At 40.1% G+C, this 131,182-nt stretch overlaps 2 protein-coding genes and 1 pseudogene across 2 annotated transcripts; 1 reads left to right on the top strand and 2 right to left on the bottom strand.

The window, feature by feature from the left end:
* Positions 1-14,440: 14,440 nt before the first annotated feature.
* Positions 14,441-19,921, top strand: LOC118832112 (annotated as a pseudogene).
* Positions 19,922-21,269: 1,348 nt separating this feature from the next.
* LOC118831293 (protein-lysine N-methyltransferase EEF2KMT-like) lies at positions 21,270-31,397 on the bottom strand. Its single transcript, XM_036738565.1, has 8 exons — positions 31,293-31,397; positions 29,079-29,141; positions 26,641-26,721; positions 26,056-26,157; positions 24,957-25,090; positions 24,572-24,858; positions 22,757-22,906; positions 21,270-21,557 (listed from the first exon to the last, which is right to left on the bottom strand). Exons 1-8 carry the CDS (start codon positions 31,368-31,370, stop codon positions 21,457-21,459), a joined length of 996 nt encoding a protein of 331 aa, XP_036594460.1. The 5' UTR covers positions 31,371-31,397; the 3' UTR covers positions 21,270-21,456.
* Positions 31,398-34,054: 2,657 nt separating this feature from the next.
* On the bottom strand, positions 34,055-91,127 carry LOC118832111 (ectonucleotide pyrophosphatase/phosphodiesterase family member 7-like). The gene is made up of 6 exons (XM_036739546.1): positions 90,878-91,127; positions 58,038-58,183; positions 42,763-43,389; positions 38,432-38,669; positions 37,516-37,654; positions 34,055-34,136 (listed from the first exon to the last, which is right to left on the bottom strand). Exons 1-6 carry the CDS (start codon positions 91,125-91,127, stop codon positions 34,055-34,057), a joined length of 1,482 nt encoding a protein of 493 aa, XP_036595441.1.
* Between the last annotated feature and the right edge of the window lie 40,055 nt (positions 91,128-131,182).

Below are 131,182 nucleotides of genomic sequence, written 5' to 3'. Positions count from 1 at the left end.
AGCAGGCCCAGGGATATAACACAGACTTACAATAAAACTCACCCTCATATCTCAGTTTTCCTTCCCTCTTTCCAGTGGTGTGGAGACCTCAGTTCTGGGCTGCAAAAGCTGACTTAGGCTTTGATAGCCAGGGCTACAGTCTGGAAGCACCAGTGTTGCAAAGCTCTGAACTGTTGGTACTGGGCCAGGGAACTGAGGAACAGAGCAAGTGAGACAGGAGCACTATATGTGTATGTATGTGTGCGGATGGAGGTGGGGGGGGGGAAGAGGCTGTGTAGCACTCCATCAAATCTGAGGGGAAAAGCACAGCATCCAGCTGGGCCCAGGTCTGACCACTCCAAAATCAGTTGGGGCACAGATCTACAACCCTGAATGTGAGAAGGGGCTGATATACTTTTATCCATCCCCCAAGGAAACCTCTTAAAATTAGAATTGGGCAAGCGGAAGCTAATGATTCTATGAGATAGCAAGAAACAATAAAACAAAGCCAAAAGAATGAAAAAATAGAAAACAATGTGAAATATCTCATCAGAAAAACAACTGACCTGGAAAATAGATAGAGGAGAGAAAATTTAAGAATTACTAGACTACTTGAAAGCCAAGATCAAAAAAAGAGCCTAGACATCATGCTTTAAGAAATTATAAAAGAAAATTTCCCTGATATCTTAGACCCAGAGGGTAAAATAGAAATGAAAAGCATTCATCATTCACCTCCTGAAAGAGATCCCAAAATTAAAACTCCCAGGAATATTACAGCCAAATTCCAGAACTTCCAAATCAAAGAGAACATACTTCAAGCAGACAGAAACCATTTAAATACTATGGAGTCATAGTCAGGATCACACAAGATCTAGCAGCTTCTATTTTAAAGGATGGCATGGAATATGATATTTTGGAAGTCAAAGAGCTAGGATTACAACCAAGAGTGACCTACACAGCAAAACTGAGTCTAATTCTTCAGGGGAAAAAATAGACATTTAATGAAATAGAGGAATTTCAAGCATTCCTGATGAAAAGACCAAAGCCGAATGGAAAATTTGACATTCAAACACAAGACTCAAGAGAAGCATAAAAAGGTAAACATGAAAGAGTAATCATAAGGGATTTAGCAGTTTACATTCCTACGTGGGAAGATGATACATGTAACTCTGTTTCAACAATCCACCTAGCAGCTGTTATGGGGGTGAAAGACCAACACAGGCCCAACAACAAGAACGCTGCCAGCACGCTGCAAAAGCCCAGGTTCTTTTAATCTGCTTAACTAAGGAAAGCAACATTAAGGGGTTGACAAGCTTATTTTAATCCAGCATACAAATATCACTCACTTAGTTCAGGGGAAAAAACCAACACCCTGAACTTCAGAGCAAAATACAAACAAATTACTAACATCAACAGACAGACCTTGTCTGATTCAAATCCCAATTCATAGTTACCAGAATTTAACAAAGTCCCAAAGTCCGGGTTTACGAGCTGGAGGGCTCTTAGCTACAGCTGCCTGGAGTCTCCACATCAGCGTACAACACCAAGAGTGAGAGCCCTGCACAAATAGCTCTGTCTTCTCTTCTTATAGAATTTCAGATGTCATCAAATGTCATCTGAATGACCAGAACTTAGGCTCCTATGATTGGCTCTTGAATTAGCACCTCCCCTTAGTACCCTGCGAGCTTCACACCCACATAGGCTTAGCACCTAATAGGGGTTTGGGCCTGGGGCTTAGCACCTAGTAAGACTCAATGTAATACACTGAATTAATCAAAGGAAACAAAAGCCAAACTCTTCAAGGGCACTTGGTTGAACTGGGTGCTAAGAGCCCATTTTGCTTACCAACACAAACTCCTAAGAATTTTATCATTTTTCAGGCAACTAGAAGCAGTTTACATAGATAGAGAACATGGGTGTGCATCAATTATGTTGGGATAGTTCTCCCCCACCCCCCCAAATGAAGGGGTGAGCAAGGGGGAAGGAAATGGGAAGAAAGGGGAAACTATTTCATACGAAAGAGGTGTGCAAGGAAGAGTTTTTATGGTGGAAGGGAAAAATGAGGGGTGGCGGCTAAAACCTCACTCAATAGAATTGGTTCAAAGAGGGAAGAATATATATACAAATACATATATGTATAAATAAAATATGTATATGTATATATATGTTATATGTATGTACATATGTATGGATATGTAATACTTTCTAGGAACCAGAAAACCAGGGAGCATTGAATTTAGCTTTGATAGCAGAAATATGACAATCTTTATAGGAAAATGTGCAATTTTTGAAATTGTTCATTTGTTAACACACTCTTCTCCTTTATACTTCCTTCTCTCTAGGTTTTTGCAACACTGCTGTCTCTTAGTTCTCCTCCTACCTGTCTGACTAGTCCTCCTTTGTCTTCTCTGCTGGATCTTCATCCATGTCACAACCACTAATAGTGGGGGTCCTCAAAGCTTTATTCTAGGCTCTCTTCTCTATTTCCTCTCTACTTGATGAAAGATGCTGATTCATTGATTCAGCTATGATTCTATGTACATGTTTTCTCGAGTCTATTTATTCAGCCCTAATATTTTCCCAAACCTTCAGTCTCACATTTTAAACTCTGCTTACTGGACATCTTCAAATGATATTTCCTAGAAATCTTAAATTTAACATGTCCTAAACTGGACTAATCTTTCCTCCCAAACCTTCTCCTTTTCCTAACTCTCCTATTACTGTCAAGGGTACCAATATCCTCCCAATTAACTAGGCTCACAGTCTAGGTGTCATTCTCAACTCATCACTATCTCTCTCTCCCTTTCCATATCCAATCTATTGCCAAGTCTTGTCAATTCTACCTTAGTAACATCTCTCATATATACCCCCTTTTGTCCTCTGATACTGCCACCACTCTGGTGCGGGCCCTTATCATCTTACTCCTGGACTATTACAATACATTTCTATTTTAATAAATTCTTGATTTATTTTAAAGGTGAGGTGTTTTTGCCAGGATTCCTTCTACAAGAAGTCTCTCAACTATGGTGATGCCCATGACAAACTCTGCTTCTTGTCTTCTGAAACAGTAACTATATAGCTGGTTATGAGACCATTAATCCAAATACTCAGATTCTATTCATTCTATTGCTGACTTCTAGTCTTATCAAATACAAATGGTCAGTCCTCCATATGCCAAGGGATTTCTTGAATTTTAAAAATTATTTTAAAACATTTCTGTTTACTCTTTAGACAATTACCTCACCCCTATGCCCAATTTTGGATCAGAAGCACATGACAGAAATTCAGAGGAACAGGAGAGGCAAGGATTCTTCTCCCTCCTCCCCCTTTCTAATCAAGGGAAAAGTTCAGAGATCTTTTCTGAAATGGGAAGATTTGAGTTATGACAAAAGTGTTAGCATAAGCGTGCTTCTCCAGGTGGTTGCAAAGAGAACAATATACCTCGTAGATTTGAGGAAAATGTAGGCACAGACTGTGCCAAAGAGGTACAATGCTTTAGGGCTTTGATTTTGCCTCAATAAAGCACTTTTTAAATATGTGGTTTTACCTAGAGGGTTTTGTGATCAGATTCATCTACTTTCATTTCTTACTCTTTTCCAAACCCTCCTCTTATCACCAATCTAGTTTCTGACCTCATCGTTCAAATGAAACAGTTTGCTCCCAAGGTACCACTGATTTCTTGATTGCCAAGCAAAATGCTTTCCCCCCCCTCATTCCTTACATTTCTTGACATCTGCATCAGTCAATTCCTTCTTTTCCTCTATACTCTTACCTTTCTGGATTTTTGTAACACTGCTCTCTCTTGATTCTTTTCTATCTGCCTGAAGTCTTCTTCCCAGTCTTCTTTTCTGGATTGTCCTCTATATCATGCCTACTAACTGTGGGTGCCCACTAAGGTTATGTCTTGGGCTCTCTTTTCTTTCTCTGCTCTCTCTCTTGGTGATCCCATCAGCTCTGTGGGTTCAATTTTCCTCTCTGTAAATGTGATTCCTAGATCTATAGATTTAGCTTGAGTCTAGCTGAGTCTACCAACAAGTTCTGGAAGCTCAGGTTCTCTAGTCTTTTGCTCATAGATCTAGATCTAGACTTGAAAGGGACTTCAGAATCCATCCAGTCCAATGTCTTAAATTTTACAGATGAGGACACTGAGGTTCAGGGAAGTCAAGTGACCTGCCCAAGGACAGGAAGTAAGCATCAGAGGTAGGACTTGGATTTGGGTCTTCTGACTCCAGAGCCAGGGCTCTTTTCACTGCATGCCTGACTTTTTCTCCTTATCTCTTCTTCTTAGATTGCTAGTTTCCTTCAAGGCTCGTTTCAGGGCCTCTTGCTGAAGGCCTTTTCTGGTACTCCCCAGGTGCTGGTGTCTTACTCTCTAGGGTTATCTCCCATCTACCATGAACATATCTAGTAAGTACCTGCTTATTATGTACATGTTATCTACCCCAGTAGAATGTAAGTTCTTTGAAGACAGGGACTATTTTTGTTCTTTTCTTTGTATCTCCAGTGCATAGCAATATCTAGCATACAGTAAGCACTTAAAATGTATAATATACTTATATTAATGTATAATATGCATAATGTATAAATGTGTATCACTTGATTGGGGTGATATTCTATCCCCTCCCTTCCCCCAAAGTAAGAACTTAACATTTTCTAAAAAGAAGTAGATAAGCTGTGGTGAAAGTGGATAGCCTATACACCCAGTTTAGGTCATGAAATCCCCACCAAGGTCAGTGATTTTGCAGGGCTGAATGTTCTTCTCCCTGGGGAGCAAGTAGCTCTGGGCTGCCATTTGAAGAGAGAAATGAATAAATTCATGTTCAAGGTTGCTGTAGACCTGGCTATACTGGCATATGTCCTTGTTGCCCTTAAAGGAACTGGGTATAGACCTGAATGGCACATAGAAATGGAAGTAGCTACAGTGAGAAATGTTTGTATACGAGGGGTGGCCGGTAGTATTTTTTTTTAATCTAGGGAACAAAGAAAAAGGACAATAGGACAAAGGACAACACAACTCACTTCTTAGTAAGAGCATTATGCATGAATCAGAATTCTTCTTTTTTGTGTAAATAACATTTTAATTTTTCAAATTACATGTAAAGATAATTTTCAACATTCGTATTTTATAAGATTTTAAATTCCAAACTTTTCTCCCTTCCCCCTCCCCAAGATGGCAAGCAATCTGATATAGGTTATACATGTGCAATCATGTTAAACATATTTCCACATTAGTCATGTTGTGAAAGAAGAAACAGAACAAAAAGAAAAAACCCACAAAAAAACCAAAGAAAGTGAAAGTAGTACACTTTGATCTGCATTCAGCCTCCATCAGCTCTTTCTCTGGATGTAGATTGCATTTTCCATCATGAGTCTTTTGGAATTGTCTTGGATTATCGTATTACTAAGAAGAATGAAGTCTATCAGAGCTAATTATCGCACAATCTTGCTGTTACTGTGCAAAATATTCTGGTTCTGCTCACTTCACTCAGCATCAGCTCATGTAAGTCTTTCCAGGTTTTTCAATCAGGATTCTTCTGAAAAAGAATCTGAATTGTCAAGCTTGGAGTAGATCATGGGGGAGTTTGTGTGACTCCACAAATGAGGGAACTTCTAGAACTCTGGCTATAGAGTCTCTCAGAATTCTGTCAGAATGAAAGCGTGAAATTGATTAGTGACACAGTAAGAGAAGGTGATTTTATGTAAACTTTAATTAACACCAGATTTTCATTCCACTGATGTCCTAGACATATTTAGTCCATACCCAGAATTCTTGTGCCTCACACTGAAGGTGAAGGTACATGCCTTTAGGGCTTGTGAGCATCACCAGCCATTTGAGAACTGGGGCTGAGGTCAGTCAAGAAATACATTCTCATCACACTGAGCCCCAGAAAAGGTTATTATTCAGGGATAAGGTCTAACGCAGGTACCTCTGATTAGGTTAGAAAACAAGGTCTTACAAAATATGTCCAAAGAGTGTCTATCCAGGATGACATACATTATGGTAATATTTAAGGCTAGGCCTACCGTGTGGGTCCATTTCTCTAGGTCAAGAAACCTGGAGCTGCCAGAGGAAGACTTTAATATCTGAAGGGCCTGTGAAAGGAGAGACTTTTTGCAGCTTCCTCTTAGTCAAGTACTGTGCTTCTGAGGACCATGTAAGGAGGCTGGATGGCAATTTATCCACTCAGTCCCATAGGTCTGCCATGATCATTCAGGCATGGAAGACTAGACTAATTTCTCTAGGAAATAACCCTTCAGATTTGAATAATTCTTTCAAATCCCATGGTCATACTCTCTTCTGGGATCAGGAATCCTATCACACCATCTCCTTGAATCTCCTTGAATCCTTTCTCCATGAAGGAGGTAGCTTGGTAGCTTTTTTCAGGGCAGGAAGCATCCTTTTTCTTATGGCAAACTTGCTCTCTGATGGGTTGTTGGAGACGCAGGGGTAACAACAGCAACAGCAGCCTGGATAGTAGCAGCTCCAGTAGGTCCATGTCCAGTCCCCTCCTCTCAGCCAAGTGGTTCACAGCAGCTCCTGTACCAGGTACACACTCCCCTCCCTCATTCCTACCTTTCCTTTTCAGTGGCCAAAAGGAGCAAAGACTTCTACCTCTGTAGACATATGGCCAAGTAAGTGTCAAGGAGAACATAATTTTGTACTAGTTTAGGTTTGTAAATGCTTAGGTACAGCCTGATGAAGGGAGAATGGGTAGGTGGGCGAAAAGGCTTATTTTTCTTCCTAATATTTATGGTCTCTAGACAAGACCATTTTGATTGGATGATTTCTAGGATCCTTTCCAGATCTAAATCTTTTGATCCTTCACACCTGCAGCTAGCTTCCAGACAGGCCCTCTCTTTGTTAAAGTGATCTCATATATTCCCATGGGTTCAATGAACAACTTTACACGAATGATTTCCAAATCAATATATCTATCCATTCCTTGTCTCCTGATATCCAACTCCACATTACTATTCAGACATCTCCCCTGCCCCATGGGGCAGCATGGCATAGTGGATAGAGAGCTGACCTTGAAGCCAGGAAGACTTGGTTTTGGTTTTTTCAAGGTCCATTTTTTAAGCAGGCTGCTGTGTGACTCCGACTTCTCAGTGCTTTAGGCAACTAGGAGACTGTGAGTTGCTGAAAACTTGCATACCTGCATTGGTAGAGGGAACTTCCTCATCTGGGAGCTCTCTGTATCCTAATAAAATCACATGTCCAGTTCCTGTCCCTGATTATTTATTAACCCCCTGCTACATGCCAATCACTGTGGTAGATACTGGGAATATGAAAACAAGAATTTACTAAGTGTGGCAGTACTGGGGATACCCAGGCAAAAACACAGACCCTGCCCTCAAGCAGCTCACATTCTGATGGGAGAGAAAACATATGAAAAATTGTACATATAAGATATGCACAGTGTAAATAGGAGAGGGAAGGCACTGGCAATGGGGAGGAGTGAGTGAGGCATCTTACAGTAGGTGGGATTTGAGCTGAGTCAGGAAGGAAGCCTTGAAGGCAAATGTGAGGAGGAAAGAACATTCCAGGCATGAGGCATGGAGTCTAAAGATAGAGGATCAGCTCAAGGAACAGCAAGAAGGCCAGTGTCCTTAGATTGTAGAGTATGCGGAAGGAATAAAATGTAAGAAAACTGGAATGGTAAGAAGGGGCCGGACCTTTAAAAAGCCAAAGAGACAATTTTATGTTTAATCCTAGAAGTCATAGAGAACCACTGGAGCTTATTGAGAGGGAGAGAGTGAGAGAGAGAGTGTGTGTGTGTGTGTGTGTGTGGGTGATGGTCAGACTTCCACTTTAGGAAGAGGACTTCAGCAGCTGGGTGGAGAATAGATTGGAGTGGGAAGAGAGTTGAGGCAGAGAGACCAGCTAGAGGACTGTTACAATAGCATAGATGTTAAGTGATACGAGATTGCACCAGGCTGGTGTCTGAGTGAGTAGAGAGGAGGATGTATCCAAGAAATGTGGTGGAAGTGATTACATGGAGGTGATTGTGAGTGAAGAGTTAAGGATGACACCTGGGTTATGAGCCTGGATGACTGGGAATATGATGGTGCCCTTGACATTAATAGGGAAGTTGGGAAAAGAGGGGAGTTTGGGGAGAAGGAGAATGAATTCTATTGTGCACATATTGAATTTGATTTGCCTATGAGTCATTCAGTTTGAGATGTTTAAGGGGCAATTGGTGATGTAAGAATGAAGGTCAGGGGAGAGGTTAAAGCTGGATACATAGATCTGAGAATATTCTACATAGAAAAGACAATTAAGCCCATGGAATCTGATGATGCCCTGAAGAGAGACAGTGGACAGATAGAAGAGAAGAAGGCCTAGGACAAACTCTTGGGGAGACACCCATAGTTAGTGGAAGTAACCTGGATGAAGACACAGCGAAGGAGACAGAGGAGTTGTCATGCAGATTGGAGGAGTACCAGGAGAGATAAATGTTGTGAAGACCTAGAGAGGACAGAATGTCAAGGAGAAGAGTTTTATCAACAGTGCCAAAGGCTGCAGGGGTCAAGAGGGAAGAGGATTAAGAGGTCAATGGTAACTTTGAAGAGTGTAGTTTCTGTTGAATGAGGAGATCTGAAGTCAGACTACAGAGGATCTAGAAGTGAGTGAGAGGGGAGGATGTGGAGGTACTGATTGCAGATGATCTTCTCAGAGAGTTTAATCATGAAGGGGAATTGAGATAGAGTGATAAAACAATAGCTATAGGGTCTGGTTGAATCAAAGGAAGGTTTTTTAAGGATGGAGAAGACAAGAGTGCATTTAGAGGCAGCAGGGAAGCAGGAAGTAAATAGGGAGAAATGGAAGTCAGAGACTGGGGATGATAGAGGGAGCAATATGAAGGGACATGGTGGAATGGGAACACTTGTGAACATAGAGGGATTTGCTTCAAGAGCAGCTGCCTTTCTGTGTAAGATGGGTGAAGGAAGTAATACAATAATAGGGAAAGACGTCTAAATGATATGAGATGAGTGGGGAGAAGAGGGAGCCTCCATTTTTTTCAGCAAAGTGTGAGGCAAGGTCTTCAGCTCAGAGGGTGGGTGGGGGGGAGGGCAGTAAGAGGCTTGAGGAGGCATGAAAAGATTTGTAACCGATGTGATGAGTCGAGTAGCAGTTGATTAAGGAGGTGTAAAAGGATTGCCTTGCATAATAAGGGGCCAGCTGAGATTATGTAACATAAATTTGTAGCAGTTCCAGTGAGAATGGTTTCATGATTTTCCCTAGTTCCATTCAGTAGCACATGAAAGGAACAAAGATAGTGGATGGTAGGAATAATCTGAGGTTGGGGTTTGGGAGTCCTGATAGGTAATAGGACAAGGGGGCCAGGGACCTGAGTGTATAGTATAGTGTGGAACTGGCTCACCAAGGAGTGATTATAGGAAGGGAGGAGAGTGTAGCCAGTTTGAAAGTGATGACCTGGGAAAGAACTGAGGATGGAGGGAATAGAGGTCATGATGAGGATGAAGAACAAGGTTAGGGGTCTAAGGCAGAGGGTAAGATGGGATGATAAAAGATTATGATCGAAAGGAATTTCAGAGTTCATGATCTTGAAAGTACAACACCTGTGAGTGATGACAAGATCAAAGGTATGACTGTCCCTGGGTGTAGCTGAAGTGGAGTGGGAGGAGTAGGCCATGGAAATTGAGTAGATCTTAATCTTTAAGAATCTTATATTTTATTTGGCTAGCTGGGGAAGGAACAACTTGTACATAGAAAATTAAGTATCAAATCTGTGCAAAGTAATTCCCAGCATGTGGTCTGTCCTTAGCTTATTGCTTATTTTCAGTACATTACTGGTCCACCTTCTTTTTCTGGCTTATATCTTTCTGATATCATCAACACCGCTTCTGCTGGGCATTTCTTCCTTGATAATATGTTGCAAACCCACCATGCTAACCCCACTCAAACCCACCATGTGCCTCTTCGTTGCCTTTTAGGTCACGTGCAACATAAATTTTAGGGAGATGAGTGACTCACTATCACTTATGGCCATATTGGGTTACTGGAATAATATTGATGTTAATTAGAAGGACCTTTTTTCCGAGAGAAGTTGGGGGTCATTAAAGACAATGAACAATTTCCCCAATGCAATTTGTTCTTGTTCAATTACTTTTTCTCTTTTTCCTGCTCAGTTCTGGGTCTAGTTCCTTGTCCATCTGCATGCAATGTATTTTTCAAGATATATGGACTAATGGACCAATTCTATGGGGTGTCCATCTAACTTTAGATCAGAGTTGGGACAATAGTCAGACTTTTTTCCTTTATGTATAGTTGGGCTGAATTCTTTCAGTGATTAATTATTTCATTTAGTTGTCTCTGCAGTGCTGAATAAACTCCAATTCTATTTGGATTCAGTGCTGTAAGCTCTTGGAGGTCAGGGACTTCATTTTTGTCTTGGTATCCCCAGTGCTGGGCACATAGTAGGCCCTCAGTAATTGCTTGTTGTTTGATTGATCAGACATTCTCCATGACAGTAACTAACATCTTTATTGAATATATACTCCCTACTCCCTAGGCTTTTAAAAATTTTTAATCAAAGAGTTGCTTAATATAGGCATTTCTATTGTGACATCTTTCAAGAAATCTTGCAGGATTTAACTTCTGCTTGAGTGACCCCTTGTTGGAGGAGAGCCTTTTGGGACTCATTGTCCCATATATCTTCTCCATAAAGTTCCCACACTAGGAAAGAGGCTGGGAAATTTTTCTCTTTAGTCACAGTGACTGTTGTTAGGGTAGCCTGTTCCTAGGCCATGGGATCCTTTAAAATTTTTAAAATTTGATTTTTAAATTTAAAATATATTTTATTTTTCCCCAATTACATGTGAAGACAATTTTTAGCATTCATTTTTAACAAAATTTCGAGTACCAAATTTTTCTCCCTCCTTCCTTCCCCTCCCCTCTTCCTAAAATGGTAGGCAATTTGATATAGGTTATACATGTGCTGTCATGTAAAACATATTTATGTATCAGTCACAGTTGTGAAAGAGGAAACAGATCAAAAGGAAAAAAAAAAACCACAAAAAGAATAAAGTAAGTGAAAAAAGTATGCTTTGATCTGTATTCAGAGTCCATGAATTCTTTATCTGGATATGGATTACATTTTCCCTCTTGAGTACTTTGTATTTGTCCTGGATCATTGTATTGCTGAGAAAAGCTGAGTCATTCATAGTTGATCACACAATGGTGCTGATACTGTGTACAATGTTTTCCTGGCTCTGCTCATTTCACTTTGAATCAGTTTGTACAAGTCTTTGCAGATTTTTCTGAAATCTGCCTGATCATCATTTCTTATTGCACAATAGTATTCCATTGCATTCTATACCACAGCTTGTTCAGCCATTCCCCAATTGATGGGCATCCCCTCAATTTCCAATATTTTGCCATGAAAAAGGCTGCTATAAATATTTTTGCACATATAGGTCCTTTTCCCTTTTTGTATGATCTCTTGAGATACAGACCTAGTAGTGGGATTACTGGATCAAAGGGTATGGACAGTTTGGCTGTTCTTTGGGCATAGTTCCAAACTGTTCTCCAGAATGGTTGGATCAGTTCACAACTCCACCAACACTGCATTAGTGCTTCAATATTCCCACATCATCTCCAACATTTATCGTTTTCTTTTTTTGTCAAATTAGCCAATCTGATAAGTGTGAGGTAGTACCTCAGAGTTGTTTTAATTTGCATTTCTCTAATCAAAAGCAATTTAGAGTGCTTCTTCATATGCCAATAGATAGCTTTGATTTCTTCATCTGAAAACTGCCTGTTCATATTCTTTAGTCATTTATCAATTGGGTAATGAGGTCTCTATATATTTTGAGAAATGAGTCCTTTATAGAGACACTTGCTTTAAAGATTGTTTCCCAGCTTCCTGCTTTCCTTCTAGTCTTGGTTTTATTTGTGCAAAAACTTTTTTATTTAATATAATCAAAATTTTCTATTTTACATTTCATAATTCTCTCTACCTCTTGTTTGGTCATGAATCTATAACTCACTTAACTTCTCCTTGAAGAATTTGGATGCTATACCACTTGGTGCATATATGTTTAGTATTTGATATTACTACATAGCCTATGGTACTTTTTAGTAAGATGTAGTTTCCTTCCATATCTCATTTAATTTGATTTATTTTTGCTTTAGCTTTGTCTGAGATCAGGATTGCTGCCCTTGTTTTTTTTTTTTAATTCAGCTGAAGCACAATAAATTCTGCTCCATCCCTTTACCTTTACTCAGTGTGCTTCTCTCTGCTTCAAGTGTGTTTCTTATAAACAACATATTGTAGGATTCTGGTTTTTGTTCTGCTCTGCTATCTGCTTTTGTTTTATGGAAGAATTCCTCCTATTTACATTCATACTTATGATTACTGTGTATTTCCCTTTATCCTATTTTTCCTGCTGTTTGTCCTCTCTCCTTTCACCTTTTCCCTCCTTGACAGTGTTTGCTTCTGTCTACTGCCTCACCCTAGGTCTGACCTCTCTTCTGTCAGTCTTCCCCCTTCCCCCTTTACTTAATCTCCTCCCTTCCTACTTTCCTTGGGTAAGACAGATTTCCACATTCAACTAATTGTGTATATTATTCTCTCTTTGAGCCAATACTGATGAGAGTAAGGTTCAAGCAATACCCATTGCTCACCCTCCCTTGTAATAAGTTTTCCACACCTCTTCATGTGAAATAATTTATCCCATTCTACTTCCCCCTTCCTTCTGCATCCAGTGTACTCCTCTTTCTTATTTCTTAGTTGTCTTTTTATGTCATTCCCTCAAATTCACCTTATGTCTATACCCTCTGTCTATGTATATTCCTTCTAGCTGTACTATTAGTGGTACATTTTTGAAGAATTACAAGTATCATTTTCCCGTGTAGGGATGTAAATAGTTTAGCTTTATTGAATTCCTTCTGTATTCTTTTCCCTTTTTCTCTTTTTCACTTTCTTTTGGGTCTTGTATTGGAGATCAAATTTTTTGTTCAATTCTGGTCTTCTTATGAAAGCTTGAATTCTTTCTATTTCATTGAATGACTATTTCCCCCCCCCCCCCCTTGAAGTATTATGCTTAATTTCACTGGGTAGGTCATTCTTGGTTGTCATCCTAGCTCCTTTGTCTTCCAGAATATCTTGTTCCATGACCTCTGATCCTTTAATATTGCAGCTGCCAAGTCCTGTGTAATCCTGATTGTGACTCCCTGATATTTGAGTTGTTTCTTTCTGTCCACCTGCAGTATTTTTTCCTTGACCTGATAGTTCTGAGATTTGGCTATAATGTTCCTTGGAGTTTTCATTTTGGGATCTCTTTCCTGAGGTGATTGGTGAATTCTTCCAAAGCCTCTTTTGCCTTTTGGTTCCAGGATACCAGGGCAGTTTTCCTTGATAATTTCTAGAAAGATGCTAACCAGCACTTCCTTTTGATTATGGCTTTCAGGCAGTCCAATGATTCTGACATTGTCTCTTCTGGATCATTTTTTCAGGTCAGTTGTTTTTCCATTGGGGTATTTTACATTTTCTTCTATTTTTTCATTCTTTTGAATTTCTTTGATTGATTCTTGATGTCTCATAGAGTCATAAGCTTCCACTTGCCCAATCTAACTTTTAAAGAGCTGTTTTCCTCAGTTAGCTTTTGTTTCCATTTGGCCCATTCTACTTTTTAAGTGGTTGTTTTCTTTTTCTAAGCTGTTGACTCTTTTTTTTTCTTCATTATTCTCTTGTATCACTCTCTTTTCCCATTTTTTCTCCTACTTCTCTCGTGATTTTAAAGCTTCTTTTTGAGCACTTCCATGAGTTCTTTCTGGGCTTGGGACCATGGATGTTTTGACATTGTCGTCCTCTTCTGAGTTTGTGCCTTGATCTTCCCTGTCACCACGATAATTTTCTATGGTCAGATTCTTTTGTTGTTGTTGTTGTTGCTTTTTGCTCATCTTTTTGGGTCTTTTTCCTTTCTTTTAAATTTGAGCTCTGCTCTCAGGATGGAAGGAGAACTGTCTCAGGTGTCTTGTTCCAGGGGCTACAGGCCCTAACTGTTTACCTAGTGCTGCAGTTGTGTTGCCCTGAGGCTCATGGGTGACAGTGCTATCTGGTGCTGAACTGAGGGGGTGGGGTGCGTAGGGGCTGGCACTGCTAGAGGTCATAGGGATCTGGCTGCTAACTTGGTGCTGAGCTGAGGTCCTAGTGTTGGTGTCTTATGTGTTCTGAGGCCATTGGGGTGTTTCTGCATTTCCCCAGCACATGGCTGTCTTGCTGCTGGCTGCTGCCTGTTTGCTTAGCCACTTGTAGGGTTTGCCCAGGACTATCCTGAAGCATGTGGAGATCTGGCCACTGAAGGCTGCCTGTTTGGCTGGGGCTCTGCTGAAATATGTGGAAGTGTGGCTGGTGGAGGCTGCCTATTTGCCAGGGGCTAAGCTGAAGCACATGGTGGTTCTCAGAGCTGGAGTCTGCATGGTCCCCTGGCTATGCTGAGGTATGTGGAGGGGGTCCTGGTGTTGGTGTTTGCCTGCTCCACTGCACTGGCACTTAAAATCTCCCACTGGTTTGTTGAGGTGGGACTTCCTGCTGGCTTGCTGGGATACTTTCTGTCCTAGAATGTGCTCTCCTTTTACCCAAGACAGAACTTTCTTGCCTATCTTCCAAATTTCTTAGACTCAAAAATGGTTTCATCCCATCTTTTTGCTGGTTCTGCTCTTCCAGGTTTTTTTTGGGGGGTGCTATTTTGTGGTTGTTGAAAGATGAATATGGGTTATGGTGATTTACTGCTTACTCCACCATCTTGGTTCCTGGAAGTAGATCCATGGGATCATTTTAAATTGAGTTTAGGTTATATGCCTTTGGTTTCCTGGCACTGTCCTTCAAAATTTCTTGCTTTTGATTTGATTTTGTCTCTTTCACAGAATCCATCTGGCCTTCCAAGCATTGCTGTGTGCTGGGTTGTGTGTTGTCTATGTGGGAGCAAGATGGTCATTGACTAGCACAACTATAGCTATATCATCTTGGGTCTGACATATGGCTTTGTCCACCCTCTTGTACAGCTGGTTAAGTGGTAAGGGGGGCAGTAGGGTCTTGAGACTGAGTGATAGATTGGGCCTTCTGGACACAGCTGGAGGATGACTAAGGAAAGAGCAATAGCGCAGAGAGGCATAGCAAAATCAGCCTGTTTTGTTACTCTGAGTGGGCGGGGGGAGGTTTAGATGGGAAACCAAAAAATCCACTTGAGTAGAGCCCCAGGACAGTATCTGCACAGACCTGGACTGCTTCCTACAAGTGATCTGGATAAGGCTACTCTTGCATTCAATTCCAGGTTCCCTGAGATGGTTAATTACAAAGCTTGAATATTTAGCCACTGACTGACCATAAGCAAACATGGTAGTGATGGACTAGGCCCTGGTATAGGAATGTGACAAATGTATCTTTCCCAGGTATGAAAAGCTCTGTGGCCACCTTTCAGATCTGAACTTGTGTGTGACCAATGCGATGAAAGAAGATCTGGCAAAGAACTGGAATATAAGGTATGCAAGGCCCTTGGATTAGACAATTAGGATTGGAAGGAGAAGGGGAAATTCGTTTCACTGTATGGGGAATTATGTGCTCAGGAATGTTTGCAAAGGATTTTGAAAACACCGGGCACAAGGGTATGTTTACTAGCTATATTAGTATGTAGAAGGAGCAGGGTAAGTAAAACCTTTCCTCATCCATTCATATGGTTCAATTTATCTTGAAACATCTCTGGAGGTTTCTCTGAAAAATTCTGAGCTCTGACTGCTCCTGAGTAGGAAGGAAAAAGAGAATATAATTTTCTTGGGCCCTGAGCCTGTCCTCTTGGTCTCTACACTTCCCTGGTCCTTCCCAGGTTTTTACTTCCTGGTCTTCTCTCTAAAGCTTCTCAATGATCTTATTGCAGAGCTGTGACCGTCTATTACAAGCCAGCCTCATTTTTTACAATATCAGCTTTTTATGGAACTGGGCCACACCTACTCCCCATTCAGAGCAAGGGGTGCTTCCTATACCCCAAGTGGTTAGGTTGTTCTCTCACTTGAGCCTGCCATCTTTGCCACAGTTTAAGGGAATTCAGATAGGGCAAGAGTAGTGTTGACATTTCTCCCCCCTTATCTCTGGGATTTTTGATGACAAGAAAGTCTGTTGGTGTATGTCACCTGGGAGGTCTCATAAGGATGAATAAGACTCTTGTTGGCTTGAGTGCCTGGTCCAGGACTTCTGTCTGGGGAACTGCTCTGCTTACAATGGTACAGGGAGGTGAACCATACTGGTTTCTCAGAGACTCTATCCACATCAAGTAGATGTTGGTTGGATCTTGAGCATTTGGTAATGTCCTTATCTCTGTCTCTGTTTTGCACAGAACTCTTGGACCCAGGCCTTGAGAGACCTGCATTCGCTGAGCTCAATCCTAGGAGCAGGAAGGTGATACAACTTGATGGGAGGCCAGCTTTGCTGGTCAGCAGCATGAGCAAGACAGGTCCTGAGGTTTCTTTGAATTGGACACTTTGGGCATTTCAGTGAGCTTCTCACGACTTCCTATTTTACAATTTCATACTTGAGCATAAGTAATATTTTAAATTTTTTTTAACTTAATAGTATTTTTTTCAATTACAGGTAAAGATAGTGTTCAATATTTATTTTAATGATATTTTGAGTTTTAAATTTTTCTCTCTCTTCTCCCTCTGAAGATAATAAGCAATCTCTTATAGTTTTACATGTACAATCATGTTAAATATATTTCCACATTAGTTATGTTGTGAAAGAAGAATCAGAAAAGAGAAAAACCATAAGAAAAAACAAAAGACAAAGTGAAAATATATGTTCAGTCTGCATTCAGACTCCATAGTTCTTTCTCTCAATATGGATAGCATTTTCCATCATGAATCTTTTGGAATTGTCTTGGATCATTGTATTGCTGAGAAGAGCTAAGTTGCTAGACTTAATAGTTAATCATAGTTAATCATCACACAATGTTGCTGTTACTGTGTACAGTGTTCTCCTCATCCTGTTCACTTAATTCAGCATCAATTCTGAAGTCTTTCCAGGTTTTCTGAAGTCCACCTGCTCATCATTTCTTATAGTACAATAGTATTCTATTGCATTCCTATACCATAACTTGTTCAGCCATTCCCCAATTGATGGGCATCACCTCAATTTAAAATTCTTTACCACCATAAAAAGAGCATCTATAAATATTTTTGTATATGTGGGTCCTTTTCCCTTTTTTATGATCTCTCTGGGATATAGATCTAGTAGTGGTATTGCTGGGTCAAAGGGTATGCAGTTTGGTTGAACTTTGGGCATAGTTTCAAATTCTACTCCAGAATAGTTGCATCAGTTCTCACCAACATTGCGTTAGTTTCAGTATTCCCACATCTTCTCCAACATTTATGATTTTTCTTTTCTGTCATATTAGCCAATTGGATAGGCATGAGGTGGTACCTCAGAGTTGTTTTAATTTGCATTTCTCTAATCAATAATGATTTAGAGCATTTTTTCCTATTACTGTGGCTTTGATTTCTTCATCTGAAAACTGCCTGTTCATAGTCTTTGAACATTTATCAACTGGGGAGTGACTTGTATTCTTATAAATTTGACTCAGTTTTCTATATCTTTGAGAAATGAGATCTTCATCAGAAATACTGGCCTTGAAAATTGTTTCCCAGCTTTCTGCTTTCCTTCTAATCTCGGTTGCATTGGTTTTGTTTGTGTAAAACCTTTCAAATTTAATGTAATCAAAATCATCCATTTTGCATTTCATAATGTTCCCTATCTCTTGACTGGATCCTTGTTGATTCTTTGGGGTTTGAACAATGGATCATTGATGGAGCAAATCTCCCATCTCTAGTCTGTGTGACAACTGGTACCTTGTGTTTCCTTGTTTTCATCACTGTAATGTGAATATCAGTGAGGCAGTATTTAAAATTGTTTAAGAGACATACAGGGAAGCTATTTTGGATTCTATTTCAAAAAGTGTGGGTATGTAAAAGGGATCAGTTGTTTGTTTGGTGGGATGCCTGACCAATTTATACCCTGCCCCCTTTTTGACTGATGGTAGTGAGATGGGGGAAAGAGGGAGTTGGCTTTACTAGTGAGTCAGCCTCCTGAATTTCTTAAAGTTCTTTGGTCTTTTGATCTTATTTATGAATGGGAGCAAGAAAGAATCCTGACTTGGAATGCCAAACTAAGGCCCATGGAGTAATAAGATTCCACGAGAGGGGCTGCTTATTTCCAATGTAGGATTGCTAAATGAGGGTTGAAGGTTGCTCAAGTTTGGGGATATGTTTGCAAGGAAGAGGGAGAGACTGAAGTATATTTTCTGTTCACCAAAGGGAAAAGGCCTCTTAAAGAGCATTATGGCTAAATCATCAGCCAGATATGCCTCAAGCACATTCAGATCTGCACACCATGATTGGAAGCTGAACATTATCCTTTGCTTCTGGGGTAAGAGCAGCCTATGGAGAATAGGCTTGTCCTCTAAATGGAATGACACTTCGTTGGAGATTATGGACTTGTGAGTCACCAAGCAAAAGGCTAGCAGAAATATACGAAGACCTTGTTTAGTGAAAGTAAATAGACCCTTTTTTAAAGTTTTGAGAAGGGCCTGAGGGGTGGATGCAAATGACTGAACTCGAGTAAAAGGAGGCTGCCTTATGTCCCAGACGAGAGTCCTTAGACTGAGGTGCCATTGTCTCTCCTCTCCCCCATTCCTTGAAATCCCTTTGCAGTCTGCTAATGAGGATTGTGTTCTCTCTTCTTGAATCTTCTACTCATTTATTCTTGTCTGAAGGGCTGGGTCTCACATAGTAGGATTTTACTCCTATCCTGATTTTTAAGTCCTGAATTCTCTATCATCTAATTTCCAAGAAAATTTAAGTTCTCTGTTTTGGCCACGAATCAGCCAGGGACAGATTTATTAATTAAATAATGCTTAGTATCTTTTCTTAGAGAAATTCCAACAGACAGAAATTTATCCTGCCTTTGAAATAAATCTTTCTCTTTAGTAGAGATCCTTAGAATTATTCTATCCCTTTCTAAATTTCAGCTTCCTATAGTCTGTGCTGATCAGCCTGTTGCTCTAGTGGCTTATGCCAATTGTGAATACTCCCTTTGGGGTCCTTTTAAGGAAGATGGTTGGTGATTTTGCTACTTTAACCCACATCCCAGGTGTTAGTGGTTCTGGTCTATAGAGCCCCTTTAGGATTGTTTTGTAGACTAGTTTATCCTTCTTAAATTGTTCCCTTTCTTTCTACTTTGGCAGGATCAGCAGACCTTGGTGTCTGCCTCCACAAATCCTCCGGTGGCTTGGATCTTCCCATGAAGGTGGTGGATATGTTTGGATGCTGCTTACCAGTTTGTGCAATACACTTCCAGTGGTAGGGATTTTAGAATTTGTATGTTGTAAAGCAAGGGGGAAGGGTTTGTGAATGTTCCCTAGTAGAGTACCTGAAGCATTTCCATGGACTTAGAGCTTCTGTAGGTGAACTGAACTCCAGATGCAGTCTGAGCCTGTCACTGTTTTACAGGCAGCATACCCTGTATGGAGTGTAACCACCAGTGTGGCTGAACCTGTCTTTGAGGGTTGACTTTTACCTCTATTTATCAGATCCATAGTATTATGAACAAATAAAACATTTTTCTCATTCCATTTGCCCTCAGATGTAGAAGATCATTATAGGGTGGTGCAGTGATCCTCTGTTTCTTCTTCCAAGGCCAGTTTCAGTTCTCTCATGATGCTTTTTTGCTGTTTACATGAACTTGTGAAACATGAAGAAAATGGCCTGGTGTTTATGGACTCTGAGGAGCTTGCAGATCAGCTGAAGGTAGAGTTGCTGGGCTTGGACTCTTCAACCCCACTGCATCATAGCCTCATCCTCATCTGTCTAGTCTCATTTGGGAATGGTGTCCTTGGGGGGAATGGTAAAAGAAAGCTCACTGCCTGACAAGGGGAGGGAGAAGAGGCTCATAATAAGCACAATGTGGTAGGGCCTTCATCTGCAGGAAAGAAGTAGTCAGGGCCTGAACCAGAGTAGTAGGAAAGGAAAAGAGGTGACTATTATTTTAATTATCTAGCTTTTATATATACATATATATATATATATGTATATAAAATGTGTGTGTGTGTGTGATTCCATCAGTAGATGGAATGCTGGACTTGGAGACAGGAAGACCTGAATTCAAATACTACCTCAGACATTCCTTAGCTAGGTTACCCTTGGTTAATCATGTAATTGCTCCGTGCCTCAGCTTCCACATCTGTAAAAATAGTGATAATATCATCTACCTTAAAGCATTGTTTTGAAGTTCAAACAGTTTAACATGTGAAAGACTTTGAAAATTGTAAAGCACTATAGAAATGCTAGCTGTTATTAGCCATTATTTCTTTGATGTCTATGGGGTATAATAAGTTTAGTTTTAGACTTGTTGACTTTGAAGTCCTCTCCGGGAGGTAGTTGGAAATTTGGCTCTAGGAAGCTGGAAGTCATGGAGATGTAGATTTGGGAATCTTCTTCATAGTGGTGATGGCTGAAGTTGTATGTATGATTTCAGGTGCAAGCTTAGAAGGAAAAGGCTGAGGAGAGAACCTTAGCAGAATATTCATATATAGAAGGGAAACTTCTAAAAGAAATGAGGGGATTACACTTTATCTTTTAGGCCTCTTCTGACTCTAAAATCCTATAATTCTTCCTTTGAGAAGTCAGAGAAGAAATGATGGGAAGAAAGAAATTTTTCAGAAGGAAAAGAAGGATGCTGAGGTAGCTTACATCAGATGACCTTGACTATCTCAGGAAAGTAGGAAGGCCATGAGAGAGCAAAGAGTTAAGGGGTGAGATTAGGTGCTTGGGACACTACAAAAGTCTGAAATACCCACAATACAGAATATGGTGGAGGGTCAACTGATGAACACAGGACTCAGCTGAGACCAGACAGTATAAATGCAACATGTTAGCACAGTTAGGATTGTCCCTTGTAACACTTGACAGCCCAGAAGCTGAAGTAACTTACTGGCACTTACCTAGGCTAGAGAGTGGCAAATGGAGGAGAATGAAAGGCCAAAAGGTGTCAGGATGAAAGTGGCAGCATGTTTAAAATGGCTGAGAAAAGGCCTGTGAGGGGGGCAAGGAGAGCCAAGGAGGGACCCAGGGTTAAGTTCAATCTGAATGAGGGTGGGAGGCTAGAGAGGGGAAGTTCAGAGGTCAGAATCTTGGAGGCTGAAATGAAACATGTGCTAATGTTAAAATGGGGGAAAAAAGCACTCTGATAGTTTTATCTTTACAGGTAAAATACTTGTATTTTCAGTCACTTTTCTGGATTTACAGGGAGTTGCTCACAGAGCAACAAGTACATCTCACATTTCCTTTTTCCTTAGAAGGAAATAATTGTCCAGTGATTCAAGTGTTATGCAGCAGCTCCAAAATAGAATTTTCTCCTAAAAATTCTCTAAATGTTTACTGTAGCCTTGAAATATTTGCACAATTTACACCAATAATTTTACAATTACCATCTCTGAATGTTTTTCATATGGAAACAATTTCTGGTTGTGACTAGGAAGTTTCTGCCATCCAATCCCAACTCTACCTAGAAACAAATAGAAAATATCTTAGTACAGTGGTGCTTTAGGGGTTTGGGTTTAGAGGGAGGCATTAGTGAGGGGCTGTCAGTATAGAGCTGTGTGCTTTGTACTTTGTACATAATACATATTCTGTATTAACACCTCTGTTCAAAAATTACTGTTTTCCTTAAGCTGTGAGAACATCAGATTCTGACCTTTGCAGAGAGATTTTTGATTATTTTTTGTTCCTAATGAACAAAATGATATAAATTTATGTGATTTATGTATCAATACTTTGATGAGAATAAAAAAAATTAGATTAAGAGTAGAAATGTCACTTTAGGAATAATCTACTAATTTCCCAGTCCTATTGAGTTTTAACTACACTCTACGGTGAAGAACCATTACCAAATTCATTAATTATGCTTATATTGTCATGGTTCATTATTTCTTTAAGGCCTTCTACCTTAAGAAGAGGGTGTTAGCACATAAAAGTGTTTGTTAAACTTGACTCCTAGTAAGACACCTGTGAAATGCAAACATATTTTCATTTACTAATGGCTGCAATGACAGTAGAAGCACTTAATTACTTGTAAGATTAGGATTAAAAAAAAAGCCCAGGTGTGCTAATTGCTTCCTACTGTTAGCTGAAAGATGGAAACTGGAGAATTTATAAAAGCTCTGTTCCTCAACAGAAATCTTTTTTTGGCTGTTGTACCATCAGATACACTAGAAGGGTAGAGAGAGATCTGGGGAATATTATGTTGAATAATAAATTTATATTTATCTTTAAGGCTTAAGGGAGAGAAGAAATTAAGAAAAATGGTTAAGGGATTTAAAAAAAATAATATGCTTAGTTCAATACTGGAGAATAGATGTCATTTTAGTTGTGTAAGTAATAAAAAAGTATGAGAAAGAACTTAAAAGCCTACAAGATTTCCCCGTTTGATTCTTGATAGAAGACCCTGAATCATTTCTTGCTTTAACACTAGATACAACTATCCTGGGAGCTGATTCTTGTTGCCAGAAGCAATTGCCATCAATAGTAATTTCTATTAGTGGGTTGCTGGAGCCATACCATTCTTTTTCTCTCCACTCTTCTGGCCTACTTGCTTTACCTTCTCCACCTACACTTTGTATATATTTAGTAGAGGCCTAGATCTCTGTCTCCTTGAGGAAAGTAACTAGACTAAAGGTATTCTCACATCCACAGCAATGTACTTACTGAGCTCTGTTCTGAACAGCTGGTAAGTGTCTGGGTTCCGCACGGTGAAGGCAATGTACACCTCTGGAGATCTCTGATCTGCCTGGCAAACAGAGAGTTTTTGCAGCACTCCGATGAGGGAGAGGATGATCTCTGGATCATATACCACATCTACAATGAGAAACTCAGATTATTCATTTTCTTTAAGGTTATTACTTAAAAAAATAGAAGTGTTATGTGCATTCTTGAGTTAGGAAGCAAGGCTAGAGCCAGAAGAATGCAGCAGTTACATTCATTTTATGTTTCATTAGGGTGAAGGAAAATTACCCAGATTAAAATGGAATAATCTAGGAGAAAAGTTTATTTTCAAACTGCTAAAAGGCACTACCAAAAATAAAGATCATAGGCAATGACTTGTGCCCTTAAGTGTGTGTGAGAGTGTGTGTGTGTGTGTGTGTGTGTGTGTGTGTGTGTGTGTGTGATTGGCCAATATAAAAGATGCCTAGTGAAGCAAAAGCTGACTGTTATGCTTAAGGATTTCTATCTTCTAAGATTGGTATACCTAAAAAGACCACTGGGTTTGGAATACTAGGACCTGGCTTCAAATCCTACTCTGCTGCTTATCATCCTATAACTTGGGAACAACTCATTAACCTCTCTGACCCTCACAGATAAAAATGAAGAAGCAGTCTGAGGTCCCTTCCAGCTTTTCTTTAGGATCCTATGTTCTGATAATTTTTCAGTTCCAGTTTACTGGAATGACTGCAGCTCATGATTGGGAGGAAAGAAGATGACCTATTCCTTTGGTAGACTGACACTCTAACACCCTGGGGTAGCTGAAAGCCTCACAATGAAATGGAGAATCAACCAGTCTATACAACAGAAATAAAGAATCGAATCACAGAATTTTAGGTTGGCAGACAGCCCCTTTAGAGACTTCAGTCAGGGACATCAATGAACCAGGTCTTATGTGAACAAAAGATGAGAATAACAGGATATTGAGGCCAGCATAATGTGGCCTCCTAATATGATCAGTGACAAACACTGCTTTTCTCCATGAATAATTCTTCAAATGGTGCTTGTCTTTGAAGCTATCTTCAAGTCTTGTTACCCAGGTAGGGGTGTCTGCAAAGCATTTTAGAAACAAAGTGCAATATGAATTTAAGTTGTTTAAGGAGCAGGGTGTTAAGGTAGAAAAAGCACTGGTCTGGGAGTTAGAAGAATTACTAGCTGTGTGACCACAAGCAAGTCAGACCGTCATTTGACCAATGAGTAAACCATAACTTAGAGGTTAATATGTGCACTATTTACCCCAATAGGATTGTTGTGAGGAAAGCACTTTCTAAATCGGAGCTATCACTTCTCTTTAGGCATGATGAGAAACCAAAGAAGTGAAGATGGGAAGGGAAGAGAACATGTTTGTCATGTTCTCAGGGGAAGACAGGCTATGGAGGCACGGGAGCTAAAAATGTCCCAAAATCTCAGCAGAGATTTTTTCAGTAGGGCCTTCTAAATGTACTTAGTAGTGAACTGCTAGTACTCTCAAAGCAAGGTGCAGAGCAAGAAACAACCCTGCTGAAATGATGAAATAAAAATCCCTCTAATCAACTGTAATAGTTGTGACCTAAAATGAGGATGCATTTAGTAACTCATGGTTACCAGTGGTAACAGTTCCTTGTATTTACTTTACTCTGGGGAATGAAAAGTAATCCCCCAAACATTCAATCAAGTTTTCTTCTTCTTAATAGTTTTCACCACTCTACCCCTTCTCTCTTAGCCTGGGAGGTAGAGCAAGCTGACTTCCTCATCTCTAACTTGATTTATCCTGGTCAATACCTGCTGCAATGATGACATCTGGTTGGAAGACAGAAATTTGTTCTGTAGTAACTAGATCCCAGTCCAGCTGAACAGCCATCACGGTGGGTGAGACCAATGTGCCGACTGAAGGTTGCAGGGGTGCTGTGGAATCTGGCTTTAGCAAGAAGCCATTTAGGAGGATATTTCCTTTGAGTTGCTGAAGAACCTGACTGTGGCAGTCACTGAAGACATATGCTTTGGGAGAGCACATCTTGCAAATAGCCAGGCCTGTAAAACCAACTCCACTTCCAAGTTCCAAGACTGTTCTGGGTGTAAGAAGTAAAGAAGGGCAGCAAATTAATATTTCTTCAAGTATCAACCTACTTTTCCCCCTGTTTGCTTCAGCTCCTCTCCCATCTGTTACCTGTTAGTGAAGGCTGCTGGGTTTTCTATGGCCCATTCTGCAAGGTAGAGAGCAGCATCCCAGGTGACCAGGCCTGTGGTCCCCTGAGAAATGATTGCTGTACTTTCAGAGAGTGAGATTGAATTTCCAGAGGGCTGGTGGAGGGAGAGAGAAAAGTTCTCTAGTAAAGTAAAACCACTTGCTTCTTTCAATATGAAATGAACAGCCAATCACCACAAATCCCAGTTACAGCATTCTTTGACTCTGAGTCACCCATGACATGTCCCTCTGGCCATGAAGGCTTTTATAAACTCAACAACTTGAAGCTGAACACTCACATTCTCTTACCTTTGTGGTTCCCTATATATAGCACCAAGTACACTATTTGGACTATCGGCTAAGACTGTGCATGACATTCAGCCATAGAGCCTTTGTTTCTTCAGGAAAAGGAACTGAATAACCTGATGAGTTGTTTCTGCTTGTTCTTGAAATGTACATATATATGTATGTATATGTATATCATGTTTATCACATGGACTAATGACACCTTCTGGAATTAGTGTCCTGTGAGATAATATTTGTGAAGCACTAGAGATGAGACACTTTTGCCTACCAAGTAAAAAGCTTTTCTTCAGTGCCTCCTTACCCTGTGGCAGGAACTGTTCACAGTGCTGGGGATATGGAGAAAAAGTGAACCAGTTCCTGCCCTTAAGAATTTATAGTTTAGCCAGAGATCCTGTATGTGTCTGTTGTGTGGGTGTCTGCATATGTTGATATTTGCTACACGTACTTATGTATACAATAACTACAGGGTAATTCGGGGGTTGTTGAGGGGAAAATGCACTAGCAACTAGGAAGACTAAAACTGTTTCATATACGTATTTCATTTGAGTTATACCTTGAAGGGAATGAGGAAACTCTAAAAGATGGAGGTTAGGAGGGAATGCCTTCCAAACATGGGGGAGAACCAATGCAGAGGCATGGAGCTGGGGCATAGAGTGTCAAATATGAGGAACTGTTGGCTCAATGTGGACACAGTGCACATGAATGGGAATGATGTAGGAAAGGTAAAGCTGGTTCCTGGGTCAAAGTGTGAGGAAAGGAGGAGAAACTGTCCTACCAGCAAATAACTCCGGTGGCACTGGGTGGATTCCTCAGCAGAAAGAATTTCAGCTAATGCTTCATAGAGCTCATCCAAAGGCTCCGTGTGAGCAGCCTCATGCTGTAGACAGACAAGAGTGAGCAGGAATTCAAAGATTCAGCTAAGAGGATTAAATGACAATTATTAATCATTTCTTGGTTAGGTAGTAAAGAATGATGTGACTGACAGACTCTCCCATTCACCCAGCTGCGATGGGCCTATTGTCTCTGAGTCCCCATCCTGGAAGCAGACAACTGGAAGAGAAAGGTATGTTTGTGAGCCTAGATTCTGCATCGGCCAACACAGAATCATAGTCTCAAAGCCTGCTTGCTGGTAGTGAACAAGGAAGCCTGGCCTCTTCCTAAAAATCCAGCGGACATTCAGGGAAGATCAGGAAGAGTTCCAGAAACTCTACTCACCTTCACAGCACACTCTGCCCTGGTTCAGGATATTATCTGTGAGGGAGAGCTGAGGGAGAGAGTCATCTTGCTTCCTGCTAACCAGAACCCATCTAGCTTGCTTGACTGTTCACCTCACTTTGGTGAAATGAGAATCACTATTTACCTTTTTAATTAGCTCAGAGAGGAAGCATCTTGTGTATTTCACTGATGGTGGATGTTTCACACACAGTGGATTTAGGACAGTCTGTGACAAATGACAAATAAGATGTTGTTAATGAAACTAGTCTTTTAATCTATTTTATTATTCCTTAGTTTTGCAAGCTTTAATTTAGGGGCACATCCTCGAACTAGCTTGATAAGCTCAAAGTAAGGAGATTTTGAGGGCAGGGCCTGTCTTTTGCATTTGTATTTCTAGTATTTAATACATTCTTGTAGCTTGATTGTTGATTTAGAAGAGGAAGGAGGGTGGGTACATATGGTTATTAACTATAACCGTGCCTGATATACTCAAAATTCAAAAGTAATATCCCAAGAAATATCTGTTTCACTAGAGAAAAGAATGCTGAGAAAAGTCCTTCTATATCTATATCTATATCCTCTGGCAGGAGCTGAAAGCACATTGACTCTGTCCAGATTTCCCTTAGGTTGCTGATGTGTGAAACCAAAAAATACTGGATTATTATGAATGAAACCAGCAATTTAGCAAATCTACAGGTATGTGCAATTAAGAGATTATCATTCTAACAAATTATTTTATTTGGCAGAGAATGTGATACAATATAATTGCAATTAGGATGTATCCTATTTTCTACTGGCTTACTTTCAGACAATGTTACATTTTAAAGCAGCTGTGGAGCCATCACCAGGGAAGCTGCTTCCCTTTCCTTCCTTCTGTCCTCTTCCCTCTTCCTTGCTTCCTACTAACCAGAACCCACCTAGCTTGCTTGACTGTTCACCTGACTTGGATGAAATGGGAATCACCAAGTCTATTTCTTCTGGTAAGACAGAAGACCATCAGGCCTTACCCTCTGTCCCTCCACTGCATCTGACGTCTTGATGAAAACTAAGAATACCTGAACCTTGCCACCTGCCCCGTTAGACTTTTCCATCTGCCTTATAGTTGAACTTCCTTTTATGTGTTGTCTATTCCCAGCAGAATGTGAGTTCCTTGAGAACAGAGATCATCTCCATTTTTCTATTTATATATCCAGTGCTTGGCTTATAGTAAGCTTTTCACCATTTTTTCATTTATTTTTCCTTACACAAATGCCCCTTTGTGAGCGGAGAACTCCAAGTAGAAGTCAAACCTATAGTCCAGCTCTATTTTTCTTCTGAGGGAAATTGCTGAGCCCAATTTCTGTTCTTCCCTGTTTGCTATTTTTATCTTTTCCCTCTTTTCCCATCCCTTATAAGTGTTTTTTGTAACGTTAATCTCATGTCGCTAAAATAAAAAGCAAAGTCTGTATAGTATGTGTGATTTATAATTCCACTATACAAACGAGGGTAAGCTCTTCAGTACAGGTTAGGTAAAGGCAGTGACTGCCTTGTATATAGCAGCTCACACAACAAACCTAAATTTATACCTTATATCTACAAGGTGCAGAGGCAGCACGGCGTAGTGGATAGAGAACAGGCCTCAGAATCAAGAACGCTTGGGTTCTAGTCCTTCCTCTGACACATACTATCTTTATGAACCTGGGCAAGTCACAACCTTAGTGACCCAGGCAACTTTTTCGTTTTCCAATTAACGAGTTTTTTCTCCTCCCTCCTTTCTACCTCTCCTCTTTCCTCCCCTGGAAGAATTCCCTCCACTAAATCCTGGTAACAAATATACAGTCAAACAAATCGTAATATATTGGCCATATGCAAAAATGTATCTTTTTCTGCCAGGAAGTGATCAGCATTCCTCCTGACTTGGCCTCTGGATTGATAGCTGCAATATGGTTATTCACTGCATTAACCAAAGTTGTCTTTCCAAACTCTTCATTTCTAACATGTTGTTATATAAATCGTTCCCTTGCTTTTACTCACTTTACTCTTCGTTTGTGTTCATACAAGTGTTTCCAGTTTTCTCTAAAACCATCCCTTTAACCAACTTTTTGGCTCAGGCAACAAATTCTCAGACTACAAATTCTAGATGGGTTGCCATGAAGTGAAGACAATTGTCATGATTGAGTACCCTACACAAATGCTATCATAGGTCTGGACCAAAGTTAGAGTTCACAGGGTCAAGGCATATCTCTTTACACTTAAGTAAGCAGCGTACTGTTACACTCATATGTAGTCTTTGTCTCCTAAGTTTATAGGTAAATTAAAAAAAAATCTATTAAGCCAGCTGTTAAAAGCTAGAAGAATATGTAGCACCTGCCATCTTTGTTTATGTTGCAGATAGTTTTAAAAAATGCACGAAATTCTCTCCCCTCAAGTGTATTTTTATATATTCTGATAGCTTCATCCATGGAAACAAAGCATCCCAAACTGTCTATTGTACTGATACCCCAATACAGGTGGCAGCACATCCTTGCAGAGACTCAGTCTGCCCAAATATGGCTCAAAGTGAGATGGCATTAAAATTTGTTGTTTTGTTTGTTTGTTTTTTACCTTCTGCAAAATATTCAGCAGCAGCTCAGAATCCAATGAATTCTTTAATTTTTCTTCAAGGCTCTATTCATAGGAGAATAAAAAAACATGAAGAAAAATGTCAAGGACATTTTCAGAGGAACATTAAACTTGTAAATGGTACATTTTGGTAAAGAATTTTATGATTCACTAGAGACCCTGGGCCAAGAGGAAGTGAAGTCATAATCAGAAAGCATGACCTTGATACATTAGATGTTATCTATAAAGAAAAGGAGAGGAAGCAAACAAAAAAGCCAACCCCAAATCACTGGTTTTCATACAGCACATTCAGAACCAGAATTTTAGAGCCAGAAGAAGAGATGTTAGTGATCACAGGGTTCAATTTTTTTATTTCACAGGTGAGGAAGATGGGCTCCTCATATCAATTAATATGGAAACATTTTTCCATATCAATAAACTGTTAACTTAGGCATAACCAAAGAAAGTTATTTTCAATAGGCCTGTTTATGTCCCGGATAAGAAGTCTTTATAAACACAAGAACATCAGCTTCTATATTCACCAGATTTTTGACTCCTCTCACAGGTTACTCCAGTATAGAGAGGTTGTACCTTGGCAGTATCTTAGGGCTGAACCAGGACAATAACAATTTCCATGTTATTTTCTGAATGATTAATGTTCATAATATTGTTTACCATGGTACTGAAGTTATTGAAATAACATAAATATCTACAACAGGCAATGAAATACTTCAGAATGTATAAGCCAACCTCTAATATTCAGAATATATTGCCACAGTTAATTCACTCCACATCAAGGGAATTGTAAGTGAAAACATTTTAAATCATAATTACAATACTGGCAGAATGAAAATTTGCTGTCAGAGCAGTGTTAAATGTGCTAAGTCCTTAAGTCAGGGTCCTCTATCCTAATTTCCACCACTTTCCACCCTATGTTTGGGGGTGTCATTTTGCCAATATGTAGCTATTTTATGTCTTTCTCACTCCCTGCCATGTCCCAGTGGTTTTGAAAATCTTCTTAGGATGGGAGAAGTAGTAATATGCTTTTTCAATGAGGGGTATAACTGGCTTTGTTTAAAAAAAAACAACCAAACCTATCATAAAGTATTGTTTCTGACCTCTGAAAATTGGATAATTTTAATAGCTGGCATTTATATAATGCTTTCAGGTTTGTGAAGTACTTTACAAACATCTTATTTTATCCACAGGACAATGCTGGAAGGCACGGTTAATTATCTCCATTTTAAAGTTGAGGAAACCAAGGCACACAGAGGTTAAGTGACTTGCCTGGCATAGGCAGCTATTGCTTAAGCAAGAATTTGAACTTAGGTCTTGTGACTCCAGGTCAAGTAGGAGATCCTTGGGAGGTCAAGGTGAACTGTTTATTATTCTCTGAGTGTGCTAAGCTATTCTTTGAGGCATTCATTCAATCTTAATAAAGACCTACTATGTGCCTCAGAGGCAGCTAGGTGGCTTGGTAGACAGAGGGGTGAACCTGGAGTCAGGAAGACCTGAGCTTGGACACTTACTAGCTGGTGTGACCCTGGGCAAGTCACTTAGCCTGTGTTTATCTTAATCCACTGGTAAAGGAAATGGCAAACCACTCCAGGATCTCTGCCAAGAAAAGTAAGGCCCACAGGGTCACAGACACGACTGAACAACAACGTGTCTTCTGAGATTTCTTCTCGTTTACACTGTGTTTCTATCTGGTGGGCACATAGCTATTTGTATGGAATGGAATGGACGCTCCTGGAGGCAGGGAAGTGCTTTTGTCTCTTTTTGTATCATCAGCACTCATTCCTGGGTGCCTGGCACATAGGAAGCGTTAAACATATGCTTGTTGACTGACTGCCAGAAGAGTGGATGGGCAGCGGCGGGAAGGAGGCAGGCAAAGTGGCTCCGGGGCCCTGGAATTCTGGCTTCCAGCCCTTCCTCACGTGCCGGTGCCAGGCCTGAGCCCGCAGCACGATCGCCCACCCTGCTCGGCTCCTCGCGCCTTCCCTTCCTGCATCCCACATCCCGCATCGACCCCAGTCCTATCCCCGGCCCTCGGCACTCGGCAGGGCCGGCCTGGACACAAGCCACCCCCCTCCCCACCTGGGTCCTTGCCCCCTACCTCTGCCAGGCCAGGGCCTCCAAGCCTCGGCCTCCAGGTAGGGGGACTGCCGGACTCTCCGGGGACCCGCGGGCCGCCCCCCGCCCCCCGCGCTCCCTCACCCGCCAGGGGAAGGATGGCAGAGGCCGCGCCGCCAGGAAGCGGCGCTCGAAAACCTCGATCAAGGCCTGCGGGGCCATGCTGCCTTCCGCCGCCACCGTGCTGGAGGGAGCTGCGCAGTGCGGGGCTTCGAAGACCGGGGCGGGGTTAGGGAGGGTCTAACAATCCTAGGGACTGTGATTGGCTTTGGAGGCGGGCTCTGTAGCGCTCTTATTTGCCTTATAGTAAGGGGCTGTGCGGGCGCGTTTGTCTTTGAGTCAGGTATGGGGGCGGGCGTTTGCTTTAGAGGCGCCTGATAGGGCATTTGGATCGGAGGCGGGGCTTGGAGGGCGGACATTTTCCTTGTAGGTGGGGACTTAGAGGCGGGCATGGCGGGGCGGGCATTTGCTTTAGAGGTGGAGCCTGTGATAGGTTCTTTGGTTTGGAGGCGGGGCCTAGGAGAAGTGCTTCCTTAGAGGCAGGGCTTGCGGGCTTACGTGTCTTTTGAAGATGAGGCCACTGGCTCTGGGGAGATATTGATCTTGGGGGCGGGGTCTGAGAGGTGGGCGTTTGAGACAGCAACGGGGGAGGAGGGCCCCTGCTCCCCTCCGCCCCCCTCCCTGTAATAGTTTTGTCTTGGTGGAGGAGCTTGGGGCGGATCTTTGCCTTTGGAGGAGGGGCCGTAGAGACAATGTTTGAGGGAGGGATTTGGAGGCGGGACTTGTCTGCACTTTCCTGGGAGGCTTTGCCCGGAGTTGGGTATCTTCCTTTGAGGCGGGGCCTATGGGTGGGCTTGTGAGATAGGGAAGGGGCAGGGCATTTGCTTTGGAGGCAGGGATCGTGGGGCGGGCACTCCCTTTAGAGGCGGGAACTGTGGTGGAATATTTGTTTTGGAGGCGGGGCATGTGGGCGGACCTTTGATTTGGGGCGAGGCCTATGGTAAGCGGGGCCTGGGATAGGTACTTGCATTTGAGGCGGGGCATTTGGGGGTGGGGCGAGCATTTTCTTCAGAGGCGGAACCTGTGATTGGGTATTTGCCTTGGAGGCGGGCCCTGGGCGCAGTTTTTTTTTTCCTAGAGGCGGGATACACTGTAGTGAAGGAGGTGCAAGTCCTGTGGCGAAACTGGCATCCTAGAGGCCAACCTAAAGGAGGCTAGGGAGAAGCCCGGGAAATATGCTCTGGGGAACGGGTCCTGGAAGGAGGTTCCCGGCTGTGGAGGAGCTCCATTCCAAGATGTGAGGCTCTAGAGGAGGGTCCGGGGCAAAGGCAAGAAGTCTTGGAAAAGTGGGGGATGGGAAGAGGCTAGACAAAGAATGACACAATTATTGGGCACAATAAAAGGTCTGGAATCTCAAGGGAAACGATATAAAAAATAGGGATAAATACCATATTATACCTGGGACAGCTAGGTGGTGCAGGGCATAGAGTGTCAAGCTTGGAGTCAGGAAGACTCATTTTCCTGAGTTCAAATCTGGCCTCAGGAACTTACTAGCAGTGTGACCCTGGGCAAGTCACCTCACCCTGTTTGCCTCAGTTTCCTCATCTGTAAAATGAGCTGGAGAAGGAAATGGCAAACCACTCCAGTATCTCTGCCAAGAAAACCCCAAATGAGGTCAAAAGGAGGCGTGGACACAACTGAGAAACGGCTGAACAAGCAAAGTCATTAAAACTAGTTGGTTAAATAATTGAAATATTTATCGATAGAACACACTAAATAAGCAAAACCCAGAAGTAATATATCATCATAGCACTTTTGCGGTAGCGAGGAAATTGGAGTGAAATGGGTTCCCATTTATTGGGGAAGAGAGCTGAATATAGTGGAATGTGATTTCTTCATAACAAATGACATATATGAAGAATTCAGAGAAACATGGCAAGACCTGTGAACTGAAGCAGAACAAAATAAGGAGAGCAAAGAGAAGCTGTGCAATAGCTACAATGATATAAAGGGAAGCAACATTGAAAGGCATCAGAAATCTGAGCTATGCAGTGATTTTTTCCTGGTGAAGCAGGAAAAAGGGTAACTATAGGTCAGGATGAGGTCCATCGTTGTCAGACATGGCCAGTGTTGGTTTTACCCAATTTTATTTGAGAAGCAGCATGGCATATTGAATAGAGTACTGGGCTGGATGTCAGGGAAATCTGGGTTCCTGTATTTGACATTACCTGTGTGACCCTGGGAAAGTCACATAATCTCTCTGTAAATCTCAGTAAACTGAGGTTTACTCATTTATATGATGGATTTGATAATCATAGCTTCTTTGTCATAGGATTTTTGTGAGGAACAAGTGAGATGTCATACAAAGCACTTTGCAAAAATGGCGATAATATGAATAGGAGCTATTATTAATGCTTTTTTCTTACAAGAGAAAATTCTGTTAGCAAATGACAAATAATTTTTTTTAAAAAAAGAAGATGAAAACATTTATTTTGTAAAAAGAAAAAATGTTAATATACTGGTAGAAGATTGATGAAGGAATAACTCAAGACCTATAACACTTAGATATGAAATTTTACTTAGAAAAATCATTAAAGGGAATTAACTGTATGTAGTTGTTTTTCTTATGGTGGAAACTACACCATTTAGCAAAATCATCTTTTTTCTCCTTTGGCATTGTTGCTTCAAGTAAAGGGTGAGCTGGTGTTATCTAATATACCTACACTGTGTTACGATTCAGAGCACATACACACATTTTATTTTATAACCCCTCTTTATAACAAAATACCCAATCTCCTTCAATAAATATATTAAGTAGAGCAAAGAGGATTTGACTGGATCTCAATTCAGAAATACACATTTTGAAGTACTGGGTTTATAACTGTCAGAGGTAAATCTTTGTTGCTTTTTTGCTTTTCACTTCTGTGCCTGTGGAGAAAAGTAAAAGGGTCAGATTAGTTAAACTTTTAATATATGATTTCATTTCTATGTGTTTATTGAAATCCACTGAGGTCCACAGTACTTTGTATATCAGTTAAGCAAATTTAAGTGCCTACTATCTGCCAGGCAGCCAGGCACTTTGCCAAATGATAGGATACAAAGACAGAAAGGAAACAGCTCAGGGAGCTTATTTTCTACTGGGAGAGACTCTCTCTCCCCTTCCCCCACCTCCCTCTCTCCCTTCCTTCCTTTCCCCTCTCTCTGTCTCTCTGTCTCTTTCTCTCCCCTACTTAAATATATATAAAACTTATGTAAAAGGGATCAAGGGAGCTCAGCATGTGCCTTGGCCATGATACTATTATCCTTCCAGTCACCTGGGTGTCATGGTGGACTTCTTACTCTTTTTTAACCCCACATGCCATCGTTGACAAATCCTGTGGATTCTACCTTTATAATGTCTTTGTGTATACTTCCTTCTCTTCTTTGATACTTCCACAACCAGGTGCAGGCACCTCAAGTCTAGATTGTTGTAATAGCCTTCTCATTTCTCTCCCTGCCTCAAGTCTTTCCCCACTCCAATTTATTCTCCACTCAGCTGTCAAAATGGTCTTCGTAAAGTGCAAGTCTTGCTATGTCACTTCCTATTCAATAATTTCCATTGGCTCCTTATTACCTCCAGGATCAAATATAACATGCTCTGTTTGGTCCTTCAAGGCCTTTCATAACTTGGCTCCTTCCTACCTTTCTAGTTTTCTTAAACCTAACTCACTTCCATGTACCCTTCAATCCTGTGACACTGGCCTCCTTGCTGTCCTTCGCACAAGATGCTTCACCTCCCAGCTCTGTGCATTTTCACTGGCTGTCCCCTATTCTTGGAATACTTTCTCTCCTTGACTCCTGGTTTCTCCTGGCTTCCCTGGCTTTTTTCAAGTTCCAGCTAAAATCTCACCTTCTTCAAGAAGCCTTTCCCAGTCCCCCTTAATTCTAGTTCCATCTGTCTTGAGATTAGCTCCAATTTATGCTACGTATAGTTTGTTTTTACCTAGTTGTTTGCATATTTGTATTAGACTGTGAGCTGCCTGAGCGCAGAGATGATGATGATGATGTTGATGATTGCCTTTCTTTGTATCCCCAGTGCTCAGCACAGTGTCTGACACATTGTAGGTGCTTAATACATGCTGGTTGACTGGCTTCTCCCTGTGGGCCACATGTGCTTCATCTCTCTTACCACTAATGCATATGCAAAACAAATTCAAGGGGACTTTTTTGTGGGGGTAGGGTGGTGGAGTCACTAGCTGCTGGAGGGATCAGGAAAGACCTCAGAGAGGAGATGGAATTGAGCTGAACTTTGAAGGAGGTTAGGCATGCTAAGAGACAGAGGTGAGGGAACGTTTTCCAGCCTTGGGAGGCAGCTGCATATGAGGAATAGCAAGAAGTCCAGTTTGGCTGGACCAGAGGATTCTTGAAAGTGAGAAATGTATAATAGACTGGAAAGATATGTTAGAGTCAGATTGTGAAAGGCTTTAAATGCCAAACATAAAAATTTGTATTTGACCCTAGGGAGACTATCTCTGGAGCTTCCTAGCTATTAGTGCTTTTTTCCTCCTCAAATTATCTTTTTTTGGCGGGGGGAGGGGAAGCAAGGCAATTGGGGTTAAGTGACTTGCCTAAGGCCACATAGCTAGTAAGTGTCTGAGGCCAGATTTGAACTCAGGTTATCCTGACTCCAGGGCCAGTGCTCTATTCACTGTGCCACCTAGCTGCCCCCTCCTCAAGTTATCTTGAAGTAGTATATTTGTGTATATGTAGAGTGTACAGTACCATGTATATAAATGCCTTAAAGGCAGCGACCATCTCATTTGTGTCTTGTATCTCTAGTACTTAGCATGATGCCTTACATGTTTGGGAGGAGGAGAGTAGAGGGATCTGGATCTGTGATTTTATTAGTGTGGAGAACTCTTGGTATGGAAACTCCATTTAGTGAATGCAGAGTTATAACTCCACGGAACTTGTGGTCTTAGAGAGTTAGTGGGAACACTGAGACATTAGGTGATTTGCCCATGGTCTCACAGCCATTATGTGTCATAGGAGGACTTGAGGCCTTCCTGACAAGTCCTCTACATATACCACACTGCCTCTGATCCTATACGTGTAACAGCATGTTACATGTAACATGCAACAAATGTTCAATTGAATTTGGTGGCAAAAGAACTGCATTAGGCACATGTGATTGCTATACAAAGGTACTTTTGATTTGGTTACAATACATCACAGGCCCTCTAGCCTCTCTTGGCTCTGGAGACTTGAAGACTGAGACTGGGGAGGTTCTCTTTGTGGGTTCTAGTCTAGACGTGCAGACAAAGATCTCAATATATGCTAACTTAGTAGTAATAAAAATAGCCTTAGACTTTGAACTCTGTGTGCTGAGTCAGGGAAGAGTTTGTCATAGTTTCTAAAGGACCTTTACAGGTCCAGTGGGTTCAGATCTAAGTAAAAGTTTGGGCCAGCAGTTTCCTTCCAAGTTCCCACATCCAAGTATATATATGTAGAAGAGATCATTGTACCATATCTGGTAAGAAGTGTATGTGTACTGCACTCAGGATTTAACGTTAGTATTCAAGGCTTTATTTCATTAAAAATTCAATGTAAGTTAACATTATGAAATGACTGCTTTTTTTCAAAATTATGCTGTAGGCATAGGAGGTTGAATCAGTAAATTGAACTTTTCCTTTATCTCTCCTTTGGCTAATGGTTTCTATGGAAAACAACTGATTGATTTCTTTCTCAAATGTTGCTTTAGGGTTTAGAGACCTTATAGGTCATGTTTCAGCTTATAGCAAATTTTTATAGTTCAAATATAAATTACTTTAAATGTGGATTTTGAAATGGAGTTTAAGGTTAAGTAAAGTTCCAACTTTTTAGACAATTTATAGCCACACAGGCAGTAGTGGTGCAATAGTGATGAAGGCTGCTTGAAATGGGATGTAGTAACACACACCCATAACTTCTAGGATGTGGGAGGAATAGATGTTTGATAAATGCTTGTTGATTAATAGAGTAAAATGTTGGTTTAGTTGCTGAAAATAGCATTTCACCATATTATCAAAGTACTCATCCCCATCAGCAGCCATAGGAATATAGGGCAGATATCAGAGGCCATTAAGTACAACAATTTCATTTTATAAATGAGGAACCCAACACTCAGGGAGGTTAAGTAAGATCACATAGGTAGTAAACATCAGTGGTGAGATCTTAACCCAGGTCCTCTGACAAGAGGACCATTGCTATTTTCACCATACCAGAATATGTCTCCCTTGGATTGTATTGACAATGCTTATTGATGAACCACAAGTAATACGACGTCCACTTACCCCTTTTTTGACTAACAGCCGTGTACCCTACACCAGAGACAAACAAGATGGCAAGCACTGCTGTTACAGCACCTAAGCCAATAGCAGCTTTCTGCGAAGCGGTTGTCTTCCAGCTCTCATTTCCTGTTACCAAATTTGAAAAGTTTTTTGTAGTTAGTTTGTGAAATATTTGTTAGCCCTGTTCAGGGGCCCCAGGAAAGTCATATCCAGTCATTATTTAATATTTAATTATTGAAAAGAATTCTACCCTAAATCTAAACAAAATCTGCTCTGTAAGAAATGGATCCTGGAAAATTGCCCTTTCTGTTCCTTATTATGTACAACACACTATGGTAGGATCTTTATAGGGCTTGTCTCTTGAATGGGAAGAAATAACTATCCTACTGTGTAAAATAACCTGGTAGTGCCTTTTCAAGGGAGACATTACTTATCTAGGAAGAATATTCTTTGATTCTTTTAAATCACGCAGATCTCTGCCTAGAAGTTGGGCTAAGTATCCTAGAGTTAGGGATTTCCAGAGGTCTGTTTTTCAGCAATGAATGAAATTATGAAGCTTCTGATTCCACTTGTAAGAACCACTCTTTAATCATGGTAAGCAACAACCAAACTTTTGGACACATGAATCTGTCAGGAGGCAGATGGATTTTTTAGAAGAGAAATCTACCTTTCTCCATTACTCCCTGGGTAGCTCAGGGGCATAGACAAGGATTGTTTCCTGGCTTCTTGTTTTAAAGACATCTCCTACAAAAATGACTGTCTTGAGCTCTAATGGAACATGCAGGGATCATGAGCTTAATGGATGTGGAAGAATCTCTGTCATCCTGCAGAAGCATTAGGTAACACAATTGTTCTTAAATTATTTTTGAAGTAGATTCTCTGCAGATTCACTCAGCTGTTGGTTTTATATCTCACCTGACTCCTGATTGAAAGTGTCCACAAGCATGTCCTGTGTAACTGTCAGAGACCCGTAGTGAGGTTCTGGTGTCACTCCCAGGAGTTTACACATCAGTGGGTAAATGTGAATGCTGTCAAAAGGCTCTGCCAGATGATTCTTCTTGAAATCTGGTCCAAATGCTCTGAATATCATTTTCATGTCCATGTCTGCATTATCATAGCCATGATCCCCTTTGTTGACATATAGTACGAACCGCTAGGAAAGAGTCAATAGAGGTTACAATTCTATGAAATGAAAGCACATTATTGTTAATCTATGGTATTTGTGTAATATCTTACAACTTTTGAGATTCATAAAGTCTCTGCAAACGTGAGCTGTGACTTTCCTCCTCTCTGTGACAGAGAGGTATCCAGAAAAAGATCCCTCTTTTTGGATCCAGAAACAGAAATTTCCATAATTTTGGGATAGAGAGTAAAGCATACATGTTCATTTAAAAAATCTAGAGGGGATTAGGGGAATAAAATATGCTTCTTGTAATATGAAGGCCAAGAATTGCTGCTTAGGACAGTCATTGATGGTGATTGTTTCAGCTTTCCCCTGTTTCTTTTTACACACATCAGCAAGCAATCCAAATCATAATTTTCCAATAGCACTGAAACACTGACTGTTCATCTCTTACCAGAATTAATAAATTTTTCACTGTCCAGAAAGTACAGTGCCTTGCACATTTGATGAATACAGAAAGGCTAGACCTATGCAATCTAAACCATAGGTTATTTGCTGGCTATTTTTTAGGTAACTACTTTGTGGAAGGTGCAGTGCTACAATGACAAAACAAAACCAGTCACACTATAACAACAGGTCAAACATAGTCAACCATAGTCTTGGTAATTCAAAGAAGGCCAAAAATTTACTTTGATTTGTCTTGCTTTGTGTCAGTAAGTTGCATCTTTGCTACTCTAACCCATGAACTTTTCCTATCCTATAGCTCCTAGATTATTGATTTCTCCTTGCAATGTATTCCCCCTGGAAATTGTTTTGTATATATTTTGAATTAGTTTTATTTGCACATGAGGTTCCAGCTTGGACCCGTCTCACCTTTCTATTTTTTTTGAGAGTGGAAGGCAGGGCATTTGGGGTTAAGTGACTTGCCCAAGGTCACATAGCTAGTAAGTGTGCCAAGTGTCTGAGGCTGGATTTGAACTCAGGTCCTCCTGATTCCAGGGCCAGTGCTCTACTCAGTGCGCCACTTAGCTGCCCCCTCACCTTTTGATAGAATTCAGATTCCTTGAGGGAAGGGACTATTATGATTTTTGTCTTTGTATCACCAAGTGTCTACCATTGTAGCTGGAATACAGTAATCATTTAATAAATGCTTGTTATTGTTGTTAAAAGGAACTTGGTTCTTTGTGGTGAAATCATCATATATTTTAGATACATTTTTTATCAAGAAGGGGTGAAGAGAAAGAGCTTTCAGTCCAATCTTTAGCTAACCAGAAAATAACATTATTCAGAATACTGTATTTTATCAAGTATTTCGGTCAATCAGTGGAAAGAACATTAGATTTGGAATCAGAACATCTGGGTTCATATCCAAGCTCTGTTATTTACTTTCTGTGTGACCTTGGGTATGACTCTTGGGTAAACTCCTTCAGGTCTCAGTTTCTTCATCTGTAAAATGAGGGGGTTAGACTAGATGGTCTTTAATGTTCCTTCCACCTCTAAGCCTATATATAATTTAGAAATCTATAATTTAGAAATCATTTGTCATATCCCTCTATGATTACAGTGAGCAGTGGATGACACCATTCCTCTCCTGATTAATTAGAAATGTAATTAACTAAGTCCATAAACTGACTGAAATGACTAAACAACTGCTGAACTGGCTAAATGACTACTAAGTATCATGGCTTCCCAAACTCAGCACATCATCAAAGATAGCATTAAAATGACTATAATTTATGGAATTCAAAAGCATCTTCTAGAATGTATCATTGAACGCACTAGGCACATTTCCACCAGCACCACCAGGCAACAATTTCACTTTGCCTTCTCAATCCTGGCAACAGCTGATGATTGTACATGTGCATAGGCATTGCTAGGCCATAAACACAGTTGCAATGTTGGCTTTATTTACATCTAGATCAGTGGGCAAGAGTTCTCTGGGTTATCTGTGAACTAATGCTTTGTAACACAAGGGAGAGTCAGTGAGGGAGGTAAATTTGAGCTCATTTTTGAAACTGCATTTCAGAAACATGGTAAATGTGACAACTATTTTGCAAGGGCAACCGGATGGCTTGGGCAGTGGATAGATGGAACACTAGACTTGTATTAGGAAGACCAATGTTTGAGTCCTACCTCAGAAACTTACTAGCTGTGTGGCTCTGGGCAAGTCATAGAACCTCTTGGCCTCAGTTTCCTTATCTGTAAAATGAGGAAAATCAGAACACCTCTGCCTCAAGGTTTTTGGGAGACTCAAATAAGATGCTATAATTAAATGCTTTGCAAACCATAAAACACTATAATTATGAGCTGTTACTACTGAGGATCATGGCTTTTAGAATCATAGATACAGGGACAGGAAGGGATCCTAGAGACCATCTAGCCCAACCCCTTCATGTTACAAATGAGGAAAGTGAGATCCAGAGAATCATATTTAGGTATAGTTGTTACACACACACCTTAATGACACACATTAGCAACAAATTTAGACTTCATATTTTTGTTTTAACATACCTCTGTTCATACTTTTGTTTCTGGTAGAAATTAGCGTGAGAGGCAGTGTGGTGTATTGGATAAAGGCTAGTCTTGGCATCAGAAAGACCTGAATCCAAGCCCTGCCTCTAACGTATATGGCCTGGGTGACTATCACTCAATCAACAATAGCTTAGTAAGTGCCTACTATGTGCCAGGTACAGTGACACTGGGTACACTGATGAAATAATCTCTTCCCATAAGGCATTTACATTTTCTCTAGGGAGATTAACTCTCTGTTTGTCTGTCTCTATCTTATTGGCAAATCATAAGATTATAGATTCCAAGCTGGAAATAAAGCCATAGCGTCCAGCACCCTAATTTTACAGAGATGCTACGTAATTTGTCCAGAGTCACAGAGCTTAAATGTCTGAGGGTGGATTTGAACCCAGGTCTTTTGCATTCCAAGTGCAGTGCCCTATCTAGTATGCTATCCTGACATGAAGAAACTGAGGCCCAGGGGACTTGCCTAGGGTCGCATAGGTAGTGAGTGTCTGAGGTAGGACTGGGACACAAGTCCTGTGACTTTATAGTCAGGTAACTCCAGTATTCCAGGTAACTCTTTAAGACTGTACATTACAAATTAGCAGCCATTGCATCAGTGGAGGGAATTTCCACACTGGGATTTCTATACACATATGAAATTGGAGTTCTGGGACCACGAATTTTTATTTAGTAAATATTTAGTAAAAAACAGACTTCACCAAGCATATTCATGTCTCATTAAAAACACTGCAATTCGGTGACAATTTTTCTCCCACTTGTTAGTATAAGCTAGTGAGGAAAATGATCTTTTGATCTCTTGAAGGGACCTATAAACCAAAAAATTCAATTCCATTCAATTCAGTTCAACAAATATTTATTAAGTGCCTCCTGTACATACAAGGCACTCTTCTAGGTGCTGTGGGATTATAATAACTTGAGAATCATAGGTCTAGAGATAACCTACTTTTGGAGAATGGGTATGAAGGAGTGAAGAGGGTGATTGTGTTTTATAAATCAGGGGTAGGGATGAAAAGAGGGAGCTCACTTTATGACTGAGCAGAAAGGCACATCATTGAGCTTCCTGAACCCCTGTATAGAACTGAAAATGGAACATATGCTTCCTTTTAAGCTAGTTGCATGAGTCAGGGTCCCCAAGGCAAAATTTCATAAAAAGACTCTTGTCATTTGCTAATTGAAAAACCTGTCTTGAGGAGGGCCCTATCTTTTGTCTGAAGATTGATGTTTCCCAAGGTTCCGACCCTGGGCTTTTTCTAGTCTCTCTGTTTCCTCCTTTGGCAATCTCATTAATTCTTATGACTTCCAACACCATCATCTACACAAATTCCCAAACCTGTATCTCCAGCCCTTACCTCTTCTTTGTTGAATTCCAGGTGCAAATTTCCAGCTGTCTACGGGACATCTCCATGTGGATGTTCCTTTTACTCTACCACATTGTCTCCTTACTATACCAGGATACTTCCCTCATCATAAAGTAAGTTCTTTCACATCAAGGACTTGTTCTTAGCCTAGCATATAGTAGCTCTTTAATAATTTTTTAAAAAATTGGTTCAATTTACCCCCAAACCCACATATTTTAGAATGAACTTACCCCGTTAATGTTGTAGCCAGTATCACCATAAACCAAGATGGGTAGAATACGGCTGTGTTTGGCAAAATGGAAATGCTCTGGAAACTCTTCTTTCTTATATACCTTTAAGTGAGGATGTGCATTTTTTAATGCATTGTAAATGTCTTCCTCTTTCCCTGGCTTAGGAAGAATCATACCAAAACCACCATAATCCAATATATCAAATTTCACCAAATCTCTGAATTTAATGTAGTTTTTCAGCAAGATCTCTGTAACATTAGGCTGCTTCTTCACTGTGGTCATTCCATGATCTGAGGTAATGATGACATTGAGGTTGTCCTTCAAGCCATTCTTTTCAATAGCTTCTACTAGGTAACCAATAGTCCTATCAATTTGCTGGATTATAATTCTTCTGTTTTCTGTGTCAGGGCCTATCTTGTGTCCAACATTGTCAGGTTCTCCATAGTAAAGGGTTACAAAATCAAAATTCTCCTTGGTGAACCAGTTCATGACAATGTCAATATTTTCCCTCCATTCAGTCTCATTGTCATCAGGATGGGTAAAAGACTCTAAAAGAGACTTCTGTACAGCCTCCCCGCTGTAGTTTGCACCTCCCCCTGGAAAGTGGAACAAAGCAGTTTTCCTTCCCTATAAATAAGAAGAGATGATTTTGGAACACAATTTGACTGGAGCATTTTTTATGTTATATTCAAAAGAAGCAAAACATAAATTATTGGTCCTTCACTATAAATTCACTTAATACACAAGCATGTTGTTAGCCCAAAACAAAGTTGGACATCATTAGGAACATCGCTTGGGATGATGTCTATAGCTGGACACACAGACAAGTTATAGATGGAAAATGACTTTATAGTCCTATTCTTTAACTTTCCCTAGTCTATTTACAGCATATACACTGCAAGAATTTGGTTGCTCTTCTGCCTAACTAAGCCATGTTACTTTATTGAAGTGTTTCTTAGGTTTTACAAAGTTCTCATGTGGGAAAGGTCCTGAGTAGGTCATCTCATTACTCGTTTTGCTTCTAGGCAGAACTGCATCTGACCCATGCTAGACAGAGAGGGCTTTGTCCTATTTTTAATAATATTACTATTTTCTCCAGGCATTCATTCTTGTTTCTTGTATCATTGCCACAAAGATCTTTCATATATTTAAGACCCTATCTACTATTTCTTTGAATATGACCAGCCACTCTTTAAGACCTCCAATTTCTGTATCCAAATACTACATTGTACTAAACTCACTGAGGGCATATAATGTGGTTACAGCTTTGATTTTCTTTGGCTCTTTAATAATAATAACAACAAATGTAGCTTCAGAATGATAAAACTATGAATGACTAAATCTAATCTAAGTGCCAGCATTAGCCATTAGAAGAGAACTAGATCTATCTCTGTTAGTGTTTATAAACACGAGAAACTGTGGCATAGCAGCCAGAGAGCTGGCCTAGAGTCAAGTCAACAAAAAGCACCTACTATGTGCCAGTAATTATACTAAGCACTGGGGATATAAAGAAAGGAAAAAAAAACTAGTCTCTACTCTTAAGGAGCTCATAGTTTAATAGGGAAGACAACATGCAAACAACTATGTACAAAAAAGATATGGACAGGATAAATTGGAGGTGGTCTCAGAGGGAAGGCATTGGAGAACTGGGGAAGATTTCTTGCAGATGATAGGATTTTTGCTGATACTTGAAGCCATGGAAGCCAGGAGGCAGACAGTAGGAGGGAGAGAGTTCCAGGCATGAGTGATAGCCAGTGAAAATTCCCATAGTTGGAAGATGTCCGGAAAACCTGGGTTTAAGTCCTCCCCACTGGTTATATGATCCTGGGTAAGTCACTTAATCTCTCAGTATCCCAAATAAACTCTCTTAAGATAATTAAATTACAGAGAAGGTCTTGATCCATATGGGTCAAAGAAGTTTCTTCCTCAGGGGCATCCTATGCTAATGAAATTTCCCATCTTGTTCAAAAAAGATATAATTAAACACTATTTGATTTTCAGTGATAAACAAAGGCACAGCACAAATTTTTTCCATGATATATACTGATGTAAGTGTATGTAAGCTGAATGTAAGTGATTTAAAGCAATCCAACTCCTTTTTTTGGAGAGGAGCAGTTTTCTTTTCTTTCTTTTTTTGGGGTTGTGTCTTGCCCAAGGTCACACAGCTAGTAAGTGTGTCAAGTGTCTGAAGCCGGATTTGAACTCAGGTCCTCCTGACTCGAGGAGCAATTTTCTTTGGTTTTATCTAGAATATTAGTTTGAAGAAGCAATGTGGTATAGTGGGAATGGATAAAGGGATGGCCTTGAAGTCAGGAAAATCTAGGTTGAAGTCCTGCTGTGATCTCTAGTAGCTGTGGGACAATAGGCAAGTCATGTAACCAACCCAACAATGCCCCAAGTAATTCTCTAAGACTTGCAGTTAAAGATGGGTTGCTGATCTGTGTCAGTGGAACCTGTTTCTATACCATAAGTACCTTATATTGATGATTTAAATCATAGGTCTGGTCATCCCCCCTTTCCCAATAATTAACTTGAAGGACATAAGGTTTCTGCAACATGTTCTACATCCCTTTGGGTTTGAAAATGTTGAAAAATATTCTCAAACCAAAAGCATTCATTGAACTGAAGGTGGGGTAGGTGTTGAGAGAAAGCAGGGTATAAGAATGTTATCTTTGTGTGGAAAATTGAGGAAGAGGGAATTGTGTATTAGAAGGAATTGGGTGCTTGAAAATTTAGTCAGTAAGTGAAAGTGGAAAACTAAAGTTCCAAATCAAAACTTCTTATTCTGAGGAAAGTCAAGGAAAAAGCTCAGAAGCTCTTTGGGCCCATTGCCTTAGTTGAGTTGAGGGAGAGATACTGGGGAGAGATATCTTGCTTCCAAAACATCTCATTTTAATCAAAATGATGACAATGGTTACTTAAATTCTTACTTTTGAGCATCTGAATGCTTTAGTCTGTGTAACTTATATGGGTACCACAGAAAATGCTTCCTGATGTTAGAATTTATGTGGTTATTTGAGTTTCCAAAGCCATTGAATAGGTAACTTGTTCATGCCAATTAGCAGTAAGCATAGAAGATTAAAATTGTTAAAGGATAGTACATTGTGATCTTCAATATAAATTTACTTTCCTTGGATGACGAAGACAATGACTACAATGACAACTACTATAAGTTCTTCTTTTTCTCCTCCTCCTCCTCCCCTCTTCCCCACCTCCTTCTCTTTCTCCTCCTCTTCTTTTCCTCTCCTCCTCTTCCTTTCGTACTGCTATTTTAAAATGAGTCTTGCTGATTTTTACTTCTAAGCTCCAGCATTCTCTCCTGATGGAGTCAAATTATTCGGAACAAATATGTTACTAGAATTCCATATTGGTTTTATACTTTGTCTGCCTTGCTTTTTCAGGGGGTCAGTGGCACTATTTTCAATGACTGATTTTTTTTAGTAAGGCCTAAGCATAGCTTGATAATGTGGAAGTGAGGCTGAGAGAGGTTAAATAACTTGCCCAGGATTATACAGCTAATAAGTGTCTGAAGTAGGATTTGAACCTAGGTCTCTTCTGACTCCAAGGCCAGTACTCTGTCCACTGCAACTAGCAGCCCCTCTTTCTGGACTGTTGGCTCCATTTTGGCATTCTCAAATTGGATGGGTAGTAGTGAATCTAAAGGATTGATTCCAATTTTTTTTAAACAGAGGTCAGCTCATTATTTTCAATGCCTTTATTATTCACAATAAGGAGAGGACTTTGGCCAACATTGAGATGCATTATATAGGCATTAACATTCTTCCAGGCTGAAGCTGTTGGCACCTTCTTGCTTCCTGCTTCACTGAGTTAGGATGAAATTTTCTTGGAGATTTGGTTAGAGCTAGGAAATGAAAATCTGACTGTCAGACTTCACACATGATTCAAATCCCCCCTTGGTAGTAACCTAATGCCATCCTATTACTGATACTTATCTGCTATGATTCTATTACTTAGCTTATCCCTTCTGCCCTTTTCCCCTATTAACATTCCATATAAATCTTTTGGACACAGGCGAAACATTCCTTTATGTCTTTATGGTTTCTGAGTCTTATAGCCATGGCTGGATGAGTTTCTCTGAGGATCAGGAATTTAGAACTTTGTGAAATATCTCTTCCATTCATCAAATTCTTTTCATTGTGCCTTCATTTAAAGTCTGGATCTGCTCCAAATGAAATGCTCTCATTCCTTGTACCTGGCCATTAGCAAGGTCTTGCCAGAGCATAGATTCACTTGTGTGCTGTGAATGATGGGATGTCCACTCCTAAAGGCAGTCAGGGGACTCAATCATTATTTAAACTTCATCCACCAAGGGCCCATCGGTAAATTACCATGCATCTTTATAGACTCTTGCAACATTAGTCTCATTGAAGAAAAATATTTCAGCCATATTAAAGTTTACTGTACCAGTCTCACAAAATTCCTCTGGAATAGACTCCGTGAAGGAATAGATTTCCTGATGATAGAGATGATGCAAAACTACCCTCAGCCCAGCCATGGAGGAGACTTGCCTGACAATGTGGACATGCTCTCAAAAGCCGAATTGGGACACATAGGATCATTGTTCTTAGGAGATTGACCTATGGCCAATGAGTTCACACAAATTGCAGCAGATTTTTCTTTCACTCCTGAGGGAATTGGCTATTTGCCCTGGCTCTGTGGCAGAGTCCATAGACAGTTGAGTGAGACCCGAGAATTTGACATTCACCTGCCAAGTGAATAGCAAGTCATCAATTCATTCTTCTCCTATCAGATACTCTTTCTGCACAGCCACTTACAGATTCAGCAAAGAGGAAGAAAGTTCAGCATATGAGTGATGTGTAGAAGGGAAAAAAACACTGGCACTCCTCAAATGATAATAAGACAAATACTATGAATAAGACAAATGACTGTGAAGGAATAATGCCAGAGTAAGAGAACAGAGAGGTCAAAGGATTTGAATGGTAAATTAAGGAAAAATATTCAAGTCCCACTTAAAAGTCCAGAAGATTAAAAAATGCTAGAATTGGAGCATGCTATAAATCTTCTATCCCATCAGCTCATTTTATATATAAGGAAATGGAAGCAGAAAGAGATGAAGTGTCTTACTTGAGGTCATATAGTTCCCTAGAGTGGTAGAGTCAAGAACAGAATCCGGTTCCTCTGACTTCTCTGATTTTACTAAGTAACATCTCTCCTATATACCCCCTTCTTTCCTCTGATACTGCTACCACTCTGGGGCAGGACTTCATGTTTGGCATTCTGGTTGGTCTCTCTGCCTCAGGACTCTCCCCACTCCATTCCATCCTCCATTCAGCTGTTAAAGTGATCTTAAAGCTCAGGTCTGATGTTATTCACATATTCAGTAAAATCCATTGTCTCCCTATTACCTCCAAGATCAAATTTAAATTCCTCTCTTTTGCTTTTACCCTTTATAATTCCGGACCCTTCCTACCTTTCCAGTCTTCTTTCATGTTATTCCCCTCCATGTATGTACGCTCTGATCTAGGGACAATGACTCCCTTGCTGTTCCTTGTACAAGACAATCAACCTTCCAGCTCTGTGCTTTTCACCAACTGTCCCTCACTCCTGGAATTCTCTCCCTTCTCTCTCTGCTTCCTACAGGTCTCAGTTAAACAATTCTGTAAGGCTTTCCCTATCCCCCTTAATGCTAGTGACTTCCCTCTGAAATTATCTTATTTACCTTGTATATATCTTATTTTTACACAGTTGTTTGCATGTTGTCTCCCCTTTCCCTATTAGACTGTGAGCTGCTTGAGGGCAGGGACAATTTTCTTTTGCTTTTCTCTTTATCCCCAGAGCTTTACACAGTGCTCAGCACATGTAGGCACTTAATAAATGCTTGTTGACTTGGTATTCTTCCTAGTACACCATGAAGAAACCTGTCATGCCATATTTAAAACTTTGGGACTAGTGTTTTTAGGTATAATTTATTTGAAGATAATACTTGTTCCTCATTTTTTTGTTTTAAGTTCAGAAATAAAGGGAAAGGGTACAAGAAGGAGGAATCTAACAAGTAGGAATGGTATGAATAAGAGGAGAGGGGGAGAGAGAGAGAGAGAGAGAGAGAGAGAGAGAGAGAGAGAGAGAGAGAGAGACTCATCTTTGGGACCTGAAACTCCCCTAAGAGTCTCTACAAATGTTGGTTGTCTGAGGTTAGTTCAACAAATACCAAAGTGAAAAGGATGCTTTAGGTCCTAAAGTTTAGGATAAAAATTCATGGCAGTTTTTTTTTGAAGGTTAGAGCTAAGGCATTATACTGAAAGGACAGAACAAAATGGAATCTTCTTTGCCAGTATCACTTGAGGGATGGTGTATAGTCAAAATTTTGATCCTATAACTGGTAGCAAAGTGAAAGATTTTAGACCGGGGGGTTAGTGACCAAGGAAAGCCTGCCCAGGTCTGAATTCTTCCTTTTTCACGGTGTGGGTGAATAACTACTTGGATACCCGTAGGGTATTATCATTCATGGAATAAGTCCTAGATTTTCCTGCTAAGCTGGAAACAGTCTTTTAGCTTGAAAGCTAAGAACTTTTTGGTTTTTTTTTTTTCCTCATTCAATAGTATTTTATTTTTTCCAATTATATGTAAAGATAGTTTTCAACATCCACTTTTATAAGATTTTGATTTCCAAGTTCCTTCCCTTTCCCCTCCCCAAGATGGCAAACAATCTGATATAGACTATACATGTACAATCATGTTAAACGTATTTCAACATTAGTCATGTTGTGAAAGAAGAATCAGAGCAAAAGGGAAAAACCATGAGAGAGAAAAGAGAGAGAGAGAAAATAGAGAAAATAGCATGCTTTGATCTGCATTCAGACTCCATTGTTCTTTCTCTAGATGTGTATAGCCTTTTCCATTATGAATCTTTTGAAATTGTCTTAGATCATTGTATTGCTGAGAAGAGCTAAGTCTATCAAAATTGGTTCCTCTGACTTCTCTGATTTTACTAAGTAACATCTCTCCTACATACCCCTATATACTCCTACATACACCATGTTGCTGTTACTGTTACTATCTTCTCCTGGTTCTGCTCACTTTATTTAGCATCAGTTCATGTAAGTCTTTCCAGGTTTTTCTGAAATCTGCCTGCTCATCATTTCTTATAGAACAGTAGTATTCTATTACATTCATATACTATAATTTGTTTAGCCATTCCCCAATTGATGGGCATCCCCTCAATTTCCAATTCTTTGCCACCACAAAAAGAGCTGCTGGAAATATTTTTATATATGTGTGTCCTTTTCCCTTTTCTATGATCTCTTTGGGATATAGACCTAGTAGTGGTATTGCTAGATCAGAGGGTATGCACAATTTGGTTGAACTTTGGGCATAGTTCCAAATTTCTCTGCAGAATGGTTAGATCAGTTCACAACTCTACCAACAATGCATTAGTGTTCCAATTTTTCCACTTCTTCTCCAACATTTATAATTTTCCTTTTTTGTCATGTTAGCCAGTTGGATAGGTGTGAGGTGGTACCTCAGAGTTGTTTTCATTTGCATTTCTCTAATCAATAGTGATTTAGAACATTTTTTTCATATGATTTTAGATAGCTTTAATTTCTTCATCTGAAAACTGCTTGTTCATATCATTTGACCATTCATCAACTGGGGAATGACTTGTATTATTTTTCATTTTCTAAGAGGACCAATGACATCATAAGAGTGATAACTGCACAAAATTATATTCGATGTCTGACCAATGTCTGAGTGCTTGCTTTAGCCTCCATCATGGCCGTTGGAACAAACTGTTCTCATCTAACCATTTCACCAGAGGAAGTCTTCATATGCTTGGGGGTGGACATCCCTCTAACTCATTGACGGGTTTGAGGCCTGTTGGTTACTCTGACCTGGTTTAGCCGATCTGCCAAGGTGATTTTACTGGGGCGTGGCTGTTGCAATGCTATTGTTGCTGTTGTTCATTATTCATTCTCAAAGAGGACCAATGACATCATGAGGGTGTCTTGACTCGCCTGGGAATTGGATATAAATGAGGCAGAGCTGCTCAAAGTTGCCAGCCTCTTTCCTCCAGAGTCACTGAAGTCTAGGAGCAAGACAAAGGTCAAGATAACTGGTGATGGCCTAGGAGGCAGTGGGTGACCTTGGCTCTTCTAAATTAAGGTCTTTCCCAGGTCTGTTTGTCTGAGGCTGTGTCCATTCAAGGACTACGTAAGAGTTGAGACAAAAGATAGCTCAATTTACCATTATATGCTCATGGTTTGTCCTTAGTTCTTAAAGGGGATCATGACATCAGAAAGATGATGCCACGACTTGCAAGTGAATTAGATTAGTGAGGCAGGGCTGTGCAGTCACTAGCCTTGCTTTCTCCTCCAGAGCCATCTGGGTCCAGTGACCAGATATAGATCAGGACAACTGGAGATGGCTCAGGATGCAATGGAAACCTTGGCCTTTTTAAGCTAAGGTCTTTCCCAGTTCTCACTTTGACTGAGGCAACACCCATTTAGTGATTAAGGCTCTTTAAGAAGTGAGCCAAGGGATGGCCCCTTTAATAAAAAAAATCAAATCAAACTGGGAGGGGGAGACCCTTAGCGTTGTTTCTGGCCAAAAGAGAAACAATTACTATTTACATTCACTTTGAGTCACTGGGGCCCAAAAATAACCACTAAATGGGTGTTTGGGCAGGGACCTATTATTGGCTAATCAATGAGTGCTAGAGTGAATTGGCATGGTCTTTGAGAAAGAAATCTAGCCAGTAAACCCCAAGATATCAAAGTAGGCTTTAGCCATGAAAATTTACCTTCCTTTGGGCAGAGTACTGTCAGGTAAGGGCATGACACTCTGAGGAGAGGAGAGAAGAAGAAAGGAGAGGAGTTGCCCAACTGGAACTGATCAGTTGGGTCCCCACTGGGCAACTTGGATTACTTGCAGGTTGTGGTTTGTCCTTCATTCTCTTTTTTTTAAATCAAATTGACCAAATCATAAAACCAGCTCTTAGTTTTATTTATTAACTTAATAGTTTTCTTGATTTCAATTTTATTAATATCTCCTTTGATTTTTCAGTATTTCTAATTTGGTATTTAATTGGGGATTTTCAATTTGTTCTTTTTCTAGCTTTTTCAGTTGCATGCCCAATTCATTGATCTCCTTTTTTCTCTATTTTATTCGTGTAAGCATTTAGAGATATAAAACTTCCCCTAAGAACTGCTTTTGCTGTGTCCCATAAGTTTTGGTATGTTGTCTCATTATTGTCATTCTCTTGAATGAAGTTATTAATTGTTTCTATGATTTGTTCTTTGGCCCACTCATTCTTTAGGATTAGATTATTTAGTTTCCAATTAATTTTTAGTTTATTTTTCCATGGTCCTTTGTTACAAATAATTTTTATTGCATCATGGTCTGAAAAGGATGTATTGACTACTTCTGCCTTTCTACACTGGATTGTGAGGTTTTTATGCCTTAGTACATGGTCAATTTTTGAGTACGTGCCATACATCACTGAGAAAAATGTGTATTCCTTTTTATCCCCATTCATTTTTCTCCATAGGTCTATCATATCTGCCTTTTCTAAAATTCTGTTCACCTCCTTAACTTCTTTCTTGTTTATTTTGAGGTTAGATTTATCAAGTTCAGAGAGGGGGAGGTTGAGGTCCCCCACTAGTATGGTTTTGCTGTCTATTTCTTCCTGTAACTCCCTTAACTTCTCCTCTAAGAATTTGCATGCTATGCCACTTGGCACATATATGTTAAATAGTGATATTGCTTCATTGTCTATGGTGTCTTTTAGCAGGATATAGTGTCCTTCCTTATCTCTTTTAATTAGATCTGTCTTTGCTTTTGCTTTGTCTGAGATTAGGGTTGCTAATCCTGCTTTTTTTACTTTAGCTGAAGCACAATATATTCTACTCCAGTCTTTTACCTTTACCCTGTGTGTATCCCCCTGTTTCAAATGTGTTTCTTGTAAACAACATATTGTAGGATTATGGTTTTTAATCCATTCTGCTATCCACTTCTGTTTTATGGGAGAGTTCATCCCATTCACATTCACAGTTATGATTACAGTCTGTGTCTTTTTCTCCATCCTATTTCCCCCCTATTTATGCTTTTATTTCTCCTTTCTCCCTTCCACTCCTCAAAAGAGTTTTGCTTTTGACCACTGCCTTCCTCAGTTTACCCTCCCTCTTGATTCCCCTCTTACCTTTTCCCCTTGCTACTTCTTCCCTCCATTCTGACCACCCCTCCTTTTTCTTTCCCCTTTCCCCTCCTACTGCTGTAGGACAAGTTTGATTTCTATACTTATCAGAGCATGTTATTCCCTTCTTGAACCAAATCCGATGAGAGTAAAGCTCAGATACTGCTCTTTTCCCTCCCTTTTTTCCCTCTACTATAATATGTTTTTGTGCCTCTTCATGTGATGTAATTTACCCTTTTCTACTACCTCCTTACCTCTTCCCCCAGAAGCATCCCTTTATATCTCTTAATTATGTTTTTTATCATTATATCAGTTATTTCATATTGACACCCACAGTCTATGTATATGCCTTATAGTCATCATAACTATACTATTCTTGACTGATGTGTATAATCCTATTTAAGGATGTAATTTGCCTTATTGATTAACAAAGGTTTTCCCCCCTGTTTACCTTTTTATGTCTCTCTTGAGTTTTGTATTTGAAGATCAAATTTTCCATTGAGCTCTTGCCTTTTCATCAGGAAGATCTGGAATTCCCTTATTTCATTGAATGTCCATCTCCTTGCCTGAAAAATTATGCTCAATTTTGCTGGGTAGTTGATCCTTGGTTGTAGTCCAAGCTCCTTTGCCTTTTGGAATATCACATTCCAATTTCTCCTGTCATTTAATGTAAACGCTGAGAGATCCTGCATGATCCTGACTGTAGTTCTGCAATATTTGAATTGTTTCTTTCTGGCTGCTTGCAGTATTTTCTCCTTGACCTGATAATTCTGGAATTTGTCTGTAATATTTCTTGGAGTTTTCAATTTGAGATCTCTTTCAGGGGGAGATCAGTGGATTCTTTCAATGACTATTTTACCCTCTGGTTCTAGGACCTTAGGGTAGTTATCCCTGATGATTTTTTGGAAGATATTGTCAAGGCTCTGTTTTTCATCGTGGCTTTCTGGTAGACCAATAATTCTTAGATTGTCTCTCCTGGATCTATTTTCCAGGTAGGTTGTTTTTCCAATCAGATATTTCACATTTTCTTCTATTTTTCCATTCTTAATATTTTGTTTGACTGATTCTGGATGTCTCATAGAGTCATTAGCTTCTACTTGCCCAATTCTAATTTTTAATGTATTGTTTTCTTCCTTTAGCTTCTCTATCTCCTTTTCCATTTGGTTGATTTTACTTTTCAATGAGGCGTTTTCTCCATTTATATTCTGAATAACCTTAAACATTTTTCCAATTTTACTTTTTAAAGATTTGTTTTCATCAGTGAATTTTTTTCCATTTTTTCTTTTACCTCTCTAATTTGGTTTTTAAAGTCCTCCTTGAGTTCTTCCAGGAATGCTTTTTGGGCTTGAGACCAATTCACTTTCCCTTTTGAGGTTTCAGATGTGAGCATAGTGTCCATGCTGTCCTCTTCTGAATTGGTATTTTGATCTTCTCTGTCTCCATAATAGGAATCAATGATCTTTGGCTTTTTAGTGTGCTTTTTCATGGTGTTTTTTTTTTCTTCCTGGCTTCTAAAGTGGATCTCTGCTTCTGGGGCTCAGGGGGCTCTACCCTAAGCTTCTTGTGTTGGGAACTGTGTGTCTGCTCCCTGGCTATGTGTGCTATGGCCTCTGGTTTCATGAGGTGTGGGTAGGGGTGTTTTGGCTGCTGGAAGTCTCCTCTTCCTCAGGGTTGCACTACAGCACGGGTGGTCTCAGCTGTTGTCTGTGCTGGTGTCTGCCACTTCACCTGGCTGTGCAAAGGCGTGTCTGGGGTCCTGGTGTTGATGTTTGCTAGCTCCACTCCCAGGGGCTCAGTAACTCTTGTTCTGCTGAGGTGGGGCCTTCTGGGACACCTCTCTTCCTGCACTAGTCTCCTTCCGCCACCACAAGAAGAGCCCTCTCCCCAATTTCTCTTGCTAAAAGGCTACTGAAGCCTCACTTCTGGCTCCTCTGTTTCTCCCAAGGGGGTATTCTCTGGGTGAGGAAGGGAGGGAGAGATGATTTACCTGGCTCTCAGGGCTCCTGGAAGTTTGAGAAAGCAAATTTCAAACCTTTAGGCTGTGGACTGGAGGCCTCTGGAGTAGCTGCTCCTGTGCCGCAGGCTCTGTGCTGGTGTCTCCTGTAGCTCCGACAGACTCCCGTCCTGGGCTGAGTCTGGAGCATGATCACCGCCATAGCTGGTACTTCTGCCCTGGGCCTGCTCCTGTTCCCATGTTTTGCTTGCCCAGCACTCTCCCAGACTAGTGTACTTGCTGGGTTCCTCTGCAATTCCCGGTTGATGTAGTTTGGTGTGGCACGGTGCTCCTCTTCCTGTCAGTCTACTAGTGGCTTCTAATTTGCTCAAATCTGCTCAGATTCACTTTTTTAGGTGTGTCTGACAGAATTTGTGAGAGAGCTCCAGTAGTTCCCTCCTTTCATGGTGCCATCTTGGCTCCTCCCCCTGTCCTTCATTCTCAAAGAAGACCACAACCATCATAAAGATATCTGGGAGGGGAAGACCCTCAGACTTTCTGGTCAAAACAGAAAACAATGGCTATTTCCACTCATTCTAAGCCATCAAAACTTAAACAGTGAGCTACATAGGCTTGGGTTGGGGCTATTATTGGCCATTCAATGAAAACCAGAGTGGTTTGGGTTTGAAGTTGAGTAGCTCCATTTAAGACACAATGGGCTTTTTAAAAAGCCTGTCTTTCCAGAGCTATATTTAAAGAAATAAAAATGAAAACTATGTGGGACAATAAGTAAATTGCCCCAGCTTTTTGGAAAAAAAGAGTCATACAAATAAATAAGTAAAAATGAAGAAGGAGAAGAAGAAAGAAGAGAAGGAAGAACAAGGTGGAGGAAGAGGAAGAAGAGAAAGAAGAGGAGGAAGAGAAGGAGGAGAAGGGGTGGAGAAGAAGGAGGAGAAGGAGAAGGAGAAGGAGGAGAAGGAGAAGAAGGAGGAGCAGGAGGAGGAGAGGAGAAGAAGAAGAAGAAGAAGAAGAAGAAGAAGAAGAAGAAGAAGAAGAAGAAGAAGAAGAAGAAGAAGAGGAAGAGGAAGAGGAAGAGGAAGAGGAAGGGGAAGGGGAAGGGGAAGGGGAAGGGGAAGGGGAAGGGGAAGGGGAAGGGGAAGGGGAAGGGGAAGGGGAAAGAGGAGAAGAAATGGCAACATTCCCCAACTTCTTTTGGATTTGGCATGTTGGGTTCCCACAGGGCAGTTACAACTACTCTCAGATAACACATTGCTGTGTTAATATAGTTAATACAAAATGTTCTCTAGAGAACCTGGCTCACTTCTTCTTACAAATACATATAGGAACCATTGGAGGAGTAAATGTAAACTTAGACCATAATAGCAGTGAGGCACACAGCTGCCCATGCTACACCTTTTTGAAGCCACAGGTGAGAGCTGAACGACAGAGGTGCTAGTCCTGCTTGAACACCCCATATACCCTAAACCACCATGTATGTAGTGTTGAAGATATAAAGATGAAAAATTACACAGTCCTAGCCTGTCCCAAAGCCCATTGGTGTAGGACTCTTTTCTTATTAGTGGAGATGAATGCCCTTCCCTGCATGAGGAGTGGGGCAGAGTTGGTGAGAGGTGAGACCTTCAGTTCTCAGCCAGTCACCCCAGAGTCCCTCTTCCAGACTCTTCAAGGCCAGTCCCCTTTGAGTCTTCCTTTGTGGCTCTTTAGGGCCAGCCCTCTCTGGGGACTCATCAAGCTTTGAGTCTTCTTCAGGACTCTTCAAGTGGTGAGTTGCTTGAAACACTCATGGCTTCCAACTTCAAGAAAGAAGAAGAAGAAGCCAACCCCACTTCAGATTGCTGAAGGAAAAGACTTGGGGAACACATGATAGGAATGAGCAGTCTCTATCATGTCCTGATTCCTAGTTTGCTACTTTAGAAACTTCAGGGAGTTTCTCCATGGGTGAGATCCCGGACACTTTCTGAGCTAAATTACCTCACTCTCAATGGGAGAGCTCTTCCATTTTGCATTGTCTGGTATATATTCTCCTATGCATACTTTCTTTGATTTCTGTTTTGCTACTATTTGGATAAATGAGCTTCTTTGCTGTTTGCTGTGTATGTTTATGTAGAACTGGTATTAGATGGGAAAGGAGTCAAGCCTTAGATATCAAACTTGGGGGGGTCCCACTTCCCCCCAAAATGACAAAGTGATCAGAAGTTAGATAAAATCTGATCATATCTCCTAGACTAAGAAGATTTAAGGGAACAGATAGACATACTTGTAGCCTAGTACCCCTTCTCTCCGAGGAGAGCAGAGTGATTTCTGGCCCCAACCTCCTGCTTCCCTTCCTGGCAGGAATGAAAATTCCCTTTGGAGAAAGTGGAGGAAGAGGGAGGAGAGACTAGAGATGTCTATTCTACCTCTCCTTGAGCCACACACAAGGACAACATCCTTGCTATACATAGATCCTCACTACACATGTGGGACTCACATTCCACCTTCTTTCCTTACATATACAAATATAATATATACACATGTGAGGCTAAGTGTATTTCAGGTAAAGTCTAACAATCATATATGTATATATACATATACATATTTTATATACATATATACACACATACACACTATATATATGTTTACATACACGTATATACACAACTACACATATATGCACACATGCATATCGTACATACACACATAGAAATATGTATTTCTCTCCCCTCCCCTCACTCCCTGCCCCAGATTCTAAGAACTAAAGTTAAAGCCTTTTGAGGTCGGGAAGTGTACATTATTCGTATTTATAGTTCCTTCATTAGCTAGGGCAGTGCCTTGTACATAGTAGGTACTCAATAAGTATTTGTTGATTTGCATAAGATAAATTAGTTTCAAAATACTCCAGTCATATTGAAGTCTAGCCTTTGGGTCCATTGAAAGAAGTGGGGTCAGTGATGTGAGGCAAGGTTCACTAGGCTATTCCTCAAAACTGGAACTTATTTCTGGGATCATGGGTCAAAATGGAGTCAATCCCAAGGGGACAGGGACATATGGTCACCATACTGTTAATGGATTGTTCTCACTTAGCTGCTCCCTCAACCAGTTTCCTTTTCTTTTAGCCATAGATATAAGAGGTGAGGTCTCTGGCAATTCTCCTAGAAACTTGGACAGTACCTGCCTCTGGGCTGTGATCCAGAGAGGCAACACACCATTGTCCCACCACTCTGACTTCTTCTGTGTGTCTTTAAAGGAGTACTTCCAGAGTGTCTCTGTGTTGAACATCATGTTGTGAATGACTCCATGATCTTCAATCCACCGACCTGGTGAACAAAGGAGTGAAAATACTGGGATACTGCAGAGAAGGACACGGTCTTAGGAGAGGGATGAATATGCGTCATGGGTATGAGACCGCAAGGAATTGAGAAAGCTTTCTGTTTGCATAGAGACTAGCAGTCAGCAAGCATTTATTAAGCACCTGCTATGTGTCAGACACTATGCTAAGTACTGGGGATACAAAGACAAATCTGTCCAATGCATAGGAAGCTTTCTTTTAGGCCAGGAGTTTTTAACCTGGAGTCCACAGAACCATATGGGGTTTGTGGAAAGATTTCAGTGGGTCTGTGAACTTGGATGGGAAAAAAATCCGATCTTTATTTTCACTGACTTCTAACTGAAATTTAACATTTCCTTCACATATTTGAAAACATGGGGTCCATGACACACAGAAAGGTTAAGAACCCCCCTGCTCTATCTAGGCCTTAATATTTTGTGGATAGCAGAGCTATCTATACTCAGTCTGTTTATCTTTCATATTGTCCATCTCTAGACATACATGTCCTTGATGCCTTTTTATAGCACTTTACACACAAACCATCTATGTACAGGCGCTGGGGAAAAATGAGTTGGTCCCTGTCCTCAAGGAGTATACCTTCTATTGGGTGGATACAACCTGTCCATAGATAAGTAAATGCAGGATATACATACATACATATGTATGCATATATAAAATATAATGTGATTTGGAGGAGAAACAATAACAAATAGGGGAATCCATAAAGGCCTCTTGAGGGAAGTGGCATATGAGATGAGACCTGGAAGGAATTAAAGGTTTGTATGAGACAGAGGTGAGGAAGATGAGCATTCGAGGCATGTGGGACAGCCTGTGAAAAGGCATGGAGTTAGAAGATGGATACAAAGAACAGGAAGTAGGCCAGCTTGGCTAGAGTGTAGACTCTATGAAGGGGAGACAAGAAATCAGTCTGGAAAGATAGGCTGGAGTCAGATTGTGAGAGATTTCAAAAGTCAAGCAATGGAGTTTGTATTTTATTTCAGAAGATGAGCGTGGGTAGTATTGTCAGGGGATGGACAGAGATGGGAACATAGGGAACATTTCTACAACATGAGACTACCTTCCTTTCCAGATCTCCTTCTCTAGGAGGGAGATATTGTTTCCAGAGAAGGAAATGGAAGCATCCTGGAATATATCCTCCTAACCAACTCACCTTTGGAGTTAGTAACATGTTGACTTTGGGGTGGTGTTGGGACACAGAGATGCACTGTGGACTTTTAGGAGTTAAGATCTAACTTCCTATATTGGTCTATCTGCTTCAAGACTCTCTCTGCTCCAATCTATCCTCTAAACAGCTGCTAGAGTGATTTTCCTAGTGTCAGTTTGATGATGTCACACTCCTACCTGATAAACTCCAGTGGCTTTTTGGGGCAGCTAGGTGGTGCAGTGGATGGAGTGACAGGCCTGGAGTCAGGAAGATGAGTTCAAACATGGCTTCAGACACTTAACTAGCTGTGTGACCCTGGGAAAGTCACTTAACCTTGTTTGCCTCAGTTTCCTCATCTGTAAAATGAGATAGAGAAAGAAATGACAAACCACTCCAGTATCTTTGCCAAGAAAACCTCAAATGGGGTCACAAAGAGTTGAGTACGACTGAACAACAAGTAGCTCTTTAGTAATAGGAGCAAATATAAACCCCTTTGTTTGATATTTAAAGCATTTCATAACTTGGCTCCAATATACCCTTCTAATCTTAGTACATATTATTTTATACTCTGACACATTTCTTATAATCTGGTCAAAGTGCTGTTCTTTATACATGGCACTTCATTGCCTTTTTCTCTGGTTGTAGACCTGGAATGTACTCTCTCCTCACCTCCACTTCATAGATTCATAGCATAGCCTCCACCTCATAGCCTACTTCAACACTCAACTCAAGTGCTATCATCTCCTTTAAGCCTTTCTTGATGCTCTCCAGTTATTTGTATATGTGCATGTTTTCTTCCTAGAAAGAATGCAAACTTCACAAGGACTATTTTGTTTTTGCATCCCCATCATCTAGCACAGTGCCTGGCACACAGTAAGCACTTAATGATACATGTTTATTGATTATTGATTAACTTTGAAAAATAATAACCCTACCATCAAAAAAAATCATGACAGCTTTTGAAAAATAATTTAAAAAGGAATATTAGGGGTGCACAGGCCTTCTTATAAACCTGCCTTTGTGTCATTTTTTTTTAATCCTGTCTGAAGAAAAGTTTTCATTTCTTGGTCTTCAAAGTTGGGAAGATTACATTTCATTCACAGCAAGGAAAAACATCTTTCATGGAGTAATATCTCCGTCTTTGGATATTTTAGAAAATAGACACTGCATTTCTTTTAAATTGTTACTAAAATCCTGCGACCAACACAGTAGATGATGTAAGAAGTTTGGCTTCGCTACTTCTCACTCAGATTTACAGCATCAGTCATCAAGTGTGAGTTTACAGGTTGCCACCTTGTTTCTACTAGAAAATAGCCAAAGGTCAGTAACATATCCAGCCAGACAGACCTGTGAGAACTCTCTGGATGAACTAAACAGATTTCTAGTTCTTTTAGTACAAATGTGGACATAACCCTCTGATTTGTCTACAGCCCTTCCCCTCCAATTCAGTCTTTCAAATTTTCTCATTTTTGTTGTGATTTTTCAGCCTGTGCTGAGTCTCACTTCGATGACAAATTAGTTGTATGAGCATGGGTGGAAGCTTTGCTTTCTCTGGGCCTTTGTGCCCAACATCTATAAAGTACAGGCGTTGGACTAAATTATCTCTAGGGGCCCTTCCATCTCTAATATGCTCTGACTCTATGACTTTTCCCTTTCTTTTCCAGATGATAAAATAAATTGAGAGAGTGTGGTATAAGAGGATAAGGGGATGGCCTTGGAACTAGGAAGACCTATGTTTCAGGCCTGCCTTTGGCACACGGAAAGTCTGTGACTATGAGCCACTCACCTAGCCTGTCAATTCCCTAGGCAACTACTATGTGTTATTGACCACTGTTGGTGGAAAGAGTCTTTAAACTGGGAGTTCCCTCCACCGAATAAGTTATTAATTAAAGTTGCACCTTTAAGACTCTCCCAGCATAATTAGTTCCTCATTCCATGTGAGTAGACAAATGGCTATTTTCAAAACTAGTTGCTAGGACCCTAGAATAGGGGTTCTTGTTTCTAGAACCTTATATCTCTTTATAAAAAAAACATTTTTTTCTTTTAGGAAAAATTGTGACCTTAATCATCAAAAAACATTGATTATATCTGTATCATCTATGTCTAAATTATATTTACATCTACATCTAAGTCTATACCTACTTCTCTATATCTTTTTTTATTTCATCCAATTTGTTACAAGGGATTGCTTTTATTTGGAGGCCAGGGGTTGGTGAGTTAGAGAGTGGTATTATCTATGTCAAAGAAAAAAAAGAGCAAAAATAAAACATTTCAAAAAAAATGCACAGAGGGAAACAAAAGGCAGTGCAGAGGGGATGTAAATAGAGAGCACTTTTGTTACCACCTTATTTCTCTAAAAGCAGCCCCAGATTCCTGCTGTCTCCGCCATTCTCTGTGGCTGTGGTGAATAAACCTGATCAGGTAAGTGGCTGCAGAATGCTTTGGGAGGGAGGAGGATGGGGTCAGAAATCACAGCGAGATAGAGTCTCTAAGTGCGCAGATTTTGCTGTCATCTTAAATGCCTTTCAAATGGAGACTGTGAGGTTAAGTGCCAACAAGGATTTACTATGATGAGAGGGTTTAGGGAAGGCTATTTCACCTAAAATATATTTATATAACTACTCATTTGTCAACGGATTAAATGTCTATACTGACTTTGCCTGAAAAGTGTGAAATCTGCAGCTCTTTAGCCTCAGGGGTAAAAAAGCCTGGAGGCAGGTGTCCCACAGTTATCTCAGAACAACATCTTCATTCTTATCTGTCGGTCTTTCTGATCAGCATCAGACTTGGAGTACAGGACAGACTTGGATGTTTTTGCTCCCTGCTTGCTTATAGCCTGTTAGAGCTAGAGGGACCTTGGGATCCTACTCCACATTTACTCAGATTTAGCCTTGTGTCTTAGAGGAAATAGTTCTGGATCTGGAATCAGAAGATGTGGCTTTGAATTCCAGCTATGGCACTTACTACTGCTCCCAGTAGGGTCTGACCATGTTGCTTCCCTACTCAATAAACTCTAGTGACTCCCTATTGCCCCCAGGAGCAAATCTAAATTTCCCTGCTTGGTATTTAAAGCCTTTCACATCCTTGCTCCAATCTATCTTTCTAGCCTTATGGCGTAGTACTTTCCTTCATATACTCTTCAGTCTGAGCAAACAGCTTTCTTCCTGCTCCTCATATGGGGCACTCCATTTCCATCTCTGTTGGCTGCTCTCCATGCCAGCAATGCACTCTGTTCTTATCTTTGCCTCTTAGGATCCCTAATTTCCTTTAAGATTCAGCTTGTGCCGCCTTCTGCATGAGGCCTTTCCGGATTCTCCCAGATGGTAGAGTTCTCCCCCCATCACTGTGTATCTTTTTTTTTTGCATATATGCACCTCTTTCTCCCAGGAAAGATCATAGGCTCCTCGAGGGCAGGGATTGCTTCATTTTTGTTTTTGCATTCTTAGCTCCTAGCACAGTGCCTGGCCCATGATAAGAGCTTAATAAATGCTTGTTGAGTGATCAATTAATGCTCTCCTACTTATGATGTGTGTGACCATGGCCAAGTTATTTAAACTCTCCCACCTCAATTCCTCATCTGTAAAATAAAGATTGGATTAATTAGCTTCAGGTGTGCTAGGCATTTACCATCACAGGGCTTCTGTCTTTTTCATTTGTAAAACTAGGGAGATGACTGGATGATTTTTAGCATCTTGTGATTTGGGGGAATGAAAATCAATAAGACCGATGAAGAAATGACCTGAGGTACAGTTTGGCTCACGATTGTTAGGAATGCTGATTAAGTCTTTAAGTGTGGAGAGGAAGAAACTGTAGCAGGAATAATATAGCTAGAATCATATAGTTTTAGAACTGGAGGGGACTTAGAGAGCAATGAATTTTCCCTCCCCCCCACATTTTTCAAATGAAGAGACTGAGCCCTAGTGAGATGAAGCGACTTGTCCAGAGGCACACAGAGAGTGGCCTAGCTGCAGCTTGAACCCAGGTTTCCTGATGTATCACAATATGCTGTTTCTACTGCTCTTAGGATACATGGCAGGTTGCTAGGTGTGATGCATGTAGGGGCTATTGCAATTTCCTTTATCATGATGTTTGTACAGCTCATTCCTTGAAGAATAAGCAGGACAATCCTCTATCCTAGTCGCATCTTTGAGCTCCTGTTCTCTCTCCCTCTTTCCCTCCTAAGGCCTAGGGAAAGCCCTGTGATGTGAATTCAGTTAAGTGACATGAGTGTTAACCCAGAGGCTGAACAGAAAAGAAGGTTTCATGGAGCAAATTGGATGACTCTTTAAAATTGCTGACATCCCTTTTGATTGTCCTACTTTCCTCTGGGGTGCTAGATATTAAGTCACTTTGAGTTTCTACCCCTGAGATTTAGACCTATTTTTCTAGAGGGGAGAGTGCAGGGCAGTCCTCGACAAGTATCAGAGGCATAGATAATCCTATCACACACCTGCCAGGTCATATATGATCGTGAGTGACTGCCTCTCACCCCCAGGGTAAACTTCTGTATGGTTGTTGACAGGAAAGGAGGAACGAGGGTAAGGGAATATAAAGGCACAACTGCATCATTTTGTATTTAGATACTCAGGGTTTAGGTAAGTTCTATAGCATTTTTTTAAAAAAACCTTTTCTTGTGCCTATTTGCTTTGTATCTGAATAACCAATGGTCATGATACTCTGAAAATATCAAAAAAATCTCTTAGGTATATTGTGCAGATGTTGTCTGAGGTAACCCCCAAATGAAGGCAGGATGATCTAGTAGAAACAACTGGGCAGCATGGGGCTTTTTTTTTTAAACAATGAGGCCCTATAAAGAATTGTGGGTCTCATGAAATTTTAAGTAACAGGCATTTCCATTAAGGCATTTCCACCTGGAATATGGGCATCCCTAAATGTTCTAGTGTGATTGTGAGCTTAGTAAAAATTCCCGGATGTAGAGTTAGCATTCTTAACCTGGGGCCAGTGAATTCAGTTTTTTCTTAATTGTTATTTTGATAACTGTATTTCAGTATAATTGGTTCCTTTTATAATCCTATGCACTTTATTTTATTCATTTAAAACTGTTATTTGGAGGAGTACAGAGGCTTCACCAGACTGCAAAATGTATATATAGTAATAGTAATAAAAAAGGTCAAGAATATCTCATCTAAAAGTTATGAGATTTGTATTCTTCTCTTGGATTTTGCACTGACTTATTGTGTGATCTTCAACCTCTCTGAGTGTTAGTCTCCTCAAGGGTAAAGTAGGGACTATGAAGCTTGCTTCACATACTTCATAGCATAACCCTGTATTTCTATGGTATGGAGAACTCCCTTATGAGAAAACTCCCTCTATCAATGTAGGTTGGTACCTTCTCTCTCTGTTTCTCTGTCTCTCTCTCTCTCGTCCTCCTGACTCTAGGGCTGGTGCACTATCCACTCTGCCACCTAGCTGCCCTGGCACCTTCTTTTCATTTAAGAGTCTTAGACAACTTCCTATAGCATTGTGATGTTAAGTCATTTGCCCAAGACCACATAGGCACTGTTTGTCAATGGTAGAACTTGAACCCAGATTTTCTTGGTTCCAAAGACATCTCTTCCTAAGCCACCCTATCTTTGCAGCATGGATATGATGATAAAACATGATCATATGTAAAGACACTTTGAGAGTAAGAGCATTACAGAAACACAGGATATTTTTATAACCTTTCAGACAGGTTTTGTGCTTTGCAGGTAAAAACCAGAATGAAACCAAAACAGTTGGAACTTATAGGATCATTACCCAAATCACTCTTGAAATACAAAATGAGATTTCTAGCTTTATGATGACAATGGCCATGATAATAATAACCATACAGATTTAGATGGTATATCACGATTTTACAAAATGCTTTCCTATTAGGCAGGCCATGAAAGTGTGACTCTCCCAACTTTATAGGTGAGGAAATGGAAGCTTGGAGGGGTTATGAGAATCAGCTAAGGTTGTAAAACAAATGGGACTCACAATGAAGTGTTTTGACTCCCAATGCAGTTCTTTTCATTACACTATCCTACCTCTCAGATATTTCTTGTATATAGGCAGGGGCATCATCCTAAGTTATACAGAGGGTATATATGCAATTTAAAGAGGCTCCTCAAACAGTTAGTTGAAGCTCTGGGATTAGCACTCATAACTTGAGCCACTATATTCGATCATAATAGTTCTAGAAGACTTTATTTTTTCCCCTTGTATACAGGGAGTGGTATGAGGGTATAGTGGATAGGGTAGAAATCAGGAAGACCTTGTTACAGATTTCTTTTCTGACATTAGTTATGTGACCCTGGGTAAGTCACTGAACATCTCTGGGCCTCAGTTTCTTCCTATAGAAAATGAGTACCCACCTCATAGAGTTGTTGTAAAGATCTAATGATACACTATACATAAAGTACTTTGCGAGCTTAGAAGTGACATATAGATATGAAATATTACTATTATTTAGTGGGCAGTGAAATAATGGCCTAAACTCAAGGCATTAAATGTCCTGCTTAGCATTTAAAGTGTACTGTGTCCTTCTAGGCATATACTTCAAGAAGGCCAGAAATAGAAAGACATTTCCTATCTACCTCAAAATATTCATAATAGCACTTTTTGATGGTAGCAAAAAACTGGAAATAAAGTTGATGTTCACTTATTGGGGAAATGACTAAACAAATTGCGGTACATGAATGTTATGGAAAATATCTACGCCACAAGAAACAAAAAATATGAGGAATTCAGAGAAGCATGGGAAGACTTATGTGAACTGATACAGAATGAAATAAGTTTATGGAAAGAACAGAAAACTAAAATTATATGCTCTGCAATTTAATGATCATGCTGGGCCCTGAAGAAGAGTTGAGAAAATGCATATTCCTCCATTTACTGAAGAGGTAGGAGCCTACAGTATTGGCTATCTCGTATGTTGTCAGACATAGTTGATAATTTTGGTTAGTTTTGTCTAACTGCTTTTTATTTTTCTCTTTCTTTGTTACAAGAGTGTTTTGCTTGGGAAGAAGTATATATTTGGAAATGAAAATGAAATGAATATAGAAGATATTAATAAAAATAAGAGAAGAGTAAAAATATGGTGAGCTGTATCCCTTAGCCTAGGGATTCTTAACCTTTTGTGTGTCGTGGGACTTTATTGGCAGTCTGGTAAAGGACCCTACTTAGAATAATGTTTTTAAATGTATTAAAATGCATAGGATTACAAAGGAAACCAATTATATTGAAAACCAGTGATCAAAATATTAAAAAAAGTCCACCAACTCCAGGTCCAGAACCTCTTAAATAGCGGGAGAAAAATGAAATTCTTGGGGGGAAGGGAGAAATTTTTCTTCATATCATTTCCTTCATTAGTCATGGCATCTAGTAGCAGAGTTACTGGCCCAGAAGGAGGTAACCCATCTGTTAGTTGGAGACAGTTTTGGGTGAAGTTGAGAGATGAGACACAAAGTTGAGAGATCAGACATAAATGCAAAGAGGCAGTGTTCAGGAAGCTTTGAGGAGTGGGTCCTATGGTAGCAGAATAAAGCCAGTTATGAACTCAAGAGAGAGTTAGCCCTGGCAATTAAGAGATGAGCTTTAGAAAGGAACTGACCATGAGATTCCACTTGAGAAACCCAAAGGAGTATTGTTTCGCTTGTTAAATCATGGGCATCCTTCTCTTGATCGTTGGCATTGTAATCTCAAAGGTCTTTAAAACCACCTGTTGTTGAATGGCCACATTTCCTAGTGGCAGCCATTATACAGATTATAACAGCTGTTGTATAGTTGCTTTAAAGACTATCATTTTGTATCTCGGTGTGCCTGGATCTAACACTTTCTCCCTATAACTTACTTCTCTACTTCCTTTCAAAGGGATGACATAATTATGGCCACTCTATTTATACCATCTGCTCCATTTGTACCTTCTGGGTCTTTTCCAGCTAGGATATCCTGATAGCTCCTGTATCTTTTTTTTAATTGACTACTTCCTCAAGTGGGGTCAAAGTTTGAATTTAAAAGTCATATCTGCTATGGGTTTCTCCTCACCCTTACAAGCAAGGTTCCCAGTAGTGCTAGGCTTTTAGTATGGAGGATGTTGATTAGTCCATGGCTTACCTTATCTCAAGGCTCTAGCTATTACAGTGAAGCCTTTGAAAGAACCGGACCTTACTCTTGTGTACTGCATTCAGGGAAGGTACATACAGGAGAAGTATGTCGATAGAATGGCAGAAGTAGTGGGTAAGATGGTGGAAGTAGTGGATTGGAGGGTGGAAGTAGTGCATCGGATGTGGTGTAGTTGATAGAATGCTGAAACTGAAGTGAGGAGACCTGAATTTGAATCTGCCTTTTGATTCTCACTGGCCTTGTGATCAGGTTGAAGTCGACTAACCTCTCACTGCTACATTTTCCTCATCTATAAAATGTGAATAATACTGGTGCTACCGTCCTCATGGGTCCAGCCAACCAACCAATCAATTAACAAGCATTTATCAATAGCTGCTATGTGTTAGATGCTGGAGAGACAAATATAAAATTGCTACCATCCTTGCCCTCAAGGAGATTACATTCATTTTGGGAATATATATGTATATAGAATAAAGATAAGGTTATTGGAGTGGGGTGGGTAATTAAGAGATCTTTGGTAACTTTGGAGAGAGCACTTTCTGTTGAATGATGAGGTCATAAGCCAGATTGCAAAGGGTTGAGGAATGAGTGAGAAGAGAGGAAGTGGAGGCAGTGAGTGAATACAGTTTTTTTTTCTAGGAGTTTGACTAAGAAAAGGAGGTAAGAAATAGGATAATAGCTTGAGTAGCTTGAGGGGATGATAGTGTTTAGAGAGGAATTTTTATTTTTTATTTTTTACTGAACCACATTTATTTTTCATTATGAATTTCACAAACACCAACAAACATGAACATTGTCATATACAAAGAAAAAAGGGGATTCTGTGTGTAATTGTAAACTTTGGTTACATGCAATCTGTTTTTAAGTGTATATTACATTGAATACAATAACAAAGCTGCCCTATTCGCCTGTCTCCCCTCTGAATTCCCTTCTGTTCTCATCTGTCTTTTTAAATGTTTTACTGATGTTTTTCTTTCTTTCCTTCTTTAATGTCTATGATTATTCACCAATGCACTCCTCCAACTAATTGAAGACCTTCCTAGTTATAAAAAATTATATTTAGGCAAAACAAACACATTAGACATGAATGTGTTTATAGACAGCAAGAAAGGAACCAGTAGATAGAGATTGAAGATGAGAGAGAGATGAGATCATCATGAGGGCAATCTATTGGAGAAAATGGAAGGGGATGGAATCAAGGACACATTTGGTGTAAGGGAAGAGCAAATGGGGGATGATGTCAAAGTGGTTATGAGAGGCAGAGATGGGGAGAAAAAGGAGCCAAAGTGAACGGCTTCTATTTTCTTAGCAGAGTATGAGGTGATGTCCTTGGCTGAGTGGGGAGGGGAAAGGAGGTGGTTTGGATGTTAAGAGGAGGAGGGAAGAAAAAACATTTGGAAGAAGTGCTGTAGGGAATGGGATAGAAAATCAATTAGGGAGGAGTAAAAGGATTGCCTTGTGAGGAAATTGCTTTGCAAACTGAGAAGTGCTATGTGATTTTGAGTCATCATTCCTATCATTGTGCTCCCAGAATCACTGCAGCTAGAGCACTAGTCTTGTGGAAGCCAGGTTCACCACACCCCATATTATCTAGCCATAGCAATTTCTTGACTTCTACGTTTGTGGAATGAATCACCACATTAGGTACACAAAACTAAGTTGGAAGCGACCTCCAATGCCATCTATTCTAACATAAACCTCAACAGGAATACCCTCTGAAACATCACCAATGAGTGCCAATCCAGCCTTCATTTGGAGACCTCTGTTGAAGGGGACTCCTTCCAGGGACAGTCTATGCCTTTTCAGGGGAATTTTGGGGAAGAATTTTCCATGTATCAAGTCTAAATCTGCCATCCACTGCTGCTAGTTCTGCCATCTGGGATCAAGCAGAACAAACCAAATCCTTCTACATGATAGCTCTTTAAGTATTCAAGGATAGCTATCTTGTCTCTGCTGTCTTCTCTTACCTGGACTGAACATACTCAGTTACAGCAAAAGATCTTCCTTTGGCATAGTTTTGATGTTACCATGCTCTGAATATATTCCAACTTCTCTATATTCTTCCAAATTTGTGGTGCCATTGCTGTTTCTACCTTTACAATACCTCGTGCATTTAACCCCTTCTCTACTCACCCAGCCACTGCATTGGCTCAGGTGCTCATTACCTCTTACATCAATTATTACAGTGGCTGCCCAATTGCCCTCTGTGTCTCATATCTTTCCCCACTCCAGTTTATCCTCCAACCACACTGATGCCAAAATGATTTTTCCTTAAAAACAGATCTGACCATGTCACCTCCCTGCTCAGTCACTTCCACTGGCTCTTCATCCTAACCCCTTTAGGATAAACTATAAACTTTTCTTTTTAGCATTTAAAGTCTTTCACAATCTGTTGGTCTTTTCAGCCTCACCATTCATTATTCATCCTCTGTGCTTTGTGATCCAGACAAACTGGCCTCTCATCTTCAACTCATATTAAGTCAATCCACGGGAATTCTATCTCTTTGCACTGGCCACTCTATTTCTGGAATTCACTCCTTCTTCACCTGGTCTTCAGAGAATCCCTGTCTACCTTCAAGACATAGCTCACGTGCCACTTTCTGTTGGAAGCATTTCCCGATTCTTGCAACTGCTAGTGTCCTCCCTTCCGAACTTCCTTGTACTTATTTGTATTCATTATCTTTATATTTATTCTATATATCCATATATATATATATTCATATCTCCTCCATTGGAATATAAGATCTTTGAGATTGGGGATTGTTTCACTCTTTGTCTTTGTACCCCCAGTGCCTAGTATAGTACCTGGCAGTTAAAAAGGCACACTTAAATGATTGAATTACCAGTATAAAAGTGTTGATATTTAAAAGTCAAAACAGGCCAATAGAGTCCAGGATCAGGCAAGAGCCTAAACAGCTGTGTGTCCAAATGGGTGTGAGCACACTTGAGAAGCATATTTTCCAATATGACTCATTCATTGTGGTAACTTTACTGATATTCTTCTTGTGGGAGGTAACCTTATACTCCTTCATCTTCTGAATGAGCTTCAGTGAGCACAGGTGGCCCTGTGCTGTACTAGTCTGGTCAACATTTGAGTCTGTGCATACGTAAAGCAGCATTCTCCTAAACTGGTAAAGGTCTGTGGTAGCCTTTCTCTTCCCAACCCTGTTTTGGCTTTCTGAGAAAACATAGCCATCTCCCTACTCAGGATAAGCTCGTGGTGGTTGGGAGCTGTCCATAGCTTGAGCTTGTTCAGAACAATAAGAGGGGCAAGGCTAGTCACTAACTATCAGATGCAAAAGGATGCTGGCAAAGTTACTGTAATGAATGAATTGGTTGGAAGTGTGCCTTTTTACAGGAGCTTAAACCTGCTTGGACAGATGGTTGCTTGGACTCTTGCCTGAACTTAGGCCATGTATTCCATTTTGCCATTTGGATCCTGACATGGTCATGTTGCTGAGCTACACTTTCAAATCTTGGACCCATCTACTGCCTCTGGCCCCAGCTTGCTTGTAGCTTTGTGCTGATTACATTGATAACTGACCCCATTGGCTTGTGGTGTTGATGTTCCAAACTATTCTAATGATATAGCTTGAAGATGGGCCGATAGGATGATAGAGAGACCTAGTGTTTTAACAACCCAGCTAGCAGCTTCTGTGGGGGCGTAAGATCCCTCCCCCACAGCCAGCACCCAGGAGGCTGCCGGGAAAGCACAGGTTCTTTTTATCTGCTTAAACAAGGAAAGCATGGTGAAGGGGTTGACCAGCTTACTTTAATCCAGCATTCAGTTAGCATACAATCATTTAGTTCAGGGGAAAAAGCCAGCATTCAGTTAGCATTCAGTTAGTTCAGGGGAGCATACAGACAAGCATCAACAGACAGACCAAATACAGATTCATTGACTTACTTCAGGGGAAAAAAACAGCACCCTGAGGTTCAAAACATTCATTTAGTTCAGGGGAAAAACAAACCAGCACCCCGAACCTCAAAACCAAAATACAAACAAGTTACAAATATCAACAGACAGACCCAATACAATCCATAGTTACCAACATCTGGGCTCAGCCCGAGAGCAAGGGCTGGTCCAGAGTCACACTTGCTTGCTGCTGCTTCCCATACCAGCCAGAAAAGGAAAGAGAGAGCTTCAAGCTGTCCTCTCCCCTCTTATAGAGTTTTTGACATCATCAAGCACTGCCTGAATGACCAGGGCCAATTGGTTCTTGACTTGGTCCCTCCCCCTAGCATAGACGTTAACACCTCCCCTCAGCCAGCCCCATGACTCATCACACAGGAAGTTTTCTGCTTCCTGACATGCTCTCTGGGCTTCCTGCCCCAGAAGAGCAAGCCACAGCATCCAGAGGCTCAATGAGGTAAGCTGAGTCATTCAAAGAAAACAAAGTCCATTCTGGTTACACCTAGGTCTCTCAGAGATAAACTAGTCTAGCTCTATTCCATCCCCCTTCCATTTTAAATATGAAGAAATCAAGGCCGAGGGAGGTATAAATGATTTGCCCAAGGTCACACAGACCCAAACTTGCTAAGTTTGAAATGAAATGACTATTACAAATTTAATGCTAAACTATGTAAGATTATAGGTTATCAAGTGACTATTGAGTTGGACAGTAGTTGTTACCACTATCATTACCACCACCACCACCACCACTACTGCTACTGCTACTACTACTACTACTACTGCTACTACTTCTACTACTACTACTACTACAATGGCTGCTGAAGTTCTTTCCCTTTTTGGGATAGTATGAATGACCCAGAACTCTCCAGGAGTTAGATAAGAGTGTGGGTGTAGCTTTTGTCTTTCAAGGTGACTCTGTAAGAACATCTGACTACTTATCCAAAAGCATGCTTTTATCAATGACTAGGATGATGCTCATTAAGTATGAATGACATCATCCTGGGCAGCTTGGCTTGAGGAGAGGATTCAGTGACCTTGAAAAATTAGATAAATGGCCCATCATACATAGGAGATTGTTTTCAGGAATAATTGCAAGGTAGCCAGTCCTTGGGGGAAGCGGGACAAAATGACACTGGCATAAGATGAGTGGAATGATCAGATGGTTTTGATAGAGTAGAAGAGAGGCAGTCTGGGTCAGCAGAGGGAGGACCAGTTTTGAAATTAGAAAGAACTGAGTTCAAGATCTACTTCTAACAAACACTAGTTATGTGGCTAGGATGTGTCTGAATCTGGATTTGAATTCGGTTTTATAAACATTATCTCATGTTCTGTACTTTCATGCCTCCATAAGTCTTTGCTCATGCTGTCTCCTTTTCCTGGAATAGTTTATATTCAAATGCGCCAGTTTTTTTTAACTATAGCAACTTAGGATCTCCCTAACTTGTAGGGAAGGACTCCTAATAGAGGGCTATTCAAGGTTCAAGGTACTCTGTAGGCCCACACCTTTAAAACTATAGCTTATAAGTTTCTACCTATGTGTTTACCTTTACTTGTTAGCCAAAGGATCCAAATAGTTCAAAGCAAAAGCATTTAATGAAATGGCCTAGTAAGAAGAATATTAACTCAACAATTTCCCCATATGCTTTGGATGTACTCTCCCAGTCTAGGCACCAGTAGAAGAGTACATACTACTAGAGAACAGGAAAGGATAGATGAAATTAATGATGTTTTCATACTGCTCCTGCTGACACTAGTCTTGTAGTCTGCGGATTGGGACTGCTCCCTACTGGTGCCTAGACGGGTCTGTTTCCAACTAGTCTTATAGTCTTCCACACACTAGTCTCATAGTTTCTTCTAGATGGACTGACATTGCTTTCTTTCTGCAGGATGCTGCTCAGTGGTATGATAGGACCAGCAGAAACCTCTGCTCAGGGACCTAGCTACAACTGAAGTGTTTTCATCTCCCTGTCAGGATATTCTTAGCCTCAGGAGCCAAGCTTTTTAGGACAAAGAGTGGGATTTGTCCAGCCAGTTAAGGCCCTTCAGATTTAGTAGTGTCTTACTCCTTCTCCCTTCTCTTCCTTGTTGGAGGCTTGGTCCCTTTGGGTTAGAGACCTCACCCTAGCTTTTTGTGATTGATATATTTCCCAGACCTTCATCTCCGAAGGTTAAGCTATAAATGAGGTAAACAGATCTGCCTAATGATCACGAAAAAGCTCTAGGGGCTCAGGATTTTCCATTTCTAAAAATCTTAAGTCTCTCTAGATTGTGCATGGATCTACATTTAGAGTTAGAAGGGACCTCAGAGACCATCTATGGCAATCGCTTCATTTTACGGATGAGGAAATTGAGGCCCCAGGAGGTTGGGACCTGGGACTCACACAGGTAGCAAGTGTCAGAGACAGAATTTGGACCCATGTTCTTTAACTCCAGAGATGGTGCTCCTTCTGTTGTGTCACACTACTACCTATGTATATGAGTGGGTAGAGAAAAGGCTCAGAGGTGGGTCTCAGCTAGGGGGCAAGATCAATGTCTAGGTTAGTCTCCATACCATCACCATTTCTGGCTCCTTCATACGCAGATGCCAGTGGATGGAAGACTGAAAGGGACTTTGCCCCACAGTTTTACATTAGCATAACCCCTAGAGATGCAGTATGTGTAGTAGATGGAGAGCTGATCTAGAAGGCAGGAAGACCTGAGTTCAAGCCCTGCCTCTGAAAATTTCTGGCTGTGTGACCCTGGTCAGATATTTTAACCTCTTTGTGCCTCAGACAATGATAAGTTGTAGTGAAGATTGACATTGACCCACATTTGCAGGTGAGGTTCTTCACCAGCAGTTCCCTGTACTGATGAAATCACAGATTAGTCAGATTAGTCAGAAAAGGGAAAAAACAAACCAAAGACCCGTCACCACAGCATATCTTTTGCTTGACTCCATTGGTAAATACTTCATAGTACCACAGGACTCCTTTGGGCCAATCTCCCACATACAAATGAAAAGATACCTTCATTGCCATTAAGAGAAACGTGGGCCAGTGTTTCATCAAATTGACAGATATCCCTAATGAAAGAAGCATCTTCTAAGTTAGTATGAAAAACCCCCCAACAAAGAGTTGGCATTGACTATCTCTGTAAACAAACCTCTTTAAATTTATGGAAAGATCCAAAACACGTGGAAAGGAAGCTTATTCAGGACCACCAAAGGCATCAAAGAGGAAGGAACACCTCCTGAGAAGCCGCCTATCTAAAGCATTATTTGTAGTGATTCCCTGTACCCAAACTGCTCCCCTGCATGAATCCACAAATTCAAAACAGAGTCAGAGTATGAACAGTGGAGTTGCTGAGCCAGGGTTGCCAACATGCTGAACAAAACTTTATCATACCCCTCCACCCCCCATCATAAATGGTGCTCGCCCAAGAGGAATATTACTACCTTGTAATGGTAACTCTTCTCTGAACAGAGAAAATAAAACTTTAAAGCATCTAGTGTTCTGTATTGATCCTGTTCATATTTGAAGCTCAAAGTGGAAAATATAGAAATCATTTGTAATCATAACAGCCAATAAATCACGTTGCCCTTGAAAAAGCCCCATTCTTCAGTCCAATGCCTAACAGAGGAAGCGAAGGTGGTCTCCCCACTTCTTTTTTCCAATTTATTGTAGGACTTGGAAAAATGATGCTTGGAAGCTTATGGAAATAACCAGTAGCAGCAGAATTCTATCTATTTTTAACTTTACTAACACATAGATTTATATTTGGCACACCTTTGTGGCTGTTGTAGAGATCATTGCCTTGGATTTCACCTTCTTTTCTAGTCCTCTTTGGCCTTCAATTTCTCTTATTTACCTGGGCAAGTCTGTTGATCAGAAATGGCCCATCTTTTATCTGTGGTCCATGAAACCTGCTGCTTGGTATCTGCTTGGTGCTGATGTAGGGGTAGAATTCACAGGAGCATAGACTGAAAGCTAGAAGGGCTCTTAGAGGTCATTGAGTCCCAGCCGCTCATTTTATGGACAAGGAAAGAGGCTCAGATATTAAGAGGGAGCATTTGACCCCGGACCCTCTAACTCCTCAATCTTTGGAAATAGCTTCTTGTCTCACTTGATGTTACTTTTTGTAATCCCCACTCCAATTTTTACCCCAAGCAGTAGTGCCACTTGCTACAAATGCCAGCCCTGTTCTTATTCTGGTCTCAGTGGAGATGAGGACAGACTTCAGAGCCTTGAGGCTGTTTTTATGACTCTTTTTCCAGCTTGAATAATCCCAGTTCCTTAACTTTTTCTTAGGTTCTAGTCTCAATCTTTTCATCATTCTCTTTTATAGTTCCACTTTTTCCTCATGGAAATGGCTGGTTCTTAAGGGATTCCTTCCTTCTGTCAGCGTATGGTCTTCTTTATTCAGTTAAATTTTGTTTTCAAATCTTTCAGGGCTTTTTCTTAAGCATAGAGGAGCTATTCTTGAAATAGTGAGCCTGCTGAATAGTTTTTACTGCTTTGTCTAGGTAGGTTTCTGACAGTTTCTTCGAAGGCCTTACTGGCAGGAGAATGTACTTAAGTTGTTTAAATCTTTATCTCTCTTACCTTCCCTTTTGGGGACTCTTTTTTCTCTGTCTCTGTCTCTGTCCCTCTCTGTCTCTGTCTTTCTCTGGCTTTGTCTCTGTTTCTCTGTCTGTGTTTTTCTGTGTCTCCGTTTCTCTGTCTCTCTCTCATTCTCTTCCTCCTCCTCATTTTAAAATTAATGTGCTTTGTCTGATTTTTGGTTTTTCAAATTAACATGTATATACATACATATATCTGTGATATATAAATATGTGTTATATGTGTGTTTAAAAACATACACACATTCCTAGCTGATAATCTGAGTATATTTCCTTTGTTTTCACCTATGATGTACATGGGCATTTATGGCCTGTCAGCCTTTTAGCCTTCATGGAACTATCAAGACAGTTTAGTGGCATGGGGGATAGAGCACTGGCCTGGAGTCAGGAAGACCTGAGTTCAGACCTAGCCTCTGACACTTACTAGCTGTGTGACCCTGGGCAAGTCATTTAACCTCTTTTTGCTTCAGTTTCCTCAACTGTAAAATGGGGATAATAATAGTGCCTGGTTCACAAGGTTGTTGTGAGAATCAAATGAGATAATATATGCTTAAAAGTGCTTAATATAATTTAATATAAATAAATAAATGGAATATAATTTAATATAATTTAATAAAAGTTCTTAGCACAGTGCCTGTATAAATGCTTATTCTCTTCCCTTCCTTATTTACCATAGGTTGCAGAATAGAATTTTGTAATAGATTTTGTTGCATTTAATACAATTTGGAGAAGATGGACAGAAGTGAAACAAAGAAGCACATGATGCTCATGACATAGTGCAGGCTGAAAGCAAACAGGTTTCTAAGTGGTTAAATGGACAATACAATGTTCCACAACGTTCATTGTGTGTGTGTGTATATATATATATATATATATATATATGCATATATGTATGTATCTAGATCCATCTGTCTAGGACAGACATTGTAAATGAACTAGAGTTAGGCTCAGAGTTGAAGATGAGGAGGACATTTGGCTAGACCACAGTTCAGTCAGTGAGTCAGTCAGGAAGCATTTATTAAGCCCATTATGTGCTAGGCTCTGTGACAAAAACAGTCCCTGCCCTCAAGGAGCTCACACTTTAACAGGGAGACAACACAAGAACAGCTATGTACATACTAGGTGTCTTCAGTGTAAATGGAAGCTAACCTCAGAGAAGGCATTGGCAGAAGTGAAGAGGTTGGGGGAGGACACACCTGCAGAGGCCTTTCTGAAAAGGCAAAGTGCCTTTAATGACTCAGAGCTTCTTTCTGAAACAACGACCAAGCTTTTTAATACCGATATTGTCTTTTTGTTTTTATTTAAAGCAAGAATGTCAAAATTGATATTCTTCAGCTCCTCTGGTATTGTGGCCACCTACTGGTCCTTGCCCAAAGATCTCATATTTTGACTACCAACAGCCAAGGTAAAGTTTATAGATGGTCTAAAAACTGTTTGATTCTTAACACCCCCTGCTTGCTTCCTTCCTCCCACACCCTCCATCATTTTTCCATCTTCACTGCAGAAATGAAAGGAGGCCACATAGGACTGAGGGCTATTTCTGTATTTCTATTTCATGGATTGCCATGGCCAAAGAATTCATAGGATCACAGATACAGAACTGGAAGGCATCTCAGGAACTATTAATGCATATGTCTTATTTTACAGATGAAAAAACTGAGGCCCAGAAAGCTTAAGTGATTATGTCACCAAGGTCATATAGGTAGGAAGGATCAGAGGTGGGATTTGAACCAGGCTCCTCTGACTCCAAGAGTCATGCTCTTTCTGCTGTGTCAAGCTGCCTCATCATCAAGAAACCTACAGGTGAAGAGTCTCTTCATGTTTAGCTAGGTTAGTACTTGGAAAGCATTTTATTGCCATGGCCATACCCCAAATCTCTCCAGCATGGTAGAAACTCCCCAAGTTTATACTCTTTTGAGATAGCTTTTGAGAACCTGGAATCACATCCATAAAGCATCAGAGTAGGATGTTCAGGATGCTTTCCTATTTTTTTCCTATTTTAAAAAAAGTAGCAAGTATTTATATTTTCTCTTTTTCACCACCCTTCCCTACCTCCCTGGGAAGAAAGAAAAACAAAATATTTGTAGCAAATATAAATTGCTCAGAAAAAAAATCTCTGCATTGGGCACAACCAAAAATATATGTCTCATTCTGTACCCTGACTCCATCACCTCTTATACTTCATGGTTGGTCTTCTTGAACCATGCATTGTCATTGTGTTGATCAAAGTTCCAAAGTTTTCACGGTTTTTTTTGCATTTGCAATGTTGTTATTGTTGTATAAATTGTTCTCCTGGTTCTACTCTGCATCAGTCCATTTAAGGGTTCCCAGTTTTCTTTGAAACTCCCTTTCAGAATTAGAGAATTGTGGGAAGATGGTAGAATAAGGCAGGGAACTACCTGGCTCTCTTGCCCCCTCCCCCCCCAAATTAAAATAATGCCTCAAAGTAAATTTTAGAGCAGTAGAAATAATTGAAAGTCAGGATAAAGCAGTCATCCAGCCTAAGACAACTTGGAAGGACATTAGGAAAGACTGACCTCTGGGGATGGCGGTTTGGCCTGATTGAAGTACATATACCTCTGGGCAGATACCAGCAAGTCAACGAACAGTAAGCTCTGGGGGCAGCTATGTCAGTAGCCTTAGGGATGGTGTGGGGGCTTAGGCAGTTATAGAGGGGTGATGGCCCTGCTGGTTGTGGTCACTTGCAGGAGAGCAGAATAGCTAGTTTTGCTCCCAGGGCAGAGGGGTGAGCTGACACTTGTAGTTGCTTGAGGGACCACAGGGAGTAAGACGCTTTGTAGTTGCAGCAGAACTGGAGGTCCTGGTCAAGGCTCAAGGGTGGAGAAGATACCTGTGGTCACTTATAGACCAAGATATGAACTGGAGGAGCAGTGACCACACCTGGCCTTGGATTATAGAACATTGAAAGAATTAAGAGGTCAAAGGCCCCCAGGTAGAGCTCAGAAAACAATAGCATGAAAAACCTGAATCCTGGGATATCTTCCACACCCTGAGAGTACAGCTCAATTCTGCCATAAAGTAAACAGCAAAGAAATAGGCCATTAAAATGAGTGAAAAATAGAGAAAGAATCAGAACATAGATAGCTACTATGGTGATAGAGAAGATCAGGGTTCAAACTCAGAAGATGAAATAGCTTCTTGTAAAGCTTCAAAGGAAAATATAAAATGGTCACAAGCTCAAAAAGAGTTTTTGTAAGAGCTTAAAAAAGGACTTTAAAAATCAAACAAGAGAGATTGAGGAAAAATTGGGAAAACAAATAAGAATAATGCAAGAAAAGCAAGAAAATTTTGAAAAGAAAGTGAACCAATTAGAAAAAGGGATTTAAAAACTTCCCAAAGAAAATATGTTTTAAAAATTAGAATTGGGGAAGGAGAAGCTAATGACTTCATAAGACATCAAGAAATAATAAAGCAAAATCAAAAGAATGAAAAAAATAGAAGAGAGTGTGAAATATCTCATTAGAAAAACAACTGACCTGGAAAACAGATTGAGGAGAGATAATATAAGAATGATCAGGCTACCTGAGAGTTAGAATTTAAAAAAAAGAGTCTAAATACTATGCTTCAAGAAATTATTAAGGAAAATTGCCCTGAAGTTTTAGAACTAGAGGTTAAAGTAGAAATTTTAAAAATCCACAAATAACTGCTTGAAAGAGATCCTGAAATGAAAACTCACTGAAATATTATAGCTAAGTCTCAAAGCTCCCAGGTCAAGCAGCAAAAATTCTAAGCAACTAGAAAGAAACAATTTAAATATTCTGGTGCTACTGTCAGGATAACTCAAGATTTAGCAGCTTCTACATTAAAAGAGTTGTGGAATACAATATTCCAAACAGCAAAGGAGCTGGTTTTGCAACCAAGAATAATCTACCCAGCAAAACTGAGTGTAATCCACAAGGGAAAAATGGATATTTAATGAACTAAAGGACTTTCAGGTATTCTTGAGGAAAAGACCAGAACTGAACAGAAAATTTGACTTACAAGAATTAGGAGAAACATAAGAAAGTAAACATGAAAGGTTAATTATAAGGGATTTAATAAGGTTAAACTGTTTACATCTTATATGGGAAAATTATATTTGTAACTCTTATTATCATTACTAGGGTAGTTTGAAAGAGTATACCTAGATAGAAGACTTGGGGTTGAGTTCATTATGATAGGATGATCCTAAAAAATAAGATTTGGTAGGGAGAGGTAAAATGGAGCAAATTACCTCATATAAAAGAAGTGTGAATAGAAGAACCATTACAGTGGAGGGAAGGTTAGGGTGGAGGGCAGATAGTGTAGAACCTTATTATCATTGAAACTGGGTTAAAGAGGGAATAACATATACATTTAATGGGGGTATAAATGCCTTCTTAACTTACAGAGAAATAGGAAGGCAAGGATAAGGAATGGGTAGGATAAGGAGGGATTCTTAGAAGGGTATGCAGATTAGAGAGGCAGTGGTCAGAAGTAAATTAGATTGCTGATGGGGGGGGGGGAGAGAGAGAGAGAGAGAGAGAGAGAGAGAGAGAGAGAGAGAGAGATCAAAACAAGGAAAACTAGGATGGAGGGAAATACACAACCAGTAATTATAACTTTGTATGTGAATGGGATGAACTCACCCATTAAACAGAAATGGATAGCAGAATGGATCAAAAACTAGAACCTGACAATATTTTGTTTACAAGAAACACATTAAAAATGAGAGACACACATTTAGTAAAAATAAAGGGCTGGAGTAGAATTTATTATACTTCAGATGATGTAAAAAAACCCCAACAAACCAACCAGGGGTAGCAATCATGATCTCAGACAAAGTTAAAGCTAAAATAGTTTTAATTAAAAGAGATAAGCTGGGAAACTACATTATATTAAAAAGGTACCATAGATAATGAAGTAATATCAATACTAAACATATATGCACCAAATGCCACAGCATTCAAATTTTTAAAGGAAAAGCTAAATGAATTACAGGTGGAAATAGTAAAATTATGAAACTGGAGGACTTCAACCTTTCCTTCTCAGAACTAGATAAATCTAACAAAAAAATAAGAAAGAAGTCAAGGAGATTAATGGAATCTAAGATAAGCTAGATATGATAGACATCTAGAGATAATTGAATGGGAATAGAAAGGAATCTATCTATCTATCTATCTATCTATCTATCTATCTATCTATCTGTCTGTCTATCTTTTCTCAGTCGTACATGGGACCTTTACAAAAATTGACCATATATTAGGCCATAAAACCATTATTGTTAGCTGCAGAAAAGCAGAAGTATTCAATGCATCCTTTTCAGATAATAATGCAATAAAATTAAATTTAGCAAAGGGCCATGTAGACAGATTAAAATTAATTAGAGACTAAATAACCGAATCTTTAAGAATGAGTGGGTTAAAGAATAAGCCATAGAAACAATAATCAATGTTATGAAAGAGAATGATAATAATGAGATAACATAAAAACTCACAGGATACAGCAAAAGCAACAATCAGAGGAAAATTTATATTTATAAATGTTTATATCAATCGAATAGAGAAAGAGGTCTAGCAGTACCAGATCTTAAACTGTATTATAAAGAAGTAATTATCAAAACTATCTGGTACTAGCTAAGAAATAGAATGATGGATCAGTGGAATAGTGTGGATATACAAGATACAGTAGTAAATGATTATAGTAACCTTGTGTTTGATAAATGTAAAGATTTAAGCTTTTGGAATAAGAATTTACTGTTTTGTAAAAATTGTTGGGAAAACTGCTTTCCAGTTGTGATTGGTTGTGATGGAATTCTATTGTGCTATTAGAAAGGATGAACAGGTTGATTTTAGGTGAACATGGAAAGACTTGCCTGAAATAATGAAGAGTGAAATGAGTGGAACCAAAAGAACATTGTGTACGGTAACAATAATATTGTTAAAAGAGTAAATGTGAATGACTAAGCTATTCTGAGTTATATGAATATTCAAATCAAGTACAAATGACCCACAAAGGAAGACGTTATCCACCTCTAGAGAAAGAACCAACGTATGGAATTATGTATTATATAGTTTCTCCTCACACACACACACATAACACACACACATATCTATGTCAAATGTTGGCCTTCTCTAGTTTAGGGTTGGGAGGGAGGGAGGGAAACAGTTTGGAACTCAAATGTAAGAAAAAAAGTAAAAAAAAAGTAAAACAAATATTTAAAGAAACTTTTGGGAAAGAAAGAAGAAACTCATTATTTTCTGTGATAAATTGTATTCCATTATATTCATATATCAAAATTTGTTTAGCCATTCCCCAGTTGAGGGTAACCTGTTGGTTACCAATTCTTTGCCACTATAAGAAGATCTGCTATAAATATTTTGTACGGTTGATTCTTGTCATTTGTGGTAGTTCTGTAAAGTTGCAGAAAACACCAAATTCGCAAATACTGAACCATTGCTCCTAGGGGAAATACAGTTAGGTTCATGGAAGTCTCTGATCACAACATCTCTAGCACTTTCTGGAGCATTCTTTCATATAGATTGGAAAATTTCCCATTTCTTTTTTTTGGATGTACCATACTGTTGATTCATTAACATTGAACTCATGGCCAACAGCACTATGACACCATGCCTGAACAAAGCTTATTTAATAAAGCTTATTACAGATGTACTTTCTCCATGAGGCACATCACAACCTTTGTTACACGGGATCACTAGATAGTACTTCAACCCTATGTTTGGGGGCCATTTTAAACAGTGAAATCACCAACAAAAGCACAAAAATGCAAGAAATGTGGCACTAAATAGACCACAAAAAGGACACTTGTTTACAATATAAGAGCTGAAAGAAGAAGGCAGAGCATTGCCTGGTTTGAACTCAGCTGGGAAGGAACATGTCTGGTAACTCAAATTTTTTGCCACTGTCTGCATGTCCATGAATGACCACAAAAGTGTTGCAAGTATTTGGGGTTACAAATAAATTTTAGCAAGAAGGCGAATTCATAAATACAGAATCCACATATAATGAGGATTGACTGTATACATATTTAGACATGCCTTTTCTCTTTCTTTGATCTCTTTGGAGACATCCCTATCTTTTTAAAGTCGACATTATGAAGGGAAACCATGATCTTTCACAAAACCTGTCAGAATCACAATACTGAACTGGATAGACCATTGGTATAATTTAGTATGGTGCCATTGGTGACTCAGAAAGAACAGTTCTCTAAAGAGAGGCAGAGACAGAAACAGAGACAGAGACAGACCAAAATCGAAAAAGCCCAAGGAAGTCAAACCCTTCTTCATTTTAAGTTCCTGTCCCTTCATACAACGATCATTGGTTTTTGGGAATGGCCCAGAGCAACTAGGAATGACTTAATACTTAGCCACTAGAAGCCATTTTTTCCCTATAGATGTGTCATCCCAAGCAAGTAGAAATTGTATGAGATTGATACAAGCTAAGCCTGGATAGAGAGGACCTTACTTCTATTACTCTTGGCCCTTGTCTAGTTATGTAATGTTCCCCCTTTCACCTCTGGGGCATCTCATCTATTCAGTGAGAGCTGAAATTGTCACTGGTAAAATTATAATATCACTGCCTATACTTTTGATAGCTTTTGTCCAAAACAGAGAGGTGATAGCTTCTTATTTCCAACTGATTCAATGGGGGAGAAAAATACAGGCTGCTACAATAAAACTTTCTATCCACACACCATTTGCTTGACAGGATTTCCTTAGTTTCAGTGGCATAACTTATCCTTACTGCTCCTCAATCACTTTATAATAAAAACTGAGATTGCAAAAATGTTCATTGTCATTACCAGTGATGGAGCAGTAACTATAGCCTTTCAGGAAAGAGAAGGAGGGAGGCAGAGACAGAATAGGGAGATATTAAGCTAGGAAAATGGGCTGCTAATCCACAGAGAATTGCTTCTCACTCTAGAGAGACCTGAGGGGAATTTAGACAGCTCTCCAGAAGCTTGGAGGGACCAGTGTTGTAGAAAGGGCAAATTTCCCAGACCTAAATTTGAGGTAGCCAGTGGGTCTGGGTAAGCAGGCACATGTGGGCACTTGTGCACTAAAAACAGTCAACGTTAAATCTCCATTGGACTAAGTTCACGTTTCTTGGGGTCAAGTAATGTGCTACTGAACTTTAGATTCTAAATGCTGTGCTCAGTCCTATACTGAGGGGGCAAGGCAGGGATAATGTTAGTGACAATTGTGAAGTTTGTAAGTCCATTCTCTTCTGCCCCTTTTAAGTGTCCTGCCCCTCATTTCCCTCACTTCTGGACACCCAGTGTTGTCAGATGGCCCTTTGTCTTTTAGTGCTAAATCTCACTCAGACCTGCTCTCTGTTAGCAGTATGGCATGCTACAGAATGATCCTCCCTTCTTCCTCTATCAGTATTCTCATTATTTCAGTTAGATATCATAAACCAAATCACATTCAAGAATTAGCGACTGAGAAGAATTCAATGTGTTACGCTTTCGAAGAAATACTGATTTTTATCTAGCATACAGGGTTTTCCCAAAATCTGGACACACAGGCAAAATGCATATTTTGGAGTATTTGGAATATTAACAGACCTTAGCCCCATTGACTTCTTTTTTTGGGGTATGCTAAAGGAGAAGGTGCACTCAATGAAAATCACAGATGCAACACACTTGACTGAACGCATAGAGTGAATGTGCTAAAATTGACGGCAATGTGTAGTTATTGCATCGAGTTCATGTGAATCTTGCAAAGCACATCAACCTTTGCATCACAAATGATGGAAATCATATCAAAGATGTTATTTGTTAATGTTCCAATTAAATAAAATGTTGCTGAAAATTTCATTCATTTCTTTAAAAATATGCATTTTTGCCTATGTGTCCAGACTTTAGGAACACCCTATAGAGTAGAGGTTGGAGAGCCAGCCTTGATGCCAGAAGGTTTGTTTTTGGGTGTTACTCCTGACATATACTGTCTGTGTGGCTCTGGGTGAATTACATAACCTCTCAGCATCCCCAGGCAACTCTCTGAGACTATATATACATTGCAGAGCAGGTGCCCACTTGAATTGGCAGAGAGAATTTCTTCACTTGAAATTATCTGTTCCATTGAGATCTCAGATCTGACTACCTCTCCCCACCCCCTGTTACAGTTGATTCTTCTCACATTAAGGTATATAGATTGGACCACAATAGGTCCCTGCCCAAGTTCCACTTAATGGCTGCATTTTGGGCCCTCCTGGCTTAGAGTGAATGTCAATGGTAACTGTTTCTCTTTGGAACAGCAACCCTAAGGCTCTTCCCCTCTCAGCTTGATTTTTTTTTGTTTTTTTTTTTCCTAATTAAAGGGGCCATCTCTTGACTCACTTCTTAAAGAGGCCTATTCACTGAATGGGCATTCCCTCACTCTAAGTGAGTTTATGAAAAGGCCTTAGCCTAAAAGGGCCAGGGTCTTCCATTGCATCCTGAGCCACCTCCAGTCATCCTGATGAATATCTGGTCACTGGATCCAGATAGCTCTCAAGGAGAAAGTGAGGCTGGTGACCTTGCACAGCCCTCCCTCACTCAAAGTCATGTCATCATTTCCCTGATGCCATGGTCCTCTTCGAAAATGAAAGACAGACATAACAACAACAACAACGCAATATTTATTTTAAAAGAGGGTACTAGGTCATGGTGCTTTGACTTGAAGGAATGCATTCTTAATAGTGGAATTACATTGTGACAGATTAGAGGAGAGATCAGGAAAACTTAGAATTAGAAGAGACCCTAGAATGTAAATTCCTTGTGAATAGAAATTGTTTCATTCATTGTAGTAGAATCCTCAATGCGAAACACAGTGCATGGTACATAATAAGTGTTTAATAAATACTTGTTACTTGTTGATCCTGGTGGTAATATAGCTTAATCCCTACCTGAAGATCTTATTGGATAGTGCAGCCTTTCTAATGCCTTTTAATATCATATATATGTGATATATGTGTTTGTATATACATATACGCATATTTTGGACAAGAACTATGATTTCATTGTTATAGAGAACTTTCATTGAAACACCCTCTACCTCTAAGACTGGGACATTGGGACATTGAGTAACTGAGGGACAAATAGCTAGTACATGTAAGAAGTAAGACTTGAACTGAGATATTCCTGACTCTAAGGCTGGCTCTCTATCCATTGAGCAACATTGCCTTTCTTATCATGTAGATACAATTTATCTCAATGATGCATGTTGTCTACAAGTTCCTAGACTCAGTGCATCATGCATATGATGGGACTCAGCTTCGTCTCTTGTATTCCTTTGGTGGAAACATAAACAGGAAACAATTGAACTATCTGAGGTGACATGGGTAGTTGGAAGGAGAAGTGGGGTGTTCGGGAGTCTTGCGAGGCTCTTATAAGAAAAATACGCTTTTCTTGGGGACACGTGTGAAAAGTGAGTGAGATCCTTGTTGTTTATAGCAGCTTCCTCTCTTTGGAGATGGTCCTGAGCAGTCTCCTAATGAGTAGTCGGACATGGCTGATGGGTTTTAGTTTGACAATGAACTCGAACCCCATTCCTCTAGGGGCTGTCAAATTCCCAACTATTGTGGTTTTGGAAGCATTGGTCAGGTGCCATCTCAGAGTTTGCCTCTAATAAAGGGGGCTCTTACCCCCTTTCATGGCATGGACCACTTGGGCCCCTTTTCAGAATAATGTTTTTAAATACATAAATGCATAGGATTATAGGGAAAGTCAGTTACATTGAAATATAGTTATCAATATATTAAGAAACCAGGTTAAGGATACCTGCTCTGGTGAAAAGAACCTTGGCCTGGAAATCAAGAGACCTGAATTTTAGTCTTATTATTAACTAACTATAGCATTGGACAAGGCATTTCACTTCACTACCTCAGTTTCCCCATTTGTAAGATGGAGATAATAAAGCCTTTTTTTACCTCTCCTGTAAGATCACTACCAACCTGAAATGAAAAAATAATAGTACAAATGTTTTAAAAAATAGATACATGTACTTTTATGACCTAAATCGCCTTCAAGGTTTGTGAACTTTGTCGTTGTAAAAGCAAAAGCCGGTTTTGGGTCACCTGTCTCCTTGGGTTTGGGTTTGACCTGCTCTGAAGCCTTTGAACTATTCCTGGGCCTGTGGCATGTGTTTAACTGGGTCTGGAATCCAGCTGCGGCTTAGATGAACTAGATTTAGGAAGGGCCAGTGTTGCAGATCCACTTAGTTTTGCTAGATCAGCAGTTTTTAACTTGAAGTCTACAGATCCCGGGGGTCAATTCCAGGGGGCCCATGAACTTGGATGGGAAAAAATTACATCTTTGTTTTCACTAACTTTTGGCTCCCTTTGTACTCCTGTGCATTTTATTTTATGCATTTAAAAACATTATTTTGGGCAGGGGCCTATAGGTTTCACCAGACTGCCCAAGGGACGCAGAAAAAGCTAAGAACTCAGATCTGGATCATTGTTTTGTGTAGAATCTTGTCCAGAAGGCTCCACTATCCCTTGGGAGGATGACTTATCCTCAGCCTCACTTATCCCAGATTGGAACATTTGAGGAATAGGCTCAATAGCATCATTTGAATGCGATACCCCTGCTTATTATTAGCCAGTTGGTTTCTGGTGTACTCAGAAGGGTCTTTTATTGATACCGTTTATTTCCTGTATGCTGATAAATGTGAAATAATATGGTGAAACTCTTTTCCTTATCAGCTTTCTTTTTCCCTCTTTAAAACTGACAGAAGGTACTTTCAGGGAAAATGGTTAATTAGTAATTGAGAACAGAGGGCCAGTTTTATCATTGTCTGTGTCAAGCCTATCTACTGTCATCTGACTAGGTCTTAGGGTACTGACAATGGCAATTTTTATCCATTATTTTTCCTATTACAGCTTATTCTTTTTCACATTAGGGTCAGACAGAGGTTGGCTTTAGTCCTGTCCGTGAAGACAAATAGCACTGAATTCTGATAAGTCTGGCATGGTCATCGTTTCATTATTGGAATGTATTAATAATACCCACTCGTGGGCTTTGGAACCCTGGGGGAATCTGAGAGTAGAGGTGGAGGGAGGGGAAGACCTGTAATTTAATCAGTGTGGAAACTCCCTCACTAACATAGAACAGGGATCGCACAGTATGGAAGCTTCCCTCACCAACGCAGATCATGCTAGTGTGCCATAAAGTAGCACCGTAAAGCCTTAGCCCTCTGGAGGCACTGACAAGCTAAGTGATTTTACCCATGGTCAAACATCAAATCTGTGTCATGCGTAGGAATTTAACCCCAGATCATTCTGCCAAGGGTTGCAAAGGGTCTCCCTTTCCTATGCTATGCTGCCTCTCCTTAGGCCTTCCCTTCACTCAAACCAAAGGATGTTTGGGGTTAGAGGAACAGTAGGTATTTCTTTCCATTTGGGCAAGTTCTTAATTTTTCTTTGCTATGTACTGTTTTCCTTCCCAATGGAAAATTTCAGGGGACGGTGCCAAAAGGCAAACTTACTATTTAGTGTCAGTGCCTAGCACATTCTTTCCTCCAAGACATCCAGATTCTCTGCAGGTGTCATTTTCTACTTGATCCTAAGTTCAACCCTTTGGGAAAATAGCATTAATTTTCTCTCCATGAAAGGGCTTTTTAGCAAGTTACTACTCCGATGTGCAAATAGCTACCTGAAAACTTGAAAGACTTGACATAGCATTGAAAAGTACTTCATTTCCTTCCCAGAAAACTTAAGGAAGACTCTGGCTCACCAAATATTACCTTGGCTTCATAAATGGCTCCCCTGCAGACTTCTTCAGACAATAAACTGGCCAGTATCTCCTTTGTTTTTTTTTTTCTAATTCCTGGAGGGAGACTTCTTATAACATTGCCTTACTGCATCTTCTAGGTCTATTTATGGAATTACATAGCTCATCCAGGGATAAATATTTTATTTGTTTTTTTTTATTTTATTTTTTAAAGAATAGCTCAGAGTCCTGTATATTTGCCTGAGGAAGCCAATCCCTAGTGTAAAGCACCCTTAGCTTTATTAATGCCTTCTATTGGATTGTGCATGGGTCTATTCCTAATGTTTTGGCTCAGGGTATGTCTTCAAGTTTCCCAAAGCTTCCTTTAATTATTAAATAAATATATTTATTTATAAAATATAAATTTATAAAATAAGTAAATAAAAAACAAATAAAATAAAATAAATACAATAAATTATATTTATATAAAATAAATAAAATAAATTACATTAATAAATAATTAAATTCCTTTAATTTAATTCAGTTTAACAAACAAAGTACAAGGTGCTATGCTAGGTGCTAGGTGGTGCAGTGGATATAATGCTGGACCTTGAGTCAGGAATACCTGAATTCAAATCTGGCCCCAGACACTTACTAGCTATGTGATCCTGCGCAAGTCAATTAACCTCTGCTTGCCTCAGTTTCCTCATCTATAAAAAGAGGATAATAATAACACCTGCTTCCCAGTGTTATGAGGATCAAATGAGATAATATTTGTACAGTGCTTAGCCCACTGTCTGGCCCATAGTAAGTGCTATATCAATGTTAGCTGTTATGCTAAATGCAAGGGATACGAAGATAAAAACAACACTGTCTCTGCCCTCAAGGAGCTTATCTTTTACTGAGAGGATTATATATGCTATAATATGCACACATACGAATACATACTATGCAGTTTGAGGAAAGAGAAGATTAACTACCAAGGGCACCAGGGAATCCTTGAAGGTGGTCGTACTTGAACTGATTCTTGAAGAAAAGATGAGTATTGAGAGAAGGCGACTCAAGGAGGGTGTGTATTGCAGACATGGAAGATGATCTGTGCAAATGTATGAAGGCAGGAGATGAACTTATGAGTGTAGGAAGCAGTTTAGTTTGGTGTATGAAGCCATGGAAGCAATATGAGAGAAATCTGAAAAAGGAAGATGACTCCAGATGGCAGAAGCCTTTAAATACTGTGCCAAGAAACATGTATTTTATCCTAGAAATAGTAAGGAGCCACACAAGACTTTTGAGCACGGGAGTGACATGGTCAGATCTGTCTCAGAAAGATTATTTTGGTAGTTGTATGAAAGCTACAATGGTGGAGATGAAACTAGAGGCAAAGAGAGCAGTTAGGAGGCTATCATCACAGTCTAGAAGAGAGGTGGGTAAGGACTTGAATTAGAGTGTTGGCTATATGAGTGGAGATAAGGCTAGTTCAGTAACAGTATTTGCATGCTATAGTGGAAAGGACACTGGGTCTAGAGTCAGAAGGCCTGGGTTCCAGTTTCACTTCTGATACTACTTATGCAATCTTGGGTAACTTACCTAACTTCACTGGTCCTCATTTTCCTCATCTGTAAATGGAGGGGATTGGCTGCTAAAGCCACTTCTTATTCTAGGTCTATGATCCTGTGAATTCCAAACTCTTCTTTATGTATCCCTCACAGTGCAGTGACACATGCAAATTGAGTATCAGGGACAGCACTTCCATCCCATATCTACCAGGGTAAATATTCAATTAAGCTGTAATAATATTTCTGAGATGAGCGGACTAACATAGTCTTCTAGTACTATAGCTGTTTGGGAATTAGATGCATTTATCAGGAAGGTTAGGACAGCTAGGTAGCAAAATGGATAGAGTGTCAGGCCTGGAGTCAAGGAAGACTCATTTTCCTGAGTTTAAATCTGGCCTCAGAGACTTACTAGCTGTGTGACCCTGGGTAAGTTACCTAACCCTGTTTGCCTGTTTCCTCATCTATAAAATGAGCTGGAGAAAGAAATGGCAAACCTCTCTAATATCTTCATCAAGAAAACCCCAAATGGGGTACAACGAATTGGATATGACTGAAAAATGACTGAAAATCAGGAAGGAGAAAGTTAACGTGAGCCTTGTGGTTTCATTTACTTAAAAAAATCTCCCCCAGCTGAAGGATCAGAACTTACCAGTGATGGTAGTGAAATGGGATGGAGACGTCATGGTGACAAATGGTGGAGTAAAATACTTGGCCTTCACGCCCTCCCTTACAAGGCGATCCATGTTAGGTGTGTCAACATCTTGATCATAGTTCCAGCGAAACCCATCAAAGGAAATCACAAGCAACTTATTAAAGCTTCTCTTTATCCTGGGGACAGGATGGCAGGCAATATGGCTCAATAGGACAAGCAGGAGAGCAAGACATCTGTGCACCTCCATGTCTTGAGAGCTTAGATACAATGATGGTATTGGACCTAGCACTTCCATCTCCCCCCCTTTTTTATCTGAGGTTGGGCAAAGTACAAGTTGATAATGTTGTATTAGCTTTGTCCTAGAACTAAAAACACCCAGAGAATAACAAAACATTTAAAAATGTTCTCATAGGAAAAGAATAAATGATTCCATGATTATACCATAGATTGAAGGCAAATCCCACAAAACCTTACTAATTTATATCCTGTTAGTTTCAATTCAATAAATATTAAGGGCCTATTCTGGGTAAGTCAATGTGCTAGAAACTAGTGATACAAGAATAAAAAATGAAATAATCTCTGACCCCAGTGAAATTATATTTTCCTGAGGGATACAACATATACATGGATAACTAAATATAAAGATGTATGCTGGGTACCAACTTGATAACAAGTTCTGCTAAGGGGAAATAACCTCAGATACTGCCTAGCCCTTGGGCTTCCTCTTTGGTAGAAAGTAGCACCAGGTGACATCTGGAGTTATTTCTCTTTGGCAGAGCTACAAAGAAATTTGAAGAGGGTGAAGGCCCTAACAACTGGGAGAATATGGAAAGGCTTTCTAGAGGTATGTTCTTAGTGTTCTGAGCACCACAGGAAGTCAGGGATGTTAAGAGGTAGAAGTGAGACTGGGGGGTATCCCAGGCATGAGGGACAGCTGAGGAAAGAGTGGACAGTGGGAGATGGTAGGAGAACCTTGCAGTTCTGTCACTAATTCAGAATTCATGGGTCTGGACTGAAGTTGATTTATTCTTTTGTATGAATCTGTGGTTTCATTGGTGTAGAGAAATTCTTGTGAAGAAATCCCCTTTGTATCTACTGGAATATTGGTATCCATTGTGTAATTTCTCTTAAAGCATTGCTTGGGGAACTGAGCTCAAAAAACTGTTGATAAGGGTAAGGATCAGAAGTCTTGATCCTTGCCATCTTTTTCACAAGTGTCTTTCCTTTTTTGATTTCTTACATGTCATTTCTCATCAATTACTATGTCCCATAAAACAATTTACTTGTGGTTATAATAATAACAGCTAACATTCATGTGGTGCTTTAAGGTTTAAAAGGCATTTTACATATGTTGTCTTATTTGATCTTTACAACAACCCTGCCAGGCAAGTGCTATTATTATCCCTATTTTGCAGATGAGGAAACTGAAGCTTAGAGAGGTTGAGTGACTTGCCCAGGGTCACACAGATAAATAAATATTTGAGGTAGGATTTGAACTCAGGTCTTCCTGACTCCAAGTCCAGAATTCTATCCACTGCACCACATTGATTATAAGAAGAAATACCTAACCACCCAAATTCCTTCTCCTCCTACCTCGTCTGGTCTCTCTTTTAAATCACTAATATAGAAGACCAACAATAGCGTCTTTCTGGAGAAAATAAAGAGGATGTGCTCTGGCTTTGTAGTGTTATTTGTATCTGTCTCTTTAGAAAGTGCTGAAAACCAGCTAAGTTGAAGGGAAGAAGGAGAAGCACATCTGAATATGTTGCTCCACACAAGTGTTCTTCAGTTGTTTCATGTGTGTGCACTCTGTCTTCCCTACTAGGCAGAAGGCAACTAGAAAGCAGATCATATCTTCTGTTTTCCTTGCGTATGACCAATGGTCAATGGAAAATCCTCAGGGTTCCCTTATTTGTTACCTTGGGGAGCTGTGTGACTTAGCGGAGACAGACTTCGACTTACAAGTTAGCTTCTTCTACCCTGAAGGGAAGATGAAGGCAGAAGACTTGGGAGCAGCCCAATGACTGAGATTAAGTATGTGAGAGTACCAGCAGTGAGGTAAGCATAAGAGAAGCTGCAGAGAAGGCATTCTAGAGATGGTGGCTTGACAAGCAGGGAGGCAGAATATTGGGAGAGGGATCAGGGCTGTGCAATGAAGAGGTTGCCAGAGTAGAGCTCCAGGGCCATAAGGCTTGTCTGGGAGGATCCTCTTTTTCTGAACTCACTCAGAGACGCAGACTCAAGGCTGGTGATTTCTTACTCTACATATCTCTTCCCCTTCTGCTTCTTTCTTGGCAGAACATATGTCAGTTTCCAAAACTTACTTCTGTTTCATTAAATTTTATTTTTGCCTTTCTATTCATCTTATCTTTAAAGTTGTTTTTAAGAGAAATGTGGTTAACCATTGCATTACTGATCTAAATTTTTCATTATTCAAATGTAGCAGAGAGAAGCATTGTGGGAATGGAATGCTTGGGAAGCGATTAGAGAAATAGATGTTATAATGACAATATATATTGACCAGAGCAGTTTTCTGGGCTAGGGGCTCAGGGCTGTATCCAAGGGAATTATCGATTCAATTTTTCATCTTCCCAGAACAAAGAGAGAAACTTAAACCCAGATTTTTCTAGTCAAATAGATTAGCAGCTTTGGTTAGGGGAAGTTACACTGAAGTATGAGGTTAGTATGAGAGGTGAATCTTAGCCACTTAGTCTTCCCATTATTTGTTTTTTTTCTTCAAGTTGACTTAAAAGAAAAACCCAGCCATGCCTTAGGGGGAGGAGCTGAGACAGTGGCTATAGAGAAATCATTGCCCAGTAAAAATATTTGGGAAGGAATGACACCACACACAAGCGTAGGAACTGGTAAGAGAGAGAGCATGACAACTTTCCTACCAATCCAGCTTAGTTATTACTGTTATTATCATTATTACTCGACTTGTAACCTCCCACAACACCTATTTCAATTTAATAGCCAGTAAGTGCCTACTATGTAAAAGGGACTGAGGATTTTTTTCTTTTGGTCCAGAATATATGATTTAATTGTTATAGAGTAATTCCCATCAAATGAGCTTTCTCTACCAATACAGATGAGCAATTGTTTGCAACTTACAGTTTTAGACAGTTGCTTAGTGGCATTGAGAGGTTACTGTGCAGTGACCAGGGCAGGGTCATGCAGCCAGAATATATCAAAGACAAGACTTGAATATAAGTCTTCTGGACTGAGGCTATCTCTTCATCCACTACATCATGTTGCCTTTGTGCTGCTGTGATAGGTTCTGGAGATACCAAAGATGAAAATGAAAATTTCCCTGCTCTCAAGGAGCATTACACTTTATAAACTCTGTAGATAGTAGCTGCTCCTGGAGACTTCATGACTTACTAATATAGAAAGATGCAGTGGTACATTTTCTAGGCTTATCCTAAGATGTGAAGACACTCTTAGAGGTTACGTGCAGCTCATTTTCTTCCTCATTTCTATCCCATATTCTTTTTTTAGGGGTGTGTGTGTGTGTGTGTGTGTGTGTGTGTGTATGTGCATGTGTGAGCATGCACACATGCACACACAGGGGGAGGTAGGCAAAGAGAGGACAAGGGGGAACTTCAAAAGCATTAAATGTTTCTCTTTAAGCTAAGGCTGCAGTAATCACAATCTTTCTTCATTTTGTGCAGATACGCAGACTGTACTGGTCAGATCCAGATTTTTTGGGGGGGAGCAAGGCAATCAGGGTTAAGTGACTTGCCCAAGGTCACGCAGCTAATAAGTGTCACGTGTCTGAGGCTGGATTTGAACTTAGATCCCCCTGACTCTAGGGCCAGTGCTCTATCCACTGGGCCACCTAGCTGCTCCCAGATCCAGAATTTTAAGGAACAGAGACTAAGTTTTATACTCTGTTGATGTCACTACAGGTGTTTTTCTTGGGGGTGGAGAATCTAAACCTGGAATTTCTTCAGTCTAGGTAGGTTAAGTGTTGAGGAAACTCCTATCAATGCAGATTAGCAACTATTCTACAACTTATCTTCAAGGTGGGGTGGGGAGGGCATTGATGGGTAAAGTGACTCACCCAGTTTTACAGTTAGTATTTGTCAGGGAAGACCTGAACTCAGGTCTTCTTCACTTGGAGACCAGTTCTCTATCCACTATATTCTACTACTTTTAACAGAATTTATTGATAACATACAGCCCAGAAAACTAGAATTTGGCCTTCTAGCCAGAGAAAAGAGATTTGCCAAATTTGCCAAATTTGAGAGCTCAGGAATCTAAATGTCTGCTCAGAAAAGGGGAATTTCCTGAATGTACCTCTTGGAGAGTAGAGGATTGTTCATGGGGACTCATCCTGGGAAAGAATATTAGTAAAGGACTAAAGCTTTGATATGGAGGAGCAAGGGACCAGGATTATATCCTCTGCTGGCTTTGACTCCTGTCTGATCTGACTTTGGATAGTCATGCTTATCCTCTTAGCTACTTACCCGGCCCACTGATCACTTCATGAATAATTAGACTGTCCTTCACACAATCTATATTGCAGCCAAACTGACCTTACTTGCCATTCCCTGTATATAACAGTCCATCTCCCATATCTGTGTCTTTGCACAGGTTATCTCCCTTGCTTGGAATGTGCTCCATCTTCAGCTCTGCCTTAGAGAATCCCTAGCATCCTCCAGGACTCAGTTCAAATGTCACCTTTTACATGAGACTTGTTCTGAGCTCTGTAAGTTACTATTGCTCTCTCCCCATTAATTACTTTGAATTTGCTTTGTTTGTATTTTGCATTTCCTTATTTGTATATTTATTTCCTCCTAGTAAATTGTAAGCTACTCAAGGGCAAAGGCTATGTTATTATTTTTTGTTTTGTATCTCTAGTGCCTAATAGAGATTGACGTATAATAGTTGCCTGGCAAATAGTAAGCAATTAATAAATGCAGTACTCCAGGTTCAGCATCTTAAGCACCTTTGAATATACTGATCATGAGGAGGTCAGATAAGGCTAAACATAGGGGCTGCTTTGGAGTCAGGGGCTATACTCATGGATAGTTACTTCTCATTTAAGCTGCCATTATCTACATATTCCCTCTCTTCCTCTAGGAAAAGGGCACATACTGAGTGCTTAATAAAAACTTGTTGATTTCTTAGTATGTTAGCCAAGTAGAAATCATGTCATTGCTCTTTTTGCTAGTCAGAATACAACTAGAGCTTTGTGTTCAATGCAAGATGTCACATTTAAGAGACACCCTTGCAGACCAGGATTGATCCAGAGAAGGGCACCAGAATGGCAAGGAGTCTGGAAATTGTGTTCGAAAGAACTTGTGGAGTTTAGTAAAGGGAAGAGAAGACTAAGAGGAGAAATAATAACTGTCTTCAAATATCTAAAGTCCTATTATGCCCAAAGAGTGATGCTGTTCTGTGATCTTTGTGGCAGTTTGGATTGCTTCAGAGAAAAATAGGACTGGTGGATTGGAATTACATGGATGTACATTAAAGGCAGCAAGCTGGTCTTAAAGTGAGGAGAGGGATTTGAATGTTGACTCCTGAGACTCAACTTCCTCATCTGTAAAATGTAATAGTAAGTCTTGCACTGCTTACCTCATAGAGCTTTTGTGAAGAAAGTCTTTTGTAAGTCTTAAAGTAGAAGAAAGCACTTTGTAACCTTAACCAAACCTTAAAGAAGTCAGTGGGGCAGCCAGGTAGTACAGTGGATTGAGTGCAGGGCCTGGCATCAGGAAGACTCTTCTTCCTGAGCTCAAAACTAGCCTCAGACATTTACTAGCTGTGTGACCCTGGGCAGGTAATTTAACTCTGTTCGCCTCAGTTTCCTTATCTGTAAAATGAACTGGAGCAGGAAATGGCAAACTGTTCTAGTATTTTTGCCAAGAAAACCCTAAATGGGGGTCATGAAGAGTTGTACACTAATGAAAAAACTGAACAACAACAAGGCAGAATGTTGCAGTGGAAAGAATGCTGGCTCTTTGGTGAGAGGACCCAGGTTCAAATCCCATCTCTGTCATTTGCTTACCTGTGTGATCTTCGGCAAATCACTTCTCTTCCTGGGCCTTAGTTTCCTCATATAGAAAATGAAGGAATTGGAGCAGGTGACCTCTGATTTCCCTTCTAGTCCTAGATCTAGGTTATAAAATTGTATGATTTTTATTAATGTTATTTAATATGTATTACATATCGTATTATGTAATTATACAACATATATTATGTATAAGTATATCTAATGTAATGATATAAATGAGAGAAGTTCACTATACTTTGGAGAAGTTACAAATGGGAGCTGTACTGGAAGCCTAAGGGTCCTCTTACTAAGAGCAGTTGAGGAATATACATGTTTCCATTGTCATCCGGGGTAAATGTCAAACAGCCCAGAAATGGATAGGATTATCACTGCACTCTCTTAAAAGTCCTTGTCATAGTCACCATGTTTCTCTGTAGAGTTTCAGGTAACATTGTTGACTCCACAACAGTACTACAGCCGACTAGGAATACCTGTTGTTTTTGTTGTTGTTGTGTTGATTCAGTTCTATCTGACTCTTTGTGACCCCATTTGGGATTTTCTTGGCAAAGATATTGTAGCAGTTTGTTTCCAATAGCAAGATGCTACTACTGAGGCAGGAGAAGCCCCTGCACTGAAGCCTCAGTCTGCTCTCTTAATTTTGTTCTTTAATTTATGAACCTTATTTGGTCATGACCTTCATTTGGGCAAAGTTGCCATCACAAAGATTAATTACATTACTAGGATATATGTGGTATTGCTTAAGTTAGGTATCAGGGAGTCAGGTGTTCCCAACATTCTGTTCTCTTTCTCCCTCATGGGTGAATGCCAAGTTCACATTCCAGCTGGCATTGGATGAACCTCCTACATGTGTGCTTATGTCTGTATCTAACGTCTTTAAGTTTCATGAGTTATACTGAAATTACCATGATCAGTTAAATGTGTCTTGTTTGGAATCTCCTATTAAATTCTCAAGGAAATATCTTATCCTTGGGCTTACTCCAAGGTTCAGAAAACGGCCTTCATTGTCAGGAGACCTTTGCTTGGGACTTAGATCTAGACATTTTATAGCTACTAGGGAATGGATTGTAGATAACTGAATATTTTACACGTCTCACAGAAGGTGTTGTTCATATAGTCAAATTTTGCTAGAGTCAGGTTAAATATTAGACTAAGGTCCAGTGACTTAAACAAATTGGTTTTTCCAACTAGATTTTTTGCTAAGGTGATACTAACCCAGAGGGTAATGGTAGAGACACTTGCAGTGGAGATGAATCTTTAAAAAAAAAAATATATATATATTTATATATATATATATACATACACACACACACACACACACACACACACACACACACATATATATATATATATATATATAGTTAGTGGGTTAGTGGGAGGGGAGTAAAAATGGATTGTTCTTTAGAAAATTCTTACTAGTTCATTGACACATGTGGGGACATGGTCTATGGAGGCTCTTTTTTAAAAAAGACTTTATTTGCCTAAAAAATACCATTCTTGTCATTTGACAATGAGCAAACCAGTAGTCCAAACACATCCCTGTGGTGCCAATCAGTCATTAAAAACATCCTCCCTGCCCCACCCCATTCAATACACCTCAGGTAGGGCAAATTAAGGGAATCTTGATTAGAGGTTTGTTTGTAGGCAGGCCTACACCCGTTGCTTACTAGGTGCTAAGCCCAGGTCTGTATTCTTTTGCGGATTGGGCATGAAGCCCTAGGCCCCTAAAAAGAGTATACATATATATACACACATACATACATACGTATATATATGTATATGTACATATAAATACACACATATATACATACATACATATATATAATCATAATACATATAATCTTAATGGATTATACCCTGAAGGTAGCCATTAAGATTAGAATTCAGAAGTCAGAATCCAGCCCAAGGAGGATAAGTGAGAATTTCGAGATGACAGAGCTGCAGAGAGAATGCAAATCAGAGAGTGGAAACCAGGGAGTTTCAGAGACCAGAGAACTCAGGCAAGGAGACAGTTGGGATTCATGAGTGAGTGTTTACTGGTTACAGGGAGGTAAGGTTACAGGATGACTTGGTTCCTTGCTTTAATACTGTGTTATAATTTCCTTGTTGTTACGTTGAGGTGGACTTACTGGTTTTGGGATACAATTACTGCTATGCCAGATTGGAGATATTGGTTCTGGAATTTGATCCTCTGGTGTCTAAATAAATGTTATACTTCCCCTGCCTTCTACCTAGAGAATCTCTTATACTTTGAGATTCCGAACTATACAGGCATGTTCATGTTCGTCTTAGAGGTCATGAATCTTGCCTTACTGATACAATCCCTAATTAGGCACTTAGGTGATGTGGTAGATAAATGCTGAACATGGAGTCAGGAAGACTTGAGTTCAAGCCCTGCTTCAGACACTCAGAAAGCAGTGGGACCTTTTATCTCAGCCTCAGTTTTCTCATGTGTGAAATAGGTATAGTAATAATACTTCCCTCGCAGGGTTGTTGTGAGGATCAAGTAAGACAATATATGCAAAGCACATTGCAAAACTTAAACCACTACATAAATGTTAGTTATCATGATTAAATGGTAGAATTTTAGTTAGTATAGAGGTTCTGTAGTATGGAAGTACCTTGTCTCCTCCCTCTCCTTGTAACAAAGAATACAGGTAAGCAAAACAAACCAACACATTGGTCACATCTAACAATATGTGCATCATTCTATACCTATAGTCCACCATCTCTCTGCTGAGAGGGTGTAGGTAGGCATTCTTCAGCACTAGACTTCCAAAGTCACTGTACTGATCAGAGTTCACACATCTTTTAATACTGTTTTCTTTACATCATTGTGAATATTGTATTCGCTGTTCACCAAACAAGATCTTGAAGCCATCCTCAGGAAACTAGTGGCTTATGCTGTTGACATTACTTCTTAGTCATCTGAGTACAAATAGTCATAAGAAGCTTCAGGTGCTCTCTGATGCTTGATTGGGGGAAATCTATGGGCAATTCAGTTAAGGGATCTTTGCTTATCTGAATCAACTTGTGATGTCTTCAGTGCCTGTCCTTGTTGGACATCTTCTGCTCTGGCTAAGTAAATATCCTTTTGTTAACTATTGAATCATCTCCTAATATCTCAATTTGTTTTTGAGATTTGAGGTTTGAACCTCAAATTGAACCTCGAGTACCAGGGAACTGGCCTGAGTCAAGCCCTTTTCAGAACACGTGTTTCCAAATTTCTTAGAATTCTTCATGTTGGTCCTGTTTTCTAGCCCAGTATCTATCTTTGGAGGCTCTTAAGTCTGTCTTTGATCCAGCACCTGTGACATAAGGCCAGAAGGAAAAGTAACTGAAAACATGACTTACCAAGTTTGAATTCAGTAACCACAATGCCTAAAGATTCAAGCTGTCCTCAGACTCTTTGTATGAGTGAGCCTCTTAGCTCTAGGAATCTAATGCACAAGATTTTTCATGTAAGTATTAGAGGGCAAGAAACTTCAAGAGAGCTTTTCTATTCCCAGTTGAACAACTATATACATACCATGGCAGGCAGATCTTGAGAAGAGCTAATACAGGGAAAAGTGGTGGTGTTAGGAAGATGAGAAGGTCAATAATTAAGGGTATGGCTGTTCCAGGAGAGGAGAAAGAAGAAAATTAAACTGCCAGCCATGAATAATGAGAAATCTTTGATGGAATTAGTGGTGGGGAACAGATACTTAATGCTTTCCTATTTCCCTCCCAGTCAAACATTTTAACTTGGAATAGACAGGCAAAAAAGCAAGTATCTTGAGGATTTCATCTTGCAAAGTCTGATCTAGAGTAGCAGCGGGGAAGACATAGGAGAATTTCAAAGTGCCAGATGAGAGAGAGAGAGCCATGTGTTTGTTATATTGAATGGAACAAGAATTGGACCCCTTTCTGGTCATGGTTTGAGGGACTCTGGAATTAGAGAAGTTCACTCTGCTAGGGCCATCACATATCCACCAATAACGATTTGGAGAATAATTTGTGGAGAGAATCTTTCTAGACAGGAGAAGATAAACTGGCACTTGTCAGGTGTTTTGGGTTGGAAAGCATGAAATTCTTTATAGGTACCATGTTTCCTAACTTGCTTTACTTTTTACAGGTTTAGCACAACATTATGAAAAGTTATGAGATAAATTATAATGGTGATATCCATGTCTTGGCTGATCTCCATCAATAATCTTCAAAATAGTAGATTATGTCTGTTTTGACATTTTTGTTTTCAACATAATGGTTCATTTATTTAACTTATGGTGGTTATCTTCATTAGGGGCTGTTAGCCTGTCAAGGTAGCAGGTTTAATCCTTTATTTGCAAGGCTAATGTTTTGAAATCATACTCCTTTGTTTTGTGAAGAAGACACAATTAGGACAGTTAAATGGATGGTTCTGTGAACTATAGATTCGCTTACATGTTGTAATTACTGTAAACTTCACTGATGTACCTAATATCTTTGAAACACGTTAAAAATCATTGAAGCTATACAAATTTGAAAATTTTTATGGTACTCAATTTTGTTTCAAGATGGCAAACTGAATGACAAATCAAACTAATGACCCTACCTTCATAGCCTTTAGTAGCATATAAAATTTCATGAAAATCAGACAATTCCTTCCAAAATTGCTAAGGAACACAATAGTCATTAATATTTACATAATGCTTTCAAAGCCACCAAGATACATTTTTTAATTCAATCCATATGAAAATTCTATGAGGAAGGTACTACAGGCATTTTTATTCCCATTTTACAACTAAGGATACACACTGAGCCTCAAAGCAGTTAAGTGACTTGTTTGAACCCAAGTCTCATCCAGTTCCCGGTCTGCTGCTATTTCCAATATGGCCACACTAACAGATAAATAGACAAATACAAAATGGCAAATAAACTCAGTTTAAACAGAGACTTCACTTTGTTATGTCAACATATAAACTATTAGGTTGAGAACTGAAGGATCAATCCAAGTGCAATCTAACTTGCTGTCTGTTCATTGATATTAACTGCATGATGTTTCTATGTATAGATATCATAAAATATGTGAACATAACCTAGGCAATATATGTTATTGTTTTCTGAGTTCAGAGATGATAGGGCATTAATAGCACTGCTATTTGTGTGTGTATGTAGGTGTGGCAAAAAAGACCAAGTGTCATCCTTTAGTTTGTGGCTGACACTGCTATTTTGGTTTGTCAATGTTAGCTCTTTCCCTTCATCTCACAGGCTGTTATCTGTGCTTACCCAGAGTTCCCCTTGTTCAGCCAACTCTGGGGGCTGCACACTGGGACTGTTCTTATATATCAGCAGAATAGGGACCTGTCTATGTGGTTTCATTTCAGGTGATTAGAGAAAAGTCTCCTTGTCCCAAACAGAATTGCCATACTCTCTGAAATCCCACCAATCTATAGTTCATTTGAACAGTAAGTTATCTATTTTTAAAATGTATTTACCCCAGGAAGAATCAAGGGGGTTTACCAGTCATTTATACCTCAGTGTGTATTTAATTTTTTAAAAAAATTTTCAGTTCCAAGTTCTTTCCCTCCGTCCATCTCTCCCCCACTCATTGAGAAGACAAGAAGTACTATACCCATTATACATATGAAATCATGCAAGACATATTTCCACATTAGCCATGTTGCAAAAAAAGCCCAAGATTGAAAACAAAAAATACAAAGCCAGAAAAATAAAGAAAAATAGAGGAAAAAAGTGCTTCAGAGCCATCAGATCTCTATCTGCATTTTTCATCAGTATGGATTATTTTAATCAGATTTTTCTCCTGATGCCTAGCTGAGATTGCCCCTGAGATATCAGGAGTTTTGTTAGAGGGTAAGAGAAATAATTTTTATTGTATTAAACATTTTGTGGGCACTGAAGTGAGTGGTAGTGGTTAGGCAACCAGAGGATAGCCTATATAGATAGGCATGTCATCTATTTGAGGTATGGGTAAGAGCATTTTAATGCCCAGGTGCTGCCACTGATAGAGAACGCTGGACTTGGAGTTAGGAAGATCTGAGTTCAAATTCTGATACCTGCTACCTGGATGACTTGGACAAATCATGTAACTTCTCAGCCTAAGTTTTCTTATCTGTAAAATGGGGGAAATAGTAATTTCTACTTCCCAGGGTTGTTGGGAAGATCAAGTGAGACATATGTAAAGTGCTTTGCCAAAGGTAAAGCTTTGGATAACTGTTAGCTGTTATTGTTTTTCTCATTGCTGTGGTTACCTGAGAAGGATCCACAGAGGGAGATAGGAAGGCATCAAAAATTAACTTTGCCAACCACCATGGTTTTGCCAAGGGCTTGTCCCTTCCTGCTCCCAAGTTTTCCTAGACATTTAATGGCAATTTACTACTATTACTACCACCACCAGCATTTATGTAGTAGTTTTTATTTTATAAAGAAATCGATATACATTATAGAATTTGGCTTGATGTATGCAACAAATTTGTGAAGTAGACCGGATGGGAATTTTTTTTAAATTTTTAAAATTTATTTATTTATTTTTAGTTTACCACACACGGTTCTACATAATTTTGAGTTCCAGATTTTCTCCCTTCCTTCCCCCCTTCCACCCCAAGACGGCCTGGAATCTCATATAACTACCATGTATAACTTCGCATTGAATTAATTTATACACTAGTCAAGTTGTGGAGAAGAATTATGACCAATGGAATGAATCATGAGAAAGAAGAAACAGAACCAAAAAAAAAACAAAAAAAAAACAAAAAAAAACCCCCAAAAACAAAAACAAAAGAGAAGCAAAAAAAGCGAGCATGTAGTGCGCCTCAATCTGTATTCAAACTTCATAGTTCTTTCTCTGGATGAAGATAGCATTCTCCATCGTGAGTCCCCTGGAGTTGTCCTTGCACCTTAGGTTGCTGAGAAGAGCGAAGTATGTCAGGGTTGGTCCTCACGGAATCCATATATCTGTGTCTGTACACAATGTTCTCCTGGCTCTGCTCTGCTCACTCAGCATTATGTCGTGTAGGTTTTTCCAGGTTGTTACGAAGTCTGCATCATCCCCATTTCTTATGGCACAATAATATTCCATCACCTTCATATACCACAGCTTGTTCAGCCATTTCCCAATTGATGGACATCCCTTTGATTTCCAATTCTTGGCTACCACAAAGAGAGCCGCTATAAATATTTTTGTACATATGGATCCCTTTCGCTCTTGTGTGATTTGTTTGGGATACAACCCTAGAAGTGGTATTGCTGGGTCAAAGGGTATGAACATTTCTATAGCCCTTTGGGCATAGTTCCAAACTGCTCTCCAAAATGGCTGGATCAGCTCACAACTCCACCAGCAATGCAACAATGTTCCAATTTCCCCACATCCTTTCCAGCATTTATCATTTTCCTGTTTTGTAATTTTAGCCAATCTGACAGGAGAGATGTGGTATTTAAGAGTTGTTTTGATTTGCATTTCTCTAATCAGTAGTGATCCAGAGCATTTTTTCATATGCCTATAGATAGCTTTAATTTCTTCCTCTGAAAACTGCCTGTTCATATCCTTTGACCATTTCTCAATTGAGGAATGGCTTGTATTCCTATATATTTGGCTCAGTTCCCTGTATATTTTAGATATGAGGCCTTTATCAGAGATACTAGTTGCAAAGATTTTCTCCCAATTTTCTGCTTCTGGATGGGAATTTTTAATCTCTGTTTTTAAGAGGTGAGGAAACTGAGACTCACATAGATTAAATGATGTGTCCTCCATTTCTCTTACCTTGTCCCACCTGCGTTATTTGGAGACTGTCTTTCTCTGGTCCCTGATTTCCACATACCGTAAGATGAGAGATCTCTAAGATACCTTTCTGCTCTATGATTCTATATTGCCAGATGGCTGGGATTACCTGGCTATCACTCTTAGGGATAGAGGAGAATAATGGGCAGTGGGACCTGTCAAGAAGAAACCCAGATACTTCCTATAGGTTTCTCTGGGAAACAAGTAAAAATAAAGCACAAGTAAAAGAAAACATAGTTGGTAAGTTGGAATGTTTTTCTGAATTTGCCAAGAGATGGCTGGGGCTCTTTAAAGCAAAATAAATGTCTTTATCCTGCAGGAAAACTAAACATGCTGATCAGTATCTATGCCTGAGGATCAAATTATCCACCCAAACCAGCTAAGAGCATTTGTTTTTTAAAATTAAGGCATATCCCTTTTTTTTGATAACAAGTATAATGTTAATGAAAACACAGAAGCCAAGGTCATTTGGGGTGGGCGTGGGGATTCCCTGAGGCCAAAGTCTCTGGATCCTTTTCAACAAAGCTTTGGGTACTAACCAGGTCACTGCATCAGTGTGCTGTGAGTTGTGGTCTCAGAAGCTCTTTCAGCAGACCCCATTAATGACCTATACAGACTTTCCCTAATGGGCCTGCAGTAGCAGGTAATGTGCTAGAGAGGTCCAGTTAGGACTTGAAAGTCTCCTTATATCCCCTCCAAATGAGACTCAATCCTGCACTTTGAAATTGTTTTCAATACCTGTCAACATTAGCCCTTCAGCCTCAGTGGAAATAGGGTTGTTTATACATCACTGTCAGGAAGAGTGGAGAACACACCAGTCTCTGTCAACAAAAACGTGGCACAAAAAGAGTAAGATGAAACATCAGTGTGGATTATGAATGATTCTTACAATTTATGTACTGATCCTAAAAGCAAGAAGGGGTAGGAAGAGGAGGAGGGGATGTAGTAAGCCTTGGGAGACTTGTGTTTAGAATAATATTGGGCCAGACCAAACCAAGTCAGGGCATCTCCAAATGCCTTGAAGGTAAAAAATAGTCTCCTGTCATGGCCCAAAGGCTTGATGGGCTATGGACAAGATGGACTGAAATCCAGTCAGCAAACAACTGCAAAAGACTAAGTGTCATTGAGTGTTGTTGATAAACTTAATGAGACAGGGAGCATGCTCTGAGAATGGGCAGTATTGATTCTGAGGAAGAAATAAAATGGGCCAAACAACTCTTGACAATTCAGAGGCATTGCTACATTTTATTTAAAGTACCTCTGTCCAGTGTGTATATATTTGTAAATCTGTGCGGTGTGAGTGTGATGGCTATTGTGTAAACCACAGTGCCAAGAAAAAGAAATCCTTCCCAGCTCAGATACTTATTTCTTTGGGGGTACTGACTTCTCCGTGCCTCCAGATCACTGGTGGAGAACTGAGTACCAGTGAAGCTAGCAAATGGGTACTTCTGGATTTGGATATGGGATAGTGGGGGATGGGGGTAGGGCTGGAGAAGAGGAAATTATATTTCGAAAAAGTTCTCTTTTATAATGACAGCTAAAATTTATACAGCACTTTCAAGTTTCTAAAACTCCCTACACATATTATCTGATTTTATTCCCACAACAATCCTGAGAAGTAGGTCATATCATTATCCCCATTTTATGGGTAGGGAAACAGAGGCTGAAAGAAGGTAAGAGACTTACTTGCCCAGGTTCTCACTGGGACTAAGTGTCAGAAGCCAGATTCAAACTCAGATCTAATTCACTTAAAGTCCAGCAGTTCAGCAACTCTGTCACCTGCCTTTTTTTATTTTTATTTTTATTTTTTTTACAGTTGACTCACATGATAGAGATCCAGAGAGGACTTATTTTTATTTTCATTTCTTGGTCTTTGTATCTTAAAGCCCCAGCACATAGAAAGTGGTTATTAATGCTTGCTAAATTGAACTGAATTGAACACTAAAAGGGGAAGAGAAGGAGAGAAGGAATGAAGAGACTTATTAAATAAGTCGCATACTTTAGGGCTCATTAAATTTAGGGTCCATTCTAGTAGTCCTTTCAGGGAAGTCCTTATTTTCACTTCCTTTTCTCACCCCAGATTGCATCACCTGGTTTCCATTTTCTTAATCAGGGCTACAGTTTGATTCCTGTTTTTTTGCAAACATTTTTCTTTTCTTTTTTCTTCTTTCTTCTTTCTTTTGACTCTTAGAAAAATTGGACCTAGAAATTGAATCTGCCTCCAGGCAGCTTTAACTTGCATGACCAGCACTTACTCAGCAGATAACCACAGGCCTCATTAACCTTGGCAAATTCTCAAGAGCCGTATTTTTGGGCGGAGGTGGGGGGGATATGAATTATTTTTTGATAATTTCTTGAGTGGGTTTGGAGCAGAACCTTCCCTCCCCCCCCCCCCCGCCCCACTTTTTTCTTCTTGAATAAACATGTTTGCTTGCTTATCAGCAGTGTCCTTGTTCTTTTCAGGTTTTTTTTTTTTAAACTTCTTTGTTAAGGCATTTAGTCCTTCATCAGCTTTTGCAAAGAGATTTGTGCATTTGGTGGCCAAGGACCACCTTTAGCACCAAAAAGCACCTTTGGTACAGTGAAGAATGTTACTACAAACAGGGCTGGTTATTCATCATATCTATAGAGAATTTCCTTTATTTTTTGTCTGTTTATTTATCTGATAGTAGAAAACTATACTGTATGTGTAACAGGTTAGTGTGGCTTAGCCAGTAAGTCAATAAGCATTTATTAAGCTCAGTTGTACTAGGCCCAGCGCTAAGCACTAGGGTTACAAAGAAAGGCAAAAGACAATTCTTGCCTTCAGGGAGCTTACAGTCTAATGGGGGAGACAACATGCAAACAGCTACGTAAAGCAAACAAACCATATACAGGTTAAATGGGAACAGAGGGAAGGCACTTGAATTAAGAGTGGTTGGGAAAGGTTTTCTGTAGAAGGTGGAATCTTAGCTAGGACTTGAAGGAAGCGGGGGAAGGCAGAAGGCAGAGGTAGGGTGGGGTATGGAAGGATGGAGAAAGAGCATTCCATGCATGGGGGACAGCCAGACAAAATGCCTCAAACTGAAAGCTTAGATAATTCTAATTTTGTAGGCAAAATTCCAAAGTAGTATAGTTTGGGGAAAGTTGGGCCAAAGTTGGCCTTTTCTCTATCAGGTGGAGTCAATGTGTTGACCTTGGCTGCATCAGTATCCCACAGAATCTCTAGGTTTGCTTGATCTAATGTTCACTGTGAAGACAGGTTTGGAAAATCTACCAAGTTTAAACCTATCCCTTGCTTGTCACTTCCTTTCTCCATCTTTCCTGAGCCAAATATCAATGATATTGCTATTGGTATAGGAGCATAAGGCAGGGCAAAATTAGGGTTAAGGGGGATTGGAAGAAGAAAAAAAATCGCAAACATCAGGGACAGCTGGGAAGATTGCCTGGTGTTATTAACAAAAGAGGCAGCCAAGTGTATAGAAAGAAGCCTGTGAAGAGAGTAAGCAAGGAGATGGGAGAGAGGAGGGAGATACAGTGGTAAGGAAAGTCTATCACAAACAACAGCATGGTACTTCAATCCAGAAACACTTGCAGAATGCTGACTAGTGGCAAAGCTCTGGCTTGTGTTGTGGGGTTTGCAGAAAAAGTATAAACTAGATTGTTCCTATGTAGCAGTATAGTTGGAGAGACAAGGTAGGTACATGTGAAAGAATTCACTAAGTTCCTTGTCCAATAGTAGAGGAGAGGGCAATTGATGTCAGTGCTTTGGGAGCAAAGGGGCGGAAGCAGGACTCCCATGTAGACTCCTTTGCATTATTCCCTATAGGGCCTCTCTAAGCTCTCAGACTCCAAGATATTCTTTCTGGAGAGTCCCAATATCATGTGTTAAACAGTGCTACATATGGCACATAAAGGCAAGATGGCAAAGAGCTACCGTGTTTAAAGGGACATAGATAACAGATATGTTTACTTCTAAACAATGAATTAATTAAACAAACAATGGGCAATGGATAGCTGAGGTTGATTATAACAAATACAAGGAAGTGTATGATTAATGATAAGTGAGCAGTAGATGAAGCATTTATTAAGTGTGCCAGGCACTGTACTAAGTACTGGGGATTTAAATACAAATAAATCAGACAATGACTGCCCTTAAGGAGCCTGCCTTCTAAAGGGGGAAGATATGACATAAAGTGGAGCTGGAAAACTGGGAGGAGAATAAGGCCAGCTGGAAAGTGTAGACATATTTGGGAAGAGGCAGCAAGAACTGGTTGCAAAAGATCATCTAGAGCTCAGGGTGCAGGGACATGGAGTCCAAAGTTCCCATGGCCCTGGTGGTCAGAGCAGGGGAATGGGGAAGGTAAGGGACTGATGTCTATAGTGAAGGCAGCATAGTATAGGCATAATTGGAAAGGGGTGTGGAGTCCTATTTCCTTGAAAGGTAAGGCAAAAGTTTATCCAGTGGTACAGATAATAAATGTTTCAGAGTTTGGGTGGAGAAGGGAGTACATATGGTATACATGTAGTGATTGTTGGTACTGGTAAACGTTTAACAACTGGCCCTTTGGAGGAAAAATGTACACAGGATACACTTTTAAGTTTAATCTGTGTTAGCAACATTTTCTCCATTACTTGCTTGATTCTAGACAACCAAGAAAGTTATAAAGTGCTGATTTATAGCATTTGTTGATTTCTTGAGGTGTAAATATTCCCACTGAAAATTTAATAGTTGGCTCTTCCAAGTCAGTATGAGCCAACTCTAACACACCATTGTTCTAGGACAATGTAAGCTCTTTCGACTTTAAAAAAATTTTTATACATCCAATTGCTAGCATAGTGTCTGGCACTTAAAAGGTCAGTCACTAGCATTTAGTAAGCACCTACTATATGCCAGACACTGTGCTTAGTAAAGGCTTGTTAAGTCGAATTGAATTCTGGCTGCCTTGAGGGATCAGGATAAGTTTAATAGAAGAGATGAGATGAGATCTGGGGTTTAAAGGCTAGTCAAAATTTCATGGGCAGAAATGGAGAAGGAAGACATTGCAGTTTGAGGGAATGCAATAAGTGAAGGTGTGGAAATGGAAACTTTAAGACCTGGTTAAGGGCCAGTGGGCAATCAGGTTGATAGGAGTGGTGCAATCATGCAGGGAAGAAGTGGGAGTTTAGGCTGCAGAGTCAGGTTGGGGCCAAGTAGTGGAGGGTTTGGAATGCCAGATGAAGGGCATAATGTGTGGCATCTATTCTTAACCTAGGACTTGACAAATTGGACCAGGCTCTTGATTTATGAACAGGGAGATTTTGTGAAGGATGTGACATCAATATGAAAGGTTTAAGGATGCCAAACCTCCTTTGAGGAAGGTTAAGTATCCATTAATCTCTTAGTGATCTATAATAACAGTAACAATAACGAATAATGCTTCATACACATACCATAGTATAGTAGATATAGTAGATATCCCCAAAGTCTTAATCGATTAAAGCTTAAGACTATGCTATGACTTTTGGGACACACTGTATATACATATATGCTTATGTAAACATGTATACGTGTATGTATATGAATATAGACATATATCTTCAAGTTTTACAAAGTGCTTCACTATTTCTAGCCCCTCAAATTAAATTCCATGGAAACTAATGAACACAGTGATGGCCTAGGAGCAGAATTTGGGTAAGTCAGGATCCCTACTTGGAATCAGGGATGGCTTAATGGATGGTTGCCATTTGAATTGCACTTTAAAGGGTGAATAGAGATTTAACAGGTGTAAGGAAGAGAGGTGGGAGAGCATTCTAGAGCATAGCCTGAGCAAAGGCATGCAGCAGAAGTGTATATGTGGAACAATAGTTAGTTTGGCCAGAGCTTAGATTATGTAGAGGGGAGCAGTTTGAGATCCAGCAGAGGAGGTGATGGAAATACTTAATACTGGTGATCTAAAGACAAAAATGAGATAATCCTTGCCTTCCAAGAGCTTACATTCTAACTGAGGAGACAGTATGCACATTTGTAAGTCTATATACAATGTATCAAAAATTGATTCTAGATAGTTTTGGGAAGGAGGACACTAAGTTACTAAGTAACTGAGGGGCATCAGGAAAGTCTTAATATAGGAGCTGGTACTTGAGCCTAGTCTTGATTCCAAGGGATTCCAAGAGGTGGAGGCAAGGAGACAGTATATTTATTTCAGGCCTGGGAGAGTGCCCACAAAAAGGTAGAGAGGAGGGAGGTGGGAGCATCCTGTGTGTGGAACAGCAAGGAGGCAAATGTGGTTGGGATCATGGAGGAGAGAAGGGTGTAACAAGATTGGACAGATAAGAAGGGGCCAGCTAGGTTGTGAAGAGATTTAAATGCCTACCAGCAGTTTACAGTGGATGCTAGAGGTAATCACCGGCTTTTATTGAGTAGTGGGGTTACATGATCAGACTGTGCTTGAGGAAAATCACTTAGACAACCATGTGGAGTAAGTGCAGAGCACTGTCCTAGGCAATGGGGAGAGATGCAAAGTAGAGCTAAGTTGTAGTCCTCATCCTCAAGGATTTTACCATCTAGTAACTACAATTCAAAATCAATCAATCGACAAACATTCCCTAAATGTGCCAGGTACTGTGTACCAGATGCTGAAATGCCAACACAAAAGTGAGATGGTACTTGCTCTCAAGGACCTTAAATTCTATGCAATATTTTTTGAAAGGTGCTTTAGAAGGTTATAAAACAAACTGTGTAACCATAGGGAAGTCAACTCTGATTGCCTCAAAAAAAAGTGAAAAAAAGTTATAAAACAAAGTGCTATGTAAGATATGAAGGGAAGATGGCTGCTAACCCAAGAGAATCAAGGAAGCCTTCCTGGCAGAGGCAGACAATTTTTTTTCCAACAAGTTTGACCTCAGAAGGGGAAGATATGGATGAACGGGATGGTGGCTGTCTTCAAGTACTTGTAGGAATGCCATCTGATTGAGTGATTTGACTTTGTTCTGTGTGGCAGCAGGAGACACAGCTAGACCCAGAGGTAGAAATTACAAGGAGTCAAATAATTGCTCGATATAAGGAAAAACTTACCAATAACCAGGTGAAAGCATTCTGGTCTCAGGAGCCATCAACAGTGGTGGACCTTGTGCTGCTTATACAGCTGTTTTCCACATTTCCCCTTGTCATCAACTCTGGCTGACGATAGCATATTTAGCTTGAAGGCTTCTGTCTATGACTAGTGCTGACCTTTTTCTTATGGAGGTTCCTGCCCACAGGTTTGAGGAAATTCTCATTTTGCCAACCCTTGAATCACAGTGGAAAACTTTTTTCAGGAATGATATTCCCTGGTAATACCTCATCATAGGGTTTTCATGTTGATTTTTAACCTTCCAGATTCTGTCTTCATGTGCTTGTACCCTTATTCTGACGAGAGTAGACTTTTTTTTAAAGGGATAAGCTAATTGACTACTAAGGAACTGAAATAACTTTCCTAATATCACTAAGTTCTTACTCTTCCTTGTTTGTTCATTGAATTTAGAAGATCCTCTCTTGAATTCTTACCCATATTTTAAAGCCCAAGTCAATGCTGTCTCCCATAGGAAAGCTTCTCAGAGTCCCTTAGTTGGCCATACCCTTCTCTCTCATACCTCATAGGTAAGAAGAAGTAAGAGGAAACAAATTTAATCCTGGAAACTCTTGTTCAAAATTCAGAAAGGCAGAGCTAGCTAGTGTAGTGAAAAGAACTGAAGGCCCTTAACTAGTGATATTTTTGGATCTCTTTGACCCTTCTTCCCAATAAACTCCTTCAAGCCTGATCTTGAACTGGCCCTTTCTTTTTCTCTCCCCCACACTCTCCTCTCCTTTTAATGTTTTATTAAAAGATTAACATAAGGAGGCATTGGGAAGAAAGTTGAACTCTGAGTCATAGGACCTGATCTGAATACTGTCTATGCCTCTGTGTGATTTTGAAGAAATCACACACACTATCTTTATGACCTTGGGCAAGTCCCTTAATCTCTTTGGGACTCAGTTTCCTCATCTATAAAATGAGGGGGTGGGAATAGATGATGTCTATGGTCCCTTACAGCTCTAGAGCTAAGAGTTCATAGAACTCTTTTTAGTAACTATTTTCATTTAAATGAATTAATTTCAACACATAGAGCACTATAACAATTTTTGGATACCTCGCCTAAGAGCTCTGTCCACTTATTCTTGTTCATTTTTCCCTCTCCTTTTGTTGTAGTGAATATATGCTCTATTCTTCAGGTTTTGTTTTATCCCCTTTGTATTATTTCATCAAAGTCTTTCCAGATTTTTTGGTATTTCTCATATAGGTTGGTCTTTACACACACACACACACACACACACACACACACACACACACACACATTTTTAATCAGGCCCCTATTATTGGACACAGACCTTTCCATCTGATATTGCTCAGGGTCTTGTTTGGGGACCTTACATTTCCCTATGATGATTTCACTTGTGCTTCTTCCTTCAAACTCACTGATGCTTTTAGTCTTTAATGAAGGAAAACTGAACGAGGATATGCATTTCTAAAACTGTTCCCTGTAATCTATTCTCTCTGCCCTCCATGGTTTCTGCGTCACAGGCAGGGAGACTCTCTTTGATGACTACTGAGCTGTCCTTTACATTATTCATACATCTTTTTATATCACCTACTTTGGCACCCGATGGGGACAAACAAATGCTACAAACAAGGCACCAATGAAAAAGAATGTGTAATCAGTCTTTAAAAATTCCTTCTACTCTGCCAAGCTCTCACATGTGATGGTGGAATACTAGCAGCTGGCTAGTCCCACTAGCTTGATGACTTGCTCATTGTAAAAGTGATTGCTGTTTGATGATCCTTCGTATACTGTAGCTTGGCTTCCACAAAGGCAACAGGCTTCACAATTTCTGTCAGATTCTTATACATATTTAGGGACTGCCTGTATAAATTTAACAACAAATTCTGTAGAGCTGGAAGACTTTTGGCCTAAGAGTAAGGGGAAACAGGGATCTAGTTCTTGCTCTGCCATTAATTAGATTCATGATGTTGGGCACAGCGCTTCGCTTCTCTCTCGGTGTCAGTTTTTTCCTCTAGATAAGGAAAAAAGTTGCATTACATGGAGAATGGCTCAACAAACTATGGTACAGGAGTGTGAGGGGGCAGTCCTGAGGTATAAGAAATGAGGATGATGAAGAATACCAAAAGCATAGGAAGACTTCTATGAAATGATGCAAAGTGAAGTGAGCAGAACCAGGAAAACAACATGACTACAATGTAAATGGAAACAACAATGAAAATGAAACAACATTGTGTAATTGTAATGACAAGTATTGGTTCTGGAGAAGAGACAAAAAATACCTCTTTTCTTTGCAGAGGAAGGGGACTGAGGGTGCTGTCTGACTTGGGTTATATATTGGTTACATTTGTTGAAATGCTTCCCTCTCCTTTTTCATATTCCAACTTCTTTGCTCTAAGGGATGGACCTCTGGGGAGGGCAGAGAGGGAAGGTTAATTTGGAGCTAAAGGGGCTGTAAAAGCAAAAGATATCAATGAAAATTAAAAATCAAAAAAGTAAAAGAATAGGAGTTGAACTTGATGTTCTCTAAAGACCCTCCAAGCACTAAACAGCTTATGATTTTAAGGAGGCATAGGCTTTCTTTCTTTCCTTGAGCAATGGGACAATGGCTATTGCTTGTCTGACCTACATCCAACTCCAAAGACTCAGGATGTTCAGATAGAGCCTCCTCCATCTGGGCAGGGCTAGTGTCTCCAGTTTATGCTGGGATTGATATAAGAAATGACAGCTTTCAAAGTGCAGAAATAAACTCATAGCTGGAGAAGCCAAGGGCCTGAGAATGGTCTAGGAGCCAGCTCTTATCCCATACTAAGTAAGAAGAGAGTGTTCTAGCCTATGAGGCATGTAAATTTTTAACACTTACTCTAAAGATAATGTATGTAAAATATTTTATAGACATAAAACACTAAACTTATCATTATTAGTAGTAATAAATCTAATGTTACCTAGTGGAGAGAGACTCACGAAAATCTGAGTTCAAGACCTTCCTCTAACACATACTGGCTGTGTGACCCTGGACAATTCATTTGGCCTCTTAGGGATCCACACAGCTCTCTAAGACCATAAGTTGAGAATCAATTAATCAATAAACATTTATTAAATGTCTATGTGGTAGGCATGTGCTAATCACTGGAAAAAAAGGCCAAAACAAATCCAGTCCCTGCTCTTAAGGAACTCAGAGTAATGAAAGAAAACATGCAAAGAACTACATGCAAACAAGATATATATATATATATATATATATATACATATATGTATATATATATACATACACACACACACACACACACACATATATATATATATATATATATATATATATATGATAAATTGAAGATAATTCAGAGAGGGAAGGTATTAGGATTAAAGGGCATCAGGAAAGGCTTCTTTCAGAAGATGGGATTTTAGCTGGAACTCGAAGGCCAGAAGATGAGGATGAGGTGAGAGCATATGCTGATCTGCCTTGGTGGAGGGAGTTGACTCATCTGGAGTTCTTTTACATCAAAGAAATCACAGATGGAGTCCTAACCTTCCTTGCCAGCCCCCTCTTCCTAATAATCGACTCTTCTCCATGCCCCATTTCCACCAATCTTTGCCCGTAGATCTGACCCAAGCTGTCAGGAAGCCAAGCATTTCTGCTCTGACCTTTTATGAGGAGGGATTCAAGGGCTTCAGAGCCACATTAATGATTAGGATGGTTTTGACTCATAGACTATTTGGAAAGCTAGTTAATTGGGGTGTGTGTGTGTGTGTGTGTGTGTGTGTGTGTGTGTGTTTTCACTGTACCCACCTTACCTTTTCTTATTTACAGCTCTTTGGTGGCATGGTTTGCTTGTCAGACCACTAAGTATCATTCAAGGAATCCCGAAAGCTTCAAAGCCATTGGCTTTTGTATGGGGACATAGAGGCTTTAGTGAGGAGTGTGTGTGTGTGTGTGTGTGTGTGTGTGTGTGTGTGTGTGTATGTAGCTGGGCAGCTATTTTTCTTAGTTGCCTGGGGGACATAAAATAAGGGGGAGGGGTACAAGCATTGATTAAGTACTTACTATGTGCCAAATGCTGTGCCAAGTTCTTCTTCAATGGTAGATAAGACCTTGCTGTTGTTGTTGTTGTGTTATGCGGGTGATATGGCCCCAAAGTTGAGATGGGAGCGGGGGAGGAATATAGCTTGTACCACCTTCTGCTTCTTGTCACCACACAGTTCTCATGATTTTGAAAAGCTTCACAGTCATTTTTACTTGCTATTCATAATTTATAACCTTTTAATTATCTGTACTAGAAAATGTTTATGTTTAGAGGTCTCAGCTATTTGTCTCAGTACATATGGGGATAGGAGGGGGCAATATTTAAAAACTGTTATTGGGGAGAGAGACAGTGTGACTTAATGGATAAAGAGTTAGCCTCAGAGCCAGAAGACCTGGATTCAAGTCTCATCTCTGACACAGAGTAGCTGTGTGATCCTGGGCAAATCATCAAAACTCTCAGCGCCCTAGGCAACTCTTTAAGAATATAGATCACAGAGGAGTTATGAATCAGCACTGGTGGAGGGACTTTCCTCTCTGGAGTTCTCTGCACCAAGGAAACCACAGGTCTGAACCAAAGTGGGAAAAATGTTAGGAAAGGAAACTGCCCAGAAAAAGTGAGTGTTGAGTGCAACATCTGCTAACAAAACGCTCATACCAGAGCTGATCAGAAAGTGGAATCCTTCCAAGGAACTTCCATCAAGGTGGTATTGTGGTAGGAAAAGATACTGGCTCTGGTGTCAGAGGACTTGGGTTCAAATACCACCTATGATACTTACAACCTAGGTGACCATGGACAAGTAAAAACATGGGCAAGTAATTTAAGTAAATTTAATTTAATTTAAATTATTCTTGCCTCTAGGAGAAGGGGGTTGTACTTAGTAGGCTTCTGAGGTTATGATCTTCTGACCCTAAATTCCAAAGACCCAAGATTCTCAAGCAGGAAGCTGCCTCTCCTCTTGGGGAGGACTAGGACCCCTGCTGTTGTCTGCATTGCCAACCTAAGCATAGCTGTTGTGGGGACAGTGGCTTTTCCCCCCCTCAATTCTGTTTTACCCAGAGGATAATCTCAGAAATCAGCACTGCAGTGCAGATTGGCTGAGATGATATTATGTGGAAGGTTGAATGGTTACAAATGGGCTGACTCAGCCAGTTGCTTTCGAACTGTGGTACTAAGCGAGCACCCTCAAGCAATAAAGAAATACTTTTTGACCTGCTATATCTGCACATTAACAGCAAGAAAGTAATCTCTCTGAAACAACACCAGAACTTTGATATCTTGTCTTATCGAATTTTCACAGTACCTTTATGACAGTAATAACAAAGACTTCATTGGGCAGTGGCATCCTTGGGAGACTGGAGACATAAGTGGGAGTGGTTGTTTTTTTTTCTACCATTTGTGTCATTGGGTGCAAGAATTTATTTTTCATTAGCATGCATTTCTTTGGGTACAGTATTGCACGGTCACTTCTGATTCCTCTGCAACATTGCATACGATATTTTCTCACCATTCCTGTAAATTGAGCCTCCCTTAGTGTTTTTGAGGAGCACGAGCCCCAGAGATGGGCAGGTTTATCTTCACCCCATCCCTGAGAATACGGCAAGGGACAAGTCTCAATGTCCCCAATGCCTACACAGGCAGGAATTTAAAGGGGATCTATCTGAAAATCATTTTATGAGCTGGCTTTGAGGCTGAGGATAGAAATGGCTGTTTTAGATGGTTTCAGTTCAGAATTAAATTTATGATGGATTTTAGTGTTATAGACATGGGAGTGTATGGAATTTGATGAGGTGCAGAGGTTGGAGGATTAGGTACCTAGTCATCTTGGTGCAGAATATAGGACAAAGACATCTAGAAAAACATCTCTCATATAGCCCAAATCTGAGTAAGGCCAGAGGTATCATTCTCAGGTTATATATGGAGGATGATGTCCTGATATTATCCTTCTTATTTCATTTTTTAAATAAGTTAATTTGTTTATTTTTAGTTTTCAACATTCACTTCCATAAGTTTTAAATTTTCTCTCTCCTCCCCCTCCCCAAGACGGCCTGCAATCTGATATAGGCTCTACATATACATTCCTATTAAACATCTGATACTCTTCTTGACTGAATATTGAACAGAAGACTATGTAGTGGAGACTCTTACATTTTATTTCTCTCTCCCTCCTCACCCTCTGCCCCATGTATTCTTCAATCCAGTGACATTGGCCTCCTTGCTTTTCCTAGAGCAAGAAACTCCATCTCCTGCCTCCTAGCATTTGCATTGGCTATGTCCCCCATACCTGGAATGCTCCCTCCTCATCTCTGTCTCCTAGCCCCTCTGACTTTTTTCAAGTCCCAGCTAAAATCTTACCTTCTTCAGGAAATGTTTTCTGATCGCTCTTAATTCTAATGCCTTTCCTTTATTAATTATCTCTAATTTATCCTGTCTATAGCTTACTTGTACCTAGTTGTTTGAATGTTGTCTCTCCCATTAGACCTGGTATCTCCTTGAAGGCAGGGATCATCTTTTGACTTCCTTTGAATCTCCAGCACTTAGCATATACCTGGAACATAGTAGACACTTAATAAATGCTTATTGACTAACTAACTCTCTTATTTTAGAGAGGATAGCTGAGTGTGTAACCCTGAGCAAGTCACTTAACCTCTTAGAGCCTCAGGCTCCAGAGTGTAAGTTGAAGAGAAGGCAAAACTTCATTGGTAGAAGGAGTTTCCTCACCCCAGTGAAATCCCAGGTTCTGAATGAAAAACTGATATGCACAGCAACTTTATGGGAATTTATGGCATCCTTCTGAATGGACAGAGAATTGAATTTAATGTTATTTATGTAACCCCAATCCCAAAGCCCATTGATATGGGACTCTCTCCTCACTGGTGGAGATGAATGTCCTGAGCCTGCATGAGGTCTTATGAGTACAGGTGGAACAGACTCATAAGGAATTCATGATGAAGTCAATGTGACTGTCCTTGGGGCCCAGGGTGACCTCCTTCCTTGGCTCTACTTCAGTTTTCCAAAGCTCTATCAGAAGATTTTACATTCTTTATGACCTACACTGCATTCTCTTTGCTAGTACATCCAACATAAGCATGGCCATCTGATCCATGATTATAACTAAAGGTGGATCTGTTAGTCTGATGATTACTTGGTGGAGGTATTCTTATGGCAGGCTTTCCTGTTCTCCATTCCTTTGGTCCTCTGATGCTCCAGGGAGAAGAGGATTGTACACCACTCCATTTATTACCTCACTGTCTCAAGTTCTGTGACTCCAGCTCAGCACTGGGGGTGTTATTGTCCTGCTTTGCTCCTGTGGCCTACACTGGAATAGGCCTAGAGCTTGCTGAGGCTGAACCCCTTGGATTATATTGATCCTTGAAGCTCAAGAGTACTTGCCTCAACTTGGACATTGTTGGCAATGGTTTCTATATCTGTATTGCCCTGATGACAGTTTCATGAAGGTCATATAACAAGCCCTAGAACAATCTCTATAGGGTAACTTCCTACTTTCTCAGAATCCACAGTACATATCTATATGTCTCTGTACTTATTGCTTCACCCCAAGGAAGAGCTAAATAGGATTTTCTTTTTTGTGCTGCAGAGTATTAGAGACAAAATTGGTATGAAGGTCTTCTGATTCACCCCCCTCAAACATCTCAGCTGAAGTCTGTATACTTTCATACCAGGTAACATTTGACCTTGCCTCTTTTTAAATTTCTTTTAGAAAATAAATCAATTTATTCAAATAGCAAGATAGAAATCAGAGGAAGCATATAGAGGAGAATATTATTCCAGACAATACAGAGTAAAGGACCTCTCCTATTGGGAGCAAGGTAACTCAGCTCACCTAGGAGAGTACCAATCTCACCCAAGGGGAAATTCCCCAGAGTCTCTGCTATAGCAAGCTGGGGATAGGGATATGATGGAGACTTCTATTTCTTCTCATATTTATTTCTTCCCAGAGTCATTTTCTTCCGCAACCTGAAGTGGGTTTGGCATCATCCATCTTCTCCCTTGAAGTCGGAAGCCAGAAGTGTCTGACTGCAGAGCCCAGGGAAACTTGAAGAACACTCCAGTAAGACTGAAAGACTTGAATTCTCTGGCCAACTCTGCCTTGCCCCTCATGTGGGCAAGAGACATTTATCTCCACCAAGAAGAGAAAATCCAATACCAATGGGCTTTGGGACTGGAATTACATTTATATATCTAGAACTTAAAAAAAAATCTCTCATATTCCATTTGCCAGTAGGGCCATCATGTTTGTGTATCTTAGATTTCCTGTTACATCATATTGATTCCATGAGAGCAGGAACCATGAATTGATTATCTTTTTCTTTCTCCCAGTGCTTACCACAGTGTTTTTTTTTGTACAGGAGGCATTTAATGATTAAAGGAATGAGTAAACAAATGAAGAATGTAAGCTCTTTTAGGGGAGGGAATTTCTTTTTTGTCTTTAATTCTGAACACCCAGCAAAGTGTCTGGTATTGAATGGAAATGAATAAAGAGTTCGAGTTCCCTACCAAAGGGAAACATGAAGACAAGATTACTTTGTTTTCCTTTGCATGATTTCTGTCTTTACCTTGCCCACTTTGGCTGTAGTAATGGAAAGATCTCTGGACTTGTAATCAAGACACTTGACTTTGAATCCATGAAGCAACATGCCCCTAGTTGTGAAATCAAAGGCAAGTTCCGATCCTTTTTCCTCATCTGTAAAATGGGGATAATAATGCTTTTATCACCTTCTGAAATCAGAAATTAAGAAATTTCATTCCACAAAGAGTCTTGGGAACTTTTGTTCTTTGTTTTGTCATTGAGCTTCTTAGGATCTCATAGTCACCTGGGCAGAGGAGCGACCCTCTGGTCTTTGGAATATTTTATATGGTCTGGTGATGGATGGGAGAGCCAGTGCCCCTGCTTCTCAATAGGGAGAGGGACCACTGGGGTGGAGAACTCTGGCCTTGAAGTCACATGTGGCTTTCTAGGTCCTTGGGTGTTGCCTTTTGTCTCAGTCCAACTTTTACAGAAAAAATCCTTTTAATAAAACTCCTCAATAAGGAGTTTTGTTCTGTGAAGTTTGGATTCAGTCAAAGGGCCACACTTGAGGACCTAGAGGGTCACATGTGGCCTCGAGGCTACAGGTTGCCCACCCCTGGACCAGACAGTTACAGTGATTTTATTGGTGCTGAGCAATAGCAGTAACCCTTAGAGAGTGGTGGGATTCAAATGAATTAAAAACTGGTTCTTCACGGAGCCAAGCTGAGACACCACCCCCACCGCTGACGTGGTAGGCACAGGCCCCCCCCCCCCACTAATAACCACTTAGAAGAACTCAACCTAAAATTAGATAGCAGTTCTACCAAATTGGTGCTAACCGGCTGAATCCCTGACTCCTGAAGGTCTCTGAGACCCTTTCGAGGGGTTTGTGAAATAAAAACTATCTTCCATCATAATTTATTTGCTTATTGAAATATGTATCCCTTTTCCAACTATGTAACTGTGTGAGGCTGCATTTTCTTCATATACGTCAACCAAAACAACATATGGAAATAGGCTAGACTTATGAGTAGATATGAGAATCTACTTGTCTTCTATTAAACCAGACATTAAAGCAATTTGCAAAAATATTCTTCTTATTTTTTGTTTTAGGACATATAGTTACTTTCCATGAAAATATTTTATTAATATATTAACATGTAATACATTTGTTAAGGACTTAATAAATAAATATTTTTAAAAATGACCAATTTTAATTTGTAACATGGCAGATATCAGTGGGTATGACCCACATGAACACAAGCTCTTAGGGATCCTCAACAATTTTTAAGAATATGTGGCTACATATAAACTATATTGGTTTGCTTACTGTTTCAGGGAGGGGGTGGGGAAGGATGGAGGGATAGAATTTGGAACTCAAAACTTAAAAAAAGAGTTAAATTGTTTTAACATGTAATTGGGGGAAAATAATTTTTTTAAGAGTATAATGTCTCCTGAGATCAAAAAGTCTGAAGAGTATAGGAATAGAGAACTCCCCGATGAGGGAACTCCCTTTACCAGTGTAGTTTGGCCCCTTCTCTGCCATTTCTAATATTAGGGAGAATTCCCAGAGCACAGAGAGTGTTTTTCCCCTTCTTCCTTTTTTCCCTTTCCTGCCCTCTCAACCATTGATAATGCAGAAAATGGTAGATCTGGAAGTGTAGATGATAAGACCGTAGTTATAGAGCTAGGAAGAACCTCAAGAGGCCATCAGTAAAATTTCTTCATTTTATAGATAAGGAGACTTACCTATGAGGCCAAGTGACTTGCCCAAGGTCATTGAGTAGTAAACTGCAGAGATGTGGACCCAGGTTCCCCAGCTCCTGAGCCCATGCTCTTTCTACTCTATTACACTTCTTTACTCACATCAATTTCCCCACCAGTCACTGTCCTGGAATGCCAAGAAAACCTTTGACACAAATCAGAGAGGGCACCTTTTTTATCTAAAAGGGGAAATCTGGGAAGCCAATTTTAGAGCTACTAGGTAACCTCCCCTTCCCCCATATACATACCTATTGCTCTGATGCAGATTTGTGGGGGAAAAGGCTGAAGTATTACTAGTGTACATGAAGCATCTTTAGTCATATAAAGGACATAGTTTATAGACACATATAAAGCCAGACCTTAAAAATTGTATTTATCACTGACTAATGTGAGACTTCTGGATACATATATGACCTCTGAGGTAGGGAAAGAGGAGGATAACGTGAATCTCTACCCTGGCAGATCTTGACTTTATAAGCTTTAGAAATGTGAGGGACATTAAAGGTCACTTAGACCAATCCTTTTGTTTTACAGGTAAAGAAACTGAGACCCAAGGAAGTGAAATGATTTGTACGAGTTCATGTTGGTAAGTAGGGGATCTGGCATTTGAACCAAGGGCCTCTCCCCTCCAAATCCAGTTCTCAAAGGATTTTCAGTTTAATACCTAATCCCCATTCACATCTGGGTTTTTTTTTCACCTCTCAGCCATTTCAAAGCCAAGTTGAATGTCATGTTGAGCAAGACTCGGGATGTGTTGGCCACACAGGGCCAACCCCATGCTAATGGTTCCAGCTATGCTGGCTTGAGCTCAGGAGGGGCTCTGGTTCAGAAATCACAGATATGGGAAATCCTGGGACACTGCTCTCTAGAGGAGAGGCTAAACAACTAAAAATTTCTTCTGCTTCCCCACTTCCCCACCCTACTCATGGTGAAGGGGGCTGGTTGCTTCCTGCAGAGTGTTTTATCTGAGCTGCACTCTTCAATTGTAGCTCAGAAAGTGGTGTCTGTATTTAATTTTTGTCTGATCCAGATTCTTGAGTTTCTATCTCTGTCCTTGGGTCTGGGTATCATCTGAAAGGTCACAATTTCATCGATGGCCCTGGTTTAGCACAATTCTCAGGAAAAAAGACACAGAGGGAATTTCCAGCTTGCTTTGTGGCTAAACTCATGGAATCTTGGAGGCTGCAACAAGACTTCTTGGGATAGAGAAAGCCCCAGTCTGAGATTTTTCACTAGGAAAGTCACAGACTTTAGTATTTAAGGGTAGAAATGAACTTAGAAGTCACCCCCACTGTTTCATTGTACAGATGAGCCCTCTTATTGTATCTGATCCATTCTACTCCATGCATACACAATTGACCCCAGAGTGTAGGAAGTGGGACATGGCTTATCTCCCAAGCCCTGCCCTACCAAGGTTCTTGACAAGATATCCCTGATTATAGCTATGATACTTCAGTCCTGAAATGCCCTCTCCCTCCTTTTCATCTGCTGAAATCCTACTTACCCATGCTTTAAGACCCAGCTCAAACGATGCGTCCTCCATGAAACTGGCTCACATCCATACCCTCCCTCACTCCCATAACAATCATAAATTATCTTTCCTCCCTTAAACTTTGAATAGAACTTTGTACCTGTTTTTATGCTTTTATCATATTATATTCTCCAGAATTTAATTTCAATTAGATCCCACAAACGTTCAAGTTCCTACTATGTGCTAAGTATGTTAATCCTACTATGTGCAAAGTGTTTTAGACTTTGAGGATACAAAGATAAACTCTGCTCTCAAGGAACTTACATTCTACTGGGTGAGATACAACATGTACACAATATAAAGTATATTCAGAGAGTGCTATGCTAATAACGGTGGGGCGGGGGGATCTGGAAAAGTCCTGTGTAGAAGTCCCCCAAGTTACAATGTGAAGGAACCCAGGGATTCCAAGAGGCAGAGGTGAGGACAGAGCAAATTCCAGGCATGGAGAACTGCTTGTGCAAAGGCATGCAAGTGGATGATGGGACATTGAGTGCAGGAGGGACAACTAGGAAGCTAATTAGGCAAGAAGGGAGAGCATGAGGAGTAATATTTTTGTAGCACTGCCTACTTGTGCATGCGTTAAATTCCCCATTACATTGTAAGCTCCATGGAGTAAGGGACCATTTGCACGTAGGAAGTATTTAATAAATGGTTGTCAAACGAATGAATAAGGCAGTGAACCGTTCTTAAAATAGGGTTCTCAACGATTGAAATGCAGACAGCATAATTCTGATTGTGGATGAGTCACTTTCTGATTGTAAAGTTCCCTCAAGGTACAGTCCCTGACCATCGTGCACAAATGGTTCTTTTCTCTTAATGCTAACGATCCCAAGCTTGAATTTATGGAATCTGAGCCAGCACTAATGTATAGTAAGTCACGACTTTGGAGGTTTTAGTGGAACTTAAGGACAAATGCTGCCTTTAAATCATGTTTGTAAAATGTAGGTGAAGTGGGGGAAGTTTCCTTCAAGGTTACACACAGAGACCAGGTATATCCTGCATACCCAGCCATGGATCTGAGCAGACAGTACACATCTGAGGAGCAGCAGGTGGTGAGAGCACTGGACTTAGGGTCAGGATGTGCCAGGTTTGAATTTCACTGTAGAGATTTACTAGTGTGTCATCCTGGGTGTTACTTAACCTCTGCCAGTCTCAGTTTCCTTATCCATAAAATGGAAATGATAATTACAGCTGTCTCATAGGATTATTACATCAAGTCAAATGAGATGTTTTATACACATACACACATATACACACACAGACATTCACGTATAAACATATATACATTCACATAAGCACACATATAGGACAGCTGGTGTTGCACCTAGGACAGAGCACCAGGCCTGGAGTCAGGAAGACCTGAGTTCAAATATGGCCTCAAAAACTTACCAGCTGTGTGACCCTGGACAAGTTATTTAACCCTGTTTGCCTCAGTTTCCTCATCTGTAAAATGAGCTGGAGAAAGAAATGGCAAACCACTCCAGTGTCTTTGCCAAGAAAACCCATTTCAGACACAACTGAAATAACAAAACAGCAACAACACATACACACACACATATATATATATATACACAATATAAACATACATATATTCATATAATACACACATACATATATGTGCATATGTATATGTAAAAAACACTTTACAGACCTTAAGTCACTGAATAAATACAAGTAGTATCATTATACATACATCCAGATAGGCACCCTATTGTACCCTGGTCATGCTTGTATTTCTGCATCGATCAATACTACTGTATGTCATTTTACACTACTCTTCTGTAACCTTGTAATTATTCACATGTTGTTTGGGAAATAATAAAAAAATAGAAACTGCTAAGACTTATCTAGAGCTTTAAGGTTTGTAAGGTGCTTTACAGATATTTCTTATTTGAGCCTCCCAACAACCCTGTTAGGTCAGTGCTATCATCTCCATTTTGCAGATGAAGGAATTGAAGGTAAGAAAAGTCAAGTGACTTACCCAGGGTCACACAGCTAAATAAATGTTTGAGGCAGGATTTTAACTCGGGCATTCCTGTCTCCAGGCCCAGCACTCTATCCACTGTGCCGCCTCACTGCACACATGTGAATTCTTCCTCCTCAATTAAATTGTAACATCCTATTGGGACTATTGGGGGTCTCTAGGTGGCACCATAGGGCATAGAACGCCAGGCCTGGAGTCAGGAAGACTCATCTTCCTGAGTTCAAATCTGGCCTCAGATGCTTATTAGCTGTGTGACCCTGAGCAAGTCACTTAACCCTGTTTGCTTTAGTTTCCTCATCTGTAAAATGAGCTGGGGAAGGAAATGGCAAACCACGCCAGCACTTTTGCCGGGAAAACCCCAAATGGAGTCGGGAAGAGTCAGACACAACTGGAATGACTGAACAAGGGGGACTATTTCTCTTGTCTTCTACAGTTGTTATGCAATAAATTCCTGTTAACTAAAACATATGGTGGAACTCAGAGATTAGAAGTCAGCTTCTCAGTCGTCTCTCTCTACTCTCAGTACTCTCCTCTAATGTAGTCCAACCTTCACATATAGATTTTATTGCTCACATATAATTTTTCCTTCGCATTTTTTTAGTTGGGGGTGGGAGCGAGTTGGAGCCTGTGATTCCATTGGCATAGGGAACTTCCAATGTGGAAATTCCCTTTAATAATGCAGATCAGTATGATATAACTTATAGTCTTAGAAGGGTATGTTGTGCACTGAGAGGTAAATAATTTCCCTTGGGTCACATAGCCAGTATGTATCAGAAGCAAGATTTGAACCCAAGTCTTCCTGACCCTGAGGATGGCTGTCATCCAGTAAGGCTTACTGCCTCTTACACTACCATCTTGTATCTTCACATACATTCCTCTCAGCCTCTCACTGTGTCTACGTAATTCAGATACTTAGATATCTTATTCAGATTCAGATATCAAATTCAGATATTTAGATATCTTAACAATGACTTTCTGCTTCCATCTGGAAGTTTGGTACCATGAAGACATAATCCAAGTGTGGGTCCATCTCTGTTACACACATGCTTCAAACCAAGTCCTTTTCCAATAATACCTCTCAATTGGAAGCACTCAGAGTAAAAAGGCACCCCTCCAACCCCTTCAATGAACATATCTTGGTTAGAACAGTTGTGACAAAAGCAAACCATTTGATTTCATTGTTTTCCAGAATGACACAATCAAAGGGGAAAATGGAAAGCTGAAGTCATTAATCTGAGAAGGTGATTTGGAGGCTAAAGGAAACTTTCACTTTATAGTAGCTTTGCCTTTCCCTCATTACTTCCCTTCTCCCTTACCACCTCTCCAATTTAATCTTCAGTTTCTCGCAAACCACCCGTTACTAACTACAGAAAGACAGTGATTAATTCTGAATGTTCTGATAAATTGGTCACTCGTGAGACCAATGGATAAACCAACGAGCAGTCCATACAGAGTTAAGAGGACTCAAAGATGGCCTGTAGCAGGTTGGGTAGATGGAACTCCTATTATAGATTTATGGGAGGACATTCACAATAGTCACACAGTTTGGGCAGGCATAGATGTATTGTGAGCTATATTGTTGGAGGCAATGCCAACGTTGAATAGATGTTAGACCCCTGTTAAATCATAGACCCAATGGTGTATTGGCTTATTAGAGTTCTGAACGAAACCATTTTCTGGTTTGGGGCATTGGGCATCTAAGGTCTCAGCAGAGTGATATCAGACAAATCACTTCTGAGAATGGTTCCCAAATTAGTCCCCCTAACATGCTTTTCTTCATAAAGTACAACTGCAGGAAACATACTTAACCTGAAATGAAGTACATATTAGAGAAAGGTTCTCTCTGTAGCATTATCTATTATCCTAATGAGCAAGAAAAAAAAGGGAGGGGAATCTTACTCTATAGTTATTATTACCTCCACGATAGTTGACATACACAGGCTCATTATTGCGTAATGTTTTATTCAACAAAATAACTTTAATGTTGTGGCTTAAATTGAATTCGCTAAAACATCTTCATCTCCTGTGTAATGTGCCTCGAGTGTCTGCTTGGTGCCTGCATTTTCCCTAGAATTATAGTGCTGAAGCTATGGAAATGGCAAAATTATACGCAATCTGCAAAACAATGTGGCTGTAATGTGGTAATTGGCCTTCCACATAATTAAAGAAACATTTCCTCATCAGAGCTGTTCCATCAGAGACCTAAAGGCTATCATTGTACAAATCATCCACTTAGTAAAAAAACCTTTTTTTTCTAGTAGCCTATAAAATCTGGTTATGCAAACAAATTTGCGTATTTGGTAGCATTAATGACTTGTCACCATTAAAAACCAAATCAAAGTGATTGAACTATAATCTGGTTCCTCTGGGGTTGAATGTCACTTCTGGTTCTGCCGGCTGGGAGCATTTTAACTTATTAAGAAATACTCATAGGTAGCCTCCAGACATAGAGCGGGGCTGCAAAAAGCAACCGGTGCATCTCCAGCTTGTTAATCAATAGAAAATCACTGCAACTGGATTAGGGCCTTGTACCTGGCAGAGACCTATTACGGAAAATTGAATTGGATTCTCACACTTGATAGCGACACTGCTTGGACCCAGAGGCTCATTTGGTAGGCTCATGGCAGAAAATTGCCCCAGAGGGTGCAACATCTCAATTCTCTGAATGGTGCTGAGAGATTTTAATTGAGACCTCCCTGATAGTTTAACCACAGGCACTGGAGTAATATGCAACCAGTGGCTTCACTGGAAGCTAAAGGGGGAATAAACTGATTGAAAACCAAACAAACACAAAAATTAAACAGAACAGGAACCCTCAAAATTCTTCACTCAGATGCCTTTACTTCCTGCCTAACCTATCATAAAGGAAAGTAACGGACAAAAGAAACACTTGAGTTGCCTTTGTGCGGAAGTATGCATTCTTACCAACGGAAAAAACTGCACTGGAGAGTGAATGGTTCCAGGAATGAGTGAAAGGGGTTTGTCTTATTTGGTTATGTCAACCCAACCCAACCAGCCTGTAACCTGTGGGTGGCCAGAGCCAAATAGAGCAGGTGAGAGACAGGAGAGTCAGGAAGCAAACTGAAGTTGCTTGCAAGGAAGGACACATGTGCCGAAGCGCTGCCCCTAGTGGGGGAATGGAGGCAGGGATGGACAATCCACTTTAGTGTGGCCAAATATTAATACTTATACCAATGGTTGTGTGAGCCGTAGCCCTGACAATGAGGGGTAACAAAAGCAATGTGAAAAGTTTGATTCATAGCGGGGCTTCATGATGAGAACATGGATACAGCAGGTGCTTGTCTGAGCTCAGAGAACACCTGGTGCTGGTCAAAGCAATACAATAATTATATGAAACAGTTCTGGGATTTTGCTGTGGCTGAGATCATCCAGAGGGTGAATGCAAAGGATTGTTGTTATGCCAAGCTCAGGGCACAGCTTGCTTGCTGGGCCTCAGCTCTGGAAAACAGGGCGTCTCTTAATATCTTGACAGTTAACACCTCTCAGGTTGCAATGCTGGCAGTGGGATACTTGGGGTCCTCTCCCTAACCATGGCAAAGTGTTTAAGTAACCTTTCTTCCCCTCCTCAAACATGAATACCAGGCCACAGAAAATGTGGCCTAAAACATTTCTAATGACGAAGGAGTGGTCTCACCTAATAACCCCAAGATGCTGCCTTTCTGACCCTCTCTTAAGATAGAGTGTCAGAGAAATGGTGCAAAATCATGAGTATTTTGGAGTTAGGTGTGAAAGGCTCAGACTATGCAAGATGTAAGAGTTAGTTCATATGCTTATGTTGGATTTTGAACTTGAAGACCTGGGTTTGAATTCTGGCTCTCCTATCTTATCCATTTGGCCTTGGACAAGTCATTCACCTCCCAGTTTTCTCATCTACAAAAGCAGTGGGCTGGACTAATGGCCTCTGAGGTCCAACTCTAAATCTATGATCTTGTTCTTAATTTCGGTCTCCACTGGCAAACCTCCCAATGGATAATTCACACAGCAATGGTCAGAGGAGGAGGGGAACAAACGGCTCTTATTTGTGGCATCTTCCCAAAAGAAGAGAAGCAAAATGGCATTGTGGATAGAGCCCTAGACCCAGAATCAGGAAGTCCCAGGTTCAACACTCTGCCACAAAATTACTACATGTATGAATATGGCCAAATAGCATAATCTCTCTAGATGTCAGTTTTCCGCATTTATAAATTGAGCATTTGTACTCAGAGGATTGTAGATTTAGCTTGAGTCCTCGTCTCCACTTACATTTTAGAGATGAGGAAATTGAGATGTAGAGAGGTTAAATTAAGTGCCTAGAGCTACATAGCTAATAACTATCTGAAGTAAGGTGTGAACTCAGATTATTATGACTCTTAAGTCCAGCAATTTCCCCTCTACTCTATGCTGCCTCTAGATCTTAGTGACCTTTCTGAGCTTTGCTTTGGAGACTCGATGACCTCTAACGTTTCTTCCAGCTTTAAATCTACAATCCTATGAGTTCACATCCCTGCACCCTCATCGAGTAGCTATAGTTTGCATGGACAATGATTCAATTGGCAAACATCTCGTTCTGGCAATTGTCTCAGATGGTCAATGGTGAGGTTGGAGTAGAGTATCTCTAAAGTCCTTCCTAGATCTAAATCTATGATTTTATGATGTTGGGTTGTCTTGTAGGAAAATCTCAAAAAAAATATTCCTAATTATCTGAAGCAAAGGAGAGCCTGCACACCCTTCTCACTTCTTCCTCACACTTTTTTCTACTGTCTAGCCCAAATTATTGATGGAATATTTCTCAGTGCCCCAAACTGGTATTGGGGAAATGGCAGCCACTTAAGGAACTTCCAGGCCTCTTATTTTCTTTCACGCTCATGTTGGAGTTACTCATTGGCATGAACTTTCGGACCTGAGCCCATCTGTGTTTTTCCTTGTCAAGAAGGTCACCTGCCTCTCACATATGCAGCATCGGTGTCGCATTTCCTTTTGTTCCTGCCTCTTCTCATTTCTATTATCTTACCTGATCTATTTATCATTCATTCATTCATTTGTTCATTCATTCATTTTGATGTCTTTTCTTTCTTCTTGGTTTCTGTAGCCAGAATGGCCTTTGTTTTCTTTGAATGACTCAGCTTACCTCATTGAGCCTCTGGACACTGTGGCTTGCTCTTCCGGGGCAGGAGGCCCAAGGAGCATTCCAGGGAAGCAGACAACTTCCTGTGTGATGAGTCATGGGGCTGGCTGAGGGGAGGTGTTAACGGCTACGTTAGGGGGAGGGGCCAAGTCAAGAACCAATCGGCCCTGGTCGTTCAGGCGGTGCTTGATGATGTCAAAAACTCTATAAGAGGGGAGAGGACAGCTTGAAGCTCCTCTCTTTTCCTTTTCCGGTTGGAGCCAGAGACAGTTACAACGACAGTTACAGCGACAGTTACAGCGACAGTTACGGCAGTTACGTCAGTTACAGCCACAGCCACAGACACAGCTGAAACAGGAGCTGCCAGTAGCAGAGCTGACCTACGGGAGGAAGCTGAACAAAGACTTCAGGCCAGTGGATTGGGGGAGCCTGTGTTTTCCCCGGCGTACCTTACACCCCCGCAGAAGCTGGATGGTTAAAAGCAGCTTCCGTTGGAACCAGAGGCAGTTACAGCGACAGTTACAGCGACAGTTAC

This window comes from Trichosurus vulpecula, chromosome 9, assembly GCF_011100635.1.
Source record: "Trichosurus vulpecula isolate mTriVul1 chromosome 9, mTriVul1.pri, whole genome shotgun sequence".
NCBI lineage: Eukaryota > Metazoa > Chordata > Mammalia > Diprotodontia > Phalangeridae > Trichosurus > Trichosurus vulpecula.
This window is presented reverse-complemented; position numbering and strand designations above follow the sequence as displayed.

Coding starts and splice junctions, on each gene's coding strand:
- LOC118832111 (XM_036739546.1), bottom strand. CDS start 91,127: ATGGAGGTGCACAGATGTCTTGCTCTCCTGCTTGTCCTATTGAGCCAT. Junction 43,390..58,037: donor GGATCACAGCCCAGAGGCAG/GTACTGTCCAAG, acceptor TCTTATTTATAG/GGAAGGAAAACTGCTTTGTT. Junction 37,655..38,431: donor CACTTTCAATCAGGAGTCAG/GTGAGATATAAA, acceptor AAAACTTTTCAA/ATTTGGTAACAGGAAATGAG.
- LOC118831293 (XM_036738565.1), bottom strand. CDS start 31,370: ATGGCCCCGCAGGCCTTGATCGAGGTTTTCGAGCGCCGCTTCCTGGCG. Junction 26,722..29,078: donor TGCTGAATATTTTGCAGAAG/GTAAAAAACAAA, acceptor CATTTGTCACAG/ACTGTCCTAAATCCACTGTG. Junction 22,907..24,571: donor AGATGTCATCATTGCAGCAG/GTATTGACCAGG, acceptor TTCTCATTGTAG/ATGTGGTATATGATCCAGAG.